General features: G+C 51.1%; 2 protein-coding genes across 4 annotated transcripts in view; both read right to left on the minus strand.

Annotated features, from left to right (window-relative positions):
• CPLX3 (complexin 3) overlaps positions 1 to 10,259 on the minus strand; it is an 11,987-nt gene extending 1,728 nt beyond the window's left edge. Inside the window, exons 1-2 of the mRNA XM_005309228.3 lie at positions 9,659 to 10,259; positions 7,766 to 7,853 (exon numbers count right to left, since the gene is read on the minus strand). Of these exons, the coding sequence (XP_005309285.1) occupies positions 7,766 to 7,853; positions 9,659 to 9,819 (249 nt within the window). The 5' untranslated portion in view covers positions 9,820 to 10,259. The remainder of the gene's footprint in view (positions 1 to 7,765; positions 7,854 to 9,658) is intronic.
• A 40,238-nt stretch (positions 10,260 to 50,497) lies between these two features.
• CSK (C-terminal Src kinase) lies at positions 50,498 to 111,757 on the minus strand. Of its 3 annotated transcripts, none has more exons than XM_005309226.4 (13): positions 111,121 to 111,757; positions 64,760 to 64,837; positions 64,051 to 64,164; positions 62,146 to 62,258; positions 59,293 to 59,512; positions 56,861 to 56,954; positions 56,682 to 56,747; positions 55,971 to 56,070; positions 55,503 to 55,593; positions 54,478 to 54,551; positions 53,280 to 53,475; positions 52,493 to 52,579; positions 50,498 to 51,639 (listed from the first exon to the last, which is right to left on the minus strand). In XM_005309226.4, the coding sequence occupies exons 2-13, from the start codon at positions 64,772 to 64,774 to the stop codon at positions 51,457 to 51,459; spliced, it is 1,353 nt and encodes a 450-aa protein (XP_005309283.1). In that variant the 5' UTR covers positions 64,775 to 64,837; positions 111,121 to 111,757; the 3' UTR covers positions 50,498 to 51,456. The 3 variants fall into 3 exon arrangements, with proteins under 3 accessions (XP_005309283.1, XP_042699636.1, XP_065415704.1); XM_042843702.2 differs by lacking the exon at positions 111,121 to 111,757 and adding an exon at positions 77,874 to 78,021; XM_065559632.1 differs by lacking the exon at positions 111,121 to 111,757 and adding an exon at positions 66,270 to 66,308.
• Between the last annotated feature and the right edge of the window lie 7,191 nt (positions 111,758 to 118,948).

Consider the following 118,948-nt stretch of genomic DNA (forward strand, 5'->3'; position numbering starts at 1 on the left):
CAGAGAGACTCGTGAATTAACACGGGTTCCTTCACTTTGGACATGTTTCCCCCTCTTGTGTGTTTACAGAAACAAACCCCTGAGCAATCCACTTACCTGGCACCGATGTTGGTAGAAAATGATTTTTGGCCTGCGTATAAGAAGTGCACGTGTGCTTATCCAATAGGGACACTGAAACAATAGCAAAGGACTGATCTGACCTTTCAAAAATCAACACGGGGCAATTTAGAATATTCGCAATCAAGTCAGAGAATTTTTAAAAAGCGCTTTTTTGTTGAATTCACTTAAAGAAACTGTGATGTGCTTGAGTTATTCCATGAACAAAGAAGGAGGCTGAATTATAGTAGATTAAATTGTTCCCAGTGAATCATTCATTCAGCTCTAAGCAGACATACCACAATAGGAATTAGCCTAAGAAAGAGCAGGTGAAATGGAGTGGGGAGACAATGCCGGTTGAAGGAAGATATTGTTACACTACTGTCAATGAAATCAATGGGAGTTAGGCACCTAAATACCTTTGAGGATCTAGGCTCAAGTGACTGACTTCAGTGGAGTTTCTCATGATTTGCTATTTATATTGAGGTAGCAGCCAAATCCCTGGTGAAACTGAGTGGCTGCACAATGGGGCTTTGCAGACAGAAAGTGATTTCAAGCAGGAGAAGGTGAGTTGACAGTACAGCAGAATGGCTCACATGACAGGCTGCCAGAAAAAAACAGATGTACACGTAAGGCTATTACTAATTGCCACTCAAAGGGACTGCAGTCTTCTGGCCAGCCGGACAGGTGGCTGCATAGTGCAGTGGTATTGCTAGCTGCTAGGCATTAGCAGGTGAGTGTCAGCACAGGATTCCCGGCGCAGAGCTGTAAGGAAGGCATGAGAGTGTTGCACTGTGGTTTTTAAGAGGCTGCAGAGCTGGTATTGTATCTCATCCACCAGCCAGATTTAAAAAGGGGTCTGATTAATGAGTTAGAGGAACCTGTTAGCTAGAAAAATGTCATTGCTGTCACACTAGGCGCATATCTGGTGGTCATCACCAGGGCAGATGGAGTTGCTGGTAGTGGTGCTGTTTTTCTATATCACGTAATATTTAAATGTCATCAGGGAGCCAATCTGAAGAAAATCATAAAAATCACCAAAAGGGCCATAACTTGAAGATACATTGTCTAATTTTGACCAAAATTGGCAGAAAGCTTCTAAATACAATTGATAGCACAACTATATACTCAAACTAGTACTGGTTTGGAAAATTTGGGAAATATGTATCCCCAAGTGATATATTTGATGCATTTTCCTGTCCTTTTAGGCCTTTGGGTAAAGCGAAAGTCTGTAGTCACACAACAGTATGAGCTCGTTTCTACCCTGTAATACATCAAAATGTTTGTCATTATTTGTAGAAGGACTGATATTGAGACTTTTTTCTGTCTGCTATTTTATATTTTATGATTATGATTCCTGCATTGGCAACTGAGGTTAATGCAGCGTATACCATGATGATGAAATATTTTGAGGAGATGTTCCACTCTCTGAGCCAAGACTGGGCCTATGTTGTGTATGATGAAGCAATCTACTGCAAAGCACAGATTATTAAATGGAGGAATCAAAAGGAATTTGACCATGACCACCTTGATGTGGGAGGCATGCATCGTGCAAAGAATTTCATGGGTGATCTAGGCAGTGTGATGTAGGAAAGTGGGTTTGAAGACATCCTTGTGGAAGCCAGCAACTATGGTGCTTCTGCCATCAGCCATACTCTAAGAGGAAGAGGATATAACTGTGGTATTGGAATCCACAAACATATAAATGAGGCAATGAATTGCTTGAAATGGGTGGCACTTAGTGATTCCATGAACAATGGTGAGAAGATGAGGAGAGATGCATCTTGGAGAAAATTCAAACACTCATTGAAGCATTTGAGGCTGTGGAGAAGGCACACAGAGAAGACAGAGTGGAAGCACAGAATGCTGTGGCAGACTTCATGAACAGAACCCAGTCAGCTCATGGACACTTATATTACCCAAGGAACAATCTGTTCAGATACCATTCTGTTCTGGGAGAACTATGTAACAGATTTATCCCAACTACTGATGGAATACAAAGGAGCAAAGAGAGATGATAACAAGACTAGGGAACTTGAGACATTTGTAGTGTGGCCACGTGAATTATGCTAGGTGGGGATGTGTAACTGTAGCAGAAGCCAGACTTCTGGAGGAGCAGAAGCCAGCTATATATCATGGCCTAGCTGATAGCCAAGGAGCAGTATACTGGACTGCCAGACCCTTCAATAGCATATGGCATGACATGGCTGTCGAGCAATCCCTCAGCAAGGACTGTGAGAAGCATCAGCATCTTTGACAAAAGATAAGGCTCTGACCAAGTATTACCTGACTGCACATTTTGAGGCAGCTGTAACAGCTATGACAAAACAAATGTGTGGAATGCAGCCTTCAGCAACAGAGCTCCACCAAGAAGCTACCACACAGCGCATGGCTGCAGATGAAACTGCTATCCCAGATATTAGAAAAGTTGTGACTGAATGACAAATCCTTTAAGCCCAGATGACAGACAACCACGTGTGAACATTGCAACGTCTACTGGGGCCCCACCTGAAATTGCAGAAAGTTTGTGCACGAGAAGAGAGAATGGCCTACAAGAAAGGAAGCAGTTTGTAACCAGTAGGCCGCAAAGAGGTGAGGTAGATCTCTTTGATCCCATAGAAAGGTCTAATCTCAAATCATCTGGTAATCTCAACAAGACAATCGAACAAAAGAAGCAGCAGATAGCACAAGAGACAGCTATTGATCATCAGATATTTTGCAAGCTGACAGTTATTGCCTAGCGCAGAGAGGTTGGTAGCCAGGGTGATATGAAGTGTGAGCTGGCACCTGTTCCACTTTCCCTCTTCAACTTGGATGGAACTCTAAGAAAGACCCCAAAGAGCAGCACATTGTCTTGGCTGGAGAAAAATCTATCAATGGTTGAGCTACCAGCCTCCTGTGAGCCAACATTAACTATTACTGACATCATGAGGATTCTGCCAATGGTGTGCACCAATCCTGCCAAGTCAAAGACTTTTGGGGAGCTATCTGATGAGCTACTGACTGGGGATGGTGGTGTCCTAGCCGTGGGGTCAAGAGTGATTCATATGTTTTCTGTGACGCAATACATATTTAATACAAGGGGGAAGTTGAGATGGCAGACCCCTGTTTGCATCCTTTCTCCTCAAGCACAGAAGAGAATGGAACCAGGGTCTTCGACAGCCCAACTGAGTGCCCTAACAGCTGGGCTAGAGAGGGCTTCTTATGCCAGGCTCCTCTTTTGGCCCTATTTTAATATTTAATTAAAGTGGACCAACTTCAATAGGAAAGACTGAAGGAGCTCATGGCTTGTTTCTCCTCAGGCAGCTGGAGGAGTTGAACAAGGGTCTTCAGCATCCCACCTGAGTACCCTAACCACTACAGAGGGCTACTCTTGCTTGTTTTTGCCCAATTGATATTTAATTAAAGCCCGGTGGAGCTCGCTGTTCAAATTGCTTTTCCTTATCAGGAAGCTGGAGGAATTGAACTAGGGTCTCCAACCGGCTAGGAGAGCACCCTAAGCACAGAGGGCTACTTGTGGCTGCTTTGGCTCACTTAATGTTTAATTAAAGTGAATCAGCTGCAACAGGAAAACCTGTGGGAGCCCAACTTCTGAACATGTCATTGCCCAGCTGTTAGGACAGTCAGTTGCAAGGTAGGAGAGCCCTGTTCAAATCCCATCTCATCAAGCAGCAGGGGATTGACCCAGAGTCTCCCACAGCCTGGGTGAGTACTCAGACCACTGCATGATTTTCACACTTTTTGTGGCCCAATGAATAGTTAATTATGGAATTAAAGTGGAACAGCTTTGACAAGAGATGAGCCCACATCAGAAGATCCCTTTGTTCAGTGATTAGGGCTCTCACTTGAGCTAGGGCAGCTCTCTAGTCAAATCCCTTCTGCACACCAAGCAGAGAATTAAACTGACCCAGGGTCTCCTGTATTCAGGGCACGTACCCCAACCATTGAGTTACAGTCTAAGGGTGACTATCTCCACTCCCCGACCCCACAGGGCTGGCTTTAGGGGCCTGATTCGAATACCCGGCGGCGGTCCGAGTCTTCGGAGGCACTTTGGTGGCGGGGGGTCTTTCACTCAGCTCCGAGTCTTCCGCGGCACTGAAGGACCCCCCCCCACAACTGAAAAGCCACTGAAGACCTGGAGCGGACCGCCACCGGGTGCGTAAAAAAAATTTAAAAATTAAAAAGGCGCCTAAGGCGCGGGGCCCTCTTAGGCGCAAGGCCCGATTCTGGGGAATCGGCCTAAAGCTGGCCCTGCATCCCCACACCTTGTATGGTGTTAGGTGGCCTATGAGCATGGCTACCAGAGTGAGCCCCACAGGGAAGCTATGCAAGGCCTTGCTTATTGCCCCTGGTTTGAGAATTGTGCTGGGGCTTAGGCATGAGCAAGGCATCTGGTGCCTAGAAGGAGGTAGCAGTGCCTGAAACTGGGACTTAACCTCCTATGTCCCTTTTTGGAGCTGGCTTTGTGTGCCTTGGTGTGGTCTGTGTTCTGGGGACACGCATGCTCAGTTCATGCCCCAGCTCAGCATTGCATGCCTGCTGCATCAGTGCTGTCTGTTCCGCCATCTAAAATGCTGCTGGAGTTCTCTGGAGAGTTTGGCTTATTATAAAGCCAGGTCTGGGGAAAGGGCAGCCCCCCAAACTGTACCCCAGATGCTATTTTGGGTCTTCATCTGGCATATCAGGTCTCAAACCAATCTGGCTCTGCATTTGCATTTTACAGCATTTTAAAATTAAACACAGGTCATTTGCCAGGAAGGGAGCTGTATCCCACCACACATAGTACCTAAAGCCTTCTCCTAGCATATACATTTCCAAGCCAGTCGGACTCTGCCTATGACCTATAGAGCATTTGGCATTTCAGGTCTGGCTCACAACAGCACCACTTTGTAGAACCAAAGGGACAGTCTAATGGTGCTCGGATTCTTGGCCGTTGGATCTGTGTGTTGGTCAGCTCAGGGGCAGACTAGTAAGATATGTTCTGTATGAACACTGCTCATTTCCCCCTTAGCCTTGAGCAAAAGAAAAATGATTTCTTCCCATCCCAAGAACAAGTGTGAAATACCAGCTGTGGTGTGTCAGTAACCTAACTGCAGTCTGTCATTTATAAGCCTGCTCCCATTATCCACAGGATGAGCAGTTTTGAGGGCAAAGAGCAGAAACACTCAGCCATGGTCACACATCAAAGATGATCTGACAGTCCAGGAGATAGCTCCGTCTCTGCCTGTTGATGGCTTATTAAATTAGGACCATTACTTTGAATTCATGGCATGGACAGACCTGACCTCACCAGAGAGGTAACAGAGACCCAAGCAGTAGCTGAATCAAGTAGCCCTTGCTCAGGATATTAGGAAGATTTGAAGGTAGGTAACTGCAGTCCAGCCCATTGCTGCTTTTTCAGAGGCAGCAGCCTTTGTCTCAATGGTATCTTTGTTACAGTGCGATAAGAAGGAAGCATCTCTGCATAATGGGCGCTACCCGTTGTTTGCTAAGGACAAAACAAATGAGAAACTACCAGCAACAATGGCCTCCTTCAGGCAGCACCTGAAACATGCTAATTATCAGTCACACATATGGAATCATGTACCAGCTCAGTATCTTTGTGTCCCCTGTCAATAATAGATGGGTGATGGATAGCAGGGGACAGCTTGTTCCCAAAATGATGGTGTTGGCACCTGCTCCAGAAGCCACCCTCACCTTTGTGCAGTGTGGCTGTGAGACCACAAGGAAGCTTTGGTGTGCTCTGGTGCATGCAACTGTGGCAGGGACGAGTGCAGCAACAGCGTATTGCGCACATCAGACACAGATTCGAAGGGGGAGTAGAAACGTTTCAACTACCTGCAAATCACAGGGACTATTTTTGTGAGTAAATATTGCTTGAAGGGGTGCTGCATTAGCCATTCAGTGGCTCATAGTTATATGGAGGGTTATGTAAGCATACATGGTTATACTTTGTTATGCACACGATATATCAGACAAGACTTTCTAAGCCCTTCTACTAAGAGTCATTACTGTTATATAAGCGGTTTACAGATATTGTCATTGTAGTCAGTGGTAGTAAGACGATAATAATTACTTGAATACTGCGTGCAGTTCTGGTCACCCCATCTTAAAAATATATATATTGGAATTGGAAAAGGTACAGAAAAGGGCAACAAAAATATAAGGGTAAGATTGGGACTTTTCAGTTTGGAAAAGAGACAACTAAGGGGGGATATGATTGATATAAAATCATGACTGGTGTGGAGAAAGTAAATACGGAAGTGTTATTTACTCCTTCTCATAACTCAAGAGCCAGGGGTCACCAAATGAAATTAATAGGAAGCAGGTTTAAAACAAACAAAAGGAAGTATTTCTTCACACAACGCACAGTCAATCTGTGGAACTTTTTGCTAGAGAATGTTGTGAAGACCAATACTATAACGGGGGTCGAAAAAGAATTAGATAAGTTCATGGAGGATAGGTCCATCAATGGCTATTAGCCGGGATGGGCAGGGATGGTGTCCCTAACCTCTGTTTGCCAGAAGCTGGAAATGGGCGACAGGAGATGGATCACTTGATGATTACCTGTTCTGTTCATTCCTTCTGAAGCACCTGGCATTGGCCACTGTTGGAAGACAGGATACTGGACTAGATGGACCTTTGGTCTGACCCAGTTTGGCCGTTCTTATGTTCTTACAGTTGTACCATGAGTGCTTTAGACTCACGTCTCCAGCTGAGCAGATAACTATGTTTTATAATTAAGGTTGGGGTCTTATTATCTGCATAGCTTCAGAAAAATAAGTCAGAAAAACGTTTCTTAAATTAGTCCATTCTACAAATAATGACAAATATTTCGATGTATAACATGGTACAAACAAGCTCATACTGTCGTGCAACTACAGATTTTTGCTTTAACCAAAGGGGGGAAAGATAGGAAAATGATCAAATATATCACCTGTACTATTTTGAGTAAGTGGTTGCATTATCAATTATATTTCAAAACTTTCTGCCAATTTTGGTTAAAATTAGACAATGTTTCTCTGAGTTATGGCCCTTTTTGTGAGTTTCTGTTTTTTTCCAGATTGGATGCCTGATAACATTTAAATATAAAGTGATATAGAAAAAAACTGCACCACTTCTAGCATCTCCATCCACCCTGGTGATGAGCACCAGACATGTGCCTAGTCTGTGATAGCAAAGACATTTTTCTAGCTGATGGGTTAGTGCCCCAAATGGGTCTGGGTCTGAGCTGGTAGACTAGGGAAGCAGCAGGGCAATCAGTTGCAGTAGAAAGGCCTGTGGATAGAGGAACGCTGAGTGAGAGAGGATGTGACTAGAAGTGCACAGTCTTGCCTCAGTGGAAGTATTACCTTCCTGGGAAACTGACTAGAGCAGAGTGGTTCTTAGGAATGCAAACCCTGACTTAGCTGTAAATAGGACACAATCAGCCAGGCCAAGGGCTGATCGATCCCCTCTCTGAGCTCATGCTACCCCAAGAGCATGGGGGTGGTGTGGGGGCAGGAATCCTACCTCCTATACCCCCATCCTGGTGCCTAGCTGGTAGCCTGCCTGGAGACAAGCTGCTGGAAAGAATGTCCTTGAGGAGCCATGGGCTGGGATCCAGAGAGTTCCCCTGAATACAGGGCTGCTGACAAAGCGACAGAGGTGAGCGTGCCTCACTCTTTACCTTGGGGAGCCGGTACTTGTCTCTAAAGTGGGTCCGGAGCGTGGCTCTCTCTGCTTTACGCTGGGTGAACTGGGCATCCCTTTCCATCCTGGAAACAACATTAGAAAACAAAGGCTGTCAGCCTGCTCCCGCTCTGCTCGCTAGGCCGGGTCGAGTGAGGAGGTGTCCAATGCAGGTCACTAATGCCCATTCCCTGAGCTCCCGCATGCACTGAATGGAAGTCCTGATCTGACATGGACAGGTCTTAATTCGCCAGATGGGGCTCCAAGGCTGCTTTCCAACTGGCATCCAGGAAAGGCTTTCCCCACCTGAGCCTCTCTCTCCTACAGCCACACACAAGGGAATACAGCAGCATCAGGGGAACGAGTTTACTGCCAGTTTCTATTGCAAACGCCTGCCTGGGCATTATACATAATATAATCAGCATATAACACATGGTGAAAAAAAACCCTCCAGTGTTTACAGTCAAGAACAAATACATCGATGAACCCCCCTCCCTTTGCAGTTATTTTGGGCCGTCTCTCAGGATCCTCCCAACTTTAGTTTATTTAATGGTCAGCCAATTGGAGGCTAGAAGCCAGCTGGAAATTGACACAACCTTCTCTTCAGCCTGCTTGATTATTTGTTTTTTCAAGTCAATTACTTTTTCACCTGAATTTCATTGCCACAGAAATCAGCCAATGCATGAGCCCAGTTTGAGATGCAAATGGGGTGCAGCAAACGGGCCTGGACAAGTTCAGTGACCAGATTAAAGCCCTTTTAGGCAGGTGGCGGTAAGGGAGGCTCTTTCTCCGGGCTTGTCTTTGTCAGGGTTGAAGGTTCTGCGTGTGCCGAGGAAGCCTGAATGCAATGTGGCCCAGATTGCGGTGACGCCCTGGTGCATGCTAGTTCACACCCAGCGCTTCGCGCCTTCAACACGGACAGACATTCGCCACCCTCCGCCCCAATAAAGCAGGAACCGGAGACACCAGACCAAACTTTGGGGGACAGCCATAAAAAATAACTGTAGTGAAATGTGGCCCAGGAGGAGAAGACAAACCCATCTCGCCGATGCGAAAGCGGATTAAGAGATTATGGGTGCCATTAAAACGGCATCACTAAAATTCCCCGCCTTCCACAACCATTTGAACGTATTTAGTGCAATGCCGTCTTCCGCCTGGCGTCTCCTTTGAAAAGGCAAAGACAAGGCGGCCATCTGGTAGTCCTGGGTGTAAACCAACCAACGCCCCCCACCCCAGCCCTTTCCCAAACTGCAGCTCAGCTTCTGCGCTGGCTCCGCTGCGAGTTTAAGAGCAGGAATACTCGGGGGTTGGCGGGGCGCTGAAGTTAGTTGCAGCCCAGCCGCACGCTCTGCCCCGGGCTGTGCTGGGCTTTGGGCTAGAACAATTGGCCTAACTCAGCGGCAGCCCGCCGGTTTGCTGGGTTACAGGAGTCGCTCAGTTAAGTGAATGTCTGGTCGGGTTAGGCAATGAAAGTCTGGGCTGCTCTAGGGGCGGAGTCGCTGGGGAATTTCCCCAGTACACCGCACTCTTCACCACACCCCCGTCTCCCATGCTCCCGTTCCCTTCGGTGGGGCTTCCTGTCTAGCAGCTACCCCGTGGGGCAGTCCCGATTTGCTGGCCAGGAGCCCCTTGATGCATTGAGCAAAAGCCCGAATGCCTCTGACATTTTTGGAGGGGGGAGGGGATCATGAATCTCGTGGACAAGTTTAACGGGCTTTTTTTCACCTGGTCCCGAACGGAAAACCCGTCAGGGGAGCAGAGGAGGTGGGTGAAGCGCTCCCACGGTCCGAGGCATCTGCCCTACGGGGGAGATGAGGTGGCCAGAAGGGTTAGCATGAGCATCACACACCGCAAGCCCCCCAGACGCGCTCCGGGAGCCCAGCGCACTCACTTTTCCTCCACTAGCTGCTTCTGGTATTCTTCATACTCCTCCCGCGTCATGCCCTGGGCTTCGGCCGGGGATTTCTCGCCATCCCCCTTCTCCTCGCCGCCCAGCCCGCCGGTGAGGTTCTTCAGCTGGCCGCCCACCATGGACTTCACCATGAACGCCATAGCGGGGCGGGCCGGGGGGGAGTTGGGGCTCGGCTGAACAAGAAGCGGCGGTGTGGCTGGAGCGCTCTGCCCCCGCTAGGCTCCCGGCGCCCGGGCTCAGGCCAGGCCCGCTCCGCCTCCCATGGATGAGCGGCTCCGCTCTGCCTGGAGGTTTACGGGTCGGCACCCGAGCCGATGGACAGCTCCGAGCGCCTCTGCCTTGCTTAGCCGCGCGGCCAGCGCCTCTCTGGGATGCACTCGACGGGGCTCAGGGACAAGGTTCAGCACCACAACGCGTGGACAGCTCCAGCCGAGCGGGGTTGCGTGTGTGCCGGAGAGGGGCGAGGGCTCCCCCGCTTCTATAGGCGAACGTGCCCCCAGCGGTGCTGAGCTATTCTGAGCTCGACTTGCAGCCTCCCTGAGCTTTACTCTGCCCCCTCGCTCCCCCTCCCACCCCACCCACCACGCCCCTTTGGAAAGGAGGATTAACTTGTTTACTGGTGTGACGCCAGCAGACCACATGGCTCCAGCCCCAGTCTCCTGCCTACAACCCTCACCCTCGCTCCGTGCAGCTAAAACATGGGGCGGATGACAGCGAATTAACATTGGAGAGGCTTTTTTCACACCCTGGCTGCAGCGTGTGCGTGACTGAGAATGAGAGCGAATAGATGGAGATGTATGAACGTTCTGCAGCATCCCTATGGGAGAACAGTGGCCAAAAGAAATCATCAGCCAAAATTAAAACCCAGCCTGGTAATCACTGTAAGAGCGATAAAATCCCCCCCTCCCCGCCTTTAAAGGGTGAGCATTGGCGCTGAGGGCAGTAGCTTCAGAACAGTGGCAGTCATGAAAGTTTCCAATGTTTTAATGCCGGGGTTGTCAAACTTCATTGCACCGTGATCCCCTTCTCAAAACAAGAACTACATGACTGGGCAGGGGGTGACCGAAGCCTGATGCCACCTGAGCCCCGCCACCCTAAACCAGGGGCGGTGGGGGGGGCGAACTGGGCAGTGGGACTTCGGCTTTGGCCCCAGGGACCAACAAGTCTAACGCCAGCCCTGGCGACCCCGTTAAAACAGGTCACAACTAGCGACCCACTTTGGGGTCCTGATCCACAGTTTGAGAACCGCTGTTTTAATCTTCTAGATTAAAACCCAATAAATTAAAAAGCTCTACTGAGCCTGAGCAGGGGTTTTGCTGTGGTGGAGATTACTGATGCTTGGGAGACTTGTGTGTCATCAGCGATTGCTCCCAGTGCTTTAGCTGGGAGCAGAGTCCCAGCTCAGCCTTCCTTGGGGAAGCTTGCTAGAAAGTGAGAGGAAGACATTTACAGAGGGAAATGCTATGTGACATGTGCAAGATAATGCCAGAGTTCAACCCTCCTCTTCGATTTGCTGTTTGGAAAGAAGGGGGGGGGGACCTTGCAAAAATCGAGCCATCTCAACAAGCCAGCCAAATCTTGCAGTTGCTGCTGCTTCGATGGAGACAAGGCAACTTTCACAATGAATCAGTGACTTCCAAGCTAATGTGGTTTCCAGACAGCAGCTTCAGCACCATAATGAATGTAATCACCCAAACCACACGTTAGCCCATGGACCCCAACACATAAACGCGGTACAACGGCTCCTTTACTTTAGCTACAATCCCAATGTCAAATGGTGAAAAAATGTAATTGACATAGACAGTGGAGCCTTGCCCCAAATCTATCAAATTCAGAATAACATATGCTCCAGTCAGTTCATTGAAGGACACAGCCCAAGTTATTTGCAGGAATAAAGAAAGTCTCTCTCTGTTTTTCCACCCTGACAGTGGGTTTTTCCTGATCTGGACTTTCCCCTTTAAAAAAAATTATTCCTTGATGTCCCCATCTGCCTCCTCTCTGCAGTGAGCAACTACAAGGAAAGCCCTTTCAAATGCATTCAGAGAATAGAGAGAGAGCTCAGAGCTACAGTTAAAGAAACCATCCTCAAAACATCATTTCAAGGGTACAGGGAGGAAAAAACTCAGCTGCAGTCAATAGGAGTCTTTCCACTGATTCCAGTGAGTTTTGGATCAGGCCTATATAAGAGAGCGATGCTTTAACTAAATGTAAAAAAGCCCTGGAAATCGCATAAGGCTTCATTAAAGTGCTCGCTTAAATCAGGAGGACGCATAAGGGGGAAGATCTTTGGTTTCACTCTATAATTCTTTCCTCCCCTTTCTAGTTCATGAATAATAATCTTATTCTGACCCCTCTATTGAATCTTTTACCTACTGCAGTATCACAGACTTGGGGGGCTTTGCAACTAACGATGATCCAAAAAAAAAAAATGCACCTAACTGCCAGCTGGCATCATCGCGTTTAACATACATTCTTTGCTCTCTCTTTCTCCCAAAACTATGTAAGAATTGTTTTATTTTCAATAATGAAATCCCCGTTTGTGGCAAATCATTTAGATTCCTGAATTTAAAGACAATCTCTGGAGATTAAAATGACTGAACAGCTGTGACTCCACAGACCATGATGAAGGGGGAGGGGACATGCCTATGCCCCCAGTATGGCTACAAGCAAAACTTTCTCTGGTTAAAATCAAGATTTTTTTTTTTGCTTGAATAATAATCTGGGATTTGAAGGTCATTCATTAACTATCAGGCAATGGTACATTTAAGGACAGAAGGGTTTGGCGCTCCAATCAGTCATCAGTGTTATTATGTTATTAGGACTGCCTATTTTGTGACTAGTAATTTTGTGTGCCTCAGTTTGCCATGGTTGAGATGTCTTAAAGGAGGCTGCTTTTAGATGAAGACTGCTCAACACTATCTGAAAATCAGGTCCCTTTAAGGCACCTCAAGTTGGGCACCCCAAATCATTAGTTACTTTTGAAAAAATGAGGCCCCTTTTCTTACAGTAGGAGGTGCCCTTCTCAGCTGTCCAGAGACACTAAGCAAACCATTTTCACTGGCTTGGGGGGGATTTTTCTCTTGCAGTAGTGCCTAGAGGGCTCAGTCAGAATCAGGGCTTCATATAGCCAGACACGGCCCCTGATCTGAAAGTCTTACAATCTAATCTACATTACCACATTTACAGAAACAGCACTTAACTTTATTTTTAATTTCCCCAGTGATCCGGCATTCCTCTTGGTTATGAAATGGCTTTAGAATGATGAAGACCCTTGGAGCTTTCTGGCTGACTGCTGGTGATGTCATACCCATCGCTGTAATGCCCAGGTCTGACTGTTTTCCTTATGTGCAAATTACATAGCACACAAGCCAGTGTTACAGGCCTAAGAGTCACTCAGCTCTCAGTTCGCTATGCCTATGTGGAGTGTATTATCATGGTCCAGAAACATGCCTGTACTTGTTGGGCCCTCTTGATTACTTAATGATGCACTAGCAACCAATGAGAACAACAGAGTAAGCAACAGTTTAGAGTTTTGGGGTTGGTACCTCAGGTCCAGCTGAGTTGTGCTTGATCAGAGGGGGTGGGGGTGGGGAGAGGCAAAGCTGATGATACTTCACCTGTATCGTCCCATCCCCCAATCCTGGGCCTCTTTGAATCCTGGCTCAACTTCGAAGCAGCCTCCAGACTTAATGGGTTTGAGGAGCTGGCCCTTGGTTTTTATCAATCCCCGACAGAAGGACTTTTGCTTAGTCAGGATATCTAGGAAAAGGTTTATAAACCCTGCTGAACTTTTCATTCTGCTGTAGCAAAACCGAGCAGCAGCCTGGGTCTACCTTCAGGTGGGTTTAATCACATGTATGGCCCCATTGCCATTTCTTGTTTTGCACCAGCTGCGAAGTCTGGACCCAGATATGACTTTTCCCCCAAGTTCAGGGGTATTTGAAACTAGGACTTTCCTTCTGGCCGCGCTCTATCATTGTTAATTCAAGTCAGACTCCATCACTGAGTCAGGGTCTTCACACCTGCTCTACACCAGGGGTTCTCAACCTTTTTCTTTCTGAGGCCCCCCCCAAACATCCTATAAAAACTCCACAGCCCGCCTGTGCCACAACAACACTTTTTCTGCATATCTAGTGGATTAAAAGCCAGGGCTGGCATTACGGGTAGCAAGCAGGGCAATTGCCTGGGGCCCCATGTCACGGGGGAGGGGGGCGCAAAACTAAGTTGTTTGAGCTTTGGCTACAGCCCAGGGCGGTGGGGCTCAGGCTTCAGCTTCAGCCCCGAACACTGGCCCTAGTCTCTGGTTTATTTTGGTGGACCCCCTGAAACCTGCTCATGGCCCGCAGTGGGCCCCGGACCCCTGGTTGAGAACCACTGCTCTAGACCACAGCACACTAACTAGAAATCTAGGACACGTAGAGTGCCCAGCTCTGCTTTGAAGCATCAGATGAATCCTTCAATTCCAGCTGAGAGGGCACATTGTCTAGCAGTTAGAGCAAGAGACTTGAAATCAGGACTGATGTTTTTTCCAGCTGGATCAGAAACGTCAACTAAAGTGTAGCCTCCTTGTCTGAGAAACTAAGGGAAAGTGGCTTCCGATGAGCTGTGCTGCTTGGCTGACCCCAGTCAGGGATGCAGGAGAAACACCAGGTGACTGGCTATCCTGAGGGAGCAAACAAGTTCACAGGAAACCTCCATGGTCAATTTGCAGACACAAACAACATTGGAGTGAACCACAGCTGGCTAGGGATGTGGGTCAGACACAGATTAATTCCAAATACTTCTGTGGGTCAAGCCAAACAGCCCACACCACTCGGACAATACAACTTAGTCACAGGGCTGTGATGAGGCTTCATTAGAAAATAATATTTGGGGGCTGATCCTGCCCCCCACTGGCTCCACCATACTCGTCTGGATACATAGAAGTACTGTTAACAGCACAGGGGAGAATTTTCCTTGTGTAGAGATGCTGTATGCTGCTAGCTATCTTTGCTACTTACCTGACCCCCATCACTACAGTATCTGAGTTCCTCCCAATCTTTAATGTAATTGATGCTCATGACACCACCACAAAGCAAGGTGGCACTGCTATTCCCATTTTACAGATGGGGAACTGAGACAGAGCGGGGCTAAGGCCCAGATCCTCAAAGATATTTAGGTACCTAATGCCCATTGAACTCTATGTGAGATAGGCACCTAAATAAGTTTGTTGGGCTTGCCCGGGGTCACACAGGATGTTTGTGGTGGAGCAGGAAGTGAGCCCACTAGCCCAGGTAACAGTTCTAGCCACCAGGCTATAATCTGGTCCATTCTCCCAGCCTTCTGCTCTACCACCATATGTGATCTAGCTGGAGTGGGGCTAGAGGTGGAAAAAGAGCAGGATCTATAGGAGTTCTGGGCTGCTCCAGGCTTCAGCCCAGCCCAGAGGCATCCCAGATAAGGCTGCTGCTAATTAAAGCAGCCCCTGGGGCATCTGTATTTTACACTGAGGTTGTATGGGAGGCTCAGAATCCAGAAGTCACAAAGACAACTTAAAGTCACCTTCCCCACTCCTCTGAGGTGTGGCACAGAATCAGCCCTGTGGAGCTTCCGGCAGGGGGGCTGGAACAACTTTTATAGTGGGGGTGCTGCTGATGGAAACCATGTACTTGGTGCTTGTTATTACTACATCAAACCAGGGGGAGTGACAGCCCCCCCAGCACCCCTAGTTCCAGCACCACTGGCCTCAGGTGCAATGGGATACATCAGTGAAAGCATCATATTATTGCTTATCAAGGTGTGCATTTGCCACATCATGTTTTAATTGTGGTTACGTAACTTACGTGGTTGAGAAACATGAAACGGGGAGCTACAACATCACACCCCCCCCCCAGATTGTCACTGACTGCCAAGCTCGGTGATAACTGATCCACACTGCTTAGATTAGGAGGTAAAAAAGCAGGAGGGCCCAGATCCTTAAAGGTATTTAGGTGCCTAACTCCCATTGAAATAAATGGGCATTAAGGCACCTAAATACCTTTGATGATTTGGGCTGAGGTGGACTTGAGACCCATAAGAAGAAGTAAGTGCAACTGGTGGGCAATGAAGCTTTTGATGAAAATGCTAAAGGAAACAGCGAGAGGTTAAAAAGCAGAATTAAGACTAATACAGGCTGCAAGAATGAGCCTTAGGTTCTTTGCAGCCTTCTGCAACGATCTCCCTATCCTAGGACAATGTGCCTGGACTGATGTAGGTGTTACATAGCTCAATAACCAGCACCCCGGCATTTAATTTTATGGGGCTTGGGGGCATCCTGCCCCACGGAAAGATCTTCCACATGCCGCACATTGGTTGCCTGCGCTTCCACCCTGTTTGCCAGGTAGGCCTAGAAGCAGTCAGGATCGAGGTGAGAGGTGGAAGAGAGAGAGGAATATGAGGCTTTCACCTCTCATCTTTCTGACAGGCTGAATGTTCTCCACTTCAGTCTGCTCTGCGCTAAGGGTGTCTCCAGGCTGGGAGTGCCAGCACACTCCTCCCTGAACTAGAATACTGTCATGGCAACAAGCTTCATATGAGGACAAGAAGAAGGTCCTCCTTTCCCCATATCAGTCAGTAAGGGCTATGCGTGTGACTCAATGCTCCTCCATCCCCCAGGGGTGAAGACATCTTCTTCCATAAGCCTTACATCTAGGCTCTCAGCTTCTGAAGGAAGGCCGGCTGGATACTGGGGCTAGAACTCACATCCCCCATGGAGTGAGGCCTGGGCTGCTCCATGGCGGGCAATTTAACATTCTCTTTTCTCTGGGTAGCCAAGCTGTTCCTTAGCCACTAAATATATTCCAGTAAGTATGAATCATCCTTCCGCGAGGACTCTAACCTGTAGTAATTAGATGTAAATCCTTGCATGACCCATTATATTAGCTTATGCTATATCACATATCTTCATGGATTATAAGGAGAGGGGGAGGAAACCTCACCCAGTGGAAGCCAACCTAACACAAGTTGGCAGAAGTTAAGAGCATCCTTTCCTCATTTTGACATCTGATTTGAATAGGAGACAGGGCTAGGAGCAGAGCCGTTTGCTTCCATGCATTTGCTGCTAAAAGCACTGGCATTCAGGAACTGTTTCAACACAGAGAATCATAGAAATGTTGGGTTGGAAGGGACTTCAAAGGGTCATGTAGTCCAACCCCCTGCACTGAGGCAGGACTGAGTAAACCCAGCGCATCCCTGACAGGTGCGTGTCCACCCTGTTTTTAAAACCTCCCGTCAGGGGATTCCACAAGCTCCGCATCAATACATGTGTCTAAGGAGAGCTAGCTCCACCAGGCCATGAGGAGCAGTCAGGATCCCCTGCACTAGAGCATGCCCCAGTGAGAGCTCACGTTCACTTGACACCGAGGAGAGATTTGGAGAGGACTAGATCTCTCGTTTCTCTTCTAACATAGAAGGGTTGTTCCTCCATGTTATATGGTATCTTTGTGGGGATTACTTAAGCCTGTCATGATGAGGTCTCTCTCTACAGGGATCTTTGTCATTCATTCAATCCTGATTCTGAGGTGTTCGGGCACTACTGTGATAAGAGACATAAGTCAATAGATCTTCATTTCCAAAGCTCATGCACTTTAGCTTCTCTGTCTCCAGTCTTCCAGCAGAAGGAAGGGTAATGTTGGGAGTTGAGATGCTGGATCTGATTAATGAGAAGCTGTCATTAGAATATATATTTTGAACCTGAAGCCCAAGACACGGCACACCCTGCAGAAGTCAGTCTCTGTAAGGTTCCTGGTAGTGTCATCTACTCCTTTCAGCAGGTTAATGGTCTCCTCAGTGGGACAAATTCTCCTTTCAATTACACCAGTGCAACTCCATTGAAATCAATTAAGTTGCACCGGAGGAAGGAGAAGGTTGTCCAACATACATATAGCAGTAGGTCCAGTGAGGAAGTACATGGACTTGACTTTTGATGTGATCTTCAAAAACATTTGCTCTGTGCCCAGAGGAGGAAAAAGGAAGAGTCCTTAGATGATGCCCACCTTGTTTCCTTTGGGCATTTTACTCTTAAATCTGTGGGGAGATTTTTAGACATTCCAAGACTCTGGGTTGCAGAGTTCAGTCCTTGAAAGGTGTGTGTTGGAGTTATCAATGCGGGCGAGGAGGGGAAGGAATGAGAATTCAACTCTGAAAAAAAAAAAGCAGAAGATCTCTCTGCCTGGAGAAGTCACTTTTCTTATGATCAGGACAGTCACTGTGATATAGGAGCCTAGATCTTCAGCTGTGGCTAAGGGTATGTCTACATTGCAATGTAAGCCCAGAGTTTAAAGTCAGGCGCAAGCCTAACCCCCGTTCTGTCTACTCTCAAATCAGGCTAACCCCGGACTCATGGGGTCCCAGGACCCTACGGAGGGACCCAGGGTTCAAGCCCTATTGCTTTGCAGTGTAGACGCAGCCTCACTGGACTCATACTCTGAGAGTCCCACAACCCCATGAGCTGACTTTCTTTGTCCTCTGGATGGTCAAGTTTATTGGACTGGCAAGTTTCCCCACACTGCACTACAAAGAAAGGGCTAATGGAGCCACATGTTGGGAGGGCGCCAGGAAGTCTGGGATGTGGGTGGCTGGCCTCAGGCCCACGTAATGCAGTGTAGACACTGGAGCCCCAGAGTTCAACACTTCCTAATGTGGAGTTACAAATGAATGTAGATGCTCAAGCCGCATGTTAACAAACTCAGGGTCTGCTAACTCGAGTTCCACTACTGGCCTTACACTGCAATGTAGACATACCCAAAGGGGTTACTCAGCAATACGCAGTGCTGTAAAGCCACCTTTGTTCTCCCTTGCTCCTGGGCAGCTGTGCATCGGGCTAGCCCCTGGCATAATTTAGAGCAGCCTAAGAGCTACCCTAATTGGTGCCAGCTGCCAACAGCCCAAGCAGTCAGCCTGACAACCAGGCATCACCAGTGTTCATGAAAGCATTAGCCACGCTCCCTTCGTCCAGCCATGCCCCCTACACTGATGGCAGGAACTGGGGCGCTGGTGCCACCCTGCACTGGGGTGAGCTTCCTCCAGGCAGCCATGCCAGCTTCAATGCAATGCAAAGCAGCCTGAACATAGGGTAGAATCTGGGCAAGAGTTAAAAATTTGTGCCCTACACAGGCATAAGATCAAGTGGCAGCTTGCAATGAGAACCCTCACCCAGACAACATATGGGCAGAAGCTACAGAGGAGCTCAGTGGTGGAAAAGGACAAGCTGGTTTTGTATTGAAAGCAAAATAGGAATAATCAGACTGAGCCTTTGTATGGCAATCCCTGTGCGCTGCAGGGACGCTAACGAATGGGTCCAAGGAAAGGAGCATGTTGCATGTAGGCACAATATAAATATTGATTGGAGAGCTTAAAATAAAAGGAAAGGAGGAGGGGGAGCTGGGGAAAGTCAGCAAGGGCTGAGTCACTTTCCACTGATGTTTTCCCTCTCTGATGGAGTGAGTAAAGGTTCCACAGTGCCCAGTTCCTTTCAGTGACAGCAAACACCTGGCCCCTGGGGCCAGTACATTAGTGAGCAGTGAGGACTGAGGACAGGATTGATCTTCCCACCCAGGTGGGTGCCCGGGTTTCCCAGATCTCACTCACTGACACTGCTAAGTAGGCCACAGAGTGGAGCAGCCTGACCTGGAGAACTCACAGACTTGCAGACAGGTTGGTCTGCTTGGTAATACCACGCCTGTGCCGTCCCACCCATGCTGGCCCCGTGTGCCGTGCAATCCGTACAAGCCCACATTTTCCCCCTTGGAGCATGGACAGACTGGGTGGAGGGTGAGGGGAGCAGGGTGGAACACAAAGCAAGTTTGACATCTTCAATGCACTGGGACTTCTCAAAGTTCAATGTAGCCCAGGCTGCAGAAGACCCCCCAGAAGGATGATCACACCAACATTTATTCTAGGTCACCACAGAGGACCCCAGCAAGGCTCCTCTGAACAAAGCTACCGAGGCACAGCTAAGAAAGGAGCAAGGATTCTCCGGAAGCTCCATGCCTTCTCTGGTGATGCCATGTCACTTAGACACCAGAAAGAAACAGGACACGCCACCTTCTTGGGGCTCCCCCATCACCACCACGCCCTGAAACACACATACCCTTGGACACGGGAAGGCCCAGAGCTGCGCCCTGCTACAAAAGGAGATGCCAAGATAATGCTAACTGTCGCTAGAGGCATCATCGCTGACCCGTGCTGACAAAGTTTTACCCCTTTCAATGTGAAGAAATTCATTTAATTACAACAGCTGTCTAAGCAAGGACAAGCATGCACAGTAATCCGCACTGCAAACAGCCAAGTTGCCTTTTCAGCTTTCATGCGGCTGCCTGACCTGCACCCTTTGCAAACAGCACCCCCAGGGGCTCTTTGCAGGGCACTGGGCATGCTGTCAAAGGCTGAGCGCCAAGCGGGCAGGAATGAACTCACTGACATGACACACGTGAGGCATACGCATGCACAGCAAGTGACACAAACATGCACGGACAGACACATACAGCAGTGGATCGAGCCATGTAAACAGGCACATGGGGGAACATGTGCTCCCTAAATACCCAGTGGCGGCTAGCAGCCCCTGACCTCAGAAGAACATGAACGCACACACACACACACACACACACACACACACACGACAGAGGTTTCCCCATAGGGGAGCTTTCCATAGTTGTCTAGTTTCTTTGAGTCTTAGGAGAGAGAGAGAGGTGAATGTGACCTACTGGGGATACGGATGTCTCTGTACATCACGGTAAAAATATCCACACATGCTGTGGGGACATGTGGAGGTATGGGAGTGCACAGACGCACGCTCGATCTGAGAGGGTTTCGCAGCATGGGCACAGAGGACGTGACAGAATGAGTTTGACTCTTCGATTGGACCTAATTAGAGCCAGCAGTATCTGCTGAACAGTGAATAAAAATAATTAGGCAGGCAGATTGCGAGGGAGCCCTGTGAAATTTACAAAATTCCTTTCTCTGGCAACCGTGACATACTTAACCCCAATCCACATCCATTGGAAATGCCTGTGATGATTGGTATAGCACCTTAAGTAAATGCAGCGCTTTATAATAGAGGAGCAAATGGACTCCGTGCCCTCAATGGGTTCACACATCTAAAAAAGGAAGGAGCAGGGGGGAAAACAAGCAGGACAGAAGAAACAGAAAGCTGCGCACAGTCATTACAGCTGGAATTTCTCACGGAACAGATGGGGTTTCAGTCATTTTTTCAAAGAGGGAAAGGGAGGGAGTTCGGCATACATCACTCAGCAGGCTGTTCCAAGCATATGGGGCAGCACGGAAAAAAGCAAAAATTCAGGAGTGAATAAAGAAGACAAAGGGGGCAGGCAGGAGATCAGCGGGGTTAGGGAGCTAAGGAGTAGGAGGAGATAAGGGCAGAGATGGTGTCAGCAGTGGGGTCCAGGAGAGCTTGGAAGGGGAAGAGAAGAGGAGAATTTTACTGTGGAAGCCAGTACCAAGATACAAGAAGAGAGCAGCAGAGAAGAAAGAGCTGGCATTTTGGGTGGAATGGGGAAGGATAGGAGATGGGCAGGCTGGAGAGAAGGAGGATGGAATAGTTGAGACAGGAAATAAGTAGAGTAAGAACTAGAGTCTTAGCAATGGGGGTGGGGAAGAGACAGAGAAAGAGATGAGATAAGGGCAAGACATCCAAGAAAAGATGGCGGAGACACAAGTGGAGATGCAGGTCCAGGCAGATGGTGGGAGACCGAGGGGGTGTTTATCACATGCATTTAATTCATTCCTGATTTTATGCTATCATCCGTGCCTGTCTCAAGGTGCAGTATTGGTGCAGGATCCGAGGTGCTGGCACATGCAAGTAATTTTAGAGGATCTAATATAAAAATAACTAAGATCATTGGTGTCTAGCGATTTCAGTACAGATTTGAAATGATTTCTGTTTCGAATCACCAGGACTTTTTGGTCAAGCCTTTCATCTACACTGTTTCTTGCTACCTGGGACTGAAGGCAAAAGTCACAGGGAGGGGAAGCTAATCCACCACATGGTGGCCCATCTCCTGAGAAGGATAGCCTAACACTAGAGATCCTCCACCTCCCCTGGCTTCCCAGCCAGATGGTCCTCACCTAGGGACTCCTTAATGGGCTAGGCCCATGCTATAAAAGGTATCATCCTCTCTCTCCATGCTGTGCTGTGGTAGCTATATTACGGTTGACGGAGCCCAAGGCCGAGCTTGTGGCAGGTCTTTCTAAACCAGGGACCTGTCTGCCAGACAGAAGGATCAGCACCTCATCTTTGCGGCCTCCCCTTACACCTCTCTGGCAGTGTGAAGATAATTTCAAGTGAGTGTCACTGTAATTTCCTCCCATGTTAAGGCTCCTAGACGCTGTCAGAGGGGTGTAAAGGGGCCATGGTGCAAATAAGAATCAGGCTCATTATTGTTCAAAGAGCCGATGCAAAACTCACGAATGATAGAGCCGAAGAGAAGCCCAGAAGCCCATTGGTACAGAGGACAGCTTATACTGAGAAGAAGGGAAGGGCGGAGATGTCTGGTCCTACTTCAAACAGACTCATCATGATTCTCAGGCCCTAGGTTCAATGGTGATGGGCACTTTAGAAATGCTGAAAAGGACGGGATAAGGGAGATTCAAAACATAGCCAGCACATTGGTCCCTCATCTCCTGCATGGACTACTACACTGCCCTCCCTTCCAGCCCCCTGGAAGCCACGTTGCTCCCCTCCAGCCTCACCATGCATGTAGCTGCTAAAGTACATTTCCTTTCCCACGGATCCTCTGTTAGCCCTTAAAGTAACACACTGAAATGTAGGAACGCGCTGAGTGAGTGCACGTGAAACACACAGTCAGCCCGTTCAACTTCACACCTATCTCTGAGTGATAACTGATGCTGCGTCATCACAAGCCGTGGTGTAATCATCTCCAGATCCTGGATCACTGGCTCTGTGAGGAGGATAAGAGCGCATGCCCTTGGCTGTGCATTGAAAAGCAGCCAGACAGCTGTATGAAGTGGAGTCTTGCTATTTTTAAGACTCATCCTTTAAACAGGGGCTTTCCCCAGTGATGGAGTAGCAGGCCCAGAAATTATTGGGTGAGTTTCTCTGGTTTGTGTTATGCAGGAGGTCAGACTAGAGGGTCACAATGGTCTCGACTGGCCTTAACATCACTGAACCTATGAAAACATTTCTTATGGAAAACCCACCGCTGCGATGAATCCCACTTGAGAACACAGCTTCAAAAAGGGAGGAGAGCTTGGTTCTGTCTTCAGACATACATGACCATGACCCTTAAGTTTTTATATGGCAGCTAGACCCTGCAGTGATGGGATCCTTTTAAATGCAGGTAGATAGATGAGCTGGGATAAAGGCTGTCTTCATATTAAGGGGCTGTGTCAAAACCATAGGCTAAGCCTTGGAGCTGCGCACAGCAGGGAAATGAAAACATTCCAAATCAAACGACAGCATCTCAGAGTTACAAACTCTCTGCCTGGTGCCAAGGTGCATAGCTGGGGATTCATTTACCAACACCACCTTGAAAGCCTTTCTTCTGCTGAGAGCGGCAAGCCAGGAGCCAACAGCAGTTGCAATACACTCACTGGACCCTACTTGGTCTCTATAAATCAGGACAACTGGACAAACTGGAGAGAGTCGAGAGGAGAGCAGCAAAAGGATAAAAGGTTTAGAAAACCCAGCCTGTGAGGAAAGATTAAAAAATCCAGGCATGTTTAACCTTGAGAAAAGAAGACTGAGGGGGGAACCTGAGAACAGTCCTCAAATAGATTATGGGCTGTTATAAAGAGGCCGGGGATCAATTGTTCTGCATGGCCACTAAAAGTAGGACAGGAAGTAAAGGACTTAATGTGCAGCAAGGGAGATTTAGGTTAGATATTAGGAAAAACTTCCTAACTTTAAGGGTAGTCAAGCTCTGGAACAGGCTTCCAAGGGAGGTTGTGGAATCCCCGTCATTGGAGGTTTAAGAACGGGTTGGACAAACTCCCGTCAGGGATGGTCTTGGCCACTTGGCCCTGCCTCAGCGCAGGGGCTGGACTTGATGACCTCTCAATGTCCCTTCCAGACCGACATTTCTATTCTTCTATGTGGGATCATCGGGAAGAAAGCGAGAGAGCAATAAGAACCACTCAATCCAGGGGAAAACTTCCCCAGGTGAATCTTCTAGAATTAACCCAGGAAATAATTAAGAACATGTTTGAACCGATGGAGCAAAGATACGCCTCTAGCATCCAAAAGCAGCTTCTTTTGTATCCATCAATAGGTCCAGACAGACACTAAGCAGCTGGGGATCCCAGGAAAAACACACAGAGAGAAAAGGAGGAGATGAATTATTCGCCATTGGAATAGTAGAAATTAGCAGTATTAAGTCATCTTGACTCCCTAAGCGGGACTGAGGCCTGACTGCGCTAGGTGCTGTGTATACACAGAGGCAGGCTCCAAAGAGCCAACAGTCTAAATAGGGCAGATGAAGGGAAACGGGAAGTAACTCACCCAAGGTTACATTAAAGGACACTGGCAGAGCTGGGCCTAGAATGCAGGTCTCTTGGTTCCTGTGCCACTGACTCACACTTTCTCTCTGTGCAAAAGGCGTTATTTACTTTACTTTGCCAAAAGTATAACAAAGGCTTATTTTAGCATAAAATAGCCACGGGCTCCAAGACCCTGAGTTTGGATCTAGATTTTAATCACCTGAACATTTGGCGGTGTTGGCATCTGGGGCTTTGATTTGATCCTGTCTCACTGATTTTCCTCTGGGTTAGACATTGCTGGAGATGTTGAAAATGCTCACCTTGCTAGCCAGGATGTGGCTTTGATGGGGCTGGGAGCAGCGCAGACACCTTCTGGGGCCAGGGCGAAGAGATCTCCTCACTGTGGTATGTAACCTATCATTTAAATCAGCTTCTGTACCAGATGACTGGCGGGCAGCTAATGTGATGCCAATTTTTAAAAAAGGCTCCAGAGGCGATCCCGACAATTACAGGTTGATAAGCCTAATTTCAGTGTCAGGCAAATAGGTTGAAAGTCCAGGTACCTGTGACCTTGGGTGAGCATACCCGTTTCCCTTCTATCTGCCCTATTTAGACTGTCAGCTCTTTGGAGCCTGCCTCTGTGTATACACAGCACCTAGCGCAGTCAGGCCTCAGTCCCGCTTAGGGAGTCAAGATGACTTAATACCGCTAATTTCTACTATTTCAATGGCGAATAATTCATCTCCTCCTTTTCGCTCTGTGTGCTTTCCTGGGATCCCCAGCTGCTTAGTGTCTGTCTGGAGCTATTGATGGATACAAAAGAAGCTACTTTTGGATGCTAGAGGCGTATCTTTGCTCCATCGGTTCAAACATGTTCTTAATTATTTCCTGGGTTAATTCTAGAAGATTCACCTGGGGAAGTTTTCCCCTGGATTGAGTGGTTCTTATTGCTCTCTCGCTTTCTTCCCGATGATCCCACATTGAAGAATAGAAATGTCGGTCTGGAAGGGACATTGAGAGGTCATCAAGTCCAGCCCCTGCGCTGAGGCAGAGCCAAGTGGCCAAGACCATCCCTGACGGGTGTTTGTCCAACCCGTTCTTAAACCTCCAAGACAGGGATTTCATATAGGGAAAGATAAACACTCCTCTAGCCTACCTTCACCATAGGATCTTAAGCAAAGTAAGCAGTCATGAGATAAGAGGGAAGGTCCTCTCATGGCTCAGTAACTGGTTAAAAGATAGGAAACAAAGGGTAGGAGTAAATGTCCGTTTTCAGAATGGAGAAAGGTAAATAGTGGTGTCCCCCAGGGATCTATATTAGGACCAGTGCTGTTCAGCGTATTCATAAATGATCTCGAAAAAGGGGTACACAGTGAGGTGGAAAAGTTTGCAGATGATAAAAAAATTACTCAAGATAGGTAAGTCCAAAGCAGACTGCGAAGCGCTACAAAGAGATCTCACAAAACTGGGTGACTGCACAACAGAATGGCAGATGAAATTCAATGTTGATAAATTCAAAATAATGCACATTGGTAAACGTAATCCCAACTATACATCCAAAATGATGGGGTCTAAATTAGCTGTTACCACTCAAGAAAGAGATCTTGGAGTCATTGTGGATCGTTCTCTGAAAATATCTGCTCAATGTGCAGTGGCAGTTATAAAAGCTAACAGAATGTTAGGAACCAGTAGGAAAGGGATAGATAAGAAGACACAAAATAACATATTGCCTCTATATAAATCCATGGTACGCCCACATCTTGAATACTGCCTGCAGTTCTGGTCACCATATCTCAAAAAAGATATATTGGAATTGGAAAAGGTACAGAGAAGGACAACACAAATGATTAAGGGGATGGAAAAGCTTCTATACAAGGAGAGATTAAAAAGACTGGGACTTTTCAGGTTGGAAGCAGTGGGCTGCTGTCAGTGACTGGGATGTGGGTGGTTGTGCCTAGTGATTAGAGCCAAAGATGGTAGCCCAGGCCTAAAGCTGGAGCCAGAAGTCAGAAATCAGAGCTGAGAGTCAGGACTGGGTTACCTGGAGAGAGGCAAGGTGGGGCAGAGCTGGAAACAAGCAGGCCCGATCACAGCTTTGAGCAGACAGTGAAGTGCTGCTGCTGCTGGGCTTAACAGCTGGTGGAAGCCTCAGCAGACCAATCAGGCAGCCTACAACAAGCCAGCTGCACTGGTTAGGTTGCAGCCCCTGCTCCCTAACAGCTACTGGGCATAGCTCCAAACATGGCAATGCATGATGAGGAGGGTCTGCCTCAGTGTCTCACGAATAGCTTAGATCTAGCTCCAGCATGGAGTTGTGGGTCAGGGTAGAAATCTGGCTTTTAGTCAAGGTTCCTTGGCACACCTGAGATGTAGATGTGGCTTGGCCTTCACAATCACTCTCAGGTTTATACTCCCCTAGGGCCGTTCGTGCCCTTTGCAATCTGCAATGGCACATCTAGGTGCTTACATGTGGAGTGGATATCTGATAGTGGAGAGCTGATCAACCTTGCCGATAAAGACATAACAAGATCCTTGCTGGAAGTTGAAGTTAGATAACTATAGCCTTGAAATTAGACAGTATTTCCTAGCTGCAAGGGAACAGCTTACCCAGGAAGTGGTGGACTCGCTATGGCCTGGAGTCTTTAGAATCAGAGTGGATAACTTTCCAAAATTTGTACCTTGCTGCAGGTTCTGGAAGAAATTCTACAGCCTGTGCATGCGGAGGATCAGGCTGGATGGTTATGGTGGTCCCTTCTTGCCTTGGAGTCTGTGGGTGCCCGGTTCATTCCCTTCCTTCATGGGACAAACAGGATTGCCTCACTGTCCTCAACATGCTCATAACACTTGCAGCTCTGCATTAAGACAATGATTCTAATCAAATTTCATGCTTCAGGGCATCTATCAGTCACTTGCAGGAGCCAGGAAGGATTTTTCCCTCTGATGCACAAATGGCTAGATGTTTGCTGAGGTTTTCTTTCCCACTTTCTTCTGAAGCATCAAGTTCAATCATAGCTGGAGATGCGACACCAGATGGAGGTGGGTACTGGCACTACAGGTGCTGGGGGTGCTGCTGCACCCCCTGGCTTGAAGTGGTTTCCCTCATATACAGAATTTATAGTTTGGCTCAATGGCTCTCAGCCCCCCCAGACAAATTGTTCCAGCGCCCGATGGACCAGTGTTGTGAGGTGGTACAGAGAATCCTCTTTCCAGATGCCTGGCTGGTCAGTCTTGCTCACATGCTCAGGGTCAAACTAATCACCAGATTTGGGGTCAGGAGGGAATTTCCCCTCAGGTCAGATTGACAGGGACCTTCATTTTGGGGGGGAAGGGGATGGTTTGTCTTCTTCTGCAGTGCAGGGCATGGTTCTCCTGCTGGGATCGTCTGGGCATATCTCATCTCATCTCATCAATCCCAGGCCATTGCAGAGGGCTTAGGCATTGGTGGCACCTTGGTCTCTCCTGTTCTTTGCTTGTGGCACAACAGTTTAGTCTCCCAGGGATTGAAATGCTGCGACGTTCGGGTTAGTGATAAATTGTATAGTCAATTGTTTGACAACACTCCGGTTCTTTATGAAATGTATTCAAGAGGCCTATGACTACACTACATACAAATAACCTGCATCCGTCAGCTTTAGTACTATGGTACAGGAAAAGGTTCTGTAAAACACCAGTCTCTGAGGAGCCGTCCAGTGTAGCAATGTTACATTCACCTTACACAGATGGTGTGCTCCCCACATTACACGTTTCAGCTGGTATCATTTATACAGTTTTACAAGTTACACATCTATTTACTGGTCACTAAATCCAGCCCATCAGTTTGCCCCAGTTCTCTAACTTGTTCTTCTGTTCTTTCCTCATCTTTGGGTTGGATACCAGCATTCAAGGTACTGGTTCATGGAGGTGCTTCCCTCGCTTGTGCTAACTAAGACATAGAACGAAAGTATGTCGAGTTTGACAAATGTCCTATCTGCTTATGCCAAATGCTTACTTCAGCAAATGCAAGGAGTTATGGGATACTTAGCCTAAGTGAACAGAAAGATGGTATAAGCCAGTTTAGATTATGTCACTATTACAGTATTGGTGCTTAATGTTATTGGTGCTTAATGCCCACTAACAGATGGTGTGGATAATGCATATTATTACTATGATATATAGTTATATGCTAGCCGCCATATATTAGGCAACAGGTTTAATATGAGAGTATATCCGGGGAAATTAGAGCCTGTGATATACAGGAGGTCAGACTAGGTGATCTAATGATTCCTTCTGGCCTCAAACTCCATGAAACTATGCAACCCGCCATATAGTTTGGGCTGGTGACCCTCACTAGGTTATAAAGTTGCAGCTTCTTTATTTAACCATACTATGGTGCCTGTGTCTCACTGTTTCCATGGCCACATCAACACTTACTTTAAATATTTTCGTTTTCTATTAAGAAAGGTTCACTCCCCTGGTACAGTTGCTTGTTATCCCCCAAGATCACTGGATCATGAGTTAATCAAAAGCCCAAGAACTTACTGGGCGACTACTTGACTGGCTTTTTAACTGACTCAATGACTGTCACAGCTGATGGCCAAATGGTGGAACCCTTCCCTGGAAACTCTCAAACTAATTCACTCAGGGAGAACAGGGGCATGGTCAGAGACCATGTGAAAAACTAGGCCAGGCCTACACTAAAAAGTTAAGCCTTCACTAAGGGGTGTGAAAAATCCATCCCGCTGGATGACGTAGTTAAGCCGGCTTAACTCCTGTTATAGACAGTGCTAGATCTATGGTAAAATTCTTCCATCAACCTAGCTACTGCCTCTCAGGGAGGTGGATTATGCACAAGGCTGGGAGAACCCCTCCTGTGGCTGCAGTGAGTGGCTACACTGACGCAGGACAGCTGTGCCACTGCAGCATTGCTAGTGAAGACATAGCCTAAGCAAATAAAGTCCAATACATTTCATATGAGCAGCACCAAATTCAGCCCATACCCGTTAGCGGCAGGCAGATGACCTTAGCTCATAGTGAATAAACAAAATAAAGGAAAACTAAATGGATCCAAATGAGCCGGAGATTTGCCAGCGTACCTCTGCCAGTACTTGCTTAAGGAAGCGTGCTGGTGCGTGTGGATGGAAAGGTGAGTGGGTAAACAGTGTTATGGGCTGGGTTAAACTTCATTGAACTTGGGGGTTGCAACAGCCCCTCTTCATTATTGATAAATATAAGAAAAAAATAAGCTCTTTTATTGAACCACATAGTCGAACTAACAGCAGCCTCCACCCAATTTTGTGTGTGTGTGTGTGAGAGAGAGAGAGAGAGAGAGAAAAGCAGGAGAAACAGCAGAGCAGGTGAGAGGAAAGCAGCAGAAAGCCAAGGACACAGGCAGAACAAGCACTGGGGACATGCCCCTGAGAAAAAACTAGAGAAAGAGCTTTTGGGCTAAGTGCTAGGTAGAAAGAGGCTTGGAATGGGTGAGCAAAGAAACGGTCTCCTGCTGTGTTCAGGGAACCAGAACATTGTATATTCTTTGTATGGAAACTGGATTGCATCAAAGATCCCTGATGCCATCATCAATTTCTCCTCCTAACTGAAACAGTCCGCAGGAACCCAAATTTTAGCTAATCACCTGGGTCAAAAAAGGGGGTAACCACAGCATGCTGGGGACATGCAAGAAACTGTGTGCGCTCAGACATGCTGGAGACAGAATGCTGTTGGATGGGGTCTCCAGTGGGCCGTCTGATACACATTCCTGCATGCAAGCACGTTTGTATGCACATGGAATTCACACAGGCAGAGAGACCTGTGAGCATCTGATCTACACTTAATGCTTAGGATGAGATAGCTATGGCGCTCAGTAGCACATTGCTCAGGGAAGTGGTGCTTCAATAAAGATGGGGAAAAAACCCTTCCAACACTGTAGTCTGCATCTACACTGCATAGCTACAGTACTGGGGTTATGCCATTGTAGCACCCATTGTGTAGACGTGGCTTGGAACTGCATGTGAGTGTGTACACAGACCAGAGAGCTAAGTACATGTGCACATTAAGTATGTGGGAAAATTATATGTAGGTGTCATTTTTTGTATTAGGCAGCTCCTGTCAGGGTCTCACTGTGCTAGGTGCTGTACAAACATGCTACAAAGCGCTAGCCCCTGCCCTGTGGAGTGTGTACCTGAACAATACTGGGCATTACATTTGTGTTTGCAAATATGTGTAACTGCCTCCGTGCCATGGTGTCATCTGGAACTAAGGGAATCCAGCACGAGCAGCCATTCAAGCAAACAAAAATGGCTATGCTTTGACAGTTCTCACAACTCTATTTATTTGCTTTCTGTGACCATTTATACAAATGAACTTTTGTTGACAAGAACCTTCACAGAAGGAGAAAAGAGTCACAGTTCCTTGGTGAATATGTAGCTACATGAGGATTCAAGCCAGAAGGCATCACCCAGCCATCTGTGGATGTGGGAATCACCCACTCAGGGAGCAGAAACGAGACCGTGTGACCAACTGGCACCTTGCAAAGAGCAAATGCTCAAGCTGCAGTTGTGGGCAACAGTCTGAGAGCAAATTTAGGTTTGTACGAACCACTGTTGACTATTTGGGCACAATGAACAAATTAGTTAAGATCAAAGTCTACGCCTGCATAACCGACCAAAAAACTAAACTAATTTAATAAATTAGCCATTGAAAATAGTGAATTTGGGCCCACATGTGCATTGAACTTCAGGTGCACACCCATCAATGCAAGTAGGTCGGTTGAGGAGTCCGGATCTAGAGGTGTATCCACATGCAGCGGAGTTTGGGAATACTTGGTGAGGATAATGCTGGGATGAAATAATATTTCCTATAGCTCCAGGGAGGCCTCTTGTGTCTCCCTGCCAGTGAGCATTGCCCACAGTGACAGCCCCTGCTCCGAACCAACCTGGGACCTTTCCACCGCTGCAGGAGCGAAAGCTGGAGCCTGTCAGTGGAACTAGGGTGGAGGTTTCAGTTACCCTGGGGGGGAGGGGCAGGACCATCAGCATGGACCTGGCCTCCCAGCCTCAGAGCGGGTGTGAGGGTTTTATGACCCGTTCCCAGTCAAGGAGGGGACCGGAGAGCTTGCTGCAATGCCTGGCCTCACAGGGGGCAAAAATAACCCATCACCCTGTTGTCGCTCATGATGATTCATGCTACAAACTACAGCAGGATGGAAAGTGACACAACTAGGCCTGGCCCAGATGAAAGCTCAGAGGAGAGGAGGAATCTCATGACACACAGAACCAGTAAGAAGGTAACAGGCAGATTTAGACACTGTGAGCATCTCAGTGTTATACAACATGCCCACTAGCTCCCCCCTCCCCCATCTCCTCCACGCACCCCACAGGCGCAGGGTATTAAGGATGTACCCTCAGCCTCACTGGTAAATGACCTCTTGGCTTTACCCCAGACAGGTGAAGCAGCCGGGGGAGACCTCTACTGGAAAGGTGGCTGGGGGAGGATCTGCACTAAACAGGTGGCAAGTCCTCCATGGCCTGTGCTTGTAGCTTAGCCTACTGCCTGGTGCCTCAGCTGCTCTGTTCCTGCCCTCACCTGCAGCTCAGAGTCTGAGAGCGTGCCTGTGAGCATCACGGTAATGCCTAGATGCTTCAGCCGAGACCGAGACGCCGTCATGCTCCAAGCTGTACAAACACCTAGCGAGCAGCAGCCTGACGCTCGGTGATTGCCATTGCTTGATGGGTGCTGCCCAGTGGAGCGTAGCAGAGGGTGGAGCTAGAGCTGGGAGGAACAGCCAAGTACCCAGTGAGGAGGAGCGGCTGGAGAGAGATGGCAGCAAGGTGTTGGGAATCAGGGCAAGGTAGCAGGTCTTCTTATATGACTGGCGTATTGGTGATATACCCAGTATATTGACTACAGCTTGCACAGTTTGGAGTGGGCTCTGGAGTTCCAGCAAGCAGGAGAGGGTTTGGATCCAGAGTCCCTGGTGTTCTCTTTCCACCTTCTAGAGCTGTTTATGGTGGCTTGGGCAGTGCTGCATCACGACAGGTCACTTACAATGCCATGCTCCTAGGTGGGTTGTTGGCAGGAGAGATTGAACGTAGGACCTCTGCAGCTAACTGCATGAGCTCTGCTACTCCTTAGCTGAGGCAGTAGCAGGCTCCTCAATGGCTTTCTGTGGCTCTGCCACCACTAGGGGGAGACAGAGTGCTACACCAAGTGCAACACACACAACACATTGCCTGCAGAATAATCCAACAAAGACATGTTTAAATAAGTCAGGCTCAAGTAGGGTTACCATACGTCCGGATTTTCCCGGACATGTCCGGCTTTTGGGGGCTCAAATCCCCGTCCGGGGGGAAATCCCCAAAAGCCGGGCATGTCCGGGAAAATCGGGAGGGCTCGGCCGGGGCCTCTTTGGCCGGGGCCGGTGCGGGGCCGGGCCGGGGTCGCGGGGCCGGGAGCCAGGGGGTCCGCTGGGCCGCGGGGCCGGGGGGGGTCCGCTGGGCCGCGGGACCGGGGGGTCCGCTGGGCCGCGGGGCTGGGCCGGGCCCGCGGGGCCGGGAGCCGGGCCGGGCCCGCGGGTCCGCTGGGCTGGGAGCCGGGCCGGGCCCGCGGGGCCGGGAGCCGGGGGGGTCCGCGGGGCCGGGGGGTCCGCTGGGCTGGGAGCCGGGCGGGGGCCGCGGGGCCCGCTGGGCTGCGGGGCCCGCTGGGCTGCGGGGCCGGGAGCCAGTCCGGGCCCGCGGGGCCGGGAGCCGGGGGGTCCGCTGGGCCGGGAGCCGGGGGGTCCGCTGGGCCGGGGGGTCCGCAGGGCCGGGAGGGTCCGCTGGGCCGCGGGGCGGGAGCCGGGCCGGGCCCGCGGGGCGGGAGCCGGGGGGTCCGCTGGGCCGGGGGGTCCGCGGGGCCGGGAGGGTCCGCTGGGCCCGCGGGGCCGGGGGCCGGTCCGGGCCCGCGGGGCCAGGAGGTCCGCGGGGCCGGGAGCCGGGGGGCCGGCAGTTCTGGGCGGGACGGGACGGGGGTGGTCGGCCGGGGGCCGGGCCGGCACCCCAGGGCCCGAGCCGACCCAGGCTGGAGCCGCCGGGGGGCCAGCCTGGGCCGCGCCTCCTCCCCCCACACTCTCCCTTACCTGCTACAGGCTTCCCGCGAATTAAATATTCGCGGGAAGCAGGGGGGGGCGGAGACTTTGGGGAAGGGGCGGAGTTGGGGCGTGGGCATGGGCGGGGCTGGGCCGGGGCCCGTGGAGTGTCCTCCATTTGGAGGCACAAAATATGGTAACCCTAGACTCAAGCAGTAGATGCCCAAAGAGTTGCAGGCCCCTTCCCCTAAACGCTCCCTTCTGCTCCAGTATCCATTGGGAATCGGATGGATTTGCAGTCCCTTGGCCAAATCCTGCTTTTGCTTAGGGCTGTAGAACTGAATGGACATCAATGAGCCAATTCTGCTGTCACCCCAGTGTAATGTTAGTGTCGATGGGGGAAGCACAGGGTGTGAGCCAGGGCAGAACTTGTCTCATGGACTTGCACGATGTCACTGAGAGCAACAACGTAGCTCCCAGGGCTCTACAAGTTTTAATTGACCCTTGTAATCTTGTGGCGTCGACGTGTTGTAGCTTCATTTTATATCGGCTTACAGGGCAGGAGCGGCGGGGCACCACCATTTTGGGCACCACCAAAAATTATACAAACCTGCCGCCTATGGAAGAAGGCACTTCACAGGCTTAGCACTGCAGCTTCTATTCTGTGGCCTGTACGTGTCTGGTAGTGGAGGTGCAGGTCCAACATGCCTAGAGCCGGGCAAATAACTGATTTTGCAGTTTGTTGGCAATTTTGGGGGGGGGGGGGAAATGTTGGTTTGGAACAAACATTTTTTGGGGAAAAAAAAAAGCTTCAGGTCGACGTTTGATTTCGAGTTTGATCATTTGGAAACTATTTGAATGTTTAAAATAAAATTAAAAGGAAACTTTGACCCAAAAAGTCACTTTGAACCAACCTCCCCCCCCAAACCGAAACATTTTATTTCCTTCAGATTGTTGTTGTTTTTAACTGACAAATGAGGCAGAACTGACATGAATTTGCAAGTGGGCTGTAGCCCACAAAAGCTTATGCTCAAATAAATTTGTTAGTCTCTAAGGTGCCACAAGTACTCCTGTTCTTTTTGCAAAACAATTCAGTGTCACCAAAAGTAGTTTTGATCAAAAATTTTGACCAGCTGTGATTGTGACCCCACTCGTGGCTTGACAGGTTGTGCAGCAGAGACCTCTGGCTATTGAGCAGAACACCTTAATGAGTCAGTGCCACTAGGAGAGTGTGGCACTCTGTGCTCCAAGCAGCACCCTGCCCCCCACATATTCACCCATCATATAATTCTGATGTGTTTTGTACAAAGTGTGCCTTGTGCAGTATCATTCTAAAGGTCTTGATCTGTTACACATTAATATGCTGTTGGATTGTATGTGCTATCATTGTATGGAAAGTTATGAAGTTTTGCTATGTGTGTGTTACTGAAATATATTGTAAGGTTGGGAACACCCACAACCAGCCTTTCAGGTGCAACAATGGAGCAGCCAGAGGATGTTGTGAAGGCCAAGACTATAACAGGGTTCAAAAAAGAACTAGATAAGTTCATGGAGGATAGGTCCATCAATGGCTAGTAGCCAGGATGGGCAGGGACAGTGGCCCTAGCCTCTGTTTGCCAGAAGCTGGGAATGGGCAACAGGGGATGGATCACTTGTTGATTACCTGTTCTGTTCATTCCCTCTGTGACACCTGGCATTGTCCACTGTCAGAAGACAGGGCACTGAGCTGGATGGACCTTTGGTCTGACCCAGTATGGCCGTTCTTATGTTCTTATGCTGCTGATGGTCCATTAAAGGGAGTCCACACTCACACCCACGATCCCAGAAACCATATACAATGGAGACTTCTCAGAGACAGCACATACAAAATGAGGACTGCTTGACCCACCTCATAGCAAAGGCTTTTTCCAACAAGCTGGAAGAAGCTATAAAAGAGGGGAAGTGACATCATCACTTGGCCTCACCCCCCCTCCCCACAAGTCAACTCCTGGAAACACATCTGGAGGACAAAAACTGAACTGGGGAGGTTTACAGCTTCTCACAACATCACAGTGTGAGAGAGAGCCCAGGTTGGTAAGCCAGAGGGCTCAGTGTACCCCAGTTCCAGGTTGCACCATGGGGAACCCGTCACAGAGAGAAAAAGGAGTGGCATGGACTTAGGCCCTGGCTTCACTAGAATAGGTTTGCTAGTAGAGCCATTCTGATAGAGCTAAATTGGCAACTCCCCAAGTGAGGACGCAGTGCATACCAGCAGAAGAGTTCTAGCTAAACCGGTATAGCTTTTAACAGCTCCCAGAATGAAATGAGATGCAGCTATACTAGGGCTGTTGCCAGTCCACCTGTATCAGATAGGAGGTGTGACCAACAGCTATGCCAGCAAAAACTTAAATGTAGATGTGATCCTAGACTTGTAAGCCCTTTGGCACAGGGTTTGTGTGCAGCAACTGGCACAATGGGGTCCTGACCCTTGGCTGGGGCCCTGGGGTACATCTATACTGCAATAAAAACCCCATGGTGCCACGTCTCAGAGTCCAGGTCAATTGACTTGGGTTCATGGGGCTTGGGCTGTGGGGCTAAATATAGCAGTGTAGACATTCAGGCTTGGGCTGGAGCCTGGGTTCTGAGACCCACCCCACAGGATTTCAGACCCCGGGCTCCAGCCTGAACCCAAATGTCTACACCACAATTTTTAACCCTGCAACTTGAGCCTGAATCAGCTGACTTGGGCCAGCTGCATCTGTGCCATGGGTCTTTAATTGCAGTGTAGACATGCCCTCCATTCAGTGGGCGTTGGACCAAGCCCACGGCTATTGTTAAATTGCTTCCTTTCCCTTCTTCCAGCCTGAGAGGAGAGATTGCCCCACCCTTTATTTCTAGTGCTGAGGCCCCAGCTGGGTTCCACTGGGAGGTGGAGAATGGCTGTAACCATCAAAAAGGCACAGGCGGCCCATTGGAGCAGGGCGTTACACAGGCAGCAGCATCCTAATAAATAGTTACAGAGCAACCAAGGGAAAGAGACACACACAAAGGTGCAAGGAAGAGAGAGAGACAGAGCTTTCCATACACAAGAGGTGGTGGCTGATGGAGCAGCTAGAGGCAGACCACATGGGCTGCACTGGAGAAGGCTCTTGCGCCGACAGAGGTGAGATTGTGGGGAGGGATTGAGTTGAAGGAGAGCAGTGGGAGACCGGGGCCCAGAGGTAGGTCAAAGCAGACCAAGGCCATGGACACGGCTAGGCACAATGGTAATTTGGAATCAGGTGCTAGAAGGCCTGATCTGTATTTGGGGGAGGCATGCGACTCCATATGCACCTACTGTTCAAGACGGGGCAGCGGGGGAGGGAGACTGGAGCTAGCAAATGTAGAGGATTTATATTTGTCCTTAAATCTGTGACTTGTTCTCTCCCAGCTGACATATCTTCCTGTTACCTGTGCTAAATGAGATGATTAACGAGGATAAAGGCAGATGTAAAAATATTTTGAGAGAGAGACAGACTCACACACAAAGGAGAAAGGGAAAATATCATCTTATTTTTATCCACAGGGGTGAAGCTGCCGTTGAATATTTTGCATTTTAAATGTTTAAAGCATCACTCCTGAGGCTTTGACTCTAAATTACTTTAATCTTCATAAGCCCTAAAAGTAAGCAGCTTATGGACCTGCGGGCTGCTGGAGCGATGAATGAATTTGGGGGATGGAGAGGAGCTATGTGGGGCTGGAAGTAATGCCATGAGCAAATCAGACCCCAAACCTCCTGGCCTAGACTCCTTTAGGACTCAGGAAGGCTGAGAGGGAAAGGGGGTGGGGCCCACATACTCAGTTGTTGTAACCTGGGCAGCGCCTTAGCAGATTTATTTCTGGAGGCTAGAAAAGATTCTGGTTTCTCCTAGGAAGGGGCTGATTTTAGAGGCTCATGGGACTCAGGGGAGCTGGGGGTGGAGGGAAATGTCCCACTGGCCTCCTGGGAGAGTGGGTATAGTCAGGGCCGGCTCCAGGGTTTTTGCCGCCCCAAGCGGCAGAAAAAAAAAAAAAAAGCCACAATGACGATTGGCGGCAGCTCCACCGCGCCGCTTTCTTCTTCAGCGGCAGGTCGTTTTCTCTGCCCACAAAGAGCCCGACATGCCGCCCCTTCCCCTTGGCCACCCCAAGCACCTGCTTGCTGGGCTGGTGCCTGGAGCCGGCCCTGGGTATAGTGGTAGGAAAGCTCTTTGATAGCCAAGGAACACTCCCAGGAGCAGTGCTGGCAGGCTTAGATCTGGACAGCCATCCAGGGCCCCCCCGGGGTCCCGCCCCCACACACCTGACCTGCCCATCACACCAGCGGGCGCTGGGAGGGGATGGGACCCCGTATGTATTCTTTTCTGAGGAGCCCTGGGTTAGCCAGGGTGATCAGGAGCCTCGTGGGCGTCTGCCCTGCTGCCCCATACTGTGGGCAGAAGGTATTGTGGCCACACAGCAAGTCTGGCCAGTTGGGGGTGGATTTCCCTACCCCACCCCCCAATGCCCCTGACTGAGCCTCTGAGTGGTGTCCACCCTGCTTGTGTCTCTCTGAGCTAAGCCAACACATTCTGCCGCCCGCCCCCGATCCACGTGAGGGACCGGGCGCTGCAGCTGCCCATCTTGCTGACTGCCTTTTTCCAGGGTGCCAGCTGCTGTCTCTCCTTATCAGCGAGAGCCGAGCCCTTAGGTGAACTGCTCCCCAGCTCTCTCTGCAGCCAGGATCCCAGAAGCTTCCTCCTGCAGCACATGGGCAAATCAAAACACCAAGCCCCGCAATGAGCTCCTGTGGGACGGTGGAGGATGTTTGGGCCTGCTTCCTCTGGGGAGAGCAACTGGGACATACCCCAGGTTTGGCTGGAAACAGTTTCATTAGCACCTCGTAATTCCCGCTGGGATGTGCTGCTGCACAGCAGCAGAGAAAACGTCGTCTCTACAGGCACTGCCCAGGCGCCATCCCAGGTTGATACTGCTCCTTCTAGTGTGGCATGACTTCAGTCCCATTGCTTAACTGCAGGGAAAGAGCCCTGACCCATCAGGACTGGAGACCTGGCTGCTAAGGGTCAAACCCTGCCACCATCATGGGGTCGCTGCCTGCAGACCCAAAGCTGGGCGAGGCAGGATTATGGGAGCCACTGCACCTGCTACACAATGCAAAGTCAAGGTCCTGCTGTGTCCCAGCCCAGCCAGGCCTGGAAGCAAGAGCAGGATCGGGGATGGCCAGGATGCTGAGCCATGCACTGCCCCCAGGGGGTAAGAGCCCAGAGGGGGTTTCTGCAGCTGTTACAGCCTTGCAGCGACTCTGTTGTCTCTGTGCGGGTTGGAATCTCCTCCACCTTTCTCCCTAAAACTCCCCTGCGCAGAACCCAACCCAAGTCTCCTAGCACTGCTCTGCACTTGCACAAGCTAAACATACTTAAAATCCGGCCTGATTTCCCTCGCCCTGACAGTTCCGAAGCTGAACTCTGCTCCGAGTCGTTGGCGAAGCAGGAAGGATAGAAGTAAGAGCTTTAGGCCACAGAATATTTGTTTAACACTGAATAATTCTCCCTGGCGGAATGGAACTATTTTAAACCTGCCGAGCTCCGTGTGAGAACAGGCTCCAGAATGCAAGGTGCCCCCAAGCCGCTTCCCTTAAGGAGACAGGCAGAGCTGCTAAAACCTCTGTGTCAACCCCTCTTCCATGTCAACCGTTCTGAGCCAAGAACCCTCAGCCGAGATAAACCTGCAGGGCTGGATTATGGGGTGGATTCTGTCTGGTCTCAGCAGGCTGGATTCTCCCCTCTCAGGGGCAGTAGCTCAGTTCTAAAGGGTTCACAGCTCCAAGACGGTGGCCTTACCTTGGAAGAGGCTAGGAGCTGGAACGGACCTGGACTCAAACTCTGATCCCAGACCATAAAGACAGGCTTCTTCTGACCCAGATGATGGCATCACACTTGGGTAATGCCACCAGGTTCAATGGAGGTGCTCTGGCTTTATGCTGGCTCCAAGCAGCTGAGGGGTTTTATCCTTTACTTCCAGAGAGTCTCCAGTTCCCAGAGGAGTCGGCCCAAGGTTCTTCTAGCCGGCTCAACCATCTTTCCAGGGCGGTTGCCTCCTGAGAAGGCAATGGCAGTAGCTCCAAGACCTGCCCTTTAGAAGAGGCACAGGCCATGTGACTGGGTGCAGAGCTCTAGTAATGGGATCCCAATAGGAGACACCTGGGACTTGTAACACCAGTGAAAGGCACCTGAGCCTTCTCAGGATCTTCTCCCTAGGGAGCACAGGGAAAGGTTTCTGTTCATAGCAGCACTTGCCACTGTAAAACCGATCTCTTCTTTGTGTGGACAGGAAAGAAAGGGCACATGGAGATCTCTTATGCAGACAGCTGTGAAAGCTCCATGGAGTCTTCTGTACTCCATGGTCCGTGTTCTCCAGCTACCCCCTTCCCAAGGGTTCCAACCCCTCCCTCCCTCCCCATCCATTCCTCAGCAGCAAGCCCAGCTAGGTGAGAATGGCTCAACCTCCTGTGGGCTCTAAATACAGCCAGCTCAGTCACCTGATTAACATTGTGCACCTGCTACTGTCTTGCAATGTGCTCAGACCACCTACTGTATCCACCTACTATAAACAGGAGCAAAATCAGAGCGGGCACCTCTGAAGGCAAGAAAGTTTGACTGATGGAAAAAGATTTGCCTCCCCCCCTTGAAATGTGGTTTCTCAGTGGGGAATCTTGTTTGCTAGTGGATAGAGCACTGGGACTCAGGAGATGCCAGTTCTGTTCCCATCTCTGCCACTGTCCTGCTGGTTGCCTCAGTTTCCCCAGCTGTAAAACAGGGATAATGATACTGACGTCCTTTGTAAAGCACTTGGAGATCTACTGATGGAAAGTGCCATGTAAAAGCTCAGCAGCTCTCAGCTCAGTCACAGCAGCAAGGGGCACTTCTTGCGGGTAATAAAAGGCGAGATAGAATTGGAAAGCGAGTGCACAGCCGCCAGCATTGCATTGCTAGCTGGGTTCTTCCCTAGCCCCCTCACTGTGCTGTCAGCACACCTCACAAGCATTAATGCATTTATCCTCGCTCGCCCCTGGGAGGGCAGGAAGAATTGTTATTTCTGTTTTACAGATGGGAAACTGAGGCATGGAGAGATTTAAACAATTGCCCAAGGTCACACAGAAAACTATGGTAGAGGTGGGATTAGAACCCAGATCACTTGAGTCCCAATCCTGGTGCTCTTATGGATGGCGTCCCTTAGGGGCCTGTCAGGTATAGGTAGGTACTGTTGTCTCTCCATCCTTCTCTCTCCTGGCTTCTGGTGAGACCTGGACAATTCCAATGTGGTTTCTCTCTGCCTCATGGGTTGGGAGAGAAGTTTGCATTCCTCGGTGCTTCTCAAGAGCGGAGGTCTTCATTCCTGATCTGCCTAGAATCAGTGGGATGTGAAGGCAGGGGCTGAAACACATTACTGGAAGTCACCAGGTGGTGCTGTCACACAGAGTATTATACATTCTGATAATCAAAATGTATGGGCATTAGATCTTGGAGAAATGCTGACTGTCCACTGTCATGCAGTTCTTTTTAGATGCTGAGCATCAACACCAGTGAAGTCTTAGTTTCCTGTCTTCTGAGTGAAATCGCCCTCTCTTTTCAGGGTAGTGCTGTCAACTACAGCTATACCCATGCAAGCAAATAAATTACAGTGCAGGAACATGACAGTCTCATAACTACACAAACATCTGCTGCCAACTTGCTTTCAGGTCCCAGCCACTAGGACGAGAATGACTGCTCTAGAGAAGCACGGCTTTGAGGCCGGACCTAAAAGCAAAGGCAGATGCCTCATTTGCTAAACAGCAGCTATTCCATTGCATTTAAATTTATTGCAGAATTAAGCACATACTTTGAAGTGTCATTTCCTCTCGCCACCAGATTAGAATTAAGTGATAACAACCTGGCAGAATAAGCTGGCTCCAGAGTGGATAAACATCCAGGCCACAGGCAGAGCGGTTTATCCACATGACAACCAGACTGTCACCAGGTAACACGCCATGGCAGCGTTCTTATGACTGTTACATTACCTGGGCTTCAGCAAGAGGCTTTGCCCTCTATGGGAAGCACTGGGGGCGAGGAGGCAATTGGAGGAGATAGTCTAACATCCCATGTGCAAAGGGGGCCCTGTGCCGGCAATGGAAATGTTCTGAAATTAATGATGGACTCATTTAGGGCCCAAGTCCAAGTCCTACCACGGTGATTGATTGTAGCAGGAGTTGCAATTGAAGTCAACAGGAGTGGGTAGAAATTGAGTAGGGGCTTCACAACTGGGCCCCTCAGCTGGGGAGAACCCCAGTTGCTTTCAAGCTAAAATAGCTGAAATAAAAATTACCATATAGAGGATCAGCTCCTCAGCTGGTGTGAATGGGAGCCACACCGGTTTATATCAGCTGAGGCACTGGCTCACTATTTTAGCAATCTGAGATCGAAACCAGCCTGGAGTCCTGGAAGTTAGTGATGGACAGGACTGCTTAGGGTCAATGCAGGATTGATCCCTGCAATACAGTCTGGAGTCCTTTGTCCTTCCTCAAGTGACAGAGCTCCCAATGCTGCCCTGGGGAAGCTGTTCCAACTGGACAGAGAGCTTAAGTAGAACTGGCTGCGAAATGGACTTCCAGGTCTGTGACAAATTTTGAAAAAAAGTCCCAAATGGGGATGAAAATCCAAAAACTTGGATTTGGCGGGGGAGCGTGGGTGGAATTTTAACTCTGCAATATTTTGCCGCAGGAATGTTTTGGCATTTCCAAAATGAAATATACTCCCAGGGTTCCCAGCCCACCAGGCGGGCAGCCGAGGAGCCAGGCAGGTTTCCAGCAACATCTTTGAAATCAACATGTTCCCACAGTCCATTTAAAGTCTGAGGAAACTGGCATTTTCTGATGGGAAAACCATTCCACTGGAGAATTTTCTACCAGCTGGAATCTTAAATGCTGTCACTTTAGGAAATATTAATGCAAGAGGCTCACCTTCCCCCCCACTCCCCCAACAACACTGACAACACCATGCTGATGCCCTACCTAGGCTTCCAGTATCCAGCTCCCCGCACCTATTGGGAATCGGGGGATGGGCCCCTGTTCACGGTTCCAGGAAGGAGCTGCCAGCTAATATCCCCGGTGGGCTGTGGGACCAGGGTGGAATACAGACTGGTCCACTGGGGCTCCTCATCCTCCACGGGTGGTAAGCAGGGCCAGCGCTTCCACTAAGCGACCCTAGATGGTTGCCTAGGGTGGCAGGATTTGGAGGGCAGCATTTTGCCGTCCTCGGTGGAAATTTGGCGGTGGGGGTCCTTCCGCTCCGGGTCTTCAGCAGAAATTCGGCGGCAGGGCCTTCACTCACTCCAGGACCTGCCGCCGAAGCGCCCCGAAGATGCGGAGCGGAAGGACCCCCGCCACCGAATGCTCAGAGGAGGCGCACTGCCGCCTAGGGCAGCAAAAACCCTGGCGCCACTCCTGGTGGTAAGAGATCCTGCCACTTGGTGTTGGGGCGGAACGCAAGGATTAGGAAATGAGCAGTGTGGAGTATGAGCATGTACAGCTGTTTCCTGGGTGCAGTTCAGAAATGGACTAGCTGCAGGTCACACAGCAAGCTTGGGTTATGCGGGGGTGGGGTGCGCAGCGCAGAGCCTGATGACAAGGTCCAGAGGGACAGGAGTGAGGGGCGGGTGGGAGCACTCTCCCGCAGGACCCACTCAAGGAAGGTAGGCAGGCGATAACAGCATGACCAACGTGTGCAGCAGAATTGTGCTCCTCACACTGCATGCGGTGCTTTCCAAGCCTGGGGGGAAGGGCAAGGTTTGCTCTATGTGTACGCATCTGTGTACATCCTGCCTTGGATACTGCACCAGCCTCCTCTTTCACTTCCCAGATGCACACAACTCCCCCCACTCAATACATACAAAGAGCAGCAGCTAAACTAATTTTCATTGACTGTCCATTGGAAATACTGTGGTACTGTTTGTTTTACAATGTACATTCTTCCAGGGGAGCGGTTGCAAACACGGGGGAGATTGCTCTCTGCCTCAGTCTCTCTAACTAGAGTTGAGTCTTGGGGTACAGTTGCTGCCTAGAAACCAGACACTGATCTTTGAGCTGAGCTTGCTTAACGAGGGGGCTGGCTGTGCGCTATTTGTGTCCACCTCTGTTCAGGGACTGGTGTAAATAACGCAAGTCACACACAGACTGAACTCAGTCTTATTGATGTCTCCACCACTGGAAAACCAAGCTGCAAGAGCCCAGCATCTGCTATCACGTGGCAGAGAGCCAACACTAATAACGTGTCGTGTATTGATTTGAATGTCACACCTGCTGGATCATAAAGTGCCATGCTGCTCACTTAAATAATAACACACAATGCAATTAGTGGGATTTACCCCTGCAAGAGATCAGATGAGTCTCTAGCGCTCCCTGGCAAATATGTCCCAACAGTGAGTCACAGAGGGGGATAAAAGGGGTGGGGTGAAAGAATGGGCTTTTTTTTAGCCCCATCCATCAGCTCTCACCCTGTGCCTCATGGCCTGCTATGTGCAATCCAGCCAGCATTGATTGCTGTTTCTAGTATGGCAGGGCTATGAATTTGTCACCTGACAGAATCGTCTCTTCTTTTTGACACCTGGTACCTGATTTCGCTCCTTGATTAGTTTTGGCTTTCTACCTGATTTCATCACTGCCCCGCCTCTCCCCTCAGCCCCACCAGCTCTCCTCTTGTTGCCCTACATCTTTGCTGGCCTCCAGCTGGCAGACGCTGCTCTTATGTTGCACCACAGAAATTCCCCAAAGTGCCTCGTTCACCTAGTGCCAGGGACGTGCACGGCCCTGCCACTTTGCTGCCATACGCAGGATCTTCAGGGAGGGCTTCACCCCAGACCTTGGCTCCCCACAGAGTGCGTCTCCCTGCCAAGCCCGACTCAGCCAGAAGGGAGGTGCTGAGCACGACGAAGCCTGGACTTTGACTAGGCAATTGTCAGTAAGGGAGATGGATAAAGAGGCAGGAATCCCCTCCCTGGAATTTACTAAACTAATTTAACAAGGGGAAGAACCTTGCGAGTTCAGGGCTGTTTGACTCCTAAGCAAGCGCGGGCCTGCGTGTGGCAGACCCAGAAGGAGTGTGGGGACGGCGTGCACACGCTGCCTCGGCATTTCTGCTGCGTTAGAAAGCTACAGCAGCCCCCCCAGCAGCCCCGCTCACTAACACCGGCAGGCGCAGCGCACTTTGTAGCCCTTTGTTTCGCTTGCAGGCCAGGCCCTTAGGCCAGCATCTGTTCTGCCTCCAATCATGCTGAGTGCTTCCCATCCTCAAAGAGCTGGGCAGACACCAACGGACTAATCCTCGCAGCATCCGGGATGGGAGTTGGGGCGGCAGCATTCTCAGCCCTCCTTTAGAGGGAGAAACTGAGGCATGGAGAGGTGAAAGCCCCAATCCTCAAAGGGCTTCAGGCTCCTAACTTCCATTGAAAGCAATAGACATTAGGAGCCTAAATCCCTATGAGGATCTGGGGCTAAATGACCTGGCCAAGGCCATTCAGTGAGCCAGAACTCAGGAGCTACTCACCCCCCCGGCCGTGATGTGCAGAGCTGGGGCGGGAAGGCAGGGTGCGAGTGCCGCAGTGCACTGTGGGAGAGCGAATGAGCCAGATGCAGCCCTTCGTTTACCGGGATAACAGGGTGCTGGGCCTGGGCCTGCAGGCAGGTCACTATTAGTGCTAATTAGAACAGGCCAAATTAACCAGAGACTGGGGCTAGTGAGTCACTGAGCCAATGAGCTGGATAAGAGGTCACGGGATGACATGAATGGGGGGGAAGAGACAGACTGAACCAGAAGCCTAGGAAAACCTGGCCAAAGGGGTCCTCGGAGTAGACACCCTGCCCCCCTTTGGAGAAACAGGGTGTAAAGGCATGGAGACGCCGCTCTGGATTGGTGGAGGGTTTAAAACCCTGTAAATAAACGACAGCAGGGTGTTTGCCAGCACATGGGCTCAGAGCAGTCTGTGCTCCTGGAAGAGGTGGGGGTGCAGCACGGCCAACCCCATCACAGGTGCACAGAGCCAGGCTCCCTACCTGCAGCCAACTCCGAGAGGATGGGAAAGTGCCCCATCATCCCTCAGGGCAGGAGAGCCCTCAGCATCCTCTTAAAGCCGGGGCAGGGTTGGCTTGGCCAGCTGATGGAGTTCAAGCTCTGTCTGGGGAGGAAGCAGCCCTGGCTCTGTCTGTTCTTGCTCCGGCAGGGAGAATCGGCTCATCCCCGTGCAGGAGCGATTCAGAATTGGGATCTAAACCAGCCAGCTGCTAGGCCTGGGGCGGGAGCGAGGCGCATGTGGACAAGACAGGCCCACGGGCCTTCTGCATGGCTCACTTGCTGCAAGGATCCTACGGACGCCTAAGTGAAAGGGGATTACTTTGGTCTCATAAGCAGCAGAAGGCAGCACTTCCCCCAGCATGCAGCCACAGAGACACCCAGTGGTTATACTCCTATTCCTCCCTTACTCCTCGCTGCCCTGCATGTCCTTCCAAAAGGCAGGTGATCATCCCCCAGTGAAGCGGCCCAGCTCCGGGCACAGCATCCCTTGGAGGTTCCTCCTCCATTCTCTCAGCCCACCCCTGTCTACAGGGCTGTTTCCTCTGTTCTGTCCCCGCTAGAACCTTGCCCCTCTCTCAAGCTGAGAGCTGGATTTTGAAACGACTGCAGCCGGTTCCAGCTTCCCAAAGGTGGTGCAGGGGAATGGCTGGGACTGGTTACATTCACCAGGGACAGACCTCAGCAGCACTGACTGTGGTAGGAACACGCTTGCTGTGACCACAGGCAACTCGGCCAGCAATGGAGCAACCAGGCTGGCCTTCTCCAGCAGCCCCAAGCGCCCTGAAGCAAGAGCTGTGAGGAGAGCCCCAGGGCTTCTGAACCCCGAGTGTTGGAACCAGATGAAGATGCCAATGTCAGCTCAGCACCCACCGTTACTAAAATGTGACAGCTGCTGGCGTGCTGAGACTGTTCGACTGTTCATGCTGACCAAGTGTCTCTCATTGGGATCTGCCATCTTCTGTCTCCACCTGCTGCCTGGTCTCCTCCTGGAGCGTTCGCTCTTCGGGGCAGGGACCTGCTGTGTGTGTGTTCTGTCATGACGGAGGTGCTACCACAATACAAATAAATAAAGACACCGGCACATTCAAAACAGAAATTCGCCAAGCGTGGGAGCTGTTGCAGGGCGGACAAGGGTGACCCAGACCATGGCTTTTTAAGGCAGAAAACTTCTAAAAAAAAAAAAAAATAGTTTTGTCACAGCAGGTACAGCTGTGACCCAGCATCTTGAGAACAACCGGGCTAGAATTGTTCCAACACGGGCTAGAACTGTTCCTGCTTTGTATTCCTCTGGCTCAAACAGATCTGTACGCTGCTATTATCCCACCCCAGGAGGGATCCACCTCAGCTCAGAGAGGACCCTCCCCATGGGTCCGGGGGGGAACAGGGTTCCCTGCTTGATCTCCAAGCAAATACAAGCAAGCAAGCGGCCGCTGGAGGCCGCACACTACCACTGGGCCAGCAGCGTATGTCTGCTCAGCCAGGGGACTGAGCTGATTCCAGGCACCCCCAAAGCCTCATGCCTTAGAAACCTGGTAGTGTTTCCCCTTCGCCCACCATCAACATGGACCCCAGTCCATCAGGCACATGGATTCTGCAGCCCTGAGCCCTCAATCCTGCCTCCCACACCAGTCCTGCTTCCTCTCAGCCCACGTCTTTCCATGAGCCCCCGACTCCAGCAGCTCCCAACGCTCCCCTCCATCTCTCCTGCAGCTTCTAACTGAAGCCAACACAGCCACACAAAACCAGTGCCTTAGCCCAGATTTCCCAGCTCATCAGTGCATTTACACAGGAAGATCCCCTGACCTCACACACTGTTCTCTCAGAACCCAGCTTCAGGTACAGACCTGCCTCAGCCTAGCTTTGTATTTCCCCTGGATATAAGTTCAGCCTGAAGCATCAGGAAAATAGAGGAGAGGGGGGAAGATCATGGAGTAGAGGTTACAGGGAGAGTGCATAGGAGGGAGAGATGGGGTTGGCTCAGGGTTTCAGCAAGGGGCTATGGTGCTATTCATCACCCCTTGAGCTAAAGAACTTCCCTAGCTAGCACTAGTAGCAGTTCTCTTATCTTCTGTGTTGATCAGCCACTAGAGGGCACCATGACATCACAAACCAGAATATCACGCTGGGTTTCTCCTGAGTTTGCAACATAGCTGAGGATACACTAGGAGGGCAAAAAGAAGAACAGGAGTACTTGTGGCACCTTAGAGACTAACAAATTTATTAGAGCATAAGCTTTCGTGGACTACAGCCCACTTCTTCGGATGCATATAGAATGGAACATATATTGAGGAGATATATATACATGTTATCCCTGCCCGGGCCGTGTTTGTCTTATGTATAAAGGATGCCCGTTTCAGCAGGTTAGCTGGGTCCCTTTTATGATCATTAATGTACTTTGTATTTAAAACATAATTCAAATGAAAAGCTGCAAGGAGACAAGCTAAAAAATGACTCAGGTGCAGGAGAGCTTGATGTAAGGCAGCTGCAAAAATAGAGGCTAGAGGGTTAGCTTTCTCCATCACCTAGCAATCCACTGCCTCAAGCTGCCGGCAGCCAGAACACTGCAGAGACACCTGGTCAGGAATTTCCCAGCTAAACATTTTTTCCACCAGAAAATGTCAATTTATACAAAACAGAACCCGCTTGGGAGAAAGGCGTGATGGGGCCAAATCTCCCCCTTCAGACATTTTTTGGGGGAAAATAATTGGTTTGAAAATGTCAAAATGGGGCGGCCAATTTGGGGATTGGTCCTGCTTTGAGCAGGGGGTTGGACTAGATGACCTCCTGAGGTCCCTTCCAACCCTGATATTCTATGATTCTATGAAAACTGCTACGTTTGGTGTTTGGTTTCAAAAGTTTTGTTCACCATTTATACTAAAAAGGTTAAAAAAAGTTAATAGGTGGAAATTGAAAGGAAACATTTTGGTTGATCTGAATTCCCTCCCCTGACTTATCAATTTGCAACACTTTTTGAGCTGGACTCCCCCCAACCCCCACCCCGCCCGATTCAGAATGGGAACAAATTTCAGAATCTTGAAAACTGGTGGGACGAGAAAACCTTTCCCCATCCCGCCGTAGCTGCTGTTAGTCACTGTATCACTGCCACAAGGAAGCAGGGAAACCACAAGCCGAGACGTGGCCGGGGAGACGCACACAGGTAATTCCTGCAGAGACAGGGGAACTACAACCTTAGAAAGGATTGAGCAAAACTGGAGAGCTTAACCGGTCTTTAAACGGCCACCCTGTCTTGCACATGGGACTGTGGTCCAAAGCCAGATCTGATATGGGTGGGTTCAAACTCCCACAAGAATCTGGCTCAATCTCACTGCAGCCATTGAAAGTTGGTGGAACAAGCTGGTCATAAAATGGCAAAGCTGTTCTGGTCTGTCCATTTACCTGGCGTGAGCAACGGGTGCAGCTGAGCTGGAGACGGACACATTTTCGCTGCTCCCCGCAGCTACCCCCCTTGTCCACACGTGCAGCTAAACCACATTCAGCCTTGATGCAGTTGCACCCATTGCTCATGTATTGTAAGCGACTGGTAACTTTATACCGCAGACAAGGCACAAGAGCTTAAGAGCTAGCCTGGCTCAGTGGCTAGTGCACTGGACTAGCGCCTCAAAGAAACAAGAGTTCTAGTCCCAACTCCGCTATGACCTTGGGCATCCTGCACCCTCCTTGTGCAAGGAGATGGAGTTGTTGTCCCTTGTGAAAACTTCACTTTTAATGCAAAGAACACAGGCATATCTCTGGCTCAGTTTGTCCAGCTGTGAAATAGGATTAATGACACTTAACTCCTTGGGAAAATACTTTGAGATCTAGGGCAGAAGAGAGCAAGGTATTAATATTCATTCCCGTCACAGTTGCACTGGCCTATGCCAGGATTAACGCCAATGAAGTCAGCACTTACCCTGGTGGGAGAGAGACCAGAACCAGGCCCTGGGGTCATAGAAAGGGGTGAGTGCAGCAGAGAAGCAATTAACTAGGTGTAAAAATAAAAGCAACGCTTCCCCACACACACCTCTTCTTAATTGTACCCTCAATATACCTGCAATATGGCCATTCCGTGGACAATCATCAGCACCCAGATGTGCCAGACAAGCTTAGATTTGCACAAACTTCTAACCATAGATAACTCAGAAGGGAAACTGGCCTGGCCTTGCCTTGCCAACGGACCTCAAGGCACAGCCTTTTATCTGACTGTAGTTGGGGTGTTGCTGTTACCTACCTGGGAGACAGGGAGAGAAACATCGCGCAGATGGCTAAAGTATTAGAGCTAGAGCCCATCCCACCAAATAGGTGGGCTCCTAATGCAAACCCCTACAGCTTTGCCCACTCTGCTCCTAGATGGCCCAAGTAATGGCCTGATCCGGCCATTGCCATCAGTTATCATCTTGACTAGCAAGTTTGATCATTTCCCAGTTCAAATGGAGTCCTTTGCCACCTCTGCGCCAGATTCCTTCAATGCTCATTCACTGGGGTTAGCTTCACCGCTGTTCCATACACCTTGCCCGCTCCTCCTCTGAACGTGCAGAGTGTTACATTGCTGTGCGCTCTCTGCAATCCATGGCACCACTGAAGAGCTAACCAGCCCCATGCAGCCTGGCCCCCACTGCCTACGATGCCATCGCCCCCTTTCCAGACACCCTCCGGACCCCACTGGAGATTACATTACGAGTCAGTAGGTCTGACCTTTCAGGAGCCATTTTGCTTCCCCTTGCAGGACCGTTCGGATCCGAGGCCGATGACCTCCCAGGGACAATGCAACACCCAGCTGTTCACACAGGATTTTGCTTAACAAAGGAATGGCCTTGTGGTCAAAGTACCGGATCGGAACTCTAGAGCACCGGGTTCAAGGGCCAGACCTGTCTCAGACACCCTGAGCAACCAAGGGCAAGTCAATCTCGCTGTGCCTCCAGTCCCCATCTGTAACCCCCCCTTGCAAAGCACAGAGATCTGCCGCTGAAAGGGGCTACGTAAGAGGTAGATTTCCGTATATCTGGGTGTTCGTTATGGTAACAGATTGGACAAGCCATGCAGATGGCGGTTGGGTCCTGAGGGTGGTAAAATACCAGTCGTGGGACGCATCCCCATCATGACTCACTGTCAACGTCTGGCAGTGCAGCGCCCTTCTCCCTTAGGCTGGCCTCCGGCTGAGGTGCACCCCCTAGTGGGGAGGCAGAGAAAGACACCTGGGGAAGCATGGAGGTGTGTGTCCGTATGGAATGGTTTTATTACAGTTTAATCTCACAGTTGGCAGCATTACATGAGAATAAAGCACTGGACAGGACTGGAAAAGGCCTCTGGAGACGGCATGCAAAACACTGCAACAAGTTAAAGCGAAACAATTCAACAATCACCCTTGGTTTCTCAGTTATTTCACCCGGTCAGTTAGCAGACTTGGGATTTTCCTTCCCTTCGGGTGGGTCGATTTGTTTCTTTCTTTTTTAAACCTTTTTTTTAATTTTTTTTTCAATTACATTAAAAAATAAGAGATTCGTACTTTAGTAAAACCCCAGCGCTTGGCTGGCCTGTTTCCATTTGAAATAATAAAAAATAACCCAAAAAAACCCAGAGAAAACAACTGAATTAGAAGTTTTTAAGCAATCGCAGGACTTGTGTGAGGAGTGGGAAATACCCCCAGCAGTAGGACACCCCCCATTTATCCTCTCCCCCCTCCCCCTCTGGCTTCCCTCCCTCCGCCCCGGCCCCTGCTGTCGCGATCCTGTGAGCTGGAGAAACGGAGATGTGATCCCAGGGAGAAATCGAGGAGGAGAAACTCTGTGGGGAAGGATCGGCGGTTGGGGGCAGGGAGGGAGTGTGGGGGTAACAACATGCCACTAAAATATTAGGATTCCCTTCCCGGTTTGGTTTCTACAGGGACAAGGTGGTGGGGGCAGCCTCAATCAATCCATCTCACTCCCGCATCTCCAGCCGGCCCAGCCTAAGGGACCCGAGGAGGGGGAGGCAGACCTAGGGTGGGGATATGCACAAGTCCAATATGTCTCTCTAGGATAGTTCCATGGGTGGAGCAGGTCCAGCAGCTCGCTCAGTCCTTCTCCCCTCCCCCATCTGACCCCTCCCCCACCCCCGCTACCTGAGCAGGGGGGTGGGGCGGGACCGAAGGGAGAAAGGGGGGTGTCTTGAGGAAGCCCCGCCCCCCCGTCTCACAGGTAGAGCTCGTTGCCTTTGATATGCTCTAGCTGTTCCCGTAGTTGGTGGAAGGAAGGCCGGATGATGGGGTCCAGGGTCCAGCAGTTTTTCATCACCTCGTAGACGACCTGGGGGCAGCCGTCGGGGGCGTCCATCTTGTACCCCTTCTCCACGCGGGGAACGACGTCCTTCAGAGGCTGCGAGGGAGAGGGAGGGAGGCTGGAGAGATGGCTCCTTAAGCTCCTGGCCCCTCAGTCGGACTGCGGTAGCCCCGGAGGCCCCTACCTACCAGGATGAGGCCCCCCGAGTGCTAGTGCTGAACATAGGCCAGGTTCCCTGCCCTGGGAGTTCACACACTTTCACCTCCTCCCCCCTTTGAGTCTCTCCACTGGCTCCCCTCTCACCAGCACAGACAGAGGGGTCGGGCCCCTCCCGGCTCAGCCCCCAGATCTACTCTCTTAGCCAGTCGTCCTCCTCCGGCTAACACTTCGAACCCATCAGTCTGCTTCTCCCTCGGCTCCTAGGGAGATTAACCCTCCCTATTTCAGCCCTAAAGGCAACCTCGACTAGCGCTCCGGATGGACCTCTGTGGGGGGCCGGTTAGGGCCCATCTCCTCCTGGGGGTTCTTAGACCATCCTCTGCAGCAGCGGCAGAGATGGGACGCTGCACTAGATGGACCTCAGAGCCGAGCCCAGCTGGCCACACCTAGGAAACCAACTCCCCGAAGCTGCGTGTCAAGCCAACCCCTTTCTCCTCCTTCAGACACACCCCGGCCAGCCAGTAACAGCCCGGGGCTGGGGAACTACACCTAGTCAAGCTCGTCTACAGGAAAACATGCTTGTGGGATAGATACCTTGGCCTCTCGACTCCTGCACTTCCAGCGGAACAGACACTGGGCTGCTCCGGCGAGCAGCACGTGGAAAAACCCAGAGCCTCCCCTCCGCCCGCCCCCCCAAGATCAGGCCCAAGCGGGCTCAAGCAGCGGGGCCGGGGGAAGGGAGGGAGGGAGGGAGCTGGCAGCTGCCCCCTGGGGCATTGCCCTCACTTACAATTCTCGGATAAGGCACTCGCCCGAAGGAGTAGATTTCCCAGAGAAGGATCCCGAAGCTCCACACGTCCGACTTGGTGGAGAATTTCTGCAGGGGAGAGAGCCAGCGCAAAGGGATCAGAGGGATGGCACGGGGCGTGGAGCAGCTGGCGAGCACGGAGTAGGGAAGGAGGACCCACGACCAAAACGGGGAGGGAGGGCATCAAACCTCCCTGGTTAATTCAGTGCTGCACTGCCTGCCTGCACACGCTGGCGAGTGTGCCCTCTGCTGGGAGGAAAGGAGAATCCAGGCTCCACCCTGGCTTTCAGCTAACCACCTTCACTGCAGCCAGCAGCGGTGCTTTTATCTCCCCATCGCAGCTCTCCAAGCAGCCTGGGGCCTCCTGCAAATGCTGGAGTAGTTTCCCCAAATCCACAGAGGAGGGGGGATTAAGAGACTGAGCCCCCATCTCCCTCCCTGGGCAGCAGCGTCCATAACAAGGGAGGAATATTTCTTCCCATAGCCCTGGGGGCAGCTCTTCCATGGACCCCTGCCCCCATGTCCTCTGAGCTGTGTAGGGGCAGGACTGTTCTGCCTTGCGCAAGCCTGTCTGGCCCTGCAAGGGGAAGACATCTCCCCAGCCGGGCACACCCAAGAAGGAGTAAGCCCCTGGGCAAGGCAGGTGACCAGCTCGCCTAGTCACTATGGAAAGCAGAATCTAGCCACTTATATACAGAGCACAGGAGCGTGGGCACTTGATCACTGGGGCAGCGCTGGGGAGGGGGAGCCTGCCCCGTCCCCTGCTCACCTTTTCTCTAAGTGCTTCCGGTGCCGTCCATTTCACTGGCAGCTTCCCTGTGTCCTGAGTGGACGACGCCTCCTTCGTCAGCCCAAAGTCGCTGACTTTGGCGATGTTGTCCTCTGAGACCAGCACGTTCCTCGCCGCCAGGTCCCGGTGGACAAAGTTGTTGGCTTCCAGGTACTCCATGGCTTCACAGACGTCTCTGGGGGGTGGGGGAGAGTGTGTCAGGCTTAGGCACCCAGCGGGGCTTGGGGCTGATTGCTGGCTGTTTATCCACAGCAGTTACAGAGTGAGGGTGTCCCACCCCTGCTGCTGAGGCTGGAGGGACTCCTTTTGGGGAGGTTTGTCCCCACTGATCATTCAATCCACAGCCTCCAAGGAAGCCAATTCATGCCAATGACCGTGGCGGTTTGGTACCTTCTAGGAACTGGCCTGAGACCCACCTCACTTATTTCACAGAAGCCACTGATCAGACATCCAATCATAACAACTAAGTCACTGGCTGACGTTGATCCTGTCACCTAGGAGTCCCATCAACTGTCCCCACGTGGCACAGTCCCCCCGTTCGCTGTGAGCCCCACCACTCCACCCATGGGTCTGCCAGTGAGTCACTCTACAGCACCAGAAACTCATCAGGCTGCTTGTAAAATACCCAGCTGGCTGGTGCGAGGGGGAGCAGCAAGCCCTGGGCAGGACTGGGCTAGCAGACCTGGAACATGACTGCAACGTCCCGAGCTATCCTGCTGATGGAGGAGATGGGACAGAAGGGGGCTGTACTGACTCTGCGGGGCCAGGAGGAGGATACTGCAGGACAGAAATCAGACCCCAGGATGCCCAGGGGGCAGATCTGCTGTGCAAGAAAGTGCCATTCACGCACAAGAGCTAGATCCTCACAGGGCAGAGTCAGGAGGGCTGGTCAGGATTCCCGGCGCTGCTACTGGATTCTTCACGTGGCTGCAGGTCACCTAACTCCTGTTTGCCTGAGCTGCCCCATCACCCCCCACAGGAGGCGGGCTGGGAGGCTTAGCTCATAACACCTGGAAAGCGCTTTGAGATCCTCGCAGGGGAGGTGTGAGGAGAAGCACAGAGGCTCTGATGCCAAGAGGCTCAGGGGCTTGCGGTGAGCAGATCGTCGGTAAGAACCCCTGGCTACCCCACCATCCGCTCTGGAACCCAGGTCATGGAGGCCCAGCTGCGTACTTACAAGCAGAACTTCAGCAGGCAGTCGCCCCCCAGCACAGACCTCCCTCGGGATCGCAGGTAATCAACTAGGCTTCCCTGGCAAGAGAGTGAAACAGGACCATCAGAGCCCGCCTGCTAACCCCTGAGGCTGCCTCGACAGCCCCCTGGCGCCCTGCCCAAGCGAAGCAGAGCCCGGTTGGATCTGGAGGAGGATGGGAGACTCCTCGGCAGTGCTGGGGGGAGCAGGTGGCTCCCTTCTCTCGGTCAGTAACGGACCAATCCCCACAAAGCACCGGGGGTGCTGACTGCAGGGGTCGTGTCAAATAGGCAATTGCCACGGTGCCTGTCACAAGCCAGGGCCTCCCAGCATTGCCCCTGGTCTAAGCCGCTGTGGGGCGATGCTCAGTGGGGACCAACCCCGAACCTGCCCCCAATAGGTGCCGTGCTGGGGCCTCCTGTTTGTGCCCAAGCATTAGAAACACCAGGCCCCACTCCTCAAGCGCCTGTGAAGAGACGATTGCAGCCAGCGCTCCAGGGGGTCCCAACCTCCCACTGCAGGGGGGCTGCCGGCTCCGTTCACAGGACCCATAATGCACCAGGAGGTGCCCGGGATTTGCCAGGAGTCCCCGAAGCACCTTTCCCAGTGCTGGACACAGATGCGTCCTGGGGTGTCCAGCGACTCACGGATGCGCTTGGGCGTTACCATGGCTGCCGTAGGGCGCATGGGAAGCAGCTTGGTGGGGTGCTGCAGATGTAGGCACGTGTAGGGTCGAGTGAAGGGGCAGCTAAAGGGAAGGAGGATTCCAAGCCTGGGCAGCTTTCTATTGGCTGCGCTGCTTCCCACGTGCACTGGCAAACTTATGGGGGCAGATTGGGAGGTGGGAGCAGGGGCGGCCGGGTGTGCCGGCGCTCAGCGGGCAAGTTCTGCTCTCAGTGCCAGGGAGGGGGGGGGTTGTTGTATTTAGCATGGAGCCTGTTTGATCCCTGCTGCCAGACCTCACACAGGCTCCCAGGGACCGGCTGCCTCCCCCGGCCGCAGGGCCTCACCTTTGCCATATATTCAGTGACGATGTAGAGACCACTCTTCTCCTCCACGATCACCCCCAGCAGCTGTACCAGGTTGCTGTGTCGGAGCTGCCTGCAAAGCCACGGGGCGCTAGCTCAGAGCCAGACAGCAGCATGCAGATCTGTGCTGGCCCCAGCCAGTGCCCACCCCCCAGGGCACAGGGACATCGCTGCAGACACAGAGCTAGTGCCTGGCGGCTCGCCATTACTACGCGCCATCATCACACGCCATCCACCCAAACCCGTCACACCAGAGGGCTCTCCTTCCCCCAGAGCCACCCCACTCCACTGCCCTAGGCCTGCTCTCCACTCGCCCCCTAGCCCCGCTTCTGTCTCCCATCACCACCGGATGAGGTCTCCCTGTCCCCTGCCCCGTTCTCCCATCCGGGAGGCATTTTCTCTCTCTCTCCTCCGGGAATGCACGACCTCCCAGCCCCCCGCGACACTCACGTCATCACTGAGGCCTCCGCCAGAAAGGCCTGCGCGGTGGCGTCGTGTTTAATGCACTTCACGGCGACTTTGTTGCCACGGTAATCGCCCAGCATCACGTCTGAAAGGAGGAGACACGGACTGAAGGCGCTTAAGAACATCGGCACCCCCTCCCCACTGCCTGGGGAACCCCCTAGATTGCCCCCCGCCCAGCCCAGGCCTTGCGGATTTACTCGCTGGGGGAGAATCAGTTTGGGATTCAGGCACAGATTAAGAAGTCCCGAGTTCTGATCCCAACTATGCGACCTCAGCCAAGTCCCCCTCTGCACCTCACTCTCCCCCAACCCGTAACATGGGGACAAGACCAGCCTCTGATCTCGGGATGCTGTGGGTGTAAGAGCTAAGCCAGCCTGCTGCACTGGTGGGTCAAGACACTGAACTCATCACGGCCCCGAAGAGCTTCAGGAGCCTCAGCTGGAAGTGCCGGTAATGGGCAAAGGGTCACTACAGCTAGAGCCAGGGAGCAGCTGGAACCGACTGGATTCCTGCTGCCCCCCAAGAGCATCACCCCCTCAGGGTGGGGAAGCCAGTGGGGAAGGAGCCAGAGGGAGCCCAGAGCTAGAACGGCATGAGACTGGATCCTTCCTCTAGGGGAGGGAAAGGGGTTGGGCTCAGCCCCCAATTCCCCTCCCCACCCCCAACGGCAGAGCACGAGACCTGAGCCCGACTGACCTCCAAACTCCCCTTTGCCGATGGTCTGCAGAAGCTTCAGGTCCTTCATGTTGAGGGCCCAACCGCCTGGAAGGGTAAGGGAGAGGTGAGCAGGCAAACAGACCAGCTGGGATGGATGGGGAGGGGGGGCAGGGAGGGGGCTACTGACGGTGCCGTGCCCCACTCAGGGATGCACTCACTTCTGGAGAACTCGTCCTGAGCCGCTATCGTCCCCTCCATGAGTTTGGGTTTGATGAGGCGTGTGCAGAGCCCGTCGGCGTCCGTGGTGTAATGCTGCCGGGAGGAGAAGGCAGGAGGTGAGACCCCCACCCAGCCAGACCTCACTTAGGAGTCCTGGGGTCTGATGCCACCGACTGGCTGTGTGATCCCGGACATCTTCGCTCCACCTGATGCACAGTTAATCGCGAGGCCCAGCTCCTGCCATCCCCACGCAGGGCTGAGGGGAGCGGATACCCCAGGGCAGGTCTGCGGCTCCAGGGGAGAGTCCAAAATGGGGAAGATGGGCGGGGAGACCAAATGAACCAGTGAGATCTCCAATTCCCCTTCCTACATAAAGGATGGGATGGCCCAGGCAGACTGATTTCCCAAGGGAAACAATCTGGGTTCCTTTCCCTGCTGGCCAGGGCAGCAGTGTCGGGCTGCAGGGGCTCACTGAGGGAGGCTCCCATTTAACCCAGCTCTGCTACCACAGGGTTTGTCTGATGTTCCCCCCCCAGTGATTTTTAGTGCTCACAAAGGCAAAGGAGCGATACTGGGGGGGGGGGGGGGGGTCTGGCAGAGAACACCATGGGGCAAATGCCTGATCCATCTCCTAGCTCTAAAATCCAGACTGACAGACGCCCCCCCGCCGGTCTGGTCCCAGCCCCTGCCCTGATCATGCCCCCCCCCCATTCCTGATCCGCAGTCCCTTCCAGCTTTGCCAACGCCCCCCAGTCTCGCCCTGCAGCCTCCCAGTATAGATATTCCACCCCTCCCCCCAGCATTCATGCTAATGGCTCCTCATTTCGGACCGGCGTTTCCCCAGGCTATTTCAGCCTGGCCGGTCTGTGCCGAACAGCTGGGCTGGTTTCTGTGGCCTGGCCAAGCATTTGCAGCATGCAGCGCACACGGGGCATCCCACTTCCAGGGACTGGGAGGGGGCGGGGGAGGAATTGGCAGAGATACCAGAGGGAAAAAGGTGAGTTCCAGAGTGCTGATCAAACGGTGCAGTGGCACAGTCTGCCCACCAGGGGGTAGCACGAGGACAAGAACAGACCAGCTGGTCTTAGCACAAGGGCGTGCAGAGCAGCTTGTCTTGCAGGCGCCTGTCTGAGCCCTGGAAACAAGGGTGAATTGGGGACACACATGCTGGGCAGACGACCCCCTGCTCCCCACGTGCACCCAGCGCAGTGCTGCCCACCTTCCTTTGCAGCACCAGGTGTTGGCTACAGCAAGGATCCTAGGCTAGGCTGATCTGCGGGGTCTGCTCCAGCCAGGAGACAGCCACATCCTCTCCCCTCCCCCCCCCGGGCCATCTCTGCCCCAGGGAGTTCCAATGGGCACTCTGCACCAATGCCAACAGAGCCCAGCCTCCACCCCAGAGCTAACCAGCTGGACAAGGGATCACAGATGGGTGGCACCCAACCAGCTCATGTCCCTTCACCCCGGTCGGTGCTGAGCGCTGGCCTGTGTGAGCCCAGTGGAGCCCTGGTGACCTCAGATCTTGCCACGCCCGTCCTGACCTGGAGGGCAGGAGTTGTTCCTGGCTGTGAAAGATCAGGGTGCGTAGGGCACCAGGACCCTGCCCACATCCCAGCCATGATGCCGGGAACTTTCCCATCACCCTGGGAGATGTGCCGCCATGCTCAAGAGAGGAACCAATGCAAATCTCCCTGGGCTACTCCACCCTCTGGCGGGCTTCCCACCCCCTTGGAGCCAGCCCCTTGCCCCAGCGTGCTCAGCTCCCGAGAGAGGCACGAGATTTTCGGATTCCATCACACAGCGAGGAGCCTCTTCCTGCCCAGGCTGGGGGGGGTGGCCCTGAGAGGCAGGAAGTGCTCAGCAGGTTTGTCTGAATCATTATCAGGGCAGAGCCAGGCTGAGCCCGGCTAACCGCAGCCTGCGCCGAGCGCTGTGGGGGTGGGGAGGGGAGCTGGGCTCCTCAGCAGGGGGAGGGGAGGGCACAGCTACTTGAGTGCAGATGGGACGTATCTGGCCCAGCGCCGGAGAGACTGGTGGCCTGCGTTTTCCTCCAAGGCCGGTGCAGCGGGAACCTCCCCATGACCAACTGCCCTCCTGATACACCGTCACCCTGAGTGGCAGATGCCCTCTCTAGGGCTGAAAGAGAGGAGCTGAGTCTCCGTGATCCCCTCTGCAGAGTCCTGCCAGCACAGGGGTGGTGGGTGTGCATAACACAGAGATCACCATGTGCTGGGGGGATGGAGCGGGGTGCCCAGAGAACAAAGGATTTGGAAAGCAAATCTTTATGCAAACTCAGTGTTGCTAAGCGGGCAGCTTGGGATGGTGACTGCATGGAGCAGGTGCTGGGAGTCCAAGCCCATGGGCCATTACCATGGAGGGCTGGAGACCTGGCCAGGCTGAGCTTTTGGGGAGTCCCTCCCCCACAGCTCACCTCCACCAGCTGCATGAGGTTCTCAAAGTAGACCTCCTCATCGATGCTGAGCTTGCTGGAGGAATAGATGATGCGGTAATGCTCCACCTTCCCCTCGCAGCTCACACACAGGGTGTAGTCGCCCGGGTAGTTGGTGCTCTCCCGCACCAGGAAGAGGCCCGTCTCCGGGGGGTACAGCAGCCGCTCTGCCTGTTCCCGCGTGATCTTCCCATGGAACCAGCTGGGGTAGGAGGAGAGAGAGCAAAGGGGTAAATTCACTGCCCCAGCGTGTGAGGGACACAAACCTGGGCACAGCGAGGACAAGGATTCTTACGCACAGCTCTGCCAGTGCCCCTCAATCCCGACCTGCAGCCCCCCTGCTATCCCAGCCCGGTGCCCCCACAACTCTGCCAGTGCCCCTTGATTCTGACCTGCAGCCCCCACAGCTCTGCCAGCCCCCCTGCTATCTACCCCGGTGCCCCCACAACTCTGCCAGTGCCCCTCGATTCTGACCTGCAGCTCCCACAGCTCTGCCAGTCCCCCTGCTATCCACCCCGGTGCCCCCACAACTCTGCCAGTGCCCCTCGATTCTGACCTACAGCCCCCCTGCGATCCCAGCCCGGCGCCCCCACAACTCTGCCAGTGCCCCTCAATTCCGACCCCCAGCCCTCCTGATGTCCCAGTCCCAATCAGAAGCCATTGTCCAAGGAGGAATTGTTCAGGGGACATTGCCAGTGTGAGCATCACTCAAGCCATGGGGAGGAACTGGGGCTGAAGGGGGAGTGTCTGTAAGGGGAATGCAGGAGGGCGACAGCACAGCCATTAGAGAACAGAAACAGCTTCCTGGGCACGCAGGGAAATGGCCCTGTCCCCATCCGCTTTGGCCACGTCCCACCCTTGGTGCTGCCCGTGTGAACACGACTGATTGTGCCTGTCACACGTGATCAGGAACGTGCATCTTCCTGTAAGGCCTCTGACCAGTTCAGCCACTGACATCGAGCCTCTGCTGCAGGACAGGAGGTGCTGAGGTAGGCAGAATGAGCAAGCCAGGCACAAGGCAGGAGATGATAAGCAAGGCGCACACAGGAAATCCTTTGAGAGAGTAGGAAAGGGAGCTAGCTAGCTGGCAGTGCAAGTTTCCTGCCAGGGTGCAGAGCATTGCCGGGGGCCAGAGCATGCACAGGCTCCCAGGCAAGGAAGCAAGCAGATGCATGGAGCCCAACAAAGGCCTTAGGGTGCTAGCACAGCGTGGAGGAGGAGCAGAGAGACTGCTGGCGCCCAGACTGCAGGAGATGAGCACAGCTCGAGGGGGAAAAACACCATTAGAGAACTGTAAGCCGCACGGGCTCGGGGTGCTGCTGATCTGCACTCATCTAGTGCTGTCTAAAGCCCCACACGTCCCAGGCCTGTGGGTGCTTCCTCCATCTCCAGAGACTCGTAACTGCCTAGGATGGCGGGACCAGCTGCTGAAAAGTGACCCCAGCTGTGGGACATGGATCTTACTTCACAGCGCTCCGATGGGAGGAGAGGTCAGTGTTTCTGGCTGGGAGACGTGTCTGCAGGGCACTGGGAGCAGGAGACCCAGACACCCCGAACAGACGTCCCAATCCCACGTGCACTTCCCTCTGGGCGAGGCGCTCCCGATCAGGAGGTGTCGACCACCCACAGCGCCTGCAGCCCTTACAATCAGAGCCTCTTGTAACAAGCGGCCAGGCCACACACAAGCCCTGCTGTGCCCAGAGCCCCAGTGACTATGGGGTTAACCAGGAAATACACCCCGGAACACACACACACACACACACACACACACTGCTGAGATCGACACAGCCCCAACAGGTGTAAGCACCAGGAAGTGCAGAAACGGAGTCACCAGAGCAGGTGCAGATCTCCTGGCTTCAGCTTTCACTGCTGACCCTCCCCTTACACAAGACACTGTCCCTCACTCCACCCCCCAGGACTTCCTCTGCCCTGTGTTCCACACACTGCTTGCTGCGCCCAGCGTGAGCTGGTCTGCGACAGCCATTTGCTGCGAGCACTGTCACCACTACATCTAAACTGCATCAGATCTTCTGGATTTAAGCCGTCATTAATTGCTCTTGCTAACTGGCATGAGCACCCTCTACTGGTGAATGAAAGTATAATCCACCTGCACACGGCCCCCATGCACCCAAAGGAACACTGCTAGGTGCAAGTCCCATACAAGATTGCACTTGAATTTGGCAGCTATGGGTTAAGCAAGCCTAGGATGAGGCCACTGGAATGGTGACCCATGAAATGGGATGTAGCAGGCATGAGGGGCAGCATCACAGGGGCATTTTTCCTCACATACTTGGAACATTAGGAGGATAAGGGCTCAAAAACCCCTTGTGCCTTCTCTCTTCTGGTTGGTGGGAAGCCTTTATAGCTGCAAAAAAACCCTTCTAAACGTGACCCTATGTTGCATTTGTCTTCCTTAGTCTGCAGACAGATAGCTCCAGTGCCTCTGTAGATGCTCATAGCTCTCCGAAGCAGCCACAGAACAAAGTTAACAAGATTTTGGTCAGTTTCTCTGCTGTTATTCAGAGCCTCAGTGGTGAAACTGACAGAAACCAGGTCAATTTCCCTCTGCTGCTGGGAAAGCCATGAACCCAGGAACTGATGCTGTTGCATCTCTTTGCTGGCTCTCGCTCTGGTAGGGCAGCTTTAGCCCTCTGGCTTGCAGGTCTTCAGTAAGTTTTCAAGCCCTGTGTTAGGCAGCACTCAAATCATCAGTCCAGCCTTGCTCCAGATCTACCGTCCTGCTGCCCATGGCCACCACAACGCAGCATAGGATCTGGGTGGCAATTGGTAAGATGGGTCTTGTTCCTAGTTCTGCCCCTTCCTCTGGATACTCACGGCATCAGACTGAGTTTGGTTCCGGCTTTCACTCCTTCCCGCTTCTGAACATAGTTGGCAGGGATGATCCCCTCACGGCCCACCTTGTTTTTGGCTTTGTACCAGTTGGGATCCTGGGAAGGGAAAGCAGAAGTGAGCCGAGCCTGTGTGCCTATGCCACCCACAATGCTCTCCCCCTCGATCCCACTGAGCAATGCACTGCCATAGAGAGACTTACATCTACACAGCGTCTTTTGTCTTGGGGAATCCTAAAGACATTATGCATGCAGCCACCTCTGAAGCGTCACAAGGCAGTTGTTTAATAGCTCACAGTAACGCTACACAATGCTTTAGCTTGGGCACTGAAGACGACAAGAGTCCAATTAAGGGATCATTTACATTTGCAGAATGTAATCCCCAGGCCTGGACTCTGATCAAGACAACAGGGTTAACAAGCCCGTCCTTTTGCAAAACAGAAAGAAAAGAAATGCTCTGGCACCTCGAATAAGCTGCAGCGTTTAGTGCGTCAGCTTTTCATCCCATCTGTAGCAAGGCACTGTTAATAGCCCAGCACCTCTGAGCACTTCAAGGCACTGGTGTCCCACTGACGCAGGACGAGAAGCACCTCCGCTCCGACTGAATGCCTGCTTCACTGCCTGCAGCACCTCTGGTTTTCCTGGAGGTCCCCCACCCGAGCACTCACCCAGCCCAACCCTGTTTAGCTGATGAGACAAGCCCAGAAAAGGCCTGGGCCTACGCAACAAAGCACCCATCCTGGGCACTGGGACCAGCGCTGCCTGCTCACTGCCTGATCAGCTCATGGCCAGACTGCCATCCGGCCAGCTCGGCGCTTGGGAAACGTGACAGCGGCATGGCTGCACTTCAGTGTAGACACAGCCTACGCCGACGGAGGGGGATGTAAGCCACCTCCCTGAGAGGCAGCAACTAAGCCAATGGAAGAGTTCTTCCCTCGACGTAGCGCTGCCTGCACCGGGGGTTAGGTCGGCTTCACTATGTCGTTCAGGGTGTGGATTTTTCACACTCTTGAGTGACGTCGCTGGGTCAACCTAACTTTTTAGTGTAGGCCTGACGTCTGCCTGCAAGGGACATGCTGGCCAGGCCATAGCTCCACCATTGACTATAGGAGCCCAGCTGGGGGGCAGCAGGCACTGGTCAGCCCCACCTTCCCTCATGAAAAAGGCCCCATCAGATTTACCACCTGACTGCCATTAACTGCAGACCAACCCCTGGTCTCTGGGTGTCACCGCTCAGTTCACAGACTCCCACATGCCCTGCCTGTAGTGGGTCTAAACACTACGGCCCGGCCATCTCTTGAACCAAACGCAGGGCATCTGTGTGCATGGGCGAGGCTCCTGGCAGAGTCTCACTTTAACCCACGTGACTGCCTCCCTGGGACCCGCCTGAGCAACTTACATTTTGGAAAGGTTTAAATAACGATCACGTTAATTAAAAAGGCAGCCGGGTTTCCAGTCCCTTCTGCTCCCCTGTGGGAGAGAATCCAGGCAGGGCTCCTGCATAATGAGCGTACCCGGTGGGCAGTGGTGGCATCGCATCTCTCTGCAGTGGGCCCCCCTATGACCCCAGAGCCAGCAAGCGGGTTTCCCAGTTTTTCAATCCGTGGATCATTTTCTAAGAGGAAATTTTACTCCTCCCCCCCCTCCAACCCCCACCTTCTACTATTTGGGTTCCCAAAACTTTCTGTCCAGCAGCCCACACCCTCCTCTGGGTGTCTGACGGGGGGTGGCTATTCCGCCCCTCCTTCCTGGACCGCAAGCCGAGACCCAGCGCTATGAGGGCACTCCAAGATGGGCTGCAGAGACGCAATCCCTCCAGCTGCCTTCGGGGTTGCCCCAGGGAGGGCAGTGAATCGCCAGCACCCCCGAGGCAAAGAGCGGGGCAGGTTACCTTGGTGACGGCGACGATGGTGAGCACGTCCCCTTTGCTGAACGGGAGGTCCTGCTCGGCAGTGCCATGGAAGTTATACTTGGCAATACATTCTGTACCGGATGGCCAAACGGCCTGCCAGAGGGACAGACAAACAGGGCCTCAGATGCTGATTGTACACTGCTCCCACCACCAGAAAGAGCCAAACCTTGGATACGGTCTCGGGGGTGGAAAGGTGGGATCCTGTGCCCGGTGAGCGTGCAAGACATGCTAGCGAAGGGGTGGGGGTTATGGGCTGGTTTAATACAGGCAGCCACCCTTAGCTGTGGGCTGTCCCTGGCTCCATCGCTTGCCTTGAGAACTCCCAGGGGCCCTTTCAGGGCCAGGGAAGGTGCCATAGCGGATTCCCAGGATGGGTGGCACAAAGGGGAGGGGGACAAGTCCTGATTTAACCCTTCAGCTCCTGAGGCTGGGAGAACAGAACACGTTGTGCTAGTGCCCTTGGGGTGTGCAGGCATACTGGTGCCAAGCGATTTACACTGGCTTCCGGAAACCAGTGAGCGCTGCAGAAAGGAGTGGCCTGCACCTGACCCCCAGACATGGGCCCCGCCAGCCAAAACAGGGCTCCAGCCTTTGCCTGTCTCTCCTCCCACCCCACACAGGCCACAAGCAACTCTGGCCTTTCCCTGTCCCCGACCCCCACCAAAGCAAAAGTGGCTCTGGCTGTTACCTGCATTCCTGACATCGTCTCAGGCGGGTCTGGGGATCGAGTCTCACAGGAGGGACACGTCACTTGGTACCATGAGACCTGGAGAAGTGAATGAGAGAGGATGTGTTGAGAACAACCATGATGAGCTCTGTCACGCACCCAGCCCCACGGGCAGCTCCAGAGGCCCCCGCCCACCCCAGGAATATCCATCTTATTCTTCAACACACAAAACAGGGCTCGCAAAATGTTGCTAGACACCTATTACTCCGAGGCGACATGGGAGCGGCGTCCCCAGGGAGGTTCCAGAACAACACCCTGGCGGAGAAGGCCAGTCCCCACCCTCCAGCTGCCAGGAAGGTGGTGCCTACACACCCTGCATGGGGAGCTCTTTGTTTGGATCAGCCTCTGCCTAGCAGGCATCTGATGAATCCAAAGGCCTGACCCTCTGGCTCCTGGGTTATTAGAAGGAAGGACCTTGTACTCTCTCCCTTCCCCCAGCCATCTCACACCCATAGCCCTGACTGCTGTATGCACAGCACCTTTCTGCTGTCCTACCCTGACACTGCCTCCTGCATGCCCTGTGGGGAGCGCTATTCTGCCCTTGTTTCATGAGTCCTTCCCAGTGCGAACAGCTCTAGGCCCTGTCTCTGCACCTAGGAGCTGCAGCAGAGTGAAACTGACACAATTCTTCCACTGCTTCCCCCAGGGATGGGACAGCAGCCCTGAAACTGACCAGGCATGTCCATTACACGCTTCTACCTCTTGCTGAAAGGGCAGGGCTGCATCGACAGATTCTGACCGTGGCAAAGATCAAGAAGGGCTGGTTAAGCTCTGTAGGAATGGGTGGCTTGAGCCCTGCCTCCCGCTTCTCCACACGTGCCAGGAACGCACCTTGCTCCCTGCCAGGGAGCAGGTGAGTGGATTTTTCAGCTTCTCCCACTGCGGTGACACTGGGGGGAAGCAAGGGCAGAAGCCGTAGCTTCATGCAGGCAGCTGAAGTCTTGGAAGCCAGCCACTAGCACCAAGCCCTCCCCCCACCCGTCTCTGTGCTGCTCGGCTGCGATGCTGTGAGGACCCCAGGGCACCAGGGTGATTTGACAGAACAAACAGGAAGTGGTTGGGGTAGGCGGATGAGGCTGCTGAGCGCCATTCAGAAATGCAGAGGCCCAATTTGCACCCAAGCGAGCTGCTGCTGCTGGGAAGAGGCCTCCCTCATGTGCTAGCTGTGAAACAAACCGGGTTCTTCTCTAGAGCACAAACAGCCTGGTGGGGGTTTCTCCCCACTCCCAGGCATGCTGCAGGGGGACAGACAGGATGGGGATCATGCACGTTTCACTGCCCCCCTCCCCCCCATCTAGGTCTCAGCCAGGCCAGGGAGGGGAGGAGCAAGTTTGTGGGAAGTAGCACTGTCCCCTGGCTCAGACTTTCAGACCATCGCTGGCCTGAGGGAGCTCTGGGAAGGGGCGTGGCATGGCCTGTCTCAGCCCAGCTCTGTTGCAGCAACTCCGTCTGGTGGGGGGAGGATCCAAACCTGAGTGAGGATTTTGGCTTCATCCACTTTGAGCTGCTGCAGGTCTGGGGAAAAAGGGACGGATGGGTTTCAGTCCCTGACCTCCCTGGCTATCCATTGGTGGGGGTGGGGGTGGAGTCAAGACCAACGTACACAGTAGGGGGTCTTAGCTCGGCTTAACTCACTTCCCATTCAGCTCTTGGGCCAATGAGATGAACAGCTGCCCCTCCACCCCGAGATTTCTCCCCCAAAGCAGGGCAAAGTGTACCTTGCCCCTGCACTGGGAGAGGGCTAGAGAACACACTTTAAGGCAGGTCAGGAAGGGGAAGGACACCCCCCCCACAAGGGGACACCACTTACACACTCATAAGAGGTCAGAAGTAGCAAAAAAAAAAAAATTTTTAACCAAGCCAGATACATCAATTAAATTCCAAATCATCCAAACACTCCGTGAACTGCCACCTCCAGCTGACAGGTTCCTAGTCACTGAACCATAGTTATGAAGGCTAAAGGGATTACTGCGATCCTCACTTTTCTGCACGGCACAGGCCAGAGAACCTTGCCTGGTAATTTCTGCACCAAGCCCATAACTTCAGCACTTCTGTAGGCGCCAACAATCCAATTCACAGCCCTCCCCTCTACGGATGGCGGTGATCGGCATTCCCGGTTTGTGCACTGAGAGGATGCGCACGCTGCATTGGACCCACGGCACTCAAGTCCCTGCGTGAGCATCCGCTCTGCATTTACAATTGCTGGACCCAGGTCTCGCAGCCGTGCTAACGCGTCCGTATTGCACTACACCCACCTTCTGACTCGGATCTGCAGCTTGACCTGCCTCCACACTGCAAAATGACAGGGCTTGCGCAGGACTTGAGCTTGGCCCCCACCCCCCAGGCGGGTCCTAGGACCCAAGTGCTGAGTGCTTGCAGATCCGAGTCAGAAAGATTTGTGTGTGGACAGTGGGAAGGGGGTTTGGGCTCAAACTGGAGTCTCAGCCCAGGTTTACAATGCAGTGTAGACAATCCCTTAAAGTAACACGGTCAGTGCTATGGGAAAACCCCGCGGGGGGGACTTTTTGGTGACGTTGCCCCCAGTGGTGCAGCTTGGGATGTAATTTTACAGGTAGCTGGGTGTAAACAGCAGTTAGTTCTACTGTTTCCAGTGCAGCACAGTACCCACAGCCCCGTCTCCTGCTTCCTGGCAGTAACGGATCCCTGGGTTCCCCCAGAGCAGTGGTTCTCAACCTGCGGCCCACTTGCGGCCCAATCAGCACACAGCTACGGCCCATGTGACATCCTCAGAGCCATACAAGTAGCACTGGATGCGGCCCACAATGGTAAATAGATTGAGAACCACTGTCCCAGAGGGGACACACACAATTACCAAGTGTAGCCAATCCTCTGTGATACAACTGGTGCTGCTGATTAGCATCAACCAGCCACCATGTGGGCTTGGATCCTTCAGAAGCAAAAGGCTGGCTCTTCCTTCCAAGGGAGGAGGGATAAAACTGGCTGTGTGTGCCCCCTTCTCCCTGTTCCTGCTCGAGGAAAGTTATTACAGCAGGGAAGGGCAGTTCTGGGGACCTCTCTCTCCAACCCCCAGCTCAGTTATGTCGAAGGAGTGGGGGTTGTTGGCGCAGTATCTAGGTCCCAGTACAAGCCTTCATGCTGTTTGCCAGTTCCATTACTTCCTGGGTGTGTGGGTGGCTGAGTGATTATCATTTATGTAGCATTAAAGCATCATCCAGCCATCAAATCATGCCCCACAGTTCCTGCAAGGCAAGGAGGTATCAGCCCCATTGTTCACAAGGGGAAACTGAGGCACAGAGTCAGCGGCAGAGTCGGGATCAGAACTCAGAACCTCCCAGTTCCTTACCCAACCCACTAGGTCACAACACCCCTTGGCCCACATCACACGCCAATCAACGGAGCTGAACTCCAAGCACAGCCCCTCATGCACTGTCAGCAGCTCCAATCAGCTGCTCACACACATGCGTACCACACACATTAATGCTATTCACTAGCTAAGGGCTCAGCTGACACAGGTACCTGTGCAGGCAAGAGGCACAGGCAGCTACTAAAAGGTGTGTAACTGGAGACCAGAACGGAGAACATTTCTCTGCATGCCCTGCTCCAGATCTGGCACCCAGAGCGGCAGGGGGCTGGTTGAGAGTCATCAGCCTGGGATAGGGAAGGCTTCTATTAGAATGAAGGAAACTGAGGGCACAGGCAGCCTTGGGGGGCTGAGAACCACCTTAGGTTCATGGCAACTTTGTTGCCAGCCTGATTTGTTTTTCAACAGCATTTGCAGAGGATATGCTGTTCTAAGCTGTTCATCAATTCACAGAGCCACAGATGACACCTGTTAGGTAACCCCCTTCCATTCCATTGCCAATTGTTCACGTTGCAGCAGTACCTAGGGACTCCCCGATTGAGATCAGCGCCCCTCGGTGCCAGGCACCGTACGGACACACAAGAAGAGACAGGTAGAAAGGGGAAGTGGCCTGCCCACACCGCTCAGTGGCACAGCCCTGGTCTCCCGAGCAACAGACCAGTGTCTCATTCATTAGACCAATGCAGGATAGAACCCAGGAGTCCTGACTCCCAAATCCCATCTCCCATCCCACTGGTGCTCTAACCACTAGATCCCACTTCCCTCACAAAGCCAGGAACAGAACCCAGGAGCCCTGACTCCTAGTCCCTCCTGCTCTAACCACTAGACCGTGCTGCCTTCACGAAACATCAGGTCAGTTTCCTATGCTCCTTTTCTCACCATGCCTGCATACCAGGGCTATATGTCTATACTAACATCTCTGTCCTGTATGTCCCAAACTCCCCCTTCCTGCCCAATTCAGGGATGCCGTAAGCCAGCCTATGTGAGGCTGCCATTTGGCTTAAAAAAAAAAGAAAGGAGACATTTGCTTTGGAAATGCAGTGACTGCTTCTGGACTCTCCTCCGACGTACACTTTGTTTTATAGCGCCCAGAATGGAGTTCCTGTTTACAGATCAGCCCCTTTGGGAAGCACTGAGGCTTGGCAAGAACAGATCCCGGTGAAAGCCAGAGAGAGGGATCCTGTAAGTCGCTGCACCCTTGGTGAGGAGAAGTGGGATTCCACAAACTTTGCAGAGCAACATCTCTACGGAGGTGCAGCTAGAGTCCGCTACCAGCCAGCAAAGGATGGGGAAAGGAAAGAACAGAAGACTTGAAACACCCTATTGTTCTGGTCAGATGCTCATTCATTCCAACACCAAGTGGAAGAGAGAGGGGAATGATGGTCCAGTGGTTAGAACAGTTGCCTAGGAGACCTAGGTTCAAGTCACTGCTCTGCCACAGACTTCTCGTGTGATCTTGGGAAAAATCTCTTAGTCTCTATCCGTCAGTTCCCCATCTGCTCAATGGTCCTTCCCCATGGGGATGTTGCAAGGACAAACCCATTAAAGATCAGGACGGGCTCCGATAAGTATTAAAACAGAGAGTAGCAGGGCTTTCCATTCAATGCTTTGGGCTGCAGTCACCCAGGCCAGTTCTCCATCCCAAGAGGAAGAACAAAGTCTGGTTGATCAGTTTCACCAGTCTAGGCTTTCAGAATCACCACAGTTTGTTTGATATCTAAGCAAGAGTGGGACAGGGCACTTTTCATACCTTAACCAGGGATCTTCACCTAAGCAAAGTCTGGCTAATTAATATTTATTAAAGCTTTTCTAAAGCCCCAGAGCTCACATTTCTTTTTAACTCATGACCAGCCACTGGAAAAGTTCACTGTCCTAAAACCACATGTACTGATTCCTAACAGGTCACCATTGTTAAATGTATTTATTTGTATGTTGGTAGCAGCTTGATTAACCGCTCAAGATGCAATGGTGCGAGGCACTGTACAAACATAACACAAGAGACAATCCCTGCCCAAAGAGCTCACAGTGCAAACAGACATCACAGATACACAGCGGAAGAAAAGCATTATCCTCGTTTTCCAGATGGGGCTCTGAAGCACAGAGAGAGGATGATACTGAGTGCTGGAAACCTGGGCATGACCTTAATTTATTAAAGCTTCATTACATGCTGATGAGCAACTGTGATCATTCCCTTTTGTGATTCAAGGGCTGGTTTCTCTAACCGAACAGCTCAGTTCCTTCTAAGTGCCAGCCCCCCACACTCAACTTGGGTCAGGCTGGCATCTTCCAGGCTCATGCGCCACCAAGGATCCAGATTCTACAACTGGCATTTAGTGAACAATGTTGCAGCCGATGCAACAGAATCCAAAATTCTGCAACAGAAGAGAATTCTGGAGCCAGCACAGAATCCAGCTCCCTCTCCCGCTGCTGCGTCCGCTCTACGCTCAGCACCAGCGTCATTCGTCACTCAAGTCAGCAAAGGGTGATTCTGAGTTCACACAGAGAGCAGATCTGGGGCGTGACAAAGGGGGGCCATTCTACTTTTAAAATCACGTCCTTCCGGCTGCCATCTTGCTTCGCCAACTCCCACTTCAAAGCTGGCATCATTTTGGCAGCTAGTATCTTGTGACCACTTGTGTTGGAGATTGGAATTTAATACCATTTGAAAGCTATGAATCCCAGCTGCTTTCAGGTGATATAAAACACCAGTTTCTAGTGCTATCTGTTCCCTAGATAACAGTTCCCAAATTCAAGCTGGAATTGAACTGGAGGAGAAATAACAGACAAGAAGATAACCCAGAGATCATTTAAAATCTCACGTCTTACAGTACTGCAAGGGCTGTACCACTGAAAAGATAAGAATCCCAGATTTGGGGGGGGGGGGGGGGATTCACTAGGTATCAGAGCTTGAACTGTCACTGGTTCCTCAGAAGTAGCAGTGCTATTTGGAACCAGTCCAGGACTTTTCATAGCAAGTCCCAGAACTCCGAGTCCCACCCCTGTGATCCCTGCTAGAACTGATAAGTAGAAATATTTTCATTATTAACAAGACACAAACCAAACCAAAATAAAAACAGAGGCGTTTACTCAATTCTTACAAGGTCCGGAATGATGGAGATCAACCCTCCTTTCTCCCATCCTTTGTCTTGTCTATTTAGATTGCAAGCTCATCAAGGCAAGGACTGTCTCTTACTAGGTGTCTGTACAGCACCCAGCCTAGGTGGGGCCCCGATCTCATTACTGCCTCGAGGTGCTACACTGCTAATAAGTCATCATCATCACCCCAAACCCTGCAGCACTCAGCTAGTGCACAGAACCGGGAAGTGTGAAACTGACCAGCTGGATGTCTCTGCTTGGAATGACTCAAGGGCAAAGACTAAAGCAGCGTAAGTGATGAACTGCTCATTAAATGTTTTAAACCTTTTCGTTCCGTTTAACCCATCTCCGGCGTTGCCGGGGACAGAGCACACTAGGTTTCTTAAGTATGATTTTACACCTGGCAGCGACACTTTACGAACATTTCTGAGCTTTTTCCTTTCGGTTCAGGTGATGCCAATGGCTCTGCTTTAACCTTTAATGACTCAGGCTAATGCCGAGGGCCAGATCCACAGCTGCTGCAAACGGGGAGCTCCGGTGATGTACACAAGCTGAGAATACAGCCCGTGGTGTTTACACGCTGGGGGCTAATCCATTTCCAGTTTGGAGGCAGCCCCTGGAGGACGCTGAACCGGGGCGGAAGGACTGACAGAGCCTCATCTGCCCATGCTCCTGGCTTGACTGCGTCCATTTGGCCATTGACCAGCAGGATGGGAAGGGGCTTCCACCGGGAGCAGGACCCAGAGCACAGAGGAAGCAACCTCTGCTGGCAGACAAGGAAGACAAGCATAATGTAGGTGGCTAACGGCTAGGAGTGCTGCAGTGGGCTTCAGCCTCTGCAGGCGTGAGTGTTTAACAGAGGTGTCAGAGGGGAAGCAGACTCACAGATGGCGTGGAAGCAGGGCAGCGGGGTTTGTAAAGATCACAGGGGAAAGCAACCCAAATACACACAGTTCAAGGGTTCACGCTACAGCCTGCCGAAGTGAAAGCTGGTGGGGGGCCTCCGGCAGCATGGGGGCGTGCAGCTCTTCTGGCCAGGGGAGCTGGGAGAAGGAGCCTGCAGAAAGGTCTCTTGGCAAAGAGCAGGTCTGCGTTCCCCAATCACTTGGTGGGGGTGGAAGAGCGCACACATAAGCCTGTGTGCTCCCACGCCAGCATCACTGCAGCAGACACAGTCAGTTCAAGCAGCCTGTAGGAGGCCAATATTTCAACAAGCTCCGGGGGTGGGATCCTTTTCTCCTCCTCCATTTGTTGCAGAGAAGAAGGCAACAGGGCAGAGAATACCACCACCTATTCTTGTACAGCGCTTGCCCCTCAGTAGGTCTCAGAACACCTCACAGAAGAGGTCAGCTTCATTTGGCACATGAGGGCACGGGGCGCTGAAGCGATTTGCCTGAGGTCACCCAGCAGGCCAGTGGCAGAGCCAGAAACAGAACCCAGGTCTCCTGAGTCCCAGTCCAGCTCTCTCCCCACTAGGCCACACTGCCTGTACTGCTCACTCAACACAGGGCTCGAACCCAGCAGCCTGAGTGTGAGTCTCATGCTCTGCTGACTGAGCCAGCCAGGTGGAAGCTGAAATAGGCCAACAAAGCCCAAGCAGAAGTTTCTTCTGAGTTCTACCCACATAGTCTTACTCCACCCTCACGTGCAAGGGGTGCTCCATTCCAGCTGGGGGAACCCCTGGCACTCTATCTGTTGGGACATTTCCCTTCCCTCCCCCAGAGTGGCAAATTATTGGTATTTCCCTCCCTCGCAGCTATAGCTGGAGCATGAAGGTTGCCTGAGAGAGTTTCCATTGTAACTCCCCTTTCTCAGTCACTCATAACTAACCCAAATTCTCATCTTTCGGGCTGAAATGTTCCAGGTCTGGTCTCTGACTGAGGGGGAACGGTCTTGGGAAGTTTGAGTCAAAACCTATCTGGCTTTTTGTGAGATCTAGGCATAGGTGCCGACTCCGTGAGTGCTCCAGAAAAAAATTAGCGGGTGCTTAGCATCAACCGCAGCCGGCTCCCCCCTTGCCCCCAGCGCCTCCTGCTTGTGGCCCCACTGATCAATTCCTCCCCCTCCCTCCCAGTGCCTCCTGCACACCACAGAACAGCTGTCAGGTGTGCAGGAAGTGCTGGGAAGGAGCAGGGACAGGGTGTGCTCAGGGGAGGAAAGAAGCAGGGAGGGGGTGGATCAGGGTGTGGAAAGAGGCGGGGCAAGGGTGGGGGCAGGGTCTGAGGTGGAGGTGGGGGGTCGAGCACCCCCTGGGTCGAGAGGAAGTCGGCACTTATGGATCTAGGTGAGTTGAGTTGGGGATGGTGGGGAACGCTAGTTTTCCCACAAAGAAATGATTATCAGCTTTATAGGGCAGGGACTGTCTTTTTGTTTTGTGATGTACAGCGCCTAGCACAACAGGGGGCTAGTCCATGACTAGGGCTCCTGGGTGCTGCAGTAACACAAATAATAAATTCTAATAAATGATGGCAGCTCTGTCTATCCAGCCCTATGCACATGCTCAGGGAGTGACTGCTGTAACTGACGTGGCTCAAGGCTTTGTGGCTCTGACTCTCCACTCCTTGGATTTGCAGTGGATGCCCTCATGGCAGGAGAGCTCTGGAACTACTCCCGGGGGGATCACTGGGGGGAGGGGGCTCTATCCTGGGAAGCAGCGACTACAATTTGGGGGTCGTGGTGGATAATCGGCTGAAATGAGCTGCCAGTGCGACGCGGTGACCAAAGGGGCAACTGCAATCCTGGGATGTGTAAACAGAGAATCTCGGGAAGCAACAGAGAGGTTATTTTCCCTCTGGACTTGGCACTGTGGTGCGACTGCTGCTGGGATACTCTGTCCGGTTCTGGTGCCCACAATTCAAGAAGGATGGTGATAAATGGCAGAGGGGGTCAGAGAAGAGCCACGGGAATGATGAAAGGAATAGAAAACCTGCCTCGCAGCAAGACTCAAGGAGCACAATACTTCATTACAGTCTAAGTATCTACATGGGAACTAATATTTAAACAAAGGGCTCTTCCATCTAGCAGAGAAAGGTCTAACACGATCCTATGGCTGGAAACTGAAGCTAGACAAATTCAGACTAGAAATAAGGTGCAAGTTTTTAACAGTGAGAGTCATTAACCCCTGGAACAATTTATCAAGGGTCACGGTGGATTTTCCACCCCTGACAATTTTTAAATCAAGACTGACTGTTCTGCTAAAACCCTGCTCTAGGGATTATTGTGGGGCAGGTTTCTGGTCCGCGCTGTACAGGTCAGACTAGATGGTTCCTTTTGGCCTTGGAATCTGGGACTATGAATCTTACTGCATCTCAGCTCACCAGCACCCTCCTCCCTCTTCAAACCTCCTTAACCTGAAGTGAGCCGGGCTCCATTGGTGCAGGATTTCAGTGTAATTGGAAAGGGCTCCCCAGGGCACTGCAGTTAGCGCTGAAGTGCGGGGGAGAGATGTTAATGACAGCACCACATGGGCCATTAGAACAAAGGGAGGCAACTGCGCCCCTTCCTGGGGAAGGGCTCACTGAGGGGAGAGGTAACCCACCCCCATGGAAAGGGGCTGAGGCTGGATCTGGGGACTAGAGCTAGGATCTCCCTTTGCCCTGGGGCTGCAGCAAGCCACTTGTAAACAGGCAGCTGGAGCCTGGAGGTGGGGTGGGGCTGGACAGGGGATTGGAAACTCATGCCCCCAGTCCAGCCACATTAATGTTACCCTCCCATCACTAAGTAGCACCCCCCCCGCCCCGCAGCATGGGAGAACCCTCCCTCACAATCAGCTCAGTCCAGTCCCAAACCCGCACAGGCCTGGCAGGGCCCCTCACATGTCGGGGCAGACACTCACCCCCAGCAGACCAGAGCTCCCGGCTGGAGGGAGCCATCAGCTGCTGCACAGGTAAAATGAGAGACTACCCCTTGCTCGTAGCAGCCAGAACTACAGCCGCCATCTTACACCTTGATCCCACCATTGTCCACTCAGCACAATGGGGAGAAAGAGCCACCTCCTTCCAACCTCCTGCCTGAACCACTGTTAACACTAGTCTATCTAGTCCTGACCCATGCTAGAGAGATTGCTCCTTGCTGGCACTTGGAATTCTTTGAGCTCTGAGATCACTTTGTCCAATGGTATCTTCCTCCACCCACTGCCTCTCCACTTTCACAGACTGGCGCACAGGCACATGTGTGCGGAGAAGCAGCACCAGGCACTCTTAGAGGATGCTTGATGCACTACAGAAGAGAAGAAAGGACAGACCAGAGCAGAGGGGTTTTCCCTCGTAAGCCCCAAGAGCAAGGATGGCCCAGCGATTTGGCCTGGGGCGAGTGCTCTGGCCACGTGGCCCTCAGAAACCACAGCAGTGGGCTGAGATTATACTGGGGTGCGTATGAAGGTGCTGGTGGGGTATGGGGATCTCTTAGAGAGATTCCTTCGACACAGAACTCTGGGAGACTCAGCAGGTGTGGGAACTGTCACACAAACCGATTGGTTCCTATAAAGATCCTTCTCCCAGCCTCTTACACTCTGACTCCATGCTCTGGGACGCCCACCTGACCCCTCACACTCCCAGACATCCCCATACGGACCCTGCCGCTGCAAAGCCCAGCAGGCAGCGGCATCCCGAGACTCCGGCTTGCTGGGTGTCAACTGTGCAGGGGTTGAAACCAAACAGGTCGGCGGGGGGGGGGGAGGGAGGGGGAGGGAAGGAAGAAGGGGGAGCCAACTCAGGATCCCTTCCCCCACCCCCAGAGATCTGTGCACGTGAGAGATGCTACAGGCATCACGCCCTTAGAGCTCCAGGGTACACGGCCCTCGGGCTTAACCTCAGCTAGAAACGCACCCTGCAGCCTGGCTGGGGGAGGCCGAGGGGACAGTGACGTCAGCTGTGCTCTGGCAAGCCTGAGGCCAGCGCTTGCCAAATACAGATGGAGAAAAATCCGCTCCTCGTAATAGAAGAAACAGCTGCAGGAACTGGAGGGGGGCGGGAGGGATGGGGCTGATCCATCAGGGGAGGAGGCAACTCCCTATAACCCCTCCCCCAAAGCCTACTGGGAAGAGGAGGGTGAATCCACAGAGCAAACCTCCCTTAGGCGAGAACTTCCCAGTCTCCTGAGCCTCCCCCCACCACACTGACTGCCACCTCTGCACCAAAGAGGCGCCCCATAGATCCAATAACCAAAGCTCACAACACCCCAGCAAGGGGGTTGGGCTACCACAGATCAATGCCATTACCCCCGCCCGCATCTTACAGACAGGGAAACTGAGTCACACACTAGTCCGACTGACATCCTCTGCATGACCAATCGCACAACAGGAAATAGAATCCAGGTGCCTCAACTCCTAGCTCCCAAATGGAAAGCAAAACCACGGGCCAGTCTTCTTTATGATGCCTAGAGGCAGCCTTGCGGGGAGGAGGGGGGGGGGGTCCCCCAGCTCCGCTGCTTCATTTTTAACCTCAGACTACCTAGTCCTGGTGGCCATCCTCTCTTTGTCCTGGGAGACTCCGGAGCCACTAGTGCTTGAGGCTGAAGCTGGAGACACAGCTGCGTGGGTCGCGAGTGGGGAGGGGCTGCTGCGGCCTCAATAGCTTGAAATCTCCAATAACGGGGGATCTCCTGAGATGGGGCCAGGGAGACCAGTGTCTCAGGTGTCAGCCGCTGGCTAGGTGCTTATCTGGCCCCCCATCACTGCTGTATCTGAGCACCTCGGATCTTTGACGCGTTTCCCCTCACACAGCCCTGGGAGGCAGGGCACTTCTATTCCCCACATTGTACAGATGGGGAGCTGAGCTGCGGGGAGCCAGTATGCTGCCTCACCTTGAACTCCCACACTGGCTGTTGGGGCAACTTCCCCTTCCCTCCTCTGCCGGTGCGTATCCAATGGCACCTTCCCTCCTTTCTCATCTCTGAATCCAGAGCGTAGATCAAGCTTGCCCTGTTGTTGGCTGAAGGCCACCTGACCAGAAGGCACAACAGGCTTGCCAGCTGCTTCTCCCCTTCCCACCCAGGACACCCGTCCCTCTGCCCCTGGCGGCTATACTTAGTGTCTCTGCAGCGTGTCTGCCGCTCATCCAGGGGGAGGTCCCCGGCACAGTAGAGCTAGAACCTGCTATAAATAAATGTGGTGCTAGGAGGCATCTGCTTCATCACCCAGACAGCTGGGAGGAGAGCTTCCCACTGCGGCAGGTGCATCGGCCCTGGGGCCGGACGCCAGGTGCTACTGACAATCAAACAGCAGAGCAATTGGCATCTCGAGCGCGTGGAGCCACCGAGGTTCCCGGGTGAAACGGGACGCACATGGAAATGCAGCTTCGTGCCTGAGAGATGAGGTGACTGCGGTTCACAATGCCATGGACAGCAACAGATGGGGCATCACCTTAGACTAAATCAGCTCCTGGGCTGGACACTGGCTTGCTGTATTCTACTGCACCGAGCCAATGCACAGCTAAGGAAGAGAAGCTACTGGACCAGGAGATTCAAAAGTCTCCGCTACCCAGCATGCACCAGACAGGGACTCCTCACCATGTGGGATTTCTCCCTAAACCAGAGTGAGCGGGCAGCCCTTCAGGGGGTCCTGACTCTGCATCGGGCTGAGAGAGGCCCCGCGCTGGGATAAGTCCCCTGCTGCGTGGGACTCGTAACAATCCTCACTTTGTTCTTGCCGTCTTGACCCCTGGAGACGCATGATGTCATTGGCCAAAGCATCAAACGAGCCTTTCTCGCTCAGAGCCGTAGCGTCAGGGTGGGCGAAGCGTGGGTGCCGAGCGGCAGCCGTATTGACTTAACACTGCCAAGGGCCCTGGAGCAGGGACGAAGGGAAGACAAGACCCTCTCTGAAATCTCATTCCCAGGCTACAATGGGCACAGAAATTTAGAGTTTTAAGGATCTACTTTAATATGAATCCTGCTAATTAACGACATGCACACACACCCCTCTCGCCGTTTCATATTTTTGAAGCACTTAGAGGCAGTGGCTTTGAAATGCTCGACTCCAGGATTCATGCCAACTCCCACAGCTGGCCACAGCATGCCAGGAACTTTGCCACAAAGAGGGGCAGCAGGCAAGTAGCCTGCCCGGGAGCTCGAGGGCTGGGCCTAATTTGCAAGTGCAAACAGAGGAGTTTTAAGCAAAAAAGAACCCTCAACATTTGCTTGTGCTCCCATCTTCCTGGAGAGAAGCCCAGGGATCAGCCTTTAGAACCAGGTGCAGAACTCTCCGGGGCATTCACACAGCCACAGCTAGGAAAAGCAACAAGCAGGACTGAAGGCAGAGAGACAGTGTGGACCAGTGGCTAGGGCACTGGACCGTGAGTCAGGGGTGGTGGGTTCTAAACCCAGCTCTGCCACTGGCTTGCTGGTGAGTCGCTCTTTTCTGTGCATCTCTTGCCCCCGTCACCCTTTGTCTGGGGATGTCAACACTTAATATGCTGCAGCTGCATTGCTGTAGCATTTCAGCATAGACACTACCTACCTACACTGACGGGAGGGGTAAGCCAGCTCCCTGAGAGGTGGTAATTAGGTCGCTCGGGATGCAGATTTTTCACACCCTAGAGACGTATAGCAATGCTGAGGTAAGTTCCTAGTGTAGACCAGCCCTCGGCCTTGTCTAGATTGTAAACTCTTTGGGCCGGGGAGTCTCTCTCATTACATACAGTGCCTAACATGACGGGGCTCCTGGAATACACCTAATAACAGGGTTGTGGCAGGAAGAAGGAGGGAGAAGAATATCAACCCCCCCTCTGTGGCAGCTGGGTGGGAGAAATATTAGACCCTTGGCCTTTCTGGGTTCTGAACTCTGCCACACTCAGATACCCTAGCGATAGGTGCAACCTACAAACCTGGCTAGAGTGTGTGTGTGTGTCCCTGGGGCTTGCCTGCACTCAATACAGCTCTGCGAGTCTAGACAAAGCCTGGTCTTTAGACAAACACCTGTCAGGGCTGCTCTAGGTACACTCAGCCCTGCCTCAGCGCAGGGCGCTGGACTAGATGACCTAGAGAGGTCCCTCCCAGCTGTACATTTCTAGGAGTCTGAGGACATCAGCTTCAGTAACCACAGCCAACAAAGCACCTCTGTATGGCCACTAGCCACATTTCGCCACCAGGGGGCAACAAACCCATCACCATCAAGGAAGATGCCACTATCCGGAGAAAGGCGGTGAGGAGAAAGACCCGCCCGGGCCCAGAGAAAGAGAACCAGCGGCACCCAGGGAGCAGCCAGACAAAAGTCAGTTGCTGAGCACCGCAATCAGAGGGGAAGAGGAAGCTTCCAGACAAGTAAGGCAGAGGGGCACTCACTGCAGCCTCAGGCATCACTTCCCCTCTGTGAGTCAGTTTCCCCCATCTATAAAACAGAGACGACTCTGCAAGCTGCTTTAAGATCTAGGGTGAAGAGTGCTGGGCGGGTGCCATTCAGAGCTAATCTCCGAACTGGACCCCCCAGCTTTACAGGACCTTCCCCTCCCCATTGCATCAATCATCCCAACAGGGTGTCTCGTTACAGGCAAGAACAACACTGTGCAGTGCCACCCTCTGTCCCGCTAAGACCACTCCAAAGCCTGGCTCCTTTCCCTAGTGCGTTACATGCACACAGCTACCTCGCAGGTTGTGATCACGGCACACACATGCCCAAGGAGCAGGATTGAGACAGGTGCTTTAACAACACTTTGCCCTCCCGCCCCCCTTCATCGGCAGCTCGCCAAACACGGTCACAAATACTCACTACGGGCTTTTGCGCTTGGGAATATTGACAGGCTCTAGGAGAAGAACTGTCTGCGAGCAGAGAAATTATTCCAGAATAGTTTGTCCACGCAGGAAGTTATTCCTCTGTAGCTAGAGAGTTAATGACATTGACCTTTCACATGCCAGACTAGAGGATCATAATGGTCTCTTCTGGCCTTAATCCATGTATAGTTATTCTACTACATCTAAATCAGTCACTTTCCCTCTGTAGACAAGCCCTAGTTCTCACAGCAGTTCTGGGACGTGGGGAGATAGCCTTAGTTTCCCTCTTTGTAAAACGAAGGGTGCTAAGAGACTTGCCCATAGTCACACAGTGAGTGGGTGGCAAAGCTGGAAATAGAATCCAGGAGTCCTGGCTCCCGTGTCTCTGCATTAGTCGGGTAACACCCCCTTCTCCGTTGTTTGGCTTGAATTAAATGGAGTTTTTTGAATAAATGAGTGGAGAATTTAAAGATGGTTTTTGTTGGGAAATAAAGTGGAGACGGATGGGGAAACGTGGATTCAGACAGCTCTGCCTGGGTGTCACAAGCCCACGTGACTGCACACACAAGACTGACATGGAGAGCAGAGAGGCGTAGGGCTCTTGGGCAGCGTAGGGAATGGGTGTGGCATTACCCCGAGGTTAAATACAAGCTAATTCCCTCTTCCTGGGTTCTGGGGACCTCAATGGGGCAAAGCTCAGTGCACATGTCTTTCCCTGGAACGGCAGGGTAACCCCCAGGCTACAGAGGGGACAGGACACGACAACCCCAACTGCCCCAGAAATGCAGACTCCCCTGTTCCCTTCATGCCGCCTGCTGCGGGACACTCCCCTCCGCCCCCCGAATGCTCTGGAAGCCAGCGAGATGGGAAACAAAGGGCAGTGGCCGCACAAAAATAGAAAAGTCTTTATTAATTTATAGGGCAGATTTAGGGCAGTATGAAGCCTCCAAGCAGCAGCTCTTCACAGCCCCGACGACAGCTGCTCTTGAGGGCTAAAAATACTAGGGAAAGGGGAACTGAGACAAGGGTTGTGAGGGGGGGGCTGCACCGCAGGGAGGAAGAGACCGGAGCCAAGATGCAGGCGTGTGACATAACAGCCCGGCACCCAGCACAGACACTGCTTCATTGCTCACCCTGCTCCCATGCAACACCCAGCAGGGCCAGACGGGGCCCCCTCATGGCATGGCACCCAGCAGCACCCAGACATGGTTTCTTCCTGCTATGGCACCCAGCCGCACCGAGATGCAACCCCATCCCGTACTCCCATGCTGTGTCACAGCGTGGCACCCAGGAACTGGCCGTGCCAAGAGGCGGCTCCGTCACCCAGGCAACAGCAGCACTCAGACCCAGTGGCGTCATCTGAGCTGCAGCTCAGTGCGCTCCCCAGGATTGCAGCCTTCTGATCCGGCTGCACCTCCTCCTAGGAACATAGGAGCAAGCACAGCACGGAGACGCCAGCCGCCGCGGCGCAGGAGCAGCATGGGAGGGTGAGGCCTGGAGGTCTCTTTGCTTGTTGGGGTGGCCAGGCTCCAGCAGGGAGAGATGGAGCAGAAAAAGACGGAGCAGTGAGAAGTGTGCTGGAGGATACACTCTCCCTCCCTTCCCAGTGCCCCCTCTGCGTGAGGCGGTCCAAGCTGGGCCAGCCCATCAGATGCTGGTCAGGTGAACCCCCTCCCCATTCCAGTGGCTGTTCCCAGGCTGCAGGCATGTCTCCAAGCCATCCTGGGAGAAGGGCTGTGTGCACAGCTCCAGATCGAGAACCAGGCGCCACTGGGCTGCCCAAGGGGGACCAGATTCTCGATTGTGGGTCGATCCCCAGGAAATGCTCCTCGCCCTCCCTGTACCAGTTTGGAGCCTGCAATTTACTGCCAGAACGCTCAGAGCTGGCACAGCATCAAAGCACTTAAATTTACCAGCCTTTACCCAACCTGGCAGTGTCCCTATGCGGGGGGCAAGTGTAATCATCCCCCCTCCGCAGGCGTGGAAACCAATGCACAGAGTGAGAAGCGGCTCCTCCTCAAGGCCCCAGGATCCTTGCACCCAGTGCTGTTCTCTCACCATTGTTCAACGCTGCCCTTCTGGGGAACAGCAATTTTGGCCATTTCCAATGTGCCTCCTGACTTGGTCTCCAAGTGCCAAACGCAGGCAGTGTGCTCTACCCCTGCCCCATGAGCTGAAAGGCTCCAGCCCAGCTGCCGCCAGACTCTGGGTGCATTTTGTGCTGACGGCATCATTTTCACCCAGCCTGCGTCACTGCCCAGCGCTCTCCTCTGGAGATACAAATCGTGCCCGCCAGCTCTTGGCTGTTCACAGAGCTCGCGTTCAGAGTTGGGGAAGGAGCCAGGCAGCAGCTTCACACCCACTCCCCCAGCCAAGCTCTCAGCCCAGCCACCCGTCTCTGCTTATAAAGGAGCCACGGTTTAACACATCAGCCAGCAGCTCTCCTCCTCCCCCACTCCACGGCTATCCTAGGCAGCCTGGCGTGCTCACCTGGGCTAGTTTAGCCCCAAGGGTGGATTTTTTCACGGGGGGAAGGAGGGGGGAGAGGAAATGGGAGAGGCTGGAATTTCTGCAGCTGAGCAGCGAAGTTCTCAAGCTCCTCACCTCCCCAGAGCAGGGCAGGCTCTTCTCAAACACTAGTTTCCAGCTCCTAAGGTTCCCTATGGATCTCTCCCCCTAGGGCCTGGAACCCCCAAGAGACAGCAGGTTTGGGAGTTTGGAGAGGGAGGGCGGGGGGTGTCAATGTGGGGACACAACCCTGGTCTCGGCATGTGGAGGAGACACCGCTCACAGCCCTTCGCACAGGCGAGGTGATTTCCCCCCACCCCAGGCCCTCTATACATTTCTCCTCTCCCCAGCAGCGTGGAGCAGGCTCACAGTTACATGCTACTGACCCACAGCAACTGATGCTAGCTGAGGCCAGCTTTCCCTGCCGTGTGATGGAGGGAGCAGGGAGCTCAGTCTGGGGGAGAGCAGGCAGGTTTCTGAAGGGATCCAGAGCACAGGGAAGGCAGCAAAGACCTCTTAGTGGTGGGTGTCCAAAAGAAATCCAGAATCCAGGAACAAAAGCAGCAGAAGATGCGGGGAGGAAAGGGATCAGCTGGAGGAAGGAACGTCACAGCCGCTGGGTGGGATGGGAAGGTCTAATGCAGAGGCCCAATGAAGCTTGTCAGACAAAATGGCAGTGTCAAGCATGATGCAACAGCCTGACTGGGGGAATGCGGGGGAGCCATTAGTCACAGCTGGGAGGGATCACCGGTGATGCCCTGCGACCTGACCCGAAGAGGAGGAGAGTGTGCGCATAACCAGCCAGGGAGGGGTGGGCAGAGGATGCGCTGTTCACAGGCACCTCTGACTGGAGCGTTGTGGCTCTGGAGAGCCCGTGACAGGAGCCAGGAAGGGCCAAAAGGCCCATGGAACACGGGCCCCAAAGCAAGGAAATAGCACAGCAGGGAACCCAACTGCTTCCTGGAGGGAGAGCGGCAAGAGACGTGATCCAGGGCTGGGGGGAATTTATCAGAGAAGATTAAAAGAGCTGAATGTCTTAGCTGTATGCTGCCAGCTAAGGGGGGAGGGGGAGATCATTTACGGGGCTACACAGGCATGTTACTTAGGTGCAATGTGATGGAATTTGTTGAATCTCGGGGGGAGCGGAGACACAACTTGCTAGCTGCTGTGGTATGGAAGCCCTGGGACTTCAAGCCCAGAACATACCCGGAGGGGGATGATCCCACACTGGCCCTGAGACACGGCCTGGCTGACCTGATGCCTCTCTTCTATAGGAAAGTCATGAGGATTTCAGCCCTCTTTCCCCATGCGAGCACCGTACAGCTGCTGCTAATCCTCTGGGAGATTTCCCAAGCATTGCTCAGAAGGCTTTGCTTCTACCCTTCTCCCTGTCCAGTCTCTGGGAATGGCCAATATCAGCACAGAGACACAGGACCATTAACCCATCGTTAACCTCCTACCGAGGCTGGGGTCATTGCAAGGGATCTGCTGCATCTGGAAGGCAAGCAGGCAGCTCTGGGGACTCACTGGAGCCACCAGCTGCAAGGTGCAGCAGCAGGTAGATAAAGGAGCCAGTTGTCCCTCCCGCTGGCTGGTGGCTGGGCTGTTAACGCTGCAGCCAGGCAGAGGATGGGACAACGGGAAATACCCAAGGATAACGGAGCAGGTCTCGGTCCCTTTCCAGGCCGATCAGTGTGGTTGGGGACAGGATGGGGAGAAAGGAAGAACTCCTACTAAATAAAGAGAGAACAAAAAAATACTCCATTGAGCAACGTGTGCCTGGGAAATAGACACCGCCTGGGAGGGGCCATACCTCAGCCAGATCAGGAGACTCAATGTGCTCGGTGCTGTACAGACATACAGGAAGAATACCCTTGCGTCAAAGAATTTGCAAGCCAAGGCCCCCATCCTGCAATCAGATCCAGGCCTCGCACCCAGACAGAGCTCCAGTGACCTAAGCTTGTCAATGTAACTTATAAACCCCGAGGCCATGTTTACACGGGGAAAAGAAAAAAAAAAAAGGTGCGTTAGTTAACCTGCATTAAACCTCACCAAAGACGGGCAAGTTGTAGTTTTAACACATTAGCTAGTCAAGGAAAACCTTAGGCTCCCCTCTAGCATTGGCCCTACCTCCTAACAAGTGCTAAAATACAAATCGTTCTGATTACACTGGTAGTGAACACATGTTAAAAAATTCACCATTTTTCCTAATGCAGACAAGCCCTAAGACTTGAAGAACCCGGAGGCTGCTAGTTTGGCAGGAATCTCTGTCACTTAATGAGACTAGAGGAAATTCCCTCTGCACTTCAGCGAGTGGGAAAAGACAGAGACTCAGAAGAGGTTGTTTTCATTGTGTATTTAAATATCGCTCCCTCAAAAAAAAAGACAGCCACTGTCAGAGACAACCTGTGCCTGCCAATGGGGAGGTGAGGGGCAGAGTGAGGGCGGCCGGCTTCAGCAGTGTTACAGAGCATGCTCAATCTGTGTGAGCATGCTCAGTCCAAGCCAAGCAGCAAATCTGGGAGGGTGAGGGGGGACGTGAGCCTGCATGCCCCCCTCCCCATGCATCACCTCTGGCCACTGTCCCCATATAAATGGGCTGCATTGCTTTTCTTTGCAGCCCGTGGCCAGGATTTTTCAGCACTAATTCACTGACCAAAAGCCCTTCTTTAACAAAGAGGTAAAGTTGCCCTACCACAGCATCCAGCTCAAACATCGGAAAACAAGGAAATGAAGAGTTACGCTACACGCCCACACAGCCTTACCTCTGCCCCACCGGAGCTGGCAGTGCCACTGGGAATTATTTGCATGCATTGCAGCTGCGACCGCTGTGTTAGGTGTAGCTAGACTGCGTGGCGGAGGAATTAGCTGGAGCAGCTTGGAAGAGCTGTGGCAGTGATATGAAGGGCTGTGCCCCTCTAGGGGCGGGTGAAAACCCCTCTCCCTGACACTTGTGTGTGTGATCGTGGAGAAGCATGTGTACCTTGAGAAATGCAGACTGCCCTTTCCAGCACTGTGCTGTGGAGTAGGCTGAAGGCTGCAGAGTGCAGTGGTTTGAGGAAGTCACTGCAGGCTTGGTAACTTAACAGGGTGCTAACTGGGTGACAGCTGTAGATAAACAGGGAGCACAAATGATCTCCACCTTTTCCTATGTATTGAAAGCAAGCAGTAACAGAATAGCAGTGAATGTGACACTCAAAGTGTCCTGCCATTAGGCTACTACTAGCCAGTTAGTAATATAAATGATTGCCAGTTACTATCTTTGTACGCAGCCATGTCGGTCCCAAGATATTAGAGAGAAGGTGGGTGAGGCAGTATTTTTTATTGGACCAACTTCTGCGGGTGGAAAGGACAAGCTTTCGAGCAACACAGAACTACTATTCTGGGAGAGAGCAACAGGGTGTGGGAATCTGTGGAATCAGACAGAAGTGAAATTCTTCCCTTCCGGGTTCACTGGTGCCTTTTAAATTAATGATCTCTGAACTCATCTCTTACGCCTAATGTCAATCGTTTTCCTGAAGTTTCGTCTACATTCAACCTTGCATCTGTTTAACTTTCAGTTAATTTAAAACCAGATTTTAGTTAAACCAGCCCCAAAACTCTATTGTGAACACTTAACTTTAACTGGACTTGTGCCGAATTAACTCAATAAGGAATCCATTTAACCCAAATCGATATATGCCAGGTTTAAATCAGAGTGTCCACAAAGGTCTTGCACTGGTTTAAATTAACTGGTTTAAAGCCCTGCCTTTAATTAAACTGGTGCAACTTTAGGCAGTGTCTTACTTGCCTCCATACTTCAAACACGGGTGTAAAGGAAATTAACTGCCCCAAAACTGCAGTAGACTCAGATCTACACATTGCTTTGGAAATATGCAGATTGCAACCAGCTGTTCTCCAAAAAAATGCTATTTAAGGAGTTAAAAAAAAATTACCCACAGAAAATCTAAATAAAAGTCACTGGAGTTTCTCTATTTAAGTGTATCCCTGCAGCTATAGCAACCCAAACATTACAACACCATGAGATGCAGGAAGTAACATTGACCAGTCTAGTGTCCCCACCCAAGCAGCAGCATGAATGCAAAAACCACCACATTATCACCAGTGCAAACACTAAGGGCTTGTCTATGGTCTGGTCTACACCTAAAACTTAAGTTGATCTAGCTACATCGCTCAGGCCTGTGAAAAATTTAATGCCCTGTGCAACAGTTAGGTCAACTTAACTCCCATGTCTGTAGATGCAGCTAGGTGGATGGCGGAATTCTTCCGTTGATCTAGTTATCACTTCTTGGAAAGCTTGATTAACCGTATTGATGGAGAAACCCTTCGGTCAATGGAGGAAGCTGTGCCGCTGTAGTACAGACACACCCTCAACTTAAAATGTTTCACTAGAACAGCAATGTCAGTAAAGGGTATGGGGGGTTTGCCAACAGAGTGATGTCAGTAAAAGTCCTACTGTAGAGACAGTTATACTGGGATCAAAGCACTTTTGCTGATCTAGTTTATTTCACTCACCAAACTGGTAAAAGCTGCACTAGCAAATGCACTGATATGCTGCTACAACTGCAATGTTTAAAACTTAGCACCAATTTATAAAAAAAAAACCCCACCACATCCCCAAGTCAACAAGGCTATGCTGGCAAAACCCCCAGTGCAGACGCAGCTACACCGACAGAAGAGCGTTTGTGGCATAGTTAATGCCATTTGGAGAGGTGGGGTTAGAAAATGCATCCACACTGGAGGGTTTGCCCCGTATAGCTATACGTGCAGAACTCAAGTGTAGACAAGGCCTTAGAGTCAGAATCTAAGGACAGAAGGGAACAGCAGACAATTCTGTCAGACCTGTCTACCACAGGCCACCAACGCCAGGCCCAGCACCTGCACACAAAACCCAACACTGGAAATTAGACCAATATATTACATCCCACAGGAGACTAGACTATTATGTACCACAGGCAGAGAGTAGGAGGGATCCAGGTACACCAGTCCCCGCAATGGCAAGGAAATGATTACGTGAGAGATACTCAAATAATCCTGGCAAGTAACTAGCACCCACATGCTGCAGAAAAAGGCAAAAATCCCCACCGTCACTGCCATTCTGACTGGGGGGAGGGGGATTCTCCAGTTTTAATCACTGCAGACATCAGGGCACTTGAAAATAGGATTAACCCCGCAGGGTCCCTAGAACTACCCCTGGGGCCTGCCCGCAGCAAGAGAGTCACATAGTTCAACTTCCCTCTTATTATTTGCACTGCAGTAGCACCTACCAGCCCCAGCCATGGATCGGGATCCCATGTCGCTAGGCGCTCTTCAAACACAGAACAAAAAGACAGTCCCTGCCCCAAAGCGTTTACAATCTCGGAGGTTTTGTTCTTTCCATTACCAGTGCTTAAATAATGTTGCCATTAAATGCTCCCCCATCAGGTGTGGGCATTAACATCCAGAGGAGGCGCTCTATGCCCTCGACTCCTGCAGGGGTTGGGCGCTCGGCACCTTGAGGGATCAGGCCCTGCCGCGAGTGAAGAAAGAAGAACATGGAGCATGCATGTCTGCTGCTGCTCTTGTTTGGAGACAGTTTTCTACGTGGCCATCTCACCAAGCAACGGTTACAACAGCCGGCTTTGGCTAATAGAGCCACAAACATTTGGGTGGCATTTACAGAAAGATTCATTCTGTCAGAAGCAGAAAAAAAATTGCAAATATCTAAAAGATTTGGAATTTCTCCCCTCCCCCGACAGCCAGGACATTCCAACCACCAGGCTCTGTGTGCCCCTGTATGGTTACCATGCTCCTCAGCAGGTTTTCAGAATAGCTGTGCAGTGTTTGATTGCATGATATCTTCTCTACTGCTCTCATTCAGCTCCCATAAGCCCTTGCACCTGCAGTATCTGAGATCATGGCGTGGTGCAGGCCAAGAGCTGTCACTATTAAATGGGCCAGTTCCATGACTTTTAAACTGTGCTCATGGGCAGCAAGGTGATGGTGTAAAACCAGCATTTTACTGAACAGGTCTGCTCCTTATCTGTATTCAAGGTTACATCCAGTTACTATTGTGCCCAAAGTAATTTTTTAACAGCAAGCTGGACTGTTGACAAGCTTCTGTCTGCAGCATCTTTCTAACTAAAGACAGTGCACAAGCTATAAAGATCACAACTTGAATTTGCAAGTTTAAAAAAAAAAAAGTTTGTCTAACTGCAAGCCCTGCAAACTCAACTTGAGACCTCAAACCGAGCAAGCTTGATCTGAAATCACGTAGGCACGATCGCTGCGGAAGCCCACGGTGCCTTTTGCAGAGCAGAACTGCTCTTTGAATGCAAAGATCTACGTTGAGTTTACAATCTGACCACACAGGCATCAGGAAATGAAAAGTTAAGTCTCCCATAGCAGCACTAACCTCACCCACGCTGCAAGTACTAAATATATTCAGGGTGTCCTGTTTGCAAGGGTTTCCCCCTGATTTTAGACTAATTATGGCTCATTTTTATGAGTTAAAAAAAGCTTTTAATCAAAAAAAATTTTTAAAGTTGGTTTCTTTAAAAGATTCCAAATCTGTCAATCAGCCCCCTCTGAAGACACCAATTCCCCCAGATGATCTCCTAGTGAAGGTGATTACAGGAGCATTACTATGGGCTCATCTACACTGGCAATGCTAAAGCTCTGCCGTGGCAGCACTTTAACGTGCCTTGTGTGGTCGCGGTGCTCTAAAAAAAATCACTTCTACGAGGGGCGCGGCTCCCAGCGCTGGGGCACTGTTTACACTGGCACTTTACAGAGCTGCAACTTGCTGCACTCAGGGGGTGTCTTTTCACACCCCTGAGCGAGAAAGTTGCAGCGCTGTTAACTGCCAGTGTAGACAAGCCCTATGGCTTGGTCCACACTACAGGGTTAGGCTGATGTAAGGCATCTTACATTGACTTAATTATGTCAGTGTCTACACCAGAATGCTGCTTCTGCTAAAGTAAGTGGCCTCCTACACGGACATAACTCCACCAGTGCGTATGTCGGTGTAGTTAGGGTGATGCAGTGGCTTTGTAGAGACTGTTACTTACATCAGCTGTTGACTGTCATTCTTGTCAGTTTCACAGCTGCCTGGCTCAGAGCAGCAGGTGGGGCTCACAGCTGGAGCTGTGAAACTGACAAGAATGTCAATTTCACAATTTCAGGTAGGTTCCCTGATGTGCAAATGGAGCTGGGGCTGTCAGCTAGGCACTGGGCTCACAGCTGGAGCCCCCACCCCCCGCCCTGGGGTAAGAGCCCAAGCTCAAGAACTTACACAGAACAGAATCAGGTCACCAGTGCGTCGGGTTCTGCTCAAACACAAAATAAAAGGCTAGTCAAACCACCCAGCCACCAGCCCCACCACAAAAAAACAACAATTTGTCTACACAGCAAAAAAAAATGGAGATGTTGGGTATTTGATAAAAACCTTCTCTTGGTTTTTTGGTTGGGGGGGAGAGGGGGGGAGTGGTGTGGTGTGGTGTGGTGTATCCCTGTTCTAACATCAGAGTGAAAATCCTGGCTGGGCTTTTCAAAAGCAACCAGCAATTTTTGGGTGTGCAGCTTCAGACAGCTTGAAGAGACCTCATTTTCAGGAAGCGCTGCGCAGCTGTGGTCTGAAGTTCAAATTAGAAATAAGGCACAGAGTTTGGAAAGGGAGAGTGATTAGCCAGTGGAACTGACTCTCAAGGAAAGTGGTGGATTCTTTCTCTCTTGATGCCTTCAGATCAAGACTGAATGCCTTTCTACAAAATAGACTTCAGCCAAACACAAGTTATTGGGCTCAATATGGGGGTCAAATTCAATACTTTGTTTTAGGTCAGACAAGACGATCTAATGGTTCCTTCTGGCCTAAAAATCTATGAAATTATAAATCTATGAAAATCAGATCCCTTTAAAGTTGCCTAAAAAGCTGAGGCTCTCAAAATCACTGGTCACAGTGAAAAATCTCGACCTCTGCACACATTAAAGCAATACACTTAAAATGAGAGCTTCAAAAGCGCTCAGCATTGTGGGTTAACGGGGGTTTTACCACAGCCTTCAATGGGAGCACAGTCTGGCCAGTCTCAATCACCTCTGAAAATCTAGTAATCTAACATTCACAGAGCACCCGTGTGTGTGCTGGACCCAGCGCATATGGCTACAAGAACTTTCACTTTTGTGCGGGTGCTCTAGTGTAATTCATCACAAACTATGCTTTTGGCATTTAATTTCCTTGTATTTTGTTACAACTGAAAGGACAAGCAGAAAAAACCCTCTGATAATTGCAGGAACCTGATGCTGTGGGATTGCGTCTCACCCATCGCTGCAGTTTTCAAAGCACTCCGCTCCTCAGAAAGGCGCACAAACCCTCACTGTGGCTCACATCACAAACAGGGAAGCAGAATACAAATCTGAAAGCTTAACTATTTCCAACACTTTGCTACACCCACTCCACATTCAGGTTTAGACCTAGGCACGCAATCGTCACTAGCCTCTTAGGGCAGTGGTTTTGAAACTTTTCTTCTGGTGACCCAGTTGAAGAAAATTGTTGATGCCTACGAGCCGGACCTGCTGCTGACTGCTTCCGGGTAAGGACTACTAGTTTTACTACTAGTTTTTACTGGCTGGCTGCCAGGGTCCCTGAGTGCTGAGCAAGGTGACTGGGTCATGACCCAAACTTTGAAAAACACTGTCTTGGGGTATGTCTACATTGCAATTAGACACCCACGCTGGCCCAGGCCAGCTGACTCGGGCTAAGGGGCTGTTTAATTGCAGTGTAGCGATTCCGGCTCAGTCTGCAGCCCGAGTTCTGGGACCCTCCCATCCGAGCCCGAACTTCTGCCCTGCAATTAAACAGCCCTTAGCCCGAGTCAGTCGCCACATGCCAGTCACACGTTTTTAATTGCGGTGTAGACATACAGTCCCTTGGCATATTCTCCAGAGGGTATTTCCTTCCCTTCCCCCACTCCTGCCGCTTTGAAGGCTGCAGAAGAGGAGTGCACTGAAAACAGCTAGGATAGCTGGAAGTAACACAATCTGCCCAGATCCCCAGAGATTCTGAGTGCTTTCAACTACTGGATCTAATCTCATTTACTCCGCTATTTTCTGACATCCCTTCCCCCCAAAGCAGACTCTCTTCTCATCCCACTCACTGTGATCCACAAAGCAGCAGCTGCTTCTAGCTAATGCTAGGAAAGGATAACCTCTGCAGGATGGCGGGGGGTGGGGAGAAAGGGACACAGAGGGCAGAGTGGTTGGATTACCAGTTTGATTAAAATTGAGACCAGCAACCCTGCAGCCCTTCTGCCCAAGCTGCTAGCGAAGCAGGATCAGAGACCAAAATGCTGCTGGAAGTGCTGTTGATGATTTGTAGACAGGGCCCTGCTTTCTGAATAGGCACAGAAGCCAGTACACTAGGGCTAGGTCTACACTACGGGGGGGTCGACCTAAGATACACAACTTCAGCTACGTGAATAGCGTAGCTGAAGTTGCGTATTTTAGGTCGACTTGCCTGGCTGTGAGGACGGCGGCGAGTTGACCGCTGCTGCGCTGCCGTCGACTCCGCTTCCGCCTCTTGCCGCGGTGGATTTCCGGAGTCGACGGCAGAGCCATCGGGGATCGATTTTGTTGCGTCTTCACTAGACGCGATAAGTCGATCCCCAATAGATCGATTGCTACCTGCCGATTCGGCGGGTAGTGAAGACGTGCCCTAGGGAGCACTGTGCTGCCAGAGGTAATATCTTCTGAAGAAGACTTAAACCTGCACTTCCTTGTGACCGTTAAGATCCCAGAGCGCTTTGTAGAAGAGTTCATCCATTCTGCCTGCTTAAAATTCCCCTTACAGAGGAAGAGGAGGAGGAAGTAAAAGTGTTTTCAACGGAAACCCCGTGTCGCGTGCTTTTGCTGGTGCAAAACGACAGCTGCATTTCAGTGGCAGGTGATGCAATCCCGCCGTACAGGGGCTTCAGATCGATCCTCTGGAATGAAAGTCATTGTGGACAGGGAGTGACCCCTCCCATCCCCAGCCCGTCCTGATTCCCATCAGATCTCTCTGCTCTAGTCTAAATGCAGGTTTGGGGGTCTACAGCTGGAGCAAGCTCAGAATGATCCAATGGCCATCTTCTGGGAGGCCAGGGGGAGAGATACCCTGGAAGAAGCTGCTGCCAGCGGATCAGGGCTCAGCTAATTTGGTTGAACAGGGGGCATTAACTTGATCTGTGCTTTCTTAATAAGGGGACCCTAAAAGAGAACAGAGGGATTTGGTGTGGACAGGACAAAGAACGCAGTTAAAACACCTGCACAAATTCAAGGAAAGTGGTCTTAACCAACATCATCTTGTGACTAAGGCACTGGACTAGGTCTTGGGAGATCTGGCTTTGTTTCCTGCCCTGTCGCATCCTTAGGCAAGTCACTTTCTCTCTCGCTGCCTAATAGCAATAACACCACTCCCTTTCTCCCACCCTTTGTCTTGTCTAGTCAGACTGTAAGCTCACTGGGGCAGGGACGTGCTACGAATCTCAACAGCACCTAATACAATGAGGCCCTGACCTCAGCTGGAGCTTTCAGGCATTACCCCAATGCAGAGCACAAACCACAGGGTGGAAAAAATTTAACTCCCTTGATTTATTTATTTTTAAATCATTGATCTGAGTCAGGTCAAGGCCTTGTAAAACCAATCTGAAAATCTGTGTTACTGCAATTATTTTACTGCAAATTTATAATGAACTCACTTATAAATGCTTTATTTTTACCACCACTACTGTTAGGGTATCTTAACTGAATTTTACAAAAGCAGCATAGGTGGCACGTGAACCGCCAACTGGGGGAAGCTAGCCATCAGCCCCGCCCCTTCTGTCTAAGGCTGCACCCCCTTCTGCACCCACCCACCCCGGATCCCAGAGCCCCCCCACCCCACCGCAGCCACTGGCCCCTGCCCCAGGCTAGTGCCCCCGCCGTGGAGCACCCCCAGCCTCCCCCCCAACCCCTGAGTGCCGGGAGAGTGGGCAGTGCGGCCTGAGCCAGGGCCACCCCCATGGAGACTGGATTCACTGGAACTGGCTGAGCGGGAAGCGGGGGGATGGAAGGGGCGAGCGGAGATCTGGGGGCTGAGTGTGGGCAGGGCCATACCTGGCTGTTTGGGGAGGCACAGCCCCCCCCAGCCTATGATACCCACCGCCTATGAAAACAGTATAATTACGGAGTGGAAATCCATCAACCTCATGAAAAAACTCGTACACTGTATTTAGCAGTATAATTATGTTACTGACATGACCCCCCACTACCATAGTAACTGAACACCTCTCAACCTAATGTATTTATCCTCACACACCCCTGGGAAGCAGGCCTGTGCTATTGTCCCCATTATACAGATGTGGGAAACTGAGGCACAGGCAGATTGAGGGCATGTCTACATTGCAAGCGAAGGTGTGGACTGCAGCACAGATAGGCACATCTGTACTAGCTTTCATCTAGCTAGCACTGGTGACAACAGTAGTGACAATGTGGCAGCTTGGGCTAGAAATCAGAATACATACCCCTTGTCCCCAGTGGGATTTTGCTCTGAACATATTCACTTGTGCTACAAGCATACCTTCACTTGCAGCGTAGACATAACCTAAGGGGGTCAGGCCCAACTTCTTAATGAGGGAGGGTGATTAACCACTGGAAAAGATTACTAAGGGAACTGGTGAATTCTCCAGCTCTAGATGTCTCCAGATCCTGACTGGATGCTTTACTGGAAGAGACAGTTTAGCCAAACACAAGTTACTGGGCTCAGTTCAGGGGGTAAATGGGTGAATTCTCTGGCCAGTGTGTTATACAGAGGCCAGACTAGATCTAATGGTCCCTCTGGCCTTAAACTCTATGAATCTGAGTCACTCAGTTTGTGGAGTAGCAGGGAATAGAACCTGGGTCTTCCCAACAAAATCTTGACAGTAAAGGCCCTCATCCTGTGAACACTTCAGCCTTTAGTCACATGAATCATCCCATTGATTTCAAAGGGAATACGCGGGTGCTTAACATTAAGCATGTGCATAAACACTGGAAGCATCAGGGGCTAAAACTGTATTTGTATTAACAGCTTCTCACAGCCACATTAAATCTTTGCCATTTTCAAAACAAAATTGAGCTATTTAGACTTTCCATTGGCACAGTTACTGGGAACTTTTTTATACACTCAGGCTGAAATTTCAAAACCCAGAGCCTCAAGTTAGGATGTTACGCTCATATTTAGGTTACCTATGTGCTTATGAAAATGTCATCTTATGTAGCATGTAGGAACAAGAGGCCCCTTGACTTCAGACTGCAAACCCTAATGGAGGAGCACAGCCCGATCAAAGCATTTCACCTTGCGCAGCTTGTGGAAATTCAGTGTCTCAGAAGATGATCTTGGTTACAAACATAGCACGGGCTATTTGCTATCAATTTTGTGCATTTGCATTTATGTAGTTCTCACACTAAGGCAGTTAATGAGGCTCTGGGCTTGTCTTTTTCAGCACAGTTGAGCATGTAAAGTGTGAAACTTCATAGTAGAAAGAAAAACCTATGTAAAATCAAAAATCCCCACTCAGTTAGGAAACTAATTAAAGAATCAAATACAAAACAACCCCTGACACAATTTAAGACTATAAAATGGGAAGAAAGCAAAGACTTAGCAAGATATACATTTTAAAAAAATCTGATTTAAAACAATAAAAAAGAATTTAAAAAAATCAAATTTTTTCAAGAAATCACTTAAAAAAATAAATATTATCCATTATTTGTACCCACCCTGATCACCAGCAGCACCACCTTACTGCAGAGTGGGGGCTGTCACTTTTAGAGCTAGGTAAATACCAGGTAACATACTGGTGTGAGATCAAGTCTCTCTCATGGCTGCGGCAAGAACTCTAACAGCTGGCTCCTTATTCATACCACGAGTTACTCCTTTGCTTGGGCTATGAGTGTCGCTAGCTTGCTCCCCCCACTAAAGGCTGAGGTGTTTGTAAAGGTGTTACAAAAAGGTTTCAGCAGCTTTTTTTTATTTAAACTACTAATTTACTTCAGTTGTGCTTGCATTCGCTTTTCATTATCATAGCCGTGACCAAGTTTTACAAGCACAAGTGCTTGAAGAAAGTGAATTTTAAGCTCACCTGCTCAGAGGCAATTGTAAAAATCACATTGTGTCCAGCATTTACAGCTGGAGCCTGATTATAAGAATTACGCGGCCAGTGACTGATCAAGAACTATACAGCTCAAATAGCAAGCCAGAGAATCAACGAAATTCATTACACATTTGGAATCTTTTTTAAGACCTGTGAGAAAAACCATGATCTGCTTATTGATCAGAAGAGGTGGCAAAATGCATTGAATAAGTTCCTCAGTATGAATTACACTGGTCTACAATTTTCGAGAGGTCGTCTGCTTCAGAGATAAAATGTGCGATTTATTATGTATTTTGATGTGCTGAATTCAAATATGACAATTAAAACAACTGATTGGCTACTGTTTCTAAGATATTTAAGTTTTTACATTTTATGTCTATGTATATTGTGTAGATAGAGTTTTAATCATAAATTGTAAACCTAGGTCTTTACATGTGTTTATGGTTGCTTTACATGATAATATTTCACCTGTCCTGTTTATGTAACACTTTAAAAATCAGCAAAAGGGTTATATACATAAAATTTATTATGAAACAAAACGCAAAAAACTATTATATACATAGTTTAGTCCTATTCAGTGTCTACTCGGCGCTTCTTGGCTTGTCTCTTGTATTCATTAAATGAAGCATCTCTTGTCACTGTCCAGCAATAGTCTGCAAGCATTGATGGGCTCCATTTGCCCTGATAGCGTTTCTCCATTCTTGCAATGTCCTGGTGAAATTGCTCGCCGTGCTCGTCGCTCACTGCTCCGCAGTTCGGTGGAAAAAAATCTAGATGAGAGTGCAAAAAAATGTATCTTTAGTGACATGTTGCAACCAAGGCTTTTGTATGCCTTGAGGAGGTTTTCCACCACCAACCTGTAGTTGTCTGCCTTGTTGTTTCCAAGAAAATTTACTGCCATTAACTGGAAGGTTTTCCGTGCCGTCTTTTCCTTGCCACGCAGTGCATGGTCAAATGCATCATCTCAAAGAAGTTCACGAATCTGAGGACCAACAAAGACACCTTCCTTTATCTTAGCTTCACTTAATCTTGGAAATTTTCCACGGAGGTACTTGAAAGCTGCTTGTGTTTTGTCAATGACCTTGACAAAGTTCTCCATCAGACCCAGCTTGATGTGTAAGGGTGGTAACAAAATCTTCCTTGATTCAACAAGTGGTGGATGCTGAACACTTTTCCTCCCAGGCTCCAATGACTGTCGGAGTGGCCAATCTTTCTTGATGTAGTGGGAATCTCTTGCACGACTATCCCATTTGCAGAGAAAACAGCAGTACTTTGTGTATCCAGTCTGCAGACCAAGCAAGAGAGAAACAACCCTCAAATCACCACAAAGCTGCCACTGATGTTTGTCATAGTTTATGCACCTCAAAAGTTGTTTCATGTTGTCATAGGTTTTCTTCATATGAACTGCATGACCAACTGGAATTGATGGCAAAACATTGCCATTATGCAGTAAAACAGCTTTAAGACTCGTCTTCGATGAATCAATGAACAGTCTCCACTCATCTGGATCGTGAACGATGTTGAGGGCTGCCATCACACCATCGATGTTGTTGCAGGCTACAAGATCACCTTCCATGAAGAAGAATGGGACAAGATTCTTTTGACGGTCACGGAACATGGAAACCCTAACATCACCTGCCAGGAGATTCCACTGCTGTAGTCTGGAGCCCAACAGCTCTGCCTTACTCTTGGGTAGTTCCAAATCCCTGACAAGGTCATTCAGTTCACCTTGTGTTATGAGGTATGGTTCAGAGGAGGAGGATGGGAGAAAATGTGGGTCCTGTGACATTCATGGTTCAGGACCAGAAGTTTCATCCTCTTACTCTTCCTCGTCTGACTCAAGTGAGAATGATTCTGGTGCATCAGGAAAGGGCGTATAGCTGATGGAATGTTTGGATAATGCACAGTCCACTTTTTCTTCTTTGACACACCTTTCCCAACTGGAGGCACCATGCAGAAGTAACGATTGCTGGTATGATCTGTTGGCTCTCTCCAAATCATTGGCACTGCAAAAGGCATAGATTTCCTTTTCCTGTTCAACCACTGGCGAAGATTTGTTGCACAAGTGTTGCAGCGTATGTGTGGGGCCCACCTCTTGTCCTGATCTCCAATTTTGCAGCCAAAATAAAGGTGATAGGCTTTCTTAACCATAGTGGTTATACTGCTCTTTTGTGACGCAAAAGTCACTTCACCTCAAACATAGCAGAATTTATCTGCACTGTTCACACAAGTACGAGGCATCTCTGCTCACTTTGGCTAAACAGAAATGTGCCCCTTTGCAAAATCAAACACTGACAAATAAGAGAGCACGACACTGTATGATTTCTAGAGCTGATATAGGGCAATTTGTTCAGCAGAGTGATGTAAGCTTCGTTATGATTGCATCATCCATGACTTCTAGGAATAACATGATGCAATTCATATCATCTATGACGCAATACCTGCTTCAGATTGCATCATTCATTGTTTTGCCTAAAAAGCAAGTACTGTCCAAACCCAGTCATAGATTTATTCATAGATCCAGTCAAAGATGTATTTTAGTCATTTCTGGTTTAAATTGAGATCCCTTCCCTTTATAACTCACTTATCCCCCGCCATTCCCAAGTCAAGGGTCGTATATACTGACCCAATAGCATATCTTGAAAACTAGAGCCAATCAACAATTTTAAGCATCATTTTCGTTCTCAGTGACCCAGAATTAGTAAAGTTTGACTACATTTATTTCAGAAGCATTTTGGCTGTAGAGCAGTGTAATTTGCTCAGTTCAAGCTACTTTAACACATCAGAACCCTCCCCAAATGTGCTCCTCACAGTGCCAGCTCCCAAAGCGCTTTATGCTTTGGATCACCTCATCCATACTGAAATGCAGCCACCTCAGATGGAATACGGATGCTGTTTATAAGAACACACTAACACTGAGTGAATAGTTCAAGAGAAGGGGGGAATACAGTGTCCAACAAAACAGGGAATTGTAGCAGGCAGAGTTTAATTACCCATTTTCTTACAAAAGTGCCACAGGAACTCTTAGGGTATGTCTATATTGCAAAAACAAAAGAAACAAACAAACCCCCATGCTCTGAGTGTCCCTAGCCTCTGTTGGCCAGAAGCTGGGAGTGGACGACATGGGATGGATCATTAGATGGTTGCCTGTTCTGTTCATTCCCTCTGAAGCACCTGGCATTGGCCACTGTTGGAAGACAGGATATTGGGCTAGATGGACCATTGGCCTGACCCAGTGTCAGGGCCGGCTCCAGGCACCAGCTAGGCAAGCAGGTGCTTGGGGTGGTCGCTCTGGAGAGGGGCGGCAGGTCCAGCTATTCGGCGGCAATTCGGCAGACGGTCCCTCACTCCCGCTCAGAGCGAAGGACCTCCCGCCGAATTGCCACCGCAGATCGCGATCACGGCTTTTTTTTTTTTTGGGGGGGGGGGGGGGGCTGCTTGTGGCAGCCAAAACCCTGGAGCCAGCCCTGCCCAGTGTGGCTGTTCTTATGTTATAACCCCAGGGCAGCGAGTTTCGGAATCTGGGTCTACAGATTCAGGGGCTCATAGCAGCAGTGTAGACATTCCTGCTCAAACGGGAGTTCGACCTCTGAGACCCACCCCCACTTCCTGGGATTCAGAGCCCAAGCAGGAACATCTACCCTGCTATTTTTAGCCCTGTGGCAGGGACCCAAGTCTGGAGATCTGGACTCCGAGCAAAACTTGCTGCACTGGGGATTTGGGGAGGGTTTTTTGCAGTGGAGACAGCCTATGGGTGACCAGATGTCCTGATTTTATAGTGAAAGTCCCAATTTTTGGGTCTTTTTTTTTATATAGGCTCCTATTACCCCCCCACCCCCGTCCTGATTTTTCACACTTGCTGTCTGGTCACCCTAGACAGCCTTGATGGGCAAAACATGGCTTTTCCAGCTCATCTCTAAGATGGTGCCTCTAGCTGCACAGCACCCCCTGACACAACGCTAGGGAACTGCTTCTATACTGACAAAGGAAAGGGCGCCACCTGACCGACTGACTGCAGCAGCTCTGTTCTGTACCAATGTCTCCCCTGCAAGCAGCCCCCATAAATGATCCCATTTAGCTTAAAAGCACTGATGTGATCACAACTTGGCTGCAGGCAGATGCCCCTTCCGCTGTGTCTCCAGCGGTTCTCTTTTCTTTTCTCTTCCAATTTTTATAATTGTTTTTCTTTCCTCCCTGCATTTATTTTCAGGACGCAGTTGGCTCTAATCATTACTTAGCAATTTCATTTTCAACCCTGCGGCTCAGAATTTCAGGAGGACAAAAGGGGGAAACACAGCAATTTAACGCTCAGATCAGAAAAGGTCACAGCTCTGGGAAGGGTTAAACTGAAAGATCAGCCAACCATCAGCACCCTCTAAGAAAACTGAAGCCTCTCCAAGACCCTGGAGCACAGACAGAAATCACAGGATAAAGGATCAGGGAGGTAAAGAGAATCCAGTTCAGTTCCACCGCCGCTCTACAAGGCACATGTCCCGGACGGACCCTGCTAGCATGGTTCTGAATTCCCCTGCTGCTAATGCGGCAGTGCCACTTGCGAGCACCATGTCACCCAGTCTCCCCTCTGAATCCCCATGAGGTAAAATCCCCCAGTAAAATCAGACGTCACCCATTCTGCACTGAAGCTGTGAGAGCCACTTCCCCAAACGTAGAAGTCGCAGTAAAAAAAGCCATGACTGGCTCAACCGCTCCTGTTCAGTGTGGTTATGTCAGCTTTGGATAAAAATTCCCCTGCATATCTGGCCCTGCTATTCTTGGGCCTGCCTCCGTGGGAGATTCCGGAGCCGCGGATTCTGTCTGCGCTCATGTTGGAAACTCCTCTCCACTGAAACGCAGCTCTGCTGGATTCAGAGGAGGCAAACTCAACCCCAAGGCACTGCTGCAGAAGGAAGCAGAAATACAGCCGGAGCATGAAGAGGAAATTATCGACCTTTTAACTTGCTGTGCCAAGGCTCAGCGCCAGTTGCTTTCTCTCACCCACCCTGGGAGAACACGACGGGCAGTTCGATCCCAGAGAGAACAGTCCGGTCATAAATCTGTTGCATCCTTGCATTGGGGAGCAATTCACTCTATAGCAGAGCAAACAAATGATCTGCCAGGGAGCTCAGCAACCTAAAATCATTCCTTAAAACTCATTGGAACTGGATTCCCTGCTAGCGAAAGATTGACAGCCCTGGAGGGCAAAGTCCCAAGAACAGGTGCAGCATGGAGACTGGCAGAGCAAGCATCCCCCCGAAACCGTCCCCTGCCTGTATCCCTCACAGTCCTGACCTGTACAGGGGGGCTCGGTCTCCATAGCCCATTCAAGTTCTTGGCCTGTATGAGACAGCTAGGCAGGAGGCCAGTTGTGACCTGGACACCGTAGCTGGCTTTGATATAGAGACAAGACAAATCTCTTGCACGTGGGTGGCAATCAGGTTTAGAGTGGGAAGCTAGTGCCATCCTTAACATGGAGAGGCTGAAGGACAGTGGTCAGCACCTGTGATTGTCCCTAGCTCCTTTGCTGTCTGCTCTCACCAGATGAGACTAAGCCGTTGTGGAGCCAATCGGAACAGGACTTCACCTCACCAAATATCCTCAGAGCCTCTCTAGCGGAGCTGAATGCCAGCATCGATACCAGCTGGCAGGACTGTCAAATCGTATTCTCTGTACTGCACGATGGGCCCGATCCAAGGCCCAGTTAACAGAAAACCCCCACTGATTTCAATGGGCATTGGATAAGGCCCTCTGAGAGCAGAAGGAAGTGTGTGATTCCCATCAACACGGTTAAATTGAACAGAACTAGCTGCTCTTTAAGACTTGAAGCATCCCCCAGGGGCACCCAAATTCAACCCATCTTGCTTTGGGAGCTAAATCCCCCAGCTCTGCACCCCAGCACCATCCCCTTTTTAGGGCCCGCTCACCTATGTGGAAAAACCCTATAGGATCACCAGGTAGCAGACTGGGGCATTTTCCCTGGCAGCAATTTGAAATCCTTGTCAGTTTCACACCCTCACTCGCTCCCCACCCCCACCCCCACCCCCCAAGCAGCTCCCCTAGGAGAGCACTAAAGCAGAAGAGCCCAGACCCAATCGCCCAGTACAGTAATTTGGACATAAAGGAGAGACAGTCACAGGGAGGTGGGGGATGGGGGAGAGAGGATGAGCAAAAACAGCTACCGGTGATAGAACTGGTAGCTGGAGGGAAAACGCCCTTCAAAATACAACCACCAGCAATTATTTTGGAGTCTCTAGGCCCCCATTAGGAAAGGGGATCTGTCAGACCAACCCAAAGAACAAAACCAACAGACACTGTCAAGATGAAAAAAAGGCAGCAGGCAGCATGAGCTAATGGACAGAGCACTGGACTGGAACTCAGGACACCTGGCTCTTATGCCTAGCTCTGCCACTGATTTGCTGTTTGGACACTGGGCAAGTCACTTCCCCTCTCTGTGTCTGTTTACTCACCCGTCCTTTGTTTTGTCTATGTAGACATGATCACTGGGAAAGGGACTATCTCTCACTGTGTGTCTGTACAGCAACTGGCACAACAGAGGCTCAACCATCACTGTAGGATAAATATAATAAATCATTTAAAAACTAACCCTCCCTTTTAATTCTGCACCACAACTCAAGATAATTAAGATGGAATATTTCAGCTTTAACTTTTCACCTTTGGTGTTATTGGTTTACTGCTTGCGGTGGCTTGGAGACAGAATAGGGCCTTGCCAGTTTCACTGCCGGGTTCTCACACATTGGCCCAACACTGACCACTCAAATCTGGCCCAAAGCTTTGATCTTTGTCCTCTGCAGAGGTCGCACCGCAAACACTGCAGAGCTGAGAACCTGACTATAAACAAGGGTGAAACTGATGGCATTGATTGGCTTGCCCAAGGCTGCTCCCTCTCCCTCTCTGTGCCTCAGTTTCCCCACCTGTACAAATACAACTTAGAGAATTTTTCACTTGACCAGAGCTCAAAGAGCCAGGAATACTGACCTCTTTTGCAAAGTGCTTTGAAAGTGGCTGATTAAAAATGCTGCATGAGAACAAGGCATTATTATGTATTGTCCAGTCGCTGGAGAAACGCAAACAAACTGCACAAAGTGCAACATGCACCGAGTTCTAAAAGGGTTTGCCGTTTTAATAGTCTCAAGAGCCTTCAATAACACAGGAAATATGGTTATTTCTATTATTTTTATTAATATTTGGAGAGGCAAGAAGACTTCCTGCCAGGTTAGATTTTACTACTCTCCTCCTCTCCCCCACTTTAAACCAAACTGTTCTAAAGCCAAAACTCAGCGGACAGTGCTCTGTCATGTCTTGGGGCCTGATTCTCCTCCCACTTACACCGCTATAAAGCGGGAACAGCACCACTGAAGTCAGTGAATTGCACGGATGTAACAGAGGAGGACAAGGCCCATGGTGTGAGACCAGCACACCTCTGACACCAGGACGCTCCACAGACCAGTCACTCCAGGTTTTGAGCCCTAAATAGCAGCAGCTGCATCAGGAATTTATAGTGCACGTCCTAGGCCATCCTCTGCCCTTCCCTACACCTTATCAAGGTTCTTATACCACACCCACGGCTGGGATTTGCACATCTCCACCTTCAATTTTATCTCAAACGTTAGCAGCAGCTTTGTTTACATTTCCAGACTTTTCAGAGTTCCCACTGCACAGTCACTATTTATAATCATCTCACATTCATGCAGACAACACAAGCCTCCTTTGGAGTGGTACAGGTGGCTTTAAGCCACCTTTCTGCCATCTTGATTCTGGGCAGCTGTGGGGGCCCAGCTAGCCCCCAGCCTCCCCAAGTTGCCTATGGATTGCATTTCAGCCGAGAATCCCCATAGCACTTACTGCAATGAGCACATCCCCTATGCTGGGGCAGCAGAGAGCTGTTTACATCAGCTCTACGCTGCTCCGATGCTAGGGGATTTCTGCCCTGGCATGCCCTTATATGCCACTGCAGCAGCATGCCAAGGCTGGGGCATGGCCCCGAATCAGCCCCGCCAGACACACATCTGGACAAAATGGAGATCACACTGGGGGGTTGGGAGAAGCAGAAGGAAGAGTTGACTGAATTTAGATCACAGCCCGAGACAGTCATTTGCAACACAGATCTATTTATTCTAGATCCTCGGCTATTCCTAGATGCCCAGGTAGCAGTTGCGGCCAAGAGCACATTTTCCACTTGCACCTAGACATCAAGGTGCAACCTCTTCTCTCCAATGCAGGGACCTGGCCACCATGACCTACATCTATGTCACCTCAAGATTCGATTGCTGCTATGTGCTCTACACGGGCCTGCATGCTGAGGCCACCCTAACACTGTGGCAAGCGCACGATGCCACTGCAGCCGTCTCGAGAGTCGCTACATGTCAGGACCACGTTACCCCAGCGCTCCGGGAGGCGCCCTGCCTGCCACCGGATGTCTATGTGGAACTCAAGGCACTGGCACTAAGCTATGAACCGTCGAACAATTTGGCACCCGTGAGATCTCCTCTCTCCACATGCCATGCTGCTGCGTCTCTCCAGATTGCAACTGACTGAGCTGGAGCGCCCAGCTGGCAGGACATTCCGAGAGTGGATCCTCAATTCACCCCATCCCTCAAGGCTAGCGCTGCCCTTTCTGTAGCATACGCAGCCTCTTCCCCACCTCCCCGATTCTGAGCGACTTTCCCCAGCACAGCGGGACCTCCCTCAGATGGCAGTCGGCTCCATAGGCATTACAATCACAGCCTGGCCAGGCTTACACCTTGAGAACGGTGTGGCTGGTAGAATTTATGGGGCCTCCCCAGCAAGCGGGCTGCCCCGGTGAAACACCGTCAGCGGCTCCTTAAAGCAGCGCACTGTCGCCAGGTGAAGGAATAGAGCCAGGGGGCTGTAAGGCCGCAAGCGTTTGGTCTCCATTCAGTGCTGAGTCTCTGCAGCACGGGGCCCAGCCAGCAGCCTCTCAACAAGTGTCAATTATTTATGAATTTTAAAGATGAGGAAGGGGGAGGAAGGGGGGAAACTTACAAGACCAGAGCAGAAGCAAAGCAGCATCTTTCATTATATAACACCCCCTGCCCAGCCCCTTCTCGCTCATCCTCTCATCTTATCTCATGCGGTTCTTCCAGCCAGATAGGGGGAGGGGAACCAAAAGGTGAAGAGGAGCACAGTGCCTGCTACAAGGGGAAATCCTGCAACAGCAGCCACGGCAGCAATCGCCTTCTCAGTACATCGGCTTGTGTGCTTGGCATTCGGAGGCTATGAATTCTGAGCCCAACCACAAGGGCAGTGAGCGCAGAGGAAGGGGGGTGGAGAACGGGGCCTCCTGATTTCAAACCCAATTATCAACTTTGTTGCACACAAAAGGGAATTTGCTCCAACCACGAACGGTGCAGCCTTTGCCGAATCCACAGCCCCCGTTTCTAGAGACCTCCACTCAAGCTGATCCCCTGATTCCAGGGGAGGACAAAGTGCCAGCTTCTTCCATGTCAGGAGGATGGGGAAAGGTGGCATTGCTTCTCATACAACTTGATTGGAAGCTGTGTAAGATCACTGAAATTAAAGCTAGATGAATCCTGGGGAATTATCTACAATCTACCCCCTTTGGCTGAAACAGGGTTGTACCCTAGAATCTTTTGTCCAGCAATCTGTGCTACCTTTTTAGAGAGTCCACTTCTAAGTGTCCCATATAACAGGAGCTTCCTCCCAGCTCCACTGGGAGAAACAGGCAGTAAAGATCTGTTAGCCAAAAAACCCCCAGGCCAACAAAGAACATGAAGGGCAGCACTGCCAAGGGGTCCTAGGGTGATAAATCCAGTCCTCCAGCACCACCAGTCACTCCCAACTTCTGGGAACAGGGAAAGCGCTGGGATTCTTACTCAGGTGTTGTCCATAGACCCTGTTCAGCAGTGGATAAAACAGGAGAGGGCGCCAAGGAGAAGGGAGTGACACTTACCCAAGCCAGGAGGAGAGAACAGCTGATGCTTTGAATAGTGGAGGTGGAGCTATGCTTACACAGGAACCCATCTATTGTATCGGCCTCTAGCTAATGGGAGTCGATACATTTGATGTTCCCCCTCCCCCAGGCTGCTGGAATGAAGGAGCTCTCTCTCCCCCTTAGGCTACAGCCTCCTGGCACTCTGAATGGAGGGTTATCTGCTGCTCTATCCCTTGGCTGCTGTGAAGGGAGTGCTTTGCTCCTCTAATCATCTTCCAATACCCATTTGTGAGTCCTCTCCCACCACGAATCGCTCCAGTGCCTGCCTCTGCTGCTGCGCACAGGTTTTCCCCAAGAATAAGCAATGTGAAATTGACCCGACTGTCGTTTTCACCACTTCTCACAAGGCCCTGAATAGCAAAACTGACCAGAGTCTTGTCCATTTCAGACTGCCCCTGGGCAAAGCTAGGAGCAGCAGCAGATGCATGAGAGCTGTCTTCCTGAGTCTACAGACAGACAACACCGTATTGTCTCATATTTGGAAGATTCTTCCTAAGAGAGAGAAACTTTTTCTTTGAACGAACGTTTAAATTGCTGTAGGAAGTGATGACTAGGCCCCCGCAATCTAGATAATGCATCCTACTTATCATGGACCATTGGGTTCGTCCACCCTAGAATCAACAAACTTCAGCGTCAGAAATGATTCCTAACAGTCAACGCATATTTCCCCTTTCTTAAAGAGAGACTTAACTCTTAATAAAAATAAAAAACAACCAAGGAATCACAACCTCTCTGAAAGATTTTATCTACCTCTGTTACAGAAACCGCCTACAATTACCATAACTGAAAGATCAGAGTGAAAAATATGTTTTTCCTTGATCTTGTCAATGGATTGGCTGTGTGCATTTAACAGCACTTTGAGTATATAGCCAGTTTCACTGCTTCTCTCCTGTTTAATCAGTTTGGGAGGGCCTTTCACATGCCAACTAGGGTGAGAAGAAACATTTTTAAAAAGTTGTTGTAAAACCACAAAAATCTGCACTCAGGGGCAGGTGGAGGACCTGAAACTATCTGAAAGTTGGTTTTAGGGCCTCCTTGTACTGTTTGGGTGTTTGCACCAGTGTAACATGACAAGTGTGGATGCCCCTACACCTTAATCTAGAAGCACACTGGAATAAACTGCACCTGCATAACCACGTTTTTCACTCTCTCTCTACATTAGGGGTTAGCACCAGTTTAACCGCACAAGCCCAGGGCACATTTCCCTAAGCTTCCCTCCATGTACCACTCTGATTCCTCCACCTCGGATATTTGTAGGTGGTCGTCATGCTCCCAGCTCTTTAGGACTGGTTTACACACAGTTTGCGTGCTAGTTTAAGAACATGGGTTAACCCCTAGTGTGTGCAGTCTTAAGTCAGCATAAGAGCTGAAGTGTCATTGATTTAGCATAAATCCATTAGTAATTTAGTTAAGTGAACGCACAAACAGTAGGGCATAAACCAACCCCGAGGTTTAGAACTTTACAAAAAAAACACAAAGCTACAAAAGCCAGGACACAGAACTGAAACTGCACCTTTAACTCACCCTGCTAGGGCTGGGGATTGCAGCTCATATATGATCTCTAGCTCTGCCAAACGCCATCCTGATCCGCAATACAAGGAGGCAGATCACAGCAGGAGTGGCTCTTTGTTTTGTACAATTAGCCAACCCATCAAGTTCCAAACAGGTTTTTTGTTTAACTTTCCTTTATTCCCAGCGTAATGCTTAACAGTAATCCGGACTCCTGTGTGCTAGGACAGCAAGTGGACCTACCAAAGAGGGAGCACTGTACGCCTGACAGTTGACACAAGTTAGAAAAGCATCCACCGTCTCCACTGTGTAAACTACATTTTTCCAGTGAAGCTTCCTACCTACTATCAGCGGAACTGCACAAGTGTCAGGAACTGTAGAAGCGCTAGTATAGACAAGTATCAGAGGGGTAGCCGTGTTAGTCTGGATCTGTAAAAGGCAACAAAGAGTCCTGTGGCACCTTATAGATTAACAGATGTATTGGCGCATAAGCTTTCGTGGGTGAATACCCACTTCGTCAGACGCACGTTCACCCACAAAAGCTTATGCTCCAATACATTTGTTAGTCTATAAGGTACCACAGGACTTTGTTGCTTAGTATAGACAAGGCAACCGCTGGGGTTTTAGCCACCTACACCTGCTCTGACTAGTTCCTGGCAAAATGCTACTCTAGTTAGATAATGGTGGCCAGCTGCAGCCAGGTCTCTGCTAGTGCTTCCAGTGCTGCTATAGGTTGGTGGAGATGAACCAGTGGGAAACTTTTGAGGGAAGGGCCAGAATAGAGACAGCCTCAGACCATACACAAAGCATTCTTGTGCAATGATTGTCCAGGGAAGCACGCCCCGTGAAATGAATAGGATTCATACGCAGAGTCAAATTCAGCCCTGGGGTAAGCGGGTGCAGCTCTGTCCAAGTCAGACACTGAATTAGCAGCCACGGCAACCGAAGGCCTCTAGTCATCTGTAGAACAGGCAGCAGTGCAAGCTTCCCCTCTACAACCCCACCACCACGCCTTACCATTGCTTCTTTAGGGGCATGATCCGGCTCAGTGCCCCATTTAATCTTTCGCTGTTTGGGGTATGTCAATATAAGCCCCAACTCGCACTCAGGCTCAAGCCCAAACCCCCCTTCTGTCTACAGACATTTCTGTCTGATTCAGGCCTGGGTCCCAGGACCTTGAAGGGGTGGAGGGTTTGAGCTTGAGTCCTGGGGGTGGCTTGGGCTCATACTCCATTGTTTCGCAGTGTGGACGCAGCTCAGGCCCAGTCCCCCCCAGACTCGGGTCCTGAGAATCCGCCAACTCTATCCCACAATCCCAGGGGACAGTGTCCTTTGTCCTTTCTATCCCAAGACTGGCCAATCAACATCCAGGAAACAGAAGCAACCCCCTGCCCCCTGCTGTTCAAGTACAGCCACTGGGTGTTTAACCCAACAAAGGGGGCAGCAGTGAGCGATTCTGCAGCAGAGACACCTGCCCCTTGGAACTGGACTCACACCACCTAGTCCTTTCTCTCTCTTTCAGCTGCTCAACAATTTTACAGATCAAGCTTCTTTTTTTAAAAATTCAGGAAAAAGAACAGCCAATGGCAAAACCAATCTTAATTATATTCAATTAGCCCCTTCAGCACCTTATCCCATTACACACTCGCGAGCTATGAACACTTGCAGAAAGGTTCTATAGCACTCAAAGGCTTTGAACGGGTGGGCTACAGATGTACTATACAACCACAGGCCTCCTGTGATCCCGCAATCGGAGCTACATGGACACACACATGCATCTGAGTGGGGTCCTGCTGACTTCTGTAGGGTCCCTGATTCCTGTCCTGAGTGGGGTTTGCACAGGTGGAAGGATCCACTCACATGGATTCAACTGCAAGATTGGGACCATCGCAAGATGCCTAAGAGACAACAAAGGGATTATTGAATCAAAACAAGTAACCCTGTACTGGGGTCAAAAATCCATACACCAAAGCTCCATCCCAATACAATTTGAATGAATCAAGAGATAAGTCTTCGACATACAGAGTTAATGATGGAAAAAGGAGACAAGAGGAACATGCTGAATCTAAACATTGGTTCCACTGAGTCTGGTATCCTGCCTGCAGCATACATCACGCTTCTGGGGAGCCCCCCTTGAGGTACACAGCTACAAGTGCAACTGTGTATGTGTGTGGAGCAAGGAAAAAGTCCTTCCTGACCTCTGAAGTAACCAGCTTATGCCATGGAGCATGAGATTTGATTCCTGTTCTATTACCAGGCAGAACACTCAATGATAAATGGCCAGACAACTATTCAGACTGGTTTTAATCCCAACCGCACCATTCGGCTTTCTGATCTCCCACTGACAGCCTCAAATTCCATTGGCTGATTACACTGTGCGAGGAAACAGTTCCTTTTATCTATTCTCAATTCATTTGGCCATCGCTCGCAGTGCCCCTTGAACCCATTTTGTAATGTGATATTAAAGTTTTCACCGGTCCCTTCATAACCTTAAATACCTCAATCAAGTCTGCCTTCCACTCACCTCCAATGCAAGTTAAATAACACTAGATATTTTAAGAAATCTCATCATACTTCGAGTCCCATGAAACCTATGCTCAGAGCGTCAACAAAGGCAGCGCTGCTGCGCTCGCCCATCAGGATGACATACAATAATGGCTGCTAGGGGACTACTCTACGATGGGAGTGAGAGTAATAATACAGACCTGCTGCTTGTCCTACAGACAGACCGCTCAGTTTACAGCAATATGACTTGCTTATTGTTGTGGGGGGAGAGGGGGGCGAGGAAAAACCCAAACTCTCTGCATTCAATAGCTTTGTTGGTTTCCACAATGTGGTTCTGAAAGGCTAAGACTGACGAGCGCTGTAGCACTGCTGTCTGTCTACAAGGAAATGCACATTAGGTGACAGCAGCAGCCTACCATTCATATTGAGCCAACATGTATTTCAACAGAGCCAGGAGTTCTAGGGCCCTTGATCCTTGGGCTTAGAGAAACCTCAGTGAATGGAATCAAACCAGCCTAGGGGCCCTGGATCCCCATCCACAGCCCTGAGCACACGAATCTTGGGTTAGAATGAGCTCTGCATAAGCAACCCCATTCTCTGGGCTCCCAGACTCACCATGGTAAGGAAGAAACGGTCAGCATGGGGAGGAGGGAGTCCCCATTGTCTCAGCTGCTGTCATCTCGGGCACTGTCAGAATGGCTGTGAGAACCGAGCATGATTGTTGCCCTGAGCAGCTACAGAAAGGGATGGGCGGCCATGGAAGGGTCAAGGTTTTATCTAGTGAATCTCTCCCTTCCCACCCATGCAGTTAGAAGCCTCCTAGGGCTGCAAAGGAAACTTGCAGTTTGACCCTCCATTTGTTTGGAAGGGAGGAGTAAACCGATAATCCAACCATTCAAATCCACTTCAGCCACAACAGATTTCCAAACCCAAAGTACTGGGGTAACAAACGGATACATCTTATTCATGCCGAAATCACCTATTCAAACACACCCTGGTCTCATTATGGGAAGAAAGGAGATTTTATTTTGGGAAGGAGGGGAAGAGAGCACAGGCCTAGTCCAAATGGGAGAGTGACTGAAGCCCTCCAAAGATCCACACGCAATCTGAAAAGTCATTTCTCTCCCTGCCTCCCCATTCGGCAACCGGTGACAAACTGGGTCTAGGTGCCAAAGCTGGTACTGCCCCAGGCAGTTCACTCCAGGGGGCATAGCCAGGAAATCATCCATCAGTGCCCACACAGGGGTTACAGGCCTCCTGCGAAGTCCCAGATGTCTCTCTCTATGGCTAGGCTGGAGTCAGACGGCAGGACTATAATCCCATCTGAGCATGGAGTGCCCCCTGAGTGACAGAGCTGTTCCCAGGATTATTCAGACCCACCAGAGGAATGGAAGTTGGGGTAAACTATGATCCTGGTGCATCCACCCAAGTGCAGTCTGGGGGGCTGTGGAGCAGCGAGGAGGAGGATGCAGCCTCGGTCCCTACAGTAACCACTCCCATCCCTCCCCAAAGTATGAGAGTGGTGGGGGTCTCGGGTACTCACCTCTCTACAGGCTCCGAGTTGCCTCCGGCTCCGCTTCCCCGTCGGGGAGCCGGCTTCTCAGCGTGGGGCTCAGCCAGCTGCCGGATATTCCATGCGGCGGGGGGGTCCCCGGTCGCTGCTGGGCCGGGGACGGAGGTGAGGGGAAGCGGGAGAGGTACAAAGGGGTGGGGTCGGGGTGGGTGTTCGGATAACAGTGGGGACGGGGGCAAGGGGGATCGGGGAGAGGGGGTGGGGAAGAGGAAACAATGTAGCAGAGGCCGACGGGAGGATTCCAATTTCGAACGCTGCCAGTTTCCTTGGAACGCGGCGAGCGTTCGATCCCGGAACGCTGCAGCTCCCGGGGTTCGGAGCGCGCCGGGAGTACCGCAGAAGGCACGGGAAGGGAGGGGGCTCAGCCCACTACTGGACTGGAGGGAGCGGGGAGGCCCTGTGCGATCCCGGGGGAGGGAGGCGGTGCGGTGGGTGCGGGGCTCGCTCTCTCCCCCACCCCGCTCCCTCTCGGGCACAGTTGGAGGGGAGCTCGCAGGGCCTGGTGAAAGGAAACAGAGCCCGGACCCGGATCCGTCCGCCTCTAGCACCGCGCCTGCGCCGCCGGGGCTCGCCCCGCTCCCAGGCGAAGTGTGGGCAGGGACCGTGCGCCACCTGCTGGTCATCCAGGCGCATTGATTCGGCGGGGCGGGGGAAGGGGACTTACACATGGGACGAGGGAGGGAGAGGCGGGAGATAACTGAGAGGAGGGCAACAGGTTTGAGACGCCTAACTGGTGGTGGATGGGGTGGTCATGTTTTGTCCTGCAGGCTGCGAAAAGCTCGCTCAGTGGCCTGATGCGTGTGCCGGGCATGGTGACATGATGTTAAGTCACCTTTGCACGGGACTTGCAGGACTCCAAATTGACTCTGGATCCGTTTAATATTTCCCCAGGTACATCTGAATCCATCTAGGACCGTCCTAACCTGCCCATCGCTGTGGTATCTAGGCATCTTATACACACATTTCAAACCACATCGGGTCCATCTGAAAGGACTGTATTCTTCGTGGGTGATGCTGGTTCTTGAAGTGTGGTGTTCTCCTTTTGTCTCCAGGTGGGAGATCAGCTATTCTACAGCTGTTGTCAGTGACAGGCGGCTTGCCCAGAGGACATGCCCTAATGGTGGCTCACACTGATCTTTGGTGGTTGGGAATGCCACAGTCTGACTCCAAGGCCTTCATTCTGGACTCCTTCAACTGCAGCACCTCTGCTGACCACAGCTGTCACAGGGGAGCAGTGAGAGATAGGCTCCCCCATAACTTTTTTTGCCTTTGAAGAATAATACCACGTCCTAGAGGCCAATACCAGGAACTGGGGAGGGAGCCAATATAGAGCGCAGAGCGCTGGTATGACGTGCTTTCCTCAGTCTAGTGCGGTCCTGCAAAGCCGACTGTTGTTGTATTTACTGATGCTTCTGCCCAGCCTGGATGGTGACAAAGACATGAATCAGAGTGGCTAGGTCTAAGACTGCAAGGAAGAAGTGCAACCTTTTAGCTAACTGGAAACAGGCATTTCTGGTTACACCTGCTATTTGAGCATGAAGGCTTCTTTATTATTATTATTATTATTGAAGCCACTGGAATGGGAGCCGCATTATGCTAAGTTCTCTCCAAACATAGCATAACAGAGTCCCAGCTCCAAAGAGCTTAATAAACAGACCGGGGAGGGAAGGGAAGGGTACAACATACAAGCAAAATATGTTATGAGTCGAGTAAGGGCACACCAAGATATTATGGTGATTAGCAATCTATGAGTACCTTAGCTACAAGGGATTTGCACAATTCATAGCACAATGGGGCCCTGTTCTTGACTGGGGACTCTAGGTGCTACTGCAACTACAAATAAATAATAGTAGGAGATTATTGTGCACCACCTTGGTAATCAGGTCAATCAGAGGGTAAATACCTACCGCCACATCAGCTGTCATAGCTGCTTCTGTTTCCTCAAAGAACTTCTCCCTTCCTACCAGTATCATTTCTGTTTTCCCTGCACTGAGCCTGAGCCACCTCCGCTTCTCACCCACAAACTTCCCTCACTCAGGCACAGTGATGTCTGAGAACATCACTGTCCGCAGCTGATGCACACACTACAGGGATGGATGTCATCAATGTATGGTTGGCAGGGAAGCCTATTGGCATTTCCATGGCACTTTGCATCTTCAAAGCACTGTACTAGCAGGGACTCATGTGTGATCCCTGGGGTTGCCACATCATGTCATGATATAGTGTCACAATGCATTGCACCAGCCCACAATATATTTCAGGGCACTTTAAAAGGTTTCTAAGCCCAACTTCAAGGTCATGGGACTGCCAACTCAAAATCAGGAGAATCCCCTCAACATCAGGACAGTCCAACCTTGGCTCTCAAGCCCAGAGACCCTCCATAAGAAGCCGCAAAATCAAAAAAGTTACAAACACATTTAATCCAATTCCCAGAGAGTCGTTTGAGTCTGAAAAGAGCAAAGTCTGAAGCCGTCCCATCTCATGCTCTCATAAGCAACATAGGATCAGGCCAGGTCAGCATTTGGGATGTGAAACTCCCAGTGAAAAGCCAAGATGCTGCACAAAGTGGTGCTGGCAATTCAGTCACGGGGGAACTCATCCCTTCGATTCATTACTGAACAAAAGCCCCAGCCTGATGCTAATGGGCATTGTGCTATGAGATGCTTCATGTTTTGATGAGATATAAAACTGAACTTCTGACCCCATGTAATCAGTACGGTCCCACAGAGCCCTTTGTAAAATTAGACCTGTTATCCCTTTTGTCCTGGCCAAGCTGCACCTCAGAGAAGTACATAGTGACATCCTAAATCATCTGTACAGATTCAATGCAGGAAAGTAAAGGGATCTGTTACTTCCTGTCCTATATTGCAATATACTGTTGCCCTATGCTATGGAACATGAAATAACACGTGCATTGTTTGCAGATTGGTTTTTAAATTGCTTTGGACACATGCTGGGTTAAAGGCATTTGTATATGTATAAAATGATTATTATGTGCAGAATTGTTTTACCAATGTGATCAGAAATAAACATGGTGTGGCTGCAACCTGGGAGTTTAGATGAAATGGTTAAAGAAAATAACCTAGATTTGTCATAAGGTCAGATTAATAATGATGAACCAAGCACTGGAATAAATTGACTAGGGAGATTGTGGAATCTCCATCATTGGAGATTTTTAAGAGCAGGTTAGACAAACACCTGTCAGGGATGGTCTAGATCAGGGGTTCTCAACCTTTTTCTTTCTGAGCCCCCCCCCAACATGCTATAAAAACTCCATGGCCCACCTGTGCCATAACTGGTTTTCTGCATAGCCAGTAGATTAGAAGCCAGGGCTGGCATTAGTGGGTAGCAAGCAGGACAACTGCCCAGGCACAATGCCACGGGGTCCCGGCCCCCGCAAAGCTAAGATGCTCAGGCTTTGGCTTCAGCCCCACATGGCAGGGGTTGGGCTTGGGCTTTCTGCCCTGGGCCCCAGCAACACTAACGCCAGCCCTGCTCTCTGGTTTATTTTGGTGGACCCCTGAAACATGCCCTAGAGGCCTCAGATCCTTGCTTGAGAACCGATGGTCTAGATAATACTTAGTCCTGCCATGAGTGCAGGGGACTGGACTAGATGACCTCTTGAGGTCCGTTCCAGTCCTACAATTCTATGATTTTCACTGCGGACCCTTTACACTCTACTTTTGTTTTGTGTTTGTACAGCGCCAAGGACCGGGGGGTCCTGGACCAAGACTAGGGCTCCTACGTGCTACCACAATTCAAATAAATAATAGTAATAATAATACTGGCAGCATAAAGAATCTTAAGTGGAAGTAAATTACAGTGCAATGAGAATCTGGCCTGACTAGCCCAGTCCTGGGCTCAGAAATGAACACACTGTCTTCCAAGGGAGTGACACAGGTTTGTCTCGGGTATATCAGAAGACAGGATTGGGACCACAGTGTCTCAAAGCAGTACAAGAACTCACTGTTTTGGGCCTTACCGTAGACCACTTTCTGGAAGGTCCACAAACAGCTGGCTAGTCACATGATCAGAGAATCATAGACTTTAAAGTCAGAAGGGACCATTATGATCATCTAGTCTGACCTCCTGCACAACGCAGGCCACAGAATCTCACCCACCCACTCCTGTATCAAACCTGTGTCTGAGCCATTGAAGTCCTCAAATCATGGTTTAAAGACTTCAAGATGCAGAGAATCTTCCAGGAAATGACCCATGCCCCACGCTGCAGAGGAAGGTGAAAAACCCCGATGCTGGCTTTGCCTCTTTGTTTCCAGCTGCTGTGATGCAGTACAAGGGGAACATGTACATTAACTACCTTCTTAATGTTACGTGTTCATAGCTGTAGTGGCCACTGGCTGTTATGTAACTATGAGTAGGAAAGGAAGTGGTCTGTGCAACTGGGAGGGGGTTCATCCGATTGGGGATGAGCAGGTGTGTGATCTGTGTGCTAGTGAATGGGAAGGGAGGTGTTCAGTTCGGGTCCACACTATGAAACAATTTGAGGGCTTTTCCCTTCTGCCTGATGCAGAAATTACTGGGTAAGGTTCTCTGGCCTGCATTATGCAGTTCGGGCTAGATGATTGTAATGGTCCCTTCTGCCCTCAGAGTCTCTGAGCTACACAACTGTCTGGAAACAAATTGTTTCTGGACTTCCCCGCATCAACTCAGACCCGCTCAACCGGACTAGCATTTCAGCTAACCTACCTTGGAGTCATTGGAGCTTCTTGCTCCAAGCGAAGTCAGCACCATGGGCTGGGGAAGGGAACGCCTCCTGCCACTCAATAGTGACCTCCCTTGGTCAATGAAGAAGTTGCATTAATGGGCTCTGAGGAAGTTTTATCTGATCCATCACATATAGGAGGATGGAGGCGATGATGATTTGTTTTGTGGGGCTGTTTGACAGTGAAAGGTTCCGACGGCTCCAGACAGGAGGTGGAGACCCTCATCCTATAGCATTTAGTTTCTAGCTATTATTATTACCGTATTAATTATAATTATTTATTATTATTTATTATTAAATCATTAATGTGCATTACAATAGCTCCCGGAGACCCCAGTTAGGATCAAATCACTGTGCTGGGTGCCCTACCAACATGCAATCATACAGTCCCTGCCGCAAAGAGCATTCAGTATAGATAGAGACAAAGTACAAAAGGGTGGTGTAGAATACAAGGGATGACTACAAAGGTAACTATCAGGAACCATTGTTGGTTGCATATGCTATAAGCTAAGGGCCAAATTGTAAAGCCCTGATTCATCCTGCTGAGCAGTTGCTCACTCAAGCAGGCCCATTGAATTCAGAGGATTACTCACATGAGTAAGTGCTCGCCAATGTGAGTGCAGACTTCACAATTTGGAACTAAGTGTTTAACTAGACGCTTCATTGGTTTGATTCTTTTAAATAAGCGAACAAGGGATATTGATGAGTCACTAACAATCCAATCCAAGGCCTGCGCCGGCTCCCATTAAAAACAATGGGAGTCGGATCAGGCCCTTGTTGAATAGGCACACACATTCCAGACTTCCTGGTTGTGGCGTAATAAGGACACATCGAGGAACCAGTCAGTTGACTCTGTTTCCCAAGCTGTATTATCAGGGAGTGGCAAAGGGCAGTAGAAATATCAGCAATCTGCTGCTCATCCCCCAACCAGCAACAGCACACAGCAGCCAAAAGAAGAAGTAAAACCAGTACGAGTCTATATATATGCTTACACACGCACGCGCATATATGGGCAGAACTGTGATTCTATGATTGGGTGATCAGTCAGTCAGGCTTTCGTCAGCGCTAGAGCAAAGAGAAGCTGAAATAACTCCAGCGGAAATGAAAATGACAAGCTTTTGGTTGTTACTCTGAAACCATCAGCTTCCTCTGTGGCAGGTGTTCACTCCTTTCACGGAAGGAAACAGCCAGAAATGCTGTCTCTGCTGTCACTGAACAAAATTTTTATGAATTGTCCACTCCCTGACATGCCCCCCCAAAGGCCCTGTTCTCCCTTTGAACAACCCCTGCATTGTGTGGGTTGTGACAATGGGATTTGGAGGCAGATCCCAAAGCAAAAGCGCACCAAGATAATTTAATAGAGGAGACCATGGGACTTCCACATCTCCAGCGGGGACAGTCTTTCGCAGGACAGTAGGGTGACCAGACAGCAAGTGTGAAAAATCGGGACAGCGGGTGGGGGGTAATAGGAGCCTATATAAGAAAAAGATCCAAAAATCGGGATTGTCCCTATAAAATCGGGACATCTGGTCACCCTACAGGACAGGCACTATAGAACAGCAGGTGCAGTTAAGCACTACAGGGATTGAAAATGGCACTGATCCGAGGTTTAGGGATTGTTGTATTAAATACAGGACCATGGCTCAACAGCAGTCTTGGTCCAAGGCAGGGCTGGATAAAGACATAGGCTCTATAAGCCGGTGTCTAGGGCTCCAGCTCCTGGAATCATGTGATAATCAGAATTTTAGCTTTCATTAAAAATAAGAGGATCTGTCTAGCCATCATGGTCTTGAAGAAAAGCTCGAAAACATGACCTGAGTGTAACTGATGCAGCAGTACCTGCCTGAGTCTGCAGACAGCCTCAAACAATAGCTCTGAGAAGAGTGAGCTGACCTGTGCATCTCAGTAGGCTGTTGCCTCTCATATTAACTGCTGGGGGCCCCACAAACAGCCTGCCATCAGAGGACTCTGTGGCAGGAGCTGAGGAGTGCAGTAGGCCCAGCCCAATCATCTAAGCAGAGACAGCCCAATTGCTAGGGTAAGTACTGGGTCTTTCCTACTCCATCCCCTCTCACCTGGCTGCTACCACACCTGCCTCACTGGGTGGGGAGGTGACTCTTGATTCTTCACAGGGCAGACCCTTCCAACCTTCCACCTCCCAGACTCCTGAGATTTGAAAGAGAAAGCAAAACAGGAGACACTACTGACAAGGATCTTCAGCTTTCTCCTTTCCTCCCTGGGCCTCTCCAGGAACCCAGCGCTTCTCCCCTCCCTTTTGATCTGTACACACCACTCTATGAATTGGGACAGGAGCAATGTGGTGGAACTGACAAGTGTCCAGCTGGATCTTCTCCCCCCTAGCTTCCCTCAAGGAACCAGGCCAGTCCCATCTCAGGAACCAAAAGAGAGCGAGAGAAGAAACCTGTGTGAAAATCACAAAGGAAACAACCCTGCAACAAGATATTCAGTCGTCAAAAGCAGTGCAGTCAGAAACACACCAGTGTCTTCCCTCCCTGAGCTGGCATATGTCACAGACTACCAGCCCAGAGTTGACCTGGCAGTGGCTGCAGGACAGGACAGTGACCCCCACATCGCAACATTTGCAACATGAGTGTGAGAGCATAGCACTGCGTGGGTTGGACTAGATGACCTCCTGAGGTCCCTTCCAACCCTGATATTCTATGATTCTATGATCCCCACCCGCCTGGGGCCTTCCTGCCTCCTCATGCAGGGTGGATCCATTCAAAGCCGGTGATGGAACAAGCCCAAAACATGGACAGGTGCAAATAGGCATTATGGCCCACAGGCATTATAGAGGCCAACGGGGTGGGAACATGGGATAGATGTGACTCCTCACAGGGCCTGCCACATTTGCAAGGAATGCTGGGTGTGCCCAAAATGTGATGGCTGGCCTGGATGCTCTGGTTCCTTTGCAGCTTGTGCTTGATCAGTCACAGTGGTGCAATTGGGAACAGTGCCATTCTAGAGCCCAGATGAGACAGGAAAGGCCATTTGCATTCCAAGTTTTGTTGCTGATCACCTTCAAATGGAATCACAATGGCCCAGGGAAGATAA

This window comes from Chrysemys picta, chromosome 10, assembly GCF_011386835.1.
Source record: "Chrysemys picta bellii isolate R12L10 chromosome 10, ASM1138683v2, whole genome shotgun sequence".
Taxonomy (NCBI): Eukaryota; Metazoa; Chordata; order Testudines; family Emydidae; genus Chrysemys; species Chrysemys picta.

What these genes read in the sequence shown, in the direction of transcription:
- CSK (XM_042843702.2), bottom strand. Translation starts at nt 77,927, where the DNA reads ATGCTTTGGCCAATGACATCATGCGTCTCCAGGGGTCAAGACGGCAAG. An exon ending in ACCAAACTCAGTCTGATGCC is followed by an intron (nt 59,513 to 62,145) that starts GTGAGTATCCAG and finishes CTCCTACCCCAG; the next exon opens with CTGGTTCCATGGGAAGATCA. An exon ending in GAGTGCCTTATCCGAGAATT is followed by an intron (nt 51,640 to 52,492) that starts GTAAGTGAGGGC and finishes TCTCCCTCGCAG; the next exon opens with CCTCTGAAGGACGTCGTTCC.